The 144,179-nt window shown below is 48.2% G+C and overlaps 1 protein-coding gene across 1 annotated transcript; it reads left to right on the top strand.

The window, feature by feature from the left end:
- The first annotated feature begins 23,163 nt into the window (after positions 1 to 23,163).
- Positions 23,164 to 141,546, top strand: LOC138748943 (RNA-binding protein Nova-1-like). The gene is made up of 3 exons (XM_069909891.1): positions 23,164 to 23,303; positions 98,577 to 98,743; positions 135,482 to 141,546. Exons 2-3 carry the CDS (start codon positions 98,663 to 98,665, stop codon positions 136,487 to 136,489), a joined length of 1,089 nt encoding a protein of 362 aa, XP_069765992.1. The 5' UTR covers positions 23,164 to 23,303; positions 98,577 to 98,662; the 3' UTR covers positions 136,490 to 141,546.
- Positions 141,547 to 144,179: the final 2,633 nt, after the last annotated feature.

The following is a 144,179-nucleotide window of genomic DNA, read 5'->3' as shown; positions in this document are numbered from 1 at the left end:
GGTCTGTGTTCACTTAATGTCTACTGTGGACCTCCCTGATTCACCTTTGCTGTGTTCTCCTTAATCAGTGAGAACCCAGGCCACGTTTTTACAGTGAGAGCAGATACCTCAGGTTCTATGGATGGATAATGATATGGTCAATTGGACCAGCAGATTTGCAGAGGACACTAAGGTTGGAAGCGATGTGGGCAGCGCAGAAAGTTTTCAAAGCTTGCAGAGGGATCTGGATCAGCTGGAAAAATGAACTAAAAAATGGCCGATGGAATTTAATGCAGACAAGTGCGAGGTGTTGCATTTTGGAAGGACAAACCAAGAAAGGATGTACGTGGTGAATGGTTGGGCACTGAGCACTGTGGTAGAACAGACGGACCTGGGAAGACAGAGACCGAATTCCCTGAAGGTGGCACCATGGGTGGATAGAAAGCTTTTGGCATCTTGGCCTTCATCAATCAGTATTGAGTACAGGAGTTGGGATGTTATGGTAAAGTTGTACAAGACATTGGTGAAGCCAAATTTGGAGGATTGTGTGCAGTTTTGGTCACCTAACTACAGGAAAGAGGGCAGAGAAGATTGACTAGGATGTTGCCTGGACTTCAGGAAATGAGTTACAAGGAAAAGTTATTCCCTGGAGTGTAGAAGGATGAGGGGAGATTTGATAGAGGTTTACAAAATTATAAACAGATTAAATGTAGATGGGCTTTATCCACTGAGGGTAGGTGAGATACAAACCAGAGGACATGGGTTAAGAGTGAAAGGGGAAAAATTTAGGGGGAACTTCTTCACACAGAGAGTGGTGGGAGTGTAGAATGAGCTGACAGTTGAATGCGGGCTCAATTTTAACATTTGAGGAATTTCGACAAGTACATAGATGGGAAGCATATGGAGGTCTATGGACTGGGCGCAGGTCAGTGGGACTAGGGAGAAAAAGTGGTTTGGCCCAGCCTAGATGGGGCGAATAGGCCTGTTTCTGTGCTGCAGTGTTCCATGGCTGAGTGAACTTGGAACGATGGAGGATAGAGGTGCTCAAGATGATGAGAGGCAATGTTCTGGTGTCCTGAATTGGTGACGTTGGTGTGTGTTTGATGACTTGTGGTATTTCTTCTCATAAGCGTGTGTCTATTCCAAAATACTCTGCCCAGCTTTGCAGAGAGCAGATTGGCACTTGGGGAGATGAGCTACAAGACCAGGCACCTGTCGGGGCAGCGGCTGCTGCCGGGTGTCTCGTTCCTGAAACGTTAACCCTCGCCACCTTCCTTGCTCGCCGCAGTTGCTGCCTGATCTGTTGTGCCACGGGCGGTGATCTGCTTTTGGTGTCCTGTTTGGGGGAGGCGAGGAACCCACACAGGTTGCGGGCGACTTGAGGCCAAAGGGGACTGCGGGATGCTGGAGACTGGCAGCGTGTGGTGAGAAGGGCTTTCCTGGAGGGCCCCAAGGGCTTCCTGATCACGCCAGAGGTTTGGACTGAATCCCGTACAGCTGTGGAAATGCTGGAGGTGAATCCACGGACACTCAGGGACTCTGGGGGATCTCTCGTTTGCTTCTCTTTCGCTTACTATAAAGGGTGCTAATGGTGAATATTTGTTTGCCTTAGGGCAGGCTGAAGGCAATATCATGGAATAATTACATTTCTGTTTCATTACATGACAATAAATAGAACCTGAGTGGTTCCAGCATCCACAGTGCTTCTGCTTTCAACCAACGTGAACCTGCTCCATTGATGGAGGCAGAAAACTCTGGAGATGATGGCGGGGGAGTTGAGAGGCAAGATTATTTGACCTTCTCCTGCTGCAGTTATTGAAGATCTACCTTGAACAAAGGTTTGGATTCTGGATCTGAGTGGGCCGATCTAAATAGTGGATACTGCCTGCCGTCATTATTGGTCCCTGCTGAAGTGTGCCAATCAACTTCGGGCTGAGAACAATCCATTCTCCATTGGAACTCATCTCGAGTGTCATGGTGTCCAGTTAATCCCGCACATCGAGGTTAGCTGATGATGTAAACGCAAGTGGAATTAAGGTCGGATTGGAATATATGTCTTGGTTTGAAGAGCCTGCTTTGATGCTCCACATCTCCAAGAGACAGATGTACACGGTTCTTGCCTCACAGACACATGTGAGGCACCCGTGCCAGTCTTTGTGTGGACCTTGCCCTATTTCTCTTCATTTGACCCATTCCATTTCCTCTGGCGATCATCTCACAGGGAACGCTGCCCATCGGAGAGCAGCAGCAGTCATCAAGGATCCAGCGCATGCTCTGTTCTCGCTGCTGCCCTCAGGAAAGAGGTCTAGGTGCCACACAAGACTCGGACCACCAGGTTCAGGAACAGCTGCTACCCCTGCACCATCAGACTCCTCAATGACAAACTCAATCAGGAACTCATTGAAGCACTTTATTGATTTGTTAAAAAAAATTATACAGTCAGTTTGTTTACATTCATTACCTGTTTACCTTGTGTAGAGTTTTTTTGCATTACCGATAAGTGGTCATTCCGACGTGCTCGCAGGAAAAATAATCTCTGGGCTGTATGTGATGTCATGTATGTATTCTGACAATAAATCTGAAATCATGTGTTTCTCTACCATCTGCTGTACCTTCCACCACCCCCCCACCCACTTTCTCACCCTGCTCCGTCTCCAAACCTGAGATCTCCTAAAACTCTTCTACGTGGGCCCTAGAACATGGGACCTCAGAATCAGAATTTATCATCGTGAACAAGTCGCAAAATTTGTTGCTTTGCGACAGCATCGCAGCGCAAACATTTATATAAAACCACCTTACAAAATAAACGAAAATAGTGCAAGGAAAAGTCAAAGTGAGGCAGGGTCTGGGGTTCATTGTCCATTCCAGAATCTGATGGCGGAGGGGAAGAAGCTGTCCTTGTGCCACTGGGTGCTCGTCTTCAGGCTCCTGGATCTTTCCCCCGATGGTAGCAGAGTGAAGAGGGTCTGACCTGGGTGATGGGGGGGTCTTAGAGGATGGAGGCTGCTTTTTTAAAGACACTGCCTCATGTCGATGTCCTCCAGGACCATCCAGCAGATTTACATAAATATAATTTAAAACAGAAGTGAATATATTAAGACTAGCACAGTAAAAGTCCACGGTTCACATATGTTCTGGGAATTCAGGAGCCTGATGGATTGGGGGGACAAAAACTCTTGCCCAATCTGAACGCAAGGGCCCGATTGCTACAGTACCTCCTACCAGATGGCAGAAGGGAGAACAATTTGAAGGGTGTGTAGAGTCCTCTACAATGTTTATGGCCTCTCGCCTGCATCGAGTGTTGTAGACGTTCTTCGTTGGAGGAAGAGGTTCCCCAATGGTCTTTTCTGCTGACTTCCCTCTCCTCTGCAGGGTCTTGCAGTCGAAGGAGGTAACAGCTTCCAAACTGGGGTGGGGGGGGGGGGGTGATGAAGTTGCTCTCGATCCTCTGTAGAATGTAGTGAGGGTGGGAGATGAACTTTCCTCAGCCTTCGCAGGGAGTAGATGCACTGCTGGGCTTTCTTGGCTACGGAGCTGTTGTTAAGGGACCAGGTGAGATTCTCTGTCAAGTGCACACCAAGGAACTTTCGACGACCTCAACGGTGGAGCAGTCGATAGTCAGCGGAGCGTGGTCCCCCCTGGGCCCTCCTGAAGTTGACAGCCATCTCTTTTGTTTTATTAACATTCAGATACTGGTTGTTGCCTCTGCACCAGTCCGTTAGCGACTGTACCTCATCTCTGTACGCTGACTCCTCCTTCCTACAGATCAGGCCCACCACGGTCGTGTTTTACGTAGCCAGATGCCATTCCAAACAAAGGTAGAAATTCCCAAGAATAATCTGAAAGAAGAGCCAGTGTGTGACTTAAGGCCTGAATTGGCCCGAGATTCTGGTTACCTCTCTCCCAACCACCCTGCTTCAGGCCAAAGTCCACTCCATCATGTTTCTGCCCGCTTGATCAGTACTGGACTTGAAGGATGTCCATCAACAGCAGAACCTGGTGGGCTCCGCTAAACCACTCACTAACTAAAGGGCCTTCACTTCCAGGACTTGGTGAACTCTGTTTGGCCATACTCAGCAACTAAAAGGCCTTAATTCCCAGTAAATCCCACAGAGGATTAACTGCCCTGTGAAGGTTAAGTATCAGGCTTGCAGTTAATCATCTTAAGGCCAGAGTTCACTTTCCGACATAAGATGATAATTGAATTAATTCCGATTATCAGGTGATAGGCTCTCCTGCAGCTTTGCTCAAGCTAGTTGTTTTCTACTGAGGCAAATCCAATAAGTGGAGACGGAGCAGTCGGACCCATCCTGGGGCTGCAGAGAGGAGACGTTGTGGCTTCAAAATGGAGCAGAGCAGTCAGCTCCTATGGAGAGAGAAGCAGGATTTAGGTTGAAGTCTGTTCGTTGGGATTGGGAAAGAAGAAATAAAAAAAAGGGCCATTTTAAGTTCCAGAGAATTACAAAGGACGAAGGGAATATCTGTGTCAGAGTGAGGCCAAATTTAAATTTTAAGATGTAGACATACACACAGTAACAGACCACTTCAGCACAGAGTCCTTGCTGCCCAATTTATATCCCATTAACCTCCACCCCCAGCACATTTCGAGTGGTGGGAGCCTCTTGGGGAAATCTCTCGCAGACACGAGGAGAACAAACAAACCCCTTACAGACAGCGTTGAATTTAAATCCCGATTGCTGGCGCCATAAAGGCATTGCGCTAACTGCTGCACTAACCGTGGTGCCCTGTTTCCCTTGGGGGGGGGGGGGTTGAACTGTTCTGACGGAGGACCAATAAGCTTGAACTCACCAAAATAGTGGAGGAATTCGGCTGGTTTCGCACGAGGTAAAAATATATATTACCAATGTTTCGGGCCTGAGCACTTCAAGGTATAAACAAAAAGCAGACAGGCTTCTGAATAAAGACACATATCTGCTTTTTTTGCTTATACCTTGAAGAAGGGGTCAGGCCCAAAGCGTCAGTAATATATTACTACCTCCTGTGGATGCTAGGAGACCGGCTGAGTTGTACATGAGTCAGGTGATTTGAAAAATGCAAAAATTTTTTAACCCCATTCTTTTCCGCTTCTCTCCATGTGTTCTGCCTGTCACTTGCATCACTAGGAGGTTGCAGGGAGGTACGGAACACACAGGGTGACACCATCAGAGGGGGTGACAACAAAATGACTGTCCATAAAAACATTTTGTGTTGTGTTTCAGCAGAAATTAATGATCTTTTTATAAAAATATCCTTGTCATTCGTTATAACAACAAAAACATTTTTCGTTAAGCCCATTGTACATGTATCAATATACTTACAAAGCTAAAATTCGATGCTTATTGACTTTTTGAACCTTATAATGCGCTCCGGTCAGAGCTGTCATTATGACCCAATTACAATGACGCTTCGAATCACGTGGTTCTGTCTCCACGTGCCATCAGCAAGTGCTGTTGTTTTTATTGGTGCTGGTGGGTTTTTTTATAGTCGCTGCTTTTGTCAAATATTCTGGTATTTTAGCTACAATATTGTGGTCATTAATATTTGTGATTTACCAATAACGTTAGTACAAAAAAAAACATTACTAAGGATTCTGTACGGGAGGAGATCCGTCAGGTGGAGGGGGGGTGACATCATGAGTTTCCGCACTGGGTGACACCCACCCTAGTGAAGCCACTGCCCCGTGTTTAAATCTCTCATTACTGTAACTTCCAGTGAGAGGTTGTTTGCTAACGCAGACCGTCTGTGTGCGGGTTACGGTTCACAAGAGTGCTGGAGAAACTCAGCAGGTCACGCAACGTCTGTAGGAAGCAAAGGGATATAGCCTGAGCCCTTCATCAAGGTTTGAGCGAGAAGCATTCAGGCGCTTGCCTGCTTCTTTTTCTTCTTTGCTCTTGCCTTGACAAATTTTTTATTCAAGGGTGAAACATGAAGGTCCGCAGGCGCTGAGATTGTAGTAAAAACACACCAAAATGCTGGAGGAACTCAGCCAGTCTTTTCAGCATCCATAGGAGACAAAGACAGGATGGAGAGACAGAGCTGGGGGAAGAAGTGATGGTGGGGGGGGGGGGGAGGATTTTAACGAAAGCCAGATAAGTCGATATTAATGCCATCCGGTTGGAGGTTGAGGTGTTGTTCCTTCGATTTGCAGCTGGTCTCAGTCTGGTGGTGTATGATGCAATGGGATGGAGAATGAAATGGTGGCCACTAGCAGATCCACACTGTTGTGGCGGACAGAGCTGGGGTGTTCAACGAAGCAATCCACATATTCCAAAGTAGAGGAGATCATGGTGGGAGCACTGGATGCAGTAGATGGGCTTCACTTGGAAGGTTCCTGTCTACTTCGGCCCAAAACGTTAGTTTATATTCGTTTGCTTCCTTTAGATGCTGAGTTTCTCCATTGTACTGCAATCACAGTGTCTGTGGACTTTCCTGTTTAACTGTGGATTAGACCAACCATTCTCAACAAGGGGCCCGACAACCCTCCTTGGGGGCCACAGCATATTGAAATAAAAGCCTTCTTTTCACCTCGTGTAACGCAAATATTTAAATTTTTTTTTAATGTCGTCGGTAGAAGTACGGAAGATATCAAAACACGAATGCTTCACAGGGTAGGGGGCCCGTAAACTTTGAGCAGAGTCCTCGGGGGTTGGGGAGGGGGTGTAGCCACAAACTTTGGCTGACTTCGAACCCAAGGAGTAAACCTCGTGCGGGTTGTTATCTGAGCAGCTGCCACAAGCCCCATCCTGAGTGAACTGTCATGGTGGGGGGGGGGGGGGGGGTCCTCGATAACTCCACACATGCTCAGAAAAATAGGCACCCCTCCCCAATCGAGAGTAAACGGAAACACAGTGGGGGGGGGGGTGGGGAGGACCCGCCAGATGTTCGCAATCTGAATTGGAAAAGGCTGAAAATATGTCGGTAGATGATCGGGCAACATCTGTAGAAACACAGCCAGGTTTAACATCCCACGTCAAAGACCCTTCATCAGAAATGGGGAAGAAATTAATATTAAAAATACCACCTCTATAATTTATCCCCAAATCAAGCAAGGCCTCATCGAAATAGTGTTTATTTTTTCTGCATCTTAAAACTAACTTTTAAAATCTTTCTTTCTCCATTAAAATTCAGTGTCAGAATTTATTGCCATGGATGTATCATGAAATAGGTTATTTTAAATAAATTAGTGCAAGAAAAGGAAGTGAGGTCACGTCCGTGGTTCATTGTCCATTCAGGAATCTGATGGCGGAGGGGAAGACGCCGTCCTTGTGCCACTGGGAGTTCATCTTCAGGCTCCTGGACCTCCTTCCCGACGGAAGCAGAGTGAAGGGGGCCTGGCCTGGATGGTGGTGGGTTCTCGAGGATAGAGGCTGCTTTCTTGAGACACCGCCTCTTGTCGATGTCCTCAACGGAGTGAAGTCTGAAGCCCGTGATGGCTTCGGCTGAGCTCACAAATCTCTGGAGTTTTCTTTAACCCTGTCCTGTGCACTGGCACCTCCAGACGGCAATGCAACCAGTCAAAATGCTCTCCGCATTGCACCTGTAGAAATTAGCAAGAGTCTTTGGTGACGAACCATATCTCCTCAAACTCTTCACAAAGTACATCCTTCGCGATTGCGTCAATGTGGATGCCTCAGGACAGATATTAACACCCAGGAATGTGACGTTCTCAACTGCTGACACCTCCATTAGGACTGGTTTGTGTTCACCTGATTGTCCCCCTCCTGAAGACCACAACCAGCTCTTTAATCTTTGCTAACATTGAGTGCAAGATTGCTGGTGTGACACCACTGAACTAGCCGATCTATTTCTCTCCTGTATGCTTCCTCATTGCCGTCTGTGATTCTGCCAACGACTGTGGTGTCAGCAGAAAATTTAGAGATGACATTTAAATTGTGCCTGGCCACAGTTTTCGGTTGAAATGCTTCATAAAACTGGCAACTGCTGCAGTCTTTGTCTTGAAACCTTCCAATTTCATGTTGAGATTGCTCCAAGATCATATTTTCTGTATAATCTGACCAGCTCGGGCACCTGATGCAAGTCAGCTGTGGATTAGCCCATGAATAACATCAGGGATACCTGTGTCCCAGATCTGTCCAATAGTCACTATGGCTGTAGATTTTATTCAGGGGTGAGATTTGTCTGCTCCACACTGAATAAACGGGTCACTCATTTAAAATGGTCTGGACACGATCTGGAGAAACTCTATTTCGACTGGTGGTACATATAGATTTGAATGTTATTGTCTGGAGTGTAGAAGAATGAGGGGAGATTTAATAGTTACACAAAATTGCAATGAGGTCGATAGGGTAAAGCAAAGCAGGCTTCATCCACCAAGGTTAGGAGAGATGAACACAAGAGGACATGGGTTACAGGAGAAAGGAGGAAAAAGCAGTGGTTCTCCACCGTTTTCTTTCCACTCACATCCCACTTTAAGTACTCCCTAGGGCCATCGGTGCTCTGTGATTAGTAGGGGGTTGCTTAAGGTGGGATGTGGGTGGGAAGGGAAGATTGAGAATCACTGCTCTAGACCCAATTGTTACTGAAATATTTTGTTTGAGAAAAATGCTCATTGGCCCATTTCCTTTGGAGTTCTGAAACTGTGCCCATAACAAGCCAATGAGGGACAATTAAAACAATTGTTTTCAAACTTATTCTTCCCACCCACATCCCACCTTAAGCAATCTCTTACTAATCACAGAGCACCGATGGCCTAGGGTTTACTTAAAGTGGGATGTGAGTGGAAAGAAAGAAGGTAGAGAACCACTGGTGTAGAGGGAGCTTCTCTCTGTATCTAACCCATGTCCCTGCCCTGGGAGTGTGCAATGGGACAGTGAAGAGGGAGCTTCACTCTGTATCTAACCCATGTCCCTGTCCTGGGAGTGTGTGATGGGACAGTGAAGAGGGAGCTTCACTCTGTATCTAACCCATGTCCCTGTCCTGGGAGTGTGTGATGGGATAGTGAAGAGGGAGCTTCACTCTGTATCTAACCCATGTCCCTGTCCTGAGAGTGCGTGATGGGACAGTGTAGAGGGAGCTTCACTCTGTATCTAACCCGTGTCCTTGCCCTGGGAGTGTGTGATGGGACAGTGTGGAGGTAAATATAGAATAACATTTTATTTGGTTCATGTAAATATTGATATCTATATTTTTATGTATGTACATGATTGTTATATGTCGATTGTGATGGAACACATGGCCTCCCTGTCTGGAACATTGTGTATTGTGGAGAGTCACGTGACCTCTCTGTCTGAAACTTGTTTGAAAATGGCATTACCTGCCAATCAAGGATGGACTCTGGCCACCCATTAGTGTACACCTTACTGTTGGCTCATTTAAATGACTTAGGCAGACGCCCAGCTCAGAACAGTATAAAACATCGATGTATTATTTCTCTCTCTCTGCCTCTTAGTCTAAGTCCCAGGCATCGCTCCACAACAGGCAGTTACCGTGGTCATTGCTGGAGGAGTCATGGGTAAGGTGTGCACTATACTGAGTAGTACTGCAATAGATCTGTGCTTATAGAGAGCCATACCTCCGTTGGTACAGAGAACTGGGAGTATGTTTGAAAATCCTTGTCTGTGAAGTGAGTACACGTGTGGGAGAGTGTGGTAGGGTATGCAGCCACTGGTATCTGAGTCCCTTGTGCCCGATGTGCCTAGTCATTTCTATTTTTCTAGTTAAGTGTACCTATCCAAAATTCTCTTAAGGGACCCTAACTACTATTGTTGGCAGCCCATTCCATGCACCCACCACTCTCTGCGTATATATTAAAAAAAACTTACCCCTGACATCTCTGTATCTACTCCCCAGCACCTTGAGCCCATGTCCTGGGTGTCCACATCTCCATGGATCTGTCCTGGAGCCTCCCTGTTGATGCAATCACCAAGAAGGCCTGCCAGTAGCTGAACTTTGTGAGATGTCTGAGGAGATTCGGTACGTCACCGAAAACTTCTAGGTGTACCATGGAGGGCATTCTGCTGGTTGCATCACTGCCGGATACGGATATGGAGGCACCAACTCTCAGGACAAGAATAAACTCCAGAGGGTTGTTAACTCGGCCTGTGACTCCACTCCATCGAGGACGTCGATAAGAGGCGGTGTCTTAAAAAAGCAGCCTCTATCCTCGAAGACCCCCCCAGCACCCAGGCCAGGCCCTCTTCACTCTGCTACTATCAGGGAAAAGGTACAGGAGCCTGAAGATGAGCACAAGGATGGCTTCTTCCCCTCCGCCATCAGATTCCTGAATAATCAATGAACCAAAGACACTGCCTGACTTTTCGTTCACTATTATTTTGATCTTTTTATGGTAATGTTGTAAAATTGTTATAATATGAAAGTTTGCAAAACACCAAATTTCATGACTTGTTCATGACAATAAATTCTGATTCTTCTTGTGTCGACCCTTGCGGGCCTTGGAAAAAGCCTGTGACTCTCCACACGATCAACGCCTCTCATCATCTTGTCCACCTCTCTCAGGGTCACCTCTCGTCCTCCGTCGCTCCAAGGTGAAAAGGCCAAGTTCACTCCACCTGTTTTTGTAAGGCCTGCTCCCTAATCCAGTCAGCACCCTTGTAAATCTCCTCTGCACCCTTTCTATGACTTCCACATTCCTTCAGGTAGTGAGGCGACCAGAACTGAGCACAGTTGTCCTAGTGGGATCTGACCTCAGCCAGCCTCGTGGCATCCATAGGCAATAATATTATATTACCGACATTTCGGACCTGAGCTCCTCCTCAAGGTATACGGATTATACGGTAAGTAAAAGCACAATGTTGGATTTGTGCTTTATATATCTCGAAGAAGGGTTCAGGCCCGAAATGTCGGTATACAGTACTTTGTCTCTAGATGCTACAGACTGCCTGAATTCCTCCAGCGTTCATGTGCATTTTTAACACATTGAAGGCCCCATCCCACTCTGACCAGCCTCTTCTCCCCACATTCTTTTGGGGAGAGGATGACACGAATCTCCAAATTGAGGGCCGCAACGCTGTTACGGCCAGGGTTCGAATCCGGCGCCCTCTGTAAGGCATTTGTACCTTCTCCCCTTGTCTGTGTGGCTTTTTCCCGGATGCTCCGGTTTCCTCCCACCCACCAAAACATATGGCATTGCAGGTTCATTGGGGGTCTCAACGGCTGGAATTGGCTTCTAGTTCAGGTGCCTTGCTGTTCGGCATGGGCCATTGTGTCTCTCCATCCATCTGACCCTCTGAATTGTAGTTTTTGCCTCCCCTGTTTCTAACCACGATGTTAATCCATCTCTCATTTTCATTCCCTGTCTGTCTTTGCTTTTTCCTTCCAGTTTTCCGGTTGTCACTAAATGTTCTCATCTATTTCCTCGCACGATGTTTCCAAAGAATTTTGATGGCCGTTTTGTTTTCGTTCTTTGTGGAGCTTCTTTGTTTGTTACTCTACCCGTGTTCGATACGCACGGTGTTCTTCTGAGAAACCCCAGCTCCGCGGCATTGACTCTTTTAGCCATTGCATCTGTGATGGTCCACGACTTGCAGCTAGACATCAACACAGGAGGAATGTAGCAGCTGAGAGCTCGAAGGCAGACATCAGTTGCCATTTTCTTGTTCGTTCGGACGTTTCTCATTTCTATAAATGCTGATCTTGCTTTTATGTCTATTTCACATTTGCCTTCAGATGTTCCACATGAAGTTGGGAACTTGTTTCAGGATTTCAATTCCCAATACGATCCACAATTTGGAATATCAGGTTTCTTTAATATTACCATGACTTCAGCTTTCCTTTTGTTTAACTTTAGGCCAAGTCTTTCGCTCTGTGTTGACGGTCAATGCTAATTTCTGTAAATTTACTTCACTGTTTGCTATCAGTACTAGATCATCTGCATAGCAGAGGTGGTTGATATTGTGTCCCCCTATACTTATTCCAGGTAGGTCTTGTATGGTTTTCATGATGTTCATGGGGAGAACAGGTCTCGTGATCGAATCAATCTCGTTGTCTATCAGTACCTAATGGCCTGAATACACCTGAGATTGTCTGAGCTCGGAAGCTAAGCAGGCTCAGGCCTGGTCAGTACTTGGAGGGGGGAGACTGCCTGGGAACACCAGGTGCTGTAGGTTTCTGTGAGGGGCGCTGGACAAAGTGGAAACTCTCTGCCTGCCTTACGGTGGACAAAAGTCAAAGAATTTCATGTATGTTCCATTCTAAATGTAGTATTACGTGATGTTAATGGAACTTTTACACCTTTATCCCTATTCTTGATTATTCTTAGATCTTTTGGGTTCTACTGAGTTGTCAAACCATAGAACATTATGGCCCTTTCTAGTCTGAGACAAACTAATTATTCTGCCTTGTTCCAATGAGCACAAAATCCTGATCCCTCCATACCCTTCCTGTCCAAGTACCTGTCCAAATTTTTCTTAAATGTTAAAATTGAGCCTGCATTGTAAATCAATAAGAAAATTAAAATTCCTGCTATTATTAGAATCTTGAAATGACCTCATCTAGAAAAGATGAGGCCCTTGCACTGTTTTAACTGTCCTTTTCTCTACATCCTGCCCTTTACCCCAGTTATTATTCCACATCCTGCAGTATTCAAGCGTGGGTTGACATGCCTGGATAGCTTGCCAAACAAAGCTTCCAACCGTATCTTGATACCCATGACAATAACCAATTCAATTCAACTGCCGGGCGAATGGCACTGGCATCACTGAAGGGGTTCGGACTCCACTGCGTGACACCATCAGAGGGGGGTGACACCAAAACGACCGTCTGTAAATAAATAAATTGATAGAAAGAAAATTGTGGAATGTTTCAGCAGAATTTTTTTATTTTTTATAAAAATGTCCCTGTCGTTTATTATAACAACAAAAAACATTTTCCGTCAGCCCATCTTACATGTATCAATATATCTACAAGGCTAAAACTCGATGCTCATTGATTTTTGGAACCTTCTAGCGCGCTCCGGTCAGAGCTGTCGTAATGACCCATTCACAGCGACGCTTTGAATCACGTGGTTCCGTCTGCACATGCCATCAGCAAGCGCTGTTGTTTTCGTGGCTGCTGGTGTTTTTACAGTTGCTTTTTTCAAATTTTCCGGTGTTTTAGCTTACGATATTGGGGTCATTAGTGTCTGGAAACCAAGATTCGTAACTTCTTTTGAGAATGAAGTCGTCGTTAAAGGAAAAGAAGGAGAAAAATCCTCTCAGTTACTGATAACGTTGCAATTCAATGCAGAAAGATTTTACAAAACCATTTTGCTGTTAGTATTCATATAATCTAACACCCTGAGTTACAGCACTGGTTGACACCAACCCTAGCTGGGGAATAGGCTCCGCCCTCCTCAGCAAGGCAGAACAGGCCACACCCCCATTTGGGGCTTTGTGGTGCCCCCAACTAACTGCCTGTGAAGTTCCAGCATTTGCTGGAGTCTCACTGCTGCAACAGACAACGCACTCGTGCTTGGATGTCCTGTGGTGTTTTGAAAAGGAAGCAGAAATCTACCATGATGTCAGAGACACAAAGGACAGACTTTGAGTGAATCACACATTCATTCGAATCCAAGCCACAGTTCCATCTGCTCTATTCCTGCCCCCCTTTTTTTAAAAACAGCGCTGAAAGGAGCCATTCATCCCTTTGTGTGCATGCTAGACTCTTCAGTCGAGCATGGCAAACAAGTGCAGAATGACTCTGCCTCAATTGAAGTAAAACACCAAAGTCTGCAGAAGTAAAAACGCAGCGCTGGAGAAACTCAGCAGGTCAAACGGTGTCCTTTATAGAGCAAAGGTAAAGGGACCTCACCAACGTTTCAGGCTTGAGCCCTTCATCGAGGCGTAAACAAAAATGTAGGCAGGGGCCCGAACAAAAATGTCGAGGAGGAGGAGCACAGGCAGGAGGTAATGGGTGGAGAAGGGAGGGAGGGCACACCAGCAAACAGGTGGGGGGGGGGGAAGGAGGGGTGTCTCTGTGAATGGAGGGGGAAGGAGGTGGAAAGCAGAGCGATGAGGAAGAATGGGGAGTGGACTAGCAGAAACTGGAGGTCAATGTTAACGTCATCCGGCTGGACAGGGCCCAGAGAGAACGTTAGGTGTTCCTCCGATTTACAAGTAGCCTTGGTTTGACTGTACATGAGTGAAACACCAAAGTCTGTAGACACTATAATTGCAATAAAAACGCACCTTATTGCTGGAGGAACTCAGCCGGTCTTTTCAGCGTCCATAAAAAAGCAAAGATAGATTGCCTACATTTCGGGCCTGAGCCCTTCTTCAAGGAATGAACCAGAAGTAGGAAATCTCTGCATTCAGACTGTGCCGGCTAGGGGAGGAATCCAGACCAACAACAAATGTTCATTACATATGATAAGGGATGGGGTAAGAATTTGTCATATTTCTGCGAAAGGGGAGAGAGAGAGCTAGGGGAAAAAAATTGTGTGGCATGGGGGGAGTTGTTAATGAAAGCCAGAGAAGTCTATATTAATGCCATCCGGTTGGAGGGTTCACAGACAGAAGATGAGGTGTTGTTCCTCCAGTTTGTGGCTGGCCGTGCATGGACGGACATGTCAGCAAGGGAGTGGGACGGGGAATTGAAATGGGTGGCCACGCCATTGCGGCGGACAGAGCCGAGGTGCTCAGTGAAGTGACCTCCAAGTCTGCACCCAGTCTCTCCGATGTCGAGGAGACCACAGCGGGAGCCGGAATGCAGATTCACGTGAAGGGTTGCTTCACTTCGGAGGACTGTTTGGGGCCTCGATGGAGGTGAGGGAGGAGGTACATGAAGCCATGGATGGACACACCAGCGCGGGAGAGAGCTGCAGAGTTGCAATGGTTGGCCACTGCGGGGTCCCCTCTATTATTCAGACGTGCAATGAGGCCTGACAACTTTGGCAGAAGGGGAGCCATGGTAAACACCAATGGAGGACATTTCAGAATCTACCGTGATGAAAGGCTCAAACTTGAAATGTTGGTTATGTACCTTTAACTTTGCTATATAAAGTTCACTGCTTGATTTGCTGAGTTTCTCCAGGTTTGTGTTTTTACCAGCTTTAACTGAATTGGTCCTGCAAGACTCAAACAGCCCGCCCTTCCTACCACCCCCCACCCCATCCACCACCCAGATCTGGAGACTCGTCATAACTCCCCCCCACCCTCTTTGTATCTGGGAGATCCCTGGCCATTGGCAGTCTGGGAGTGGGAGAGGTCGGCCCTTCCTTTCTTTTGTGGGCAGCCATTGTTGAGGGCACGCAGTCCCCGTGTGCAAGAGAAACCGGCAGCCCCATCTCTGCGGAACAAGAATTACTGGTGGATCTCAGCAGGTCGGGCGGCATTCACGGGTAGAAATGGCCAGTCAACGTTTCCGGTCTGGACTCTTGACCCCATCTCATCTGCTCAAGATTCTGGCATCTGCAGGACTTATAACCATCAGTCTCTTCAACAACAAACTCAATCAGGAACTTGTTTATGGACAAAAACACCTAAAACACGTCAGCGCCTCTACTTCTTCAGGAGTTTGCAGAGGTTTGGTACGACACCGGCCCTGGCAAATTTCTACAGGTGTGGCGGAAAGTGTGCTGACCGGCTGCTTCACGGTCTGGTATGGAAACACCAATACTCCTGAGCATAAAGCCCTCCAAAAGGTAGTGGGCACCGCCCAGGACATCACAGGCCTAGCATGCAGAGTATAGGGAATGCTGCCGTCGGAGGGCAGCAGCGATCATCAAAGACCCACACCACCCAGCACACGCTCTGTTCTCACTGCTGCCATCAGGGAAGAGGTGTAGGGGCCACAAGACTCGCGCCCACCAGGTTCAGGAACAGCTGCTCCCCTCCACCATCAGACTCCTCAACGACAAACTCCATCAGGGACTCATTTAAAGACTCTTACACTTTATTGATGTTTTTCTCTCTGTATGGCACAGTCAGTTTGTTTACATGTTTATGCTGTGTACTACCAACAATGATTTTTTCACTACCAATAAGTGTTAATTCTGCCTCACCCACAGGAAAAGGAATCTCAGGGCTGTATGTGATGCCATGTATGTTCTCTGACAATAAATCTGAAATCTTGTTCTTCTCTACCCTCTGTATTTCTGCTGTACCTTTATTTCCCCACACACCTTCCCTCTGCTCTGTCTCCAAACCTGATATCACCAAACCTCTTCTGAATGGGGCTTTGTATGTGGCATTTCCATGAGCAAGTCATGAATTTCGAGTTTGGTGGCATCTTACAACAATAAATAATAGTCCACGAAAAATGAGGCCATGTCTGTGGCTCATTGATCATTCAGGAATCTGATGGCAGAGGGGAAGAAGCTGTCCTTGTGGCGCTGAATGCTCGTCTTTAGGCTCCTGGATCTCTTTCCCGATGGTAACAGAGTCAAGAGGGCACGGCCTGGGTGGTGGGGGTCCTTGAGGATAAAGGGTGCTTTCTTAAGATACCGTCTTTTGTAGATGTTCTTATTGAAGTGGAATCTGGTGCCTGTGATATCACAGGCCGAGTTAACAAACCTCTGGAGTTTTTTCTTGTCCTGAGCTTTGGAACCACCGCACCAGGTGGTGAATCAACCAATCCAGAATGCTCCCCACGGTACACTTGTAGAGAGTCTTCAGTAACATACCAAATCTCAAACTCCTCACGGAGTATATCCGCTGGTGAGCCCTCTTCGTGATTGCATCAACATGGAGGCTCCAGGACAGATCCTCGGAGATGTTGACACCCAGGAATTTGAAGTTCTTGAGCCCTCGATGAGACCTGGTTGGTGTCCACCAGACTTCCTCCTGAAGTCCACAATCACCTCCTTGGTTTTGTTCACGTTGAGCGCGAGCTGATCTATCTCCCTCCGGTACACTTCCTTGTTGCCGTTTGTGATTCTGTCAACAACAGTGGCAAATTTGTGGATAGCATTGGAATTGTGCCTGGACACTCAGCCGTAGGTGTATAACGAGTAGAGCAGCGGGCTAAGCCCACCTCCTTGAGGTGCCCCTGAGTTGATGATCAGTGAGGAGGAGACGTTGTTTCCAAGTTGTATCCAGTGGAGAGCCTTCTCCTCACCAGTCTGTTCCACTTTCTGGTTAAGCAGCGCTGATTGTCAAATCCTTCTGTGGACTCCCTATCACCACGATCTCCGTCAGCCCCTTTTCCCCTCCGTGGTACATGAGCTCCCGGTTCCGGTTCCTGACAAAGTGCTCAAGCCTGGAGTTGATTACCGTCCACTTCCCATGGATGCTGTGTGATCTGCTGAGTTTTTCCCGTGCTTTTGTGTTCTTTCCTAGTTGAAGGGCTCAAGTGCAAAACGTTGGTGATGTACCTTTATTATTGCTATATAAAGTACACTGACCTGCTGAGTGCCTCCAGCCTTGTGTTTTCACTGCACCTTTGACAGCCATTCATTCAGAGGTGACTTTCAGAATCAGAATTTACCACTATGAACGTGTCATGAAATTCATTGTTTTGTGGCTGCATTTCAGTGCAAATACTGCTATTAAATTACATTTAAAAATAAATCAATCAGTGGAGAAATAATAGAATTTGAGAGAGTGCCTGTGGGTAATTGTCCGTTCAGGAATCTGTTGGCGGAGGGGAAGAAGCCATCCTTGTGCTACTCGGTGCTCGCCTTCAGGCTCCTGGACCTCCTTCCCGACGGCAGCAGAGTGAAGTGGGGTGGTGGTGGGTCTTTGAGGATCGAGGCTGCTTTCTTAAGGCACCACCTTTGGGTTCGACCAGCACCGAGGGTGTGATGGTGCTCGGAAAGCTGAGCTGTCGTCGATGAAGGGTAGCCGGATGTAGGAGTAACTGTTGTCTTGGTGATCCAGAGCTGAGTGGAGAGCCAGTGATGCTGCGTCTACTGTGGAACCAAGGTGCCAGAAAGTAAATTGCACTGGATCCAAACCTTTGCTTGCGTGCGATTTAATTCTGGCCATGACCAACCTCTCAAAGCATTTCAGCACAGCTGATTTGAGAGCTCCTGGACAAGAGTCATTAAGGCAACTCACCTTGCTCTTCTTGGATGCCCAGGATGATCGATGCCCTTTTGAAGTAGAGCTACATAAGATTGCAGGACGGTAACAGGCCCTTCCAACTGATGAGTCCATGCCGCCCACTTGGCCAACAACCCCGGTACGTTTTTGAACAGTGGGAGGAAACCGGACCCCCCCCCCCCCAGACACACAGACACGGGGAGACCAACTCCTTACAGACAGCACGGGATTCAAACCCCAGTCTCGGTCGCTGGCGCTGTAACAGCATTGCGCGAACCATGTCATCCCCTTGTCCTGTGTAGGGCATTGTTTGCCTGCATGTGCTAGGTCAGGTTATGTGTCTGCGAGGACCGGAGAATGCTGTTTCATCAGCTTGTACAATCAGATGACCACAAACCTGTTTTAACCTTACAGAATAGCAGGGCAGCTTTGGGCCAAGTGGCCGGCTGCCCATTTCTAGCTGCGGACTCCAACTGTCTACCTGCACTCTGTTTTTTTTCAAACCAGAAAATGGCGAAAGCACTCAACTGGTCAGGCAGCATCTGTGGAGAGAGAACCGATCAACTTTTTAAGCCATTAGCCTGTCATCAAAACTCAGAACGTGGAAGGCTCATCATCTATCGTGAGCTCTGAGGGAAGATCCTCCCCTTGAATCATTAGCCCCATTTACTCAGCCACTTCGAGGCAGAAATACCTTCTGTTTAAAAGGTACGAACATGGAATGGAGGGAGGACATTGTAGACTCGCCTTCAAGCTGGCAGCGGAGGTGAACACAGCATCTGTGTAAAAAGGGCGAGCCGGGAAACAATGTGTGTGTTATACACTAGACACCGACGCTATTGCGTTATGTGTCATGCCTCTTTTGCTTCCGGAATTCTTTGTAAAATGACACATTGGGCCAGTTTGGTTCAGTATAAACAAGCAAAGCTGGCTTAATGACAGGCCCTCTTTCCGGCAGTATCGCGGGAGTTCTGTGTATATATAAAAAAAAAGGCCTATTGACTCTCTTGTCTTCAGAGGCAGGTTTTTGATTTAGACATACAGCAAGGTAACAGGCCCTCCCGACCCACGAGCCCATGTTGCCCAATTAGCTTATGCGGTGGGGGAAATAGCTTCACTCAGGGAGTGGTGGGAATGTGGAACGAGCTGCCAGCTGAAGCGATGAATGCGGGCTCGATTTTGACCATTAAGAAGAATTTGGACAGGTATATGAATGGGAAGGGTATGGAGGGCTATGGACTGGGTGCAGGTTATTGGGACAAGGCAGAATAATAGACTAGATGGGCCAAAGGGCCTTTTCTGTGCTGTAGAGGTCTATGGTTCCAAAGATGTGTGCTTTGGAGCACAGCGAGACTTGAATGGGATTCAAAATTAGGCTGCTCTGATAGAGTAAATCAGGAGAAATTATTTCCACCTGTAGATATGGATTTGTAGTGATTTGTAGTAACAATGGAGGGTGTTTTTTTAATCCTGGCAACTGAATTGCAGTGACAATGTTGTCCTCAAAAGGACAGTAGAAGGAAGTTTAGCAAAAAGTTTACCAAAAGAATTGGGTGAATGCCTCGAGAAATTAAAGCAATAATAAAACTCATGTTCATAAGTCACCTCCTTGCTGACTTCCTGCCTCAACGGATCCTCAAAACCATTAATGCACAAACTTTGCCCTGGGATGTAACTTGGAAAACCACAAACCCTTTGGGCTCAGGGTGCATGGGTACAGTACGGGCCATCCGGTGGCTGGGTATAAAAACCAGTCGCAGGGACACGGAGTATATGGGCTTGTTGGCAGTCCCTAAAAACTGGGACACGGTTAGTCAAGTGAGTTTTATAACAAATAGGAGGCCACTCAGTCCATCAGTTGTATGCAAGCTCCCAGGGGTTATCCCTCTCATTTCCCATGTACAGTTGTTTTCTTTCTCCCCCCCCCCCCCCTTTCCTACCCCATCCTTTCCCCTTCATCAGTTTCCTTCTGATTCTTGTTAATTGAGTTCAAGTTTATTGGCACATGTGCCAAGGTGATAAAGTTTATTTAGCGAGCGGTCTAGCTCGATGTACAATACGCAGTACAGCGGGTAAAACACAGCACAAAAGACCAGCAATACAGGCAGAGATCAGTTAATACAGAGCAAGGGCAAGATTATTTTACTGACGTGACGTTCATTTAGGAGTCTGATAACGGGAGGGAAGGAACTGTCCAACGGTTCACCTGTGATAAAGAGGGATGGAGATTCCTTGGAAGATGGAAGTTTTAAACTTTGGGTCCTGCTTAACTTTGGCAAGCATAAAGCTGAAGGTTACCTGAGTTTCAAATTAACGAGATAGCGTCACAATCTCCATCAGTACTGCAGCACCGCAGGGCTATATTCTTAGTTCCCTGCTCTACACCTCCGACTGTGGGGCTTGATACGACAGCAACACCATCTACAAATTCACTGATGTTACTGTGGTAGTGGGCCGTATGAGAAAGAGGATTGAGTCAGCATACAGGAGGGAGATTGAAAACTTGGCACTCACTGTCACCAATACCAAGGAGCTGATTGTGGACTTCAGAAAGGGAAAACCAGAGGGGTACAATCCAGTGATTATTCGGAGATTAGAGGTGGAGAGGGTGAGCAAATATAAGTTCTTGGGAGTCATCGTCTCGGAGGATCTTTCCTGGACCAATGACATCATGAAGAAAACATGTCAGCGCCTCTACTTCCTCAGAAGTTTGCAAAGGTTTGGTATGACATTGGAAAACTTGGCAAATTTCGACAGATGTGTAATGGAAAGTACACTGACCAGCTGCATCGTGGTCTGGTGTGGGAACACCAATAATCTGGAGTGTAAAGTCCTGCAAAAGGTAGTGGACACAGCCGAGGACATCACAGGCAAATTCCTCCCCACCATCGAGAATGGTGAACTCTTTCGTCGGAGAGCAGCAGCAAACATCAGACCAGCACAGGCTCTGTTCTCGCTGCTGCCATCAGGAAAGAGGTCTAGGGGCCACAGGACTCGCACCACCAGGTTCAGGAACAGCTGCTCCCCCTCCACCCTCAGACTCCTCAACGACACATTCAATTAGGGACTCATTTAAGGACTCTTGTGCACTTTATTGATTTTTCTTTTATTCCAGTTTGTTCACATTCATTATCTGTTTACATGTACATTGTGTAGAGTTTTTTTTTAAACTGCCAGTAAGTGGTAATTCTGCCTGGCCCACAGGATGAAGAATCTCAGGGTTGTACATGATGTCATGTATGTACACTGACAATAAATCAAATGTGAGAAAGCTCCTTCAAAAGGCTGTTGCAGGTGGGATGGGCTGAGTGGTCTATCATTTGGGATAGTGTCTTTGCAACTGCACTGTGGCTGTTCAGAGAGCCAAGTCAATGACTACATTTTTAAATTTAGACATACAGCGCGGTAACAGGCCATTTCGGCCCATGTGTCCGTGGCGCCCAGTTTACACCCCATTAACCTACACCCTGACACCCCATTAACCTACACCCTGGTATGTTTTGAACAGTGAGCGTAAACTGTAGCCTTCGGGGAAAATCCACGTAGGCATGGAGCGGATGTACAAACTCTTTACAGACAGTGCGGGGGCTCGAATCCCAGTCTGGCCCTGATCGCTGGTGCTCAAAAGTCATTGAGCTAGCCATTTTGCCAACATGGCTTGCCTATGTTTCTGTCTCAGGGTGGGTGAGACGGGGCACTGATGAGTCATAGGGACCGGGTGCACGGTTTCAAATGGTTTCCTTCTCACCACAATGGTGATTGATTGGCGCTGCCCGCCTGTCCTCTGGTCCCTTTGCTGAACACAAGGCCTCCCAAAATCATCCTTTTGGTGCACTAAACAGTTTATCATTAAACATCACAGTTAGCGCAATGCTGTTTCAGCACCAACTTCTTGGATTCGAATCCCACACTGACTGCAAGGATCCTGGACGCTCTCCCCGTGTCTGCGTGGATTTCCACCGGGTGCTCTGGTTTCCTCCCACCCTTCAAAATGTGCCTTTCCAGGGGTAGTGTTGGATGCTGGAACATTAGGGGCATTTAAGGAGACTCTTAGACAGGCCCGCGGTGCCTAAAGCTGAAAAGCTACAAGCCGCCGTGTTCATCTTGTGAAGGGATGGGCCATGGATGAATGGAAGAGACAGGAATGTGGATGGAAAAAAAAGAGGGTTACGTGTTAGGGAAGGTTTTGTATTTTTTTCAGGAATACTTGGGTCAGCACAGCATCAAGGGCTGAAGGGCCTGTACTGTGCTGTTTTGTTCTATGTTCTGGGTTCCTGGGTTAATTGGGAGGTGTGGGCTAAATTTTAAAATAAAAATACAGTGGACAACAATATTTTTCCAAAAGGTTTGCTACCTGAAAATAAATCAGGGGATTATGATAGACAACATCAAGCTAAACACAAAGGTAATTTCAGATTTGCTGCATCACGTGGGAAGGTGGAGAAACATTAAATCACCTTTGAGCCTGATGATTTTGGTTTGTACTCAGCATCTGATGCCTCTCAGGTCTGTGTCCAACAATAGTCGGCCGGCACTGATGGATTCAAGCTGCCCTGATGCCACTTTTTGACAGTCGCAATGTCCTGGTGAAACCTTTCACCGTGTTCATCACCAAGATCAGCGGGGTAGACCGCCAAGTGCGAAGGCAGAAAATGAATTTTCAATGACTTGTTGCACTTCACGGTTTTGTATGGTTGAGGTAGACTTCAACCACTCAATCAGGCTCCTTAATTCCTAGAACATAAGTGTACTAGCATTTCATGGATTTTTATTGTGTGATGACTTAATATTTAACTCCTATTTGTGTAAATCTGCTGCGTGGTCCTGGAGAAACCCTATCTCGTCTTTACTGTGCCTTGCAATAGTAGTTATGCTATGAACAACCAATAAGGGTGACAACCTAAAATGTGACAGAAAATCACCAAAATTGGTTTTATCTAAAAAGCAACACGTGATAGGTAAGCTTTAAGGTGACCAGCAGCCCAAAATCCATAAAATACACCCAAAAAATGTTCAGGAAGCAAATTCTTCATTGACCAGTCCAATTGATCTTCAAAGAAAAGCTCATAGGGTCCCTTCTCAGGGTGTCCCCGAGCGGGACACTGCGGTATGGGGAGTACGGCTGGGGTTGTTTGCGCAGCAAGGTCCCCTAAGTAACCACAATGCACAGTGAGGTTGGCTCTTCACCCCCTCCCCTTTTAAAGACCTGTCACCACAATGAGGTCCTCTGCTCTTTTACAGAAGAGGGCGAATTCTTCTTGAAGGTTCTGATCCCCAGTTACGCCGCTGGATCGATCATTGGTAAGGGAGGCCAGACCATCGTGCAACTGCAGAAGGAGACGGGCGCTACCATCAAGCTCTCCAAATCCAAAGACTTCTACCCAGGTGGGTGTCAGGGACCTGGTCTCCATGGTGCAGGAGTCTGGCAGGGCCAAGACGGCTTGTACAGAGTTTTCTGCTGTGGCCTTGGTGTCGTATGGAATGGGGAAGGTTTGGTGGGTGGGGAAGGTGTTGTGGACTAGGTTGGGTGGTATGGGGTGGGGGAGGTATTGTGGTTAGACCAGAAGGTGTTGTGGACACGCCAGGGTGGATGGTGAAGGAACGTGTTGTGGACGCGCCAGGCTGGATAGTGGGAGAAGATACTGTGGACGGACCAGGCTGGATGGTGGAGGAAGGTGTGGTGGACGCACCAGGTTGCGTGATGTGGGGTGGGGGAAGGTGCTGTGAATGCATCAGGTTGATGGTGGGGGAAGATGTTGTGGACGCACCAGACTGAATGGTTGGGAAAGGTGTTGTGGACGCACCAGGCTGGATGTTAGGGGAAGGTGTTGTGGACGCACCAGGCTGGATGTTAGGGGAAGGTGTTGTGGACGCACCAGGCTGGATGTTAGAGGAAGGTGTTGTGGCATCCACATCCCTCCCCACCCCCCGCTCAGTGAGTTTTCGAACATCAGTTTGTGCCCCCCCCCTCCCATCCACCATGGACACCCTAATCCCTCTCCTCTTCAGCCCCCAATTAGACGTTCTGATGCTGATTCTGTCCAGTTCAGTCTCCACTCTCCATTGTGAATCCCTGTTGAATGTTGTAAGTGTACCTGCTTTGGCAGTTTTCAGATATGGACCCCCCCTCAGGTCCACATTGAATCTGCCTTAAACTTGTGTCGTCTCATTTTAGAATTGTCCATTCTGAGAAATAGCCGACCTGTGCCCCTCATGAGTTTATAAACCAACCGCCTTTGATCCCCAGCAGTCTCCTACATGAGGGAATAAAGACCCAACTTATCCAACCTATATACCTCAAGTACTGCAGACCCAGAAACATCATTATTCTCTTCTGCACCTCTTCCAATCTCTTGATGTTCAATAGCTGCCTGTCTAGTCCAAAAACAGTGCTCCCAAGTATGTTCTCACTACCACCCTGTACTCAATACCCCACCCAATGAAGGCCAGCATGCCAAATACCACCTTCGCCTTATCCACTCATGTTATCACTTTCAAGGAACAATGTGCCTTGCCCATCGGTCTCAGTTCTGTAACCCCTTCCAGGGCACGACCACTCACCATGCTATCCTGGTTTATCTTATCAAAATCCAAGACCTTACACTACTCAGAGTTAAACTCCATTTGCCACTCCTTGGCCCACCTTCCCAACTGGTCAAGAACCTGCTGTAAGCATGGACATCCTTTATGCAGCCACGATTTTACTTCATGAGGAACTGGGATTTTAAGTTTTGATAAAACTTCAACTCTTTGGGTTTGAACTTTGACTCCCTGAGTTGATGAAAGAGAGAATAGCAGTAGGAAATTATGGCTTGTTTTCTGTTTAATGTTGATTTGAAGCAAGCTGAATTATTGATCTGTACAGTGGATTTATCTGACCTGTGGTTTGTTCTAAGGTTGTTGTTAAAATGCATGAAAAGGGTGATGTGAATCACTAAAATTTAGAGTAAAACTCCCTCTACACTGTCCCATCACACACTTCCAGGGCAGGGATATGGGGTAGATACAGAGTGAAGATCCCTCTACACCGTCCCATCGCACACTTCCAGGGCAGGAACTTGGGTTAGATACAGAGTGAAGTTCCCTCTATACTGTCCCATCACACACTCCCAGGACAGGGACATGGGTTAGATACAGAGTGAAGATCCCTCTACACTGTCCCATCACACACTCCCAGGACAGGGACATGGGTTAGATACAGAGTGAAGATCCCTTTACACTGTCCCATCACACACTCCCAGGACAGGGACATGGGTTAGATACAGTGTGAAGTTCCCTCTATACTGTCCCATCACCCACTCCCAGGGCAGGGACACGGGTTAATTATGGAGTGAAGCTCCCTTCTACACCAGTGGTTCTCAACCTTTTCTCTTTCCACTCACATCCCACTTTAAGTATTCCCTATCCCATCGGTGCTCTGTGATTAGTAAGGGATTGCTTAAGATGGGATGTGGGTGAAAAGAAAAAGTTTGAAAACCACTGTTTTAATTGTCCCTCATTGACTCATTATGTGCAGGGTTTCAGAACCCCAAAGGAAATGGGCCAATGAGCATTTTTCTCAAACAAAATATTTCAGTAACAATTGGGTCTAGAGCAGTGATTCTCAATCTTCCCTTCCCACCCGCATCCCACCTTAAGCAGCCCCTTACTAATCACAGAGCACTGATGGCCTAGGGATTACTTAAAGTGGGATGTCCCTGAGCAGGAAGAGCATGGGTGAGGTACAGAATAAAGCTCCCTCTACACTGTCCCATCACACACTCCCTGGGCCATGAAATAACCAGGACAGTGTCAATATATATTTCTTCAGTATAAGGGTATTAAAGGTTACAGAGAGAAGGCGGGGACGGGGTACTGAACTTTAAGATCAGCCGTGATCTCGTTGAATGGCGGAGCAGGCTCGAAGGGTCGAATGACCTACTTCTGCTCCTATCTTCTATATTTCTATAATCCATTAGAGCATTATTGCCCACATTATGTGATGGGCATGGGACTGGGATTGGCAATTGCTAAGATCAGACCATGGTCATTTATTTATAATTTAGACTGAGCACTGGCAACGGTGTATTTGGTATATTTTTCTGAAGACTTGCAAGGGGTTTCAGCAAGGAGCAAGGCCATTAACTCGCTCTCTGTTGTGAGTATGTTCCACTCCAACCTTCACCAACCCCCTGTCTAACAAGATGACCAATCCCTTTCTCCTTGTTATGTTTATCCACCTGGATTAGAGCTGGTCAGTACATCTCACCCATTCCTGGTGTGGCATCTTCCATGTTCCTGCTAGTCTTTGAATGGAGAATCATCCATATTTCTGGATGTATTGGGGATTGTCTCGTTTAGTAACAATGGTCTTTAGCATGGAGTAGAAACATCTACCTCACCCCATCAACGCATCTCATTGAAGACCATCAGACTGAAGGGCTTATCATTAAAGAGGTATTTAAGTGAGACTTTGTCCATCAACTCGACACCTTTGTTTTATTTTTAGATAGACGTTGCGTGATTTTACCGGTCTCGGCACTGGTCGTTCACACACGAACGTCCAAAACTCCGGATCTCCATTTCTTTACATGTACCGGGAGTGCGGGTAAGTAAAGAGGCAGGACTTGCCACACCCCTGCGGTGACGTCTTATTCGTTAGCCCATTGGTCATGGAATGCAGTTTTCTTTAGACTGAGGGCGTCCCGGGAAACTGAGAAGGGGTCTCGGAGGCAAAATGCCGGAACGAGAATGGCACCTTCATTCCCGTTCCAAGTTTTTTACACAGCACGTGTTCTGGGAAAATGGGAATTATTTCCTGGAATTCAATGGCTGTGCTTTTTTTAAAAAAAAAACATACTTGATTTACTCCTTCTCCTTTGTCGAGTGCAACGTGTACACAGGGACAGTTTATTTGTGACAGAATACCTGGTACGGTGAGTTTTTCCTTGAGTTGACCAGTGGATTATCTGGAGCATTCATTCAGCTGTGAAAAGAGCACAAGTTTACAGAGAGGTCAACGAAAAGGAAGACCAATTAGCGCTGTTACGGTGGATCATTCAGGAGCTCGATGGCTGCGGGGAAGGAAGTACCTTTAAGTCTGTTCACCCTCTTGAGCCTTTTACCTGATGGGAAGAGAGAGTGTGTCCGAGGCAGCGGGAGGTGTCATTGGGGGAGGGGGGGGTGGGAGTGTCCGAGGCAGCAAGAGATGTCAGTGGAGGGGGGCGGTGGGGGGGAGAGTTCTGAACTGCAATCATCACCTTCTGCGACTTCTTCAAATCTTGAGTGGAGCCCACCCCGTCCCACAAAGTGATGCCCCGACTAGTCTGCTCATGAAGATGCCCCTGTAGATGGTGTTCAGGAGTGGTGGGACATGCCAAACTTCCTTGGTCTTCTAAGAAAGTAGAGGCTTTGCCAACAGAAAGTTGGGACTGTTTTCCTCATTCTCATCACATTTAATTGTGGAAACAGAGCAAGAAGTGGCCCTTTATTCTCCACAATGGGCGAAAACCTTTTTTTTTTATATGTAGACACGGTAACCGGCCCTTCTGGCCCACGTGCTCATGCCCCCCAAATACCCCAATGAACCTTTAACCCCTGTACATTTTCAGTGTTGGGAGGAAACCCACACAGACATGAAGAGAATGTACAAACTCCTAACAGACAGCACGGGATTCGAACCCAGGTCTCTGGCGCTGTAATAGCATGGTGTTAACTGTTTTGCCCCATGGTTGATTTATGACCAAGCTCCATACACCTGCTCTTTTCCCATATCCCTTTGTAACACAGGACAATAAAAGCCCATCTGTTTAAAGTTACAGTTCCACGGTTTCGCTTTCCGCGGTTTCAGTTGCCTACATTCAACACCAGTCCAAAACTGATCCCAATGCCCCGTTCTCTCCCCGCAGCCCATTGTCGGTCCCCACTCTGTTCCCACTGCCCCGCTCCCTCCCCCACAGCCCAGTGTCGGTCCCCACACTGATCCCACTGCCCTGCTCCCTCCTCCACGGCCCCATGTCAGTCCCCACATTGATCCTTACTTACAAATAAAAAGTTTATAGGTACTCTACAGTATCCCATATAACTTTGCTAAGTATATAAAATGGTGTTCGCACAACATCCACATTGTATAACGCCCAATTTCACAGATCGTGTTATGGACGTTAAGTGGCGCATACCCTGTATAGGGCTCGGTACTATCCACGGTTTCAGGCATCTACTGGGAGTCTTGGAACATTGTCCCCCTATCCCCCTTGTATAAGGGGGGACTACTGTAATAGTTAATGGACACAGTCTGTGCCGATAGGATTGTGGTGGAAAGATCAGACCTTTCTCCCGAAAGATCAGAACTTTCTCCCGAAGCTTTAGTTCCAATTTTCTCAGTCTGTAGCAGCAGAAATATTTTCTTGTCATCCACCTTAAAAGTCACACTTAATATCGTGAAAATGCTTTAATAAGGGCCTTCTAAATTCCAGGGAATTCAGACCCAGTTTATGTGACAAATTATTCACAGACCTGGTGATCTCAGCCTTGCACTGGGAGTGTTGGCCTAGATTTCGTGTTGGAGTGTTTGGGACGGGACTTGAACTTGCAGGTTTGAGTAATGAGATCGGAAAGAGAGAAAGGCACAGAAACAGGCCTTTCAGCTCGTGGAGGTGCAGGGGAGGGTGCCAAACACAACCTCCTGGGGGAACCGTGGGAAATAGGATCTCGGACAAGGGCTTCTGCTCAAAATGTCGACCATGCTTCTCCTCCTGGTCATGCTGTTTGGTTTCTGCCTTGTGGAACAATCAAATTTCAGATTCAGATTTCAAATTTATTGTCAGAGAACATACATGGCTCATGCGGAGGGTGTAGGGAGTGTGGAACGAGCTGCCAGCTGAAGTGGTGAATGCGGGCTCAATTTGAACATTTAAGAATAATTTGGCCGGGTACGTGGATGGGAGTGGTTTGGAAGGATATGCACTGGGTGCAGGTTGTGGGACTAGGCAGAAATATAGTTCAGCACAGACTAGAAGGGGCTGTTTCTGTGCTGTAATGTTCTAGGATTTTATGACATAATATACAACCCTGAGATTATTTATCCTGCGGGCGAGGCAGAATTACCACTTTTTGGTGGTGCAAACAAAAACTGTACATAACATACACATATAAACAAACTGACAGCAATACAGAGAGAAACAATCAATAAAGTTCCAAAGCAAGTCCCTAAATGAGTCCCTGATTGAGTTTGTCATTGAGGAGTCTGATGGTGGAGGGGCAGCAGCTGTTCCTGAACCTGGTGAGTGCGAGCCTTGTGGCACCGATACCTCTTTCCTGATGGCAACAGCGCGAAACAGGGTGTGCGCTGGGTGGTGTGGGCCCTCGATGATCGCTGCTGCTCTCCGACGGCAGTGTTCCCTGTAGATGTTCTCGCTGGTGGTGAGGGTTTTTCCTGTGATATCTTGGGCTGCTTTACACTCAGGAATAATGGTGTCCGTGCACCAGCCATGATGCAGTCGGTCATTAACCCTGAGTCCATGACGATGCCATTTTCATCTCCCCACTTTCCATCAACCTGCTCCCCATTTCTACACACCAGGAGCAATTAACCCAATGACAAAACTGGCGTGACAGAGGGAAATCAAGGGGAAACGTGCAAACTCCACAAAAACTCGAATCACTGGCATGGTAAGGTGGGGTCTCTCCCTGCTGGGCTACAGAATGCTAGCAGAGCACGTGACCAACTAAGGCCATTTGGCCCCCTCATGCCTGCTCGCAATGGATTGGTTTGCAGGTGCACCAGTCTATTAGGAAGGCAAATGGTTTTCGTTGCTGGAGGGGTTGAATTTAGGAGCAGGGAGGTCCTGCTGCAACTGGACCAGGTCCTGGTGAGGCCTCATTTGGAGGGCTGCGTGCAGTTCTGGTTTCCATATCTGAGGAAGAATGGACTGGCTTTGGAGGCAGCGCAGAGAAGGTAGATTCTAGAGATGAGGGGGTTGGCCTATGAGGAGAGATTGAGGCGTCTAGGACTGTACTCGCTGGAATGAAGAGGAATGAGAGGAGATCTGTTGAAGTGCACATAAAATTATGAAATGAATAGATAAGCTCGAGTTAGGGAAGTTGTTCCCATTGGTGGGGGGAGACCAGAACGAGGGGGCATCGCCTCAAGATGCAGGGTAGCAGATTTAGGATGGAGATGAGGAGGAACTGCTTTTCCCTGAGGGATTCGCTCCCCACTGAAGCAGTGGAGACGACCTCAGTAGACAATTTAAGATGAGATTGAATAGATTTTTGCTTAGTGGGGCAAATAAGGGATACGGGGAAAAGGCTGGTAGGTGGAGATGAGCCCATCGTCAGATCACCCATGATCTTATTAAATGGCCGAGCAGGCTCGATGGGCTGAATGGCCTCCAATTTCTATTTCAACTCCTATTTCTTATCTTGTACTCCAGCATCATTTTCCTGCACTGACCCTTTATTCCCTGAAGTCTTAATATTTAACAATATATCAGCCTTTGGTGACTATTCCAGTAAATAGTCTCTACCTGCACCGTCGTGTTTGGAAGAGAATACCTTGCATCCTTGTGAACTCGAGAGTTCAGGCCCAGTAAAAAATACAAAGGTGAAGAAACTCAGAAGGTCAAACAATGTACTTTATATGGCAAAGATAAAGACCTATTATTGACGTTCTGGGCTTGAGTCCTTCATCAAGGTCTGGACAAATATGGGCACCCCCGTCTGAGCCAGCTGGTCTGGATTGACCCAGCAGTGTAGCTGGTCAAGCCTCTGTCTCACAGCCGCAGAGAGCGGTTTGGTCCTGATCTCAACTGCTCTCTGTGCGGCGTTTGCACGGTCTCCCGGTGACCCCATGGAGTTCCTCCCCCCCATCCCAAAGACATAATAGGTTCATTGGCCACTACGAATAATTCCTAGTGGAGCGGAGGAATCACTGGCGTCACTAGGAGGGGTTGCGGACTGCACCGGGTGACACCATCGGAGGTGAGTGACACCAAAATGACTGTCCCTATAATTTTTGTGCAGTGTTTCAGCAGAAATTTAGGATCTTTTCATGAAAATATAACAACAAAAACATTTTCCGTAAGCCAAGATGACATGTTTAATACACCTACAAGGCTAAAACTCAATGCTCATTTACTTTTTGAACCTTCCAGTGCACTCCGGACAGAACTGTCTTTATTCCCCAATGACAACGACCCTTCGAATCACATGGGTCCGTCTGTGCGCGCCATCAGCAAGCGCTGTTGTTTTCGTTGCTGCTAGTGTTTTTATAGTCGCTGCTTTTGTCAAATTTTCTGGTGTTTTAGCTACAATATTGTGGCCGTTAGTGTTTGTGAACCGAGATCAGTAACATTTTTGAGAATGAAGTTGTCATAAAGGAAATGAAGGAGAAAAATTTTAAAAAAGGTTCCGCTCAGTTACTAATAACGTTGTCACTAATTTTGCTCGTTGTTTATCTCACTTCTATTGCCATTACATTCAGTGATTGACGGGAATTACAATTTACATTACTAAGGATTCCATATGCTCTGGTACAGGAGGAGGTCCATGGCGGGGCGACACCATGAGTTACCACACTGGGTGACATCAACCCTGGGAGGTACGTGGAGTAGTTGATGAGAGTATAAAGTGATGCAGGATTAGTAGATGTGAGGGGTTGTAGGCTAGCAGGGATTCAATGGGCTGAAAAGCTATGAAACTCAGCTGAGAGAGGAGATGAGAGTTTATTGTCAAATAAATCAGTAAAATGTACAGATGAGTTTGAAATCCTTGCTCAGCCACACTGATGACAATCATCAAAATTTAAGTTCCATCAATATACCAAGATTTAAAAAGAGATCATTAATTTTTAGACGCACAGCGCAGTAATGGGCCATTTTTACCCAGGGGTCCGCACTGCTCAATTTACACCCAATTAACCTACACCCCCGGTTCGTTTTGTACGGTGGGAGGAAACTGGAGCCCACACTGACACAAGGAGAACATTTTACAGACAGCGTGTGATTCGAACCCCGGTCCCAATCGTTGGCACTGTAAAGGCGTTGCACTAATTGTTACACCCACCGTGCCACCCAATTGGAAAAGATAAATATTCATTGTTGGAGCTAGTGGAACTAAAAGGTTATGTTTCAGTGGTACAGACAGATCTTTGGGTGATCTCAGAGTAGTTGGCCGCTGGGGATAGGGTAGTACGGGGCAATTGAAGAGCCTCAGAGCTGTTGGATAAAGGAACAGGAAGTGCTAGATTTCAGGCTTCTGTACTGCCTGGGGCGGGGGGTGGGGGCTATCTATTTATTTATTTAAAAATTTAGACATACAGCCCCTTAATGGGCTAATTTCGCCCTACGAGTCCTTGCCACCCAATTTAGACCCCTTGAACCTACCCCCCCCCCCCCACCACGGTACGTTTTGAATGGTGAGGGGAAACTGGAGCCCCCAGAGAAAACCCACACAGACATGGGGAGAACTTGCAAACTCCTTTCAGACAGCGCAGAATTCGAACCCTGATCGCTGGCTCTGTAGAGGCTTACGAAGCACCTCACCTCACCGAAGCTACTGCCTCACGTTGGTGTCTTTAATGGACGTGAGATTGGTGCCCATCGTGGGTTTGGCAGGATGAGGGGTCCATAGTCATCCTTTGCTCGAAACGCCAGCATACGACGCTGCAGCTTCACGGTTGGCCCGTACAGCTGGAGCCCTGATGACCCCGCCATCTCGTGGCAACTGCCCTGCGGCTGTAGCTATTGCGCCAGGATTAGGGTCTCCCATCGAGACCAATTACGCCCCAGAGATCAGCTTGGCCAGTGGCCCATCTGGAGACCACCATGCTATTGAGGAGGGGTCTCAAATGCGGTGCAGCTACCCGCAAGGCCCGAGTTGAGAAGGCAGGCTGTCGGATCTGTGCAACTGAGTGTTATGTAAATGAGGCTTTGTAAAGCCTGACTGGAGTGATCCTACACTCCTAATGCAGACAGATGGTGTGTATCGGACACCTCCTCATTCTTGCCTGCTCCTTTCAAGACAGTCCACCAAATTTACTGCAAAGAACTGACAGGGGCCATTGAGGACATTTTCTGCGCAAGCTGTGTAGCCACTCAACACCCAAGAGCTTTGCATTCTAATGAGACTGCATTCACATGTAAATGAGTGGGTGCACCTGCTGCTGTTGGACCTCTGGAATTGGACCTCTGACCCCTCCCTTCCACCCCCCATTCAACACCACCCCCTCCCCCCCCACCGCCCCGTTGAAGTTGGATAAGGCCATGACAGGCTGGGTGGTTTGATGCCAGCGTTTTGCAGGTGGACGTGACTCTTCAGGGAGGCCTTCAGTTGAGACTAAAGGGGGAAGGGGGTGACATGGAGCATATCGAGGAGCTGGGGGGGAAATGCCCATTTTCACTGGCACTTTATCCCAGTAATTAACTGTCAATTTACCGGTTAACCTGCCAGCGTGAACGTTCGTGTCAGATCACCCCGGGAGTGGGTGGACCCTCTAGTATCATCCCTGGGGGGTGAGATCTGATACCTCTGTGCTGGTTAGCCTAGTGTGAAAGGGAGCGGGGGGTATCCTGGGACAAATTAGTGGAGGATAGGGGCCCAGCTCCCCTGCGATGCCTGGTGGCGGATGTGAAAGAACACAGAGAGCCAGTTAACAGCGGGCCAGCGTGAACGCCAAATATGGCTTCATCGAGCAGCCAATTTACTGGTTAGCCAGTGTGAAAAGTTAGAGCTGGGAAAAACTTGTCTTCAGTCATAGTCACCATTTGAGATGAAAGATGTGATGGTTAGAGAGGCTGGAGCCAAGATTCATGAGGATTTGGAGAGACAGGACAGGCCTGTTTTTTCCAGAGTGAAGCAGGCTGGGAGGTGACATGACAGAGGGGCATAAAATTATGAGAGGAATAGATTGGCTCGTGTCTGTTTCCCATGGTGGGGGTATCGAAACTGATAGGTTTAAGTTGAGGGGGGAGTTGAAAATGGCTCTGAGGGTGCATTGTTCAAGCAAAGAGTAGTTGGCATCAGGGCTGAGTTGCCAGAGGTGATGGGAGAGGCAGGAACGGTAGCAATATTTTAGAGATATCTGGATAGGTCCCTGAACGAGCAAGGTGACAAATTAATGCAAGCAAGAGGGATTAGTAGAGATAGGCAAGCCAGGTTTATTGTTATCTGATTGCACAAGTGCAACCTGACGGAACAGCGTTCTCCCCGGCCGTCAGTGTAACTCACCCAGACACACACGCACGCAGACACGCACACACAATACATACGCAGGACAAGTAGTCTTACATACAAATAAATATTGTTTTGTGAAAGTGGTGGTTGGTGCGAGCATTTCCTTCGGACGTTCAGTGTTCTCACTGCCCTTGGAGGGGGGTGGGGTTTATGGGAAGGGAGACTCCAGTGATCCTCTCTGCCACTCCTATGGTCCTGTGGATTGACCTCCGATCCATTTCTCTGCAGCAACCATGCCCACACTGTGAAGCAGCTGCCAGGACGCTCTCGATACAGCTTCTGTAGAAGACAGCCTTGCCCGCTTCAGTCTTTTCAGGAAGCGCTGTCTTTGTTGAGCCTTCCTGACAAGTGAGGAGACGTTGAGAGTCCCTGATAGGTCACTAGTTAAGTGAACTCCAAGGAACTTGGTGTCTCTCCACTCCCTCCACTACAGAGTTGTTGAAGTGCAGTGGAGGGCGGTCGTTCCTGGTCCTCCTGAAGTCCACGATCGTCTCCTTCGTCTTATCTATGTTGAGAATCCGGTTGTTCCTCCCGCACCGTATCACGAAATGTTCCATGATCGGCGCAATTTTCACGAGATAGACCCAATAGCTAGCAATGATATAGTGGGCAGAAGGGCCTGTTTCCCTGTCCTACACCAGGACACCAAATACATCAAAACAGGTGCAGCCACAGCTCCAGAGTTTAGTCCTGATCTCCACTGCTTTCAGTGTGGAGTTTGGATGCTCTTCCTGTGCTCCAGCTTCCTCCCACATCCCAATGCCGTGTTGGCTACTTGGCTGCCTTAAATAGCCCCACCACCCAGTGTGAGAGGTGGGACAATGTGGGGAGGATCAAATGGGATCAGTACAAATGAATGCTTAGATGTACACAGGGTGATGTAACTGAAAGAAGTTACCAAGGGGGCAGAGAGGAAACATTGCTAGCATGTGACAAAATCACAAATCCGGGGACATTGTTTTGCGATCAGGAGGAAGTCATTTAAAACAGATAAGTAGGAGTATCTGTCAGAGTGCCTGGAGTCCCTAGAAGATTCTGTCCCAGAGGGATGTGGAGGCCGGGATCGATGGGAGAATGAGAAAGCAGATATTGGTTTGAAAGCTTGGAGTATTGAGGGCAAGAGGAACTGGGGAAGATCAGTCACGTGGGATAGGTTCGAAGGGCAGAGGGGCCGACTCCTGCTCAAATAGTCCCATTGGTGGCATAGATGAGATGGGCCAAAGGGCCTGTTTGAGTGCCCTGTAACTCAAGTGGGGGGGGGGGGTAAGAAACCATCAGCAGGGATGAGTGAAACCATAAGTGGGGTGAATGAAACCATCAATGAGGGGAGAAAGCATCAGTGTTTCAGGTCCTGGAACCCATGGCGCTGATGAAGTGATAGTACAGGGATGGTTTCACCTTGCCCCTGCCCCCATGTAGCTGCCTTCATGCTCACCTTGAGGTTGTTACAACTACGCCCTCATCAAAGTCACTTCCAAAATGGGTGGAGTTGAAGGAGGCGGGCTGGCGATCTCACTGCTGCACCCCTCTGCTGTTCCCATCCCTGGCACCCCTCCCCCATGTTCCTTCCCCCTCCCCATGTTCCTTCCCCCCTCCCCCATGTTCCTTCCCCCTCCCCCATGTTCCTTCCCCCCTCCCCATGTTCCTTCCCCCCTCCCCCATGTTCCTTCCCCCCTCTCCCCCATGTTCCTTCCCCCCCTCCCCCATGTTCCTTCCCCCCCTCCCCCATGTTCCTTCCCTCCCCTCCCCCCCCCATGTTCCTTGCCCCCTCCCCTCGCTGCCACGTTTTAGGCAAAGATGAGTTCTTTCTGTGATATTCCCTCTGAGAATGTCTGTGTGTGTCCGAGTCTGTGTCTCTGAGTGTGGATGTGTTGACTGAGTGTGTGTGAATGAGTGTGTCTGTATGTGCGTGAGCGTGTGCGTGTTAGGGCCAGCATGGGCTTCCATGTTTGCTAACATTTGAACATCCGTCAACAAAATCTGTGTGTGTGCACAAGTCTGCGTGGGGGGGTCAGAGTGCGTGCGCGTGGGGGGTCAGAGGGCGCGCGCGTGTGGGTCTGTGTGCGTTAAAGCACTTCTGTTTCTGAAGGAAGCTGCTTCTTGCCTGTGTTGGCTGTGATTGGTGGATGAAGCACTGCAATGTGCGAGGAGATGGTGACTGCAGAGGGGGTGTGTGTGTGTGTGGGTCTAGGGGTATTTGCTTCATTACGTCTGTATCAGGGAGGTTCAGCACCACTGCCAACAGAGGCTGACTGGCCATTTCAGCTGTCGACCCCCCCCTTGGCCATCTCACTCCCCAAGGGCCATGATTTCCCCCCCCTCCCCCCTCCCCCCCACCCTTCTCAGCTTCAAGACACTATCTCTGTTTCCGAGAGGAGAGGGAAGACAATTATTTGGATGCAGTTCCCGTACACGATAAGCAAATTGGGCTGACTGAGGGAGGAGAGGGAGTGCTGGCACTCAACCTGAGTTAGGATTGCAAAGCTTCCCCACCCCTTCCCCATCCTGCATTTTCCCCTGCATCAACCCCCCACCCCATCCTCAAAGCACCGATAACTGTTTCAATATTCCTGTCTGCATTTGTCCCCCTATTCATTGCCTCTGTATCTGTCTGTCCATAAATCCTTCTGAGCCAGAGCTGTGTCTGTGTGTTTCAATGTCCCGCCTCCACCCCCCTCTCCCCCTCCACCACCCCGCCTCCCCTCTCCCGTCCTGCCGCCTCTCCCATCCTGCCCCTTCCCCCATCTTGCCCCCGTCCCCTCCCCCATTCCGCCCCTCTCCCCCCCTTCTTGCTGCCACCCTGCCCCCCACTCCCTTCTCCCATCCCGCACCCCCTGATTCAAAACCCCTTGTGGAAATAAGAGGAGGAGGACATTTATCAGGATGCTGCGAAGATTCTCCTGGGGTTGTTCCCCAGGAATGGTGGGTTAGAATTATAGGAGGTTGGATACGCTGGGACGATTTTCTCCCAAGAGCAAAGGAAGCGGTTGAGAGGACATTTGGAGGAGCATAAATGTGGAAAAAAATTGTCACAACCTTCCCCCCCCCCCCCCCCCCCCAAGGTCAGGGAATATAAAACTAAGGGGCTTAGATTTAAGGTGAGAGGGGAAAGATTTAAAAGGGAGCTTCTATTTATTTACACATACAACATGGTAGCAATACCCTTTCTGGCCCACAAGCCCATGCCACCCAATTACACAACAGCGTTGGGCGGTCTCCAGAGCCCCCGGGGAAATCCCACCACAGGCATGGGGAGATCATACAAATTCCTTATAGGCAGTGCAGGATTTGATCGTAACAGCGCTGCGCCGACCGTGCCTCCCTTAGGGGAACCGGATAGGGGTGAAGTGATGCATTTTTTTTGGAAGGTTGTGTACATGGCTAATGGCAGGATTCTTAACAGTGTGGAAGACGTCAAGTTTATTGTCATCTGCCCCCCAAGTACAACCCGATGAAACAGCGTTCTCCGGTCCTGGGTGCAAAAACACACAGACACACAACCAGACATAGCACACGTACAGACAGACAATAGGCAGGACAAGTATTTTAACTATAAAAATTAATAAATAAATATTGCTTTAGACATATGGGAGTCTTGGAGGGTGAGTGTGGGCAGTTCCTTTGATCGGTCAGCATTATCATTGCCCGTGAGAAGAAGCTGTTCCTCAGCCCGGTGGGGCTGGCTCTGATCCTCCCGATGGGAGATGCTGTGTGCGGGGTGGAAGGGGTCCTCAGTGATTTTGTGCACCCACTTCAAACAATGTCAATTGGGGGGGTGGGTGGGGGGAGAGAGCGCGAGAGAGAGAGAGAGAGAGAGAGAGAGAGAGAGAGAGAGAGAGAGAGAGACTCCAGTGATCCTCTCTGTCACCCTTAAGGTTCTGTGGATTGACCTTTGATTCATTTCTCTACAGCAACTGTACCCACACTGAGATGCAGCCGGCCAGGACGCTCTCAATAGAGCTCCTGTAGAAGGCTGACATAATGGTGGCCAGTAGCCTTGCTGGCTTCAGTCTTCTCAGGAAGTGTAGTTGCATCTTCCTGACAAGTGAGGAGATGTCGAGTGTGTATATGTCACCAGTTAAGTGAACTCCAGAGTTATTGATGAGTAGTGGAGGGTGGTCATTCCTCGTCCTCCTGAAGTCCACGATCATCTCCTTAGTCTTGGCCAAGTTGAGACTCGGGTTGTTATTCTCGCACCATTTCACGAGAATTTTTTAACCTCTTCTCTGTGGGACCTTGGGGTCCAAATCTTTGCATCTCTGAAGGTTGCTGCACAGGTTGCTAGGGTAGTTAAGAAGAAAGATGGTAGGGTGGCCCCATCTGAGGGCAGCGAGAATATGCAAGAACTGCCTGAGGTGTTGCAGGTGGGAACAACTGCAGCCTTTCGAAAGGGTTGGCATAGCGGTTAGTGATCAGGACCGGACCGGGGTTCGAATCCCGCGCTGTCTATAAGGAGTTTGTATGTTCTCCCCCGTGACAGTGTAGGCTTTCCCTGGGGGCTCTGGTTTCCAACCACTTTTCAAAACATATCGGTGGGGGGAGGGTGTAAGTTAATGGGGTGTAAATTGAGCAACATGGACTCGTGGGCCATAATGGCCTGCCTCCATGCTGTATATACAAGGACCGGAAAGGTTTGATAGGTAGCAGGTCAAACGCAGGGACATGGCATGAGCTCAGGAAGGTGCTGTGATTGGCTAACTAGTTGGGCTGAAGGGCCTGTTTTGCTGTTGTAATGCCCTTTGGCCCTGATTCAGTGGGCAAGAGGGTCTATTGCTGGGGCGCGGTGGAGATCTTCGGGTGATAGAGCAGGCTAGAAACTGATCGGTGGGTTATTTAGCTGCTGTTAATCCCCCTCCCCCCACAGTGTGTCGGTGAGTGGCAGAATCTGTGGGGGGGAGGAGAAAGAGTTGGGGAAGGGTGGACCGTGTTCAGCAAGGAACCAGTTGGCCGAAGGGCCTGTTTGCCTGCTGTACCTCTCACTCTACAAACCCTGGTGAGGGAACTGGGGGCTGCCGACTGAGGGGAAGGCAGGCTAAATGCGAGGGGAGCAAAACGAACCCAAGCAGCTGGTGGAACATCTGTTCGCTGCCCCCATTTTCCCCCCCCCCACCCAGTGGTTGCTCCCTTTAGCTCCAGATTCCAGCGTCTGCTGCAGTCTCCCCGCGTCTCCAAAGGCCATCATTTAAACTCCCTGCAGCACGCTGTCTGCACTGCGTCACATTCGTTCACCGGGAGGGCTGGCTTTGTGTCTGTGCATCTCCCCACCATCCCAGTGACCTGGGAATGAGGGCTTTTCAAACATTTGCAAGTGCGATGGTGGGTCATGTCTTTTGTAATACATTCGAGGGGGGATGGGAGTGGCTTCGGAGTTGGGTGTGTTTGTTCCCTTTCCTTAAAACCACCCCCCCCCCCCCGCCATCCCCTCCTTTATTCCCCGCGAGGGCCCTGCCTGTGTGTTAGTTTGGAAGCAATTATTTCAGCTCCTGCAATCCTTTTTTCTCTCCCCTCCCCTACTACCCTCCACCCCCCCACCCCCCCCCCCCCCCCCCACACCAGCTCTGCAGTGTTTTTGGAGCACATCAGTATTCAGAGCATGTCAGCAGAGAGAACTGGTGGATGAAACACGCTGCTTCTGCCAATTTGCTCTCTCACCCGTCTCCCTACCCACCACCACCCCCCCCCCCAACTTCGTTTGGCCTTTCCCTTTCTCCTGGTCAAGCGTATTGTTCTCGCACTACCTCCCCCTCCCCCCCCCCGCCACCCCAGAGAGGGAGTGCTCTCACCACAGCCACTCTGTCAGAGGAAGCCCACCCCCCCTTGGGACAAGAACAAGGAGAATCTCCTCCACCAGCCCCCCCCCACACCCCCTCCAATATTTATCCTTGGTTTTAAAAAAAACATAATCCAATCCTTGCCAAAGTTGGGAGCTTGCTGTGCCTGCAGTGGATTGGACCAGCCAAGGTCATGCGGGAGAAATTAGAGAGACGGTCCATCTCCGACTCAATGAGGTACCGAATAAACTAGTTCTTTATTCTGGGGCAAGGTCACAGCTGACATTGACCTCTCAAGTAGTCCTCAGACTGCTCGGCACGTTCTCCTGACCTCATCCCCCTGGGTGGGGGGGGGGGGGGGGGGGGTACGGAACTGTGCTCTGTGATGTAAAAGGTACCACTGTACCACTGCCTGGTCGAATCCATTTCTGGCGAAAGGGCATCGACGGGGAGTGGGTCACACTTTGTCTTGTCATCGCAGATTGGAGCCCTACTTTCAGCTTTTTTTTTCCTTGCAGAAGGGCCCAGGGCCCGAAACATCGGCAATCTATCTTTGTCTCCTAAGGGCGCTGAAAAGACTGGCTGAGTTCCTCCAGCCTTTCAGTGCTTTTTTTAAAAAACTGCCATCTTGGCATCCGCGGACTTTCGTGTTTCACTCTGCCCTCAGCGTGACACATAAAAACATAGAAAATAGGTGCAGGTGTCGGCCATTTGGCCCTTCAAGCCAACACTGCTATTCAATATGATCATGGCCCATCATTACTTGGTTCCTGCCTTCTCCCCATACCCCCTGATCCCACATTAAACCTGCTCTTAAATATTGACGAGGAACTGGCCTCGACTCCTTCCTGTGGCAAAGAATTCCACAGATCCACCACCCTCTGAGAGAAGAAATTTTTCCTCATTTCAGTCCTAAAAAACTTCCCCCTTATCCTTAAACAGTGACTCCTCGTTCTGGTTTTTCCCAGCATTGGAAACATCCTTACCTGTGTCTAGTCTGTCTAAACCCTTAAGAATTTTATATGTTTCTATAAGATCCTCCCCCCAATCTTCTAAATTCCAGAGAATACAGTTTCATTTCTTGCATTTCTTTCCGCCAACAGTCTGTCGGCCTCTTTTACTGATGCAGGAGCAGAAAATACAGTAAAATTCCCGTTATCCGGAATTCAAGCCACCGGCAAAAAAAATAAATGGGCGAAAATTACAGAAGTTTAAAATTGGCACACCTCACCGTCAGTCCAGAATTTATTGTCGTGAACAAGTCACCAAACTCATTGTTTTGCGGCAGCGTCACGATGCAAACATTTATATAAACCACCTTACAACAATAAATAAAAATAGTGAACGAAAAGTAAGGCAGTCTCTTTGGTTCCTTGATTATTCAGGAATCTGATGGCGGAGGGGAAGAAGCCGTTCTTGTACCACTGGGCGCTCGTCTTCAGGCTCCTGTACCTGTTCCCTGATGGTAGCAGAGTGAAGAGGGCCTGGCCTGGGTGGTGGGGGTTCCTTGAAGATAGTCTGCCTTCTGACACTGCCTCTTGTAGATGACTGGTGCCCGTGATGTCACAGGCCGAGTAAACTACCCCCTGGAGTTTTTTTACTCTTGTCCTGAGCATTGGGACCTCCGTACCAGACAGTGAGCAACAAGCATTCTCAAGCAACCGGGAATTTCACTTATCTGGCATCTACCAATCCCTGTGGGTGCCAGTAATCAGGGATTTTACCACTGGTCTAACCAGAGTTTTATGACATTACCTCACAACCTTTGAACCCAATTCCCCGATTGATGAACGCCACTCTACCATAAGGCTTTTTAACTACCTTGAGAGATGTACAGATTTGGACCCCAAGATCCCTCTATTCTTCCACACCGTTAAGAATCCTGCCATTAACCATGTTCTCCTCCTTCAAGTTCAACCTTCCAAACAGTGGTCAATTAACCATTGGGCTCAGGAGGGGCCTAGGGGCCTGGAAGGGAGGGGGGATGTCAGGGTCCCAGAAGGAGACCCCTAATATAAAGTATTTAATGTAGGTGCAGGATCTCAGCCTGTGAGTCCTTGAGTTACTGGGCATTGAAGAGCTGAGACCGAGGGGATAGGGTGGGGGCGGGGGGGAGGGGGGTAATGACAAGGTGGCAATGGTGCTAAAGCAACAATAAATGTAAGAATGCACAATGGTGGAAATATGTGGATTACAACACCAGGGGTGTGAAAAGACTCTTGAGTGGTTTTTCTCTTTGTAAATAATTCATCGTGAATTAAGTCTATTTTTGGGGGAGAAAAAAAATGTGGGCGAGGGAATTGTGCCGACAGGCGCTTACCAGGCTGCAGAAGTAGGTGTTGAGGCTTGACACAGTTTATGTGAGGGCGCTGGAGTCCCTCCCATTACCAGGCACTGAGACTGAGGGGAAGACCCTCGAACAAGCAAAGGGGCTCACGTTTGTGGCATGGATTCATCAATGGCACACACTACAGCGTAAAGAAACGTATCTGACGCTAAAACCTAGACCTTTGAATGGATTTTTAGATCGTGACAGTTTATTTTGGTGGTGGAGGGATGGGTAGGGGGAGAGGGGTGAGATCTCAGTTGAGTGATTTGACCTCACGGCAAAGATCCGTGGTGTTCTCTTCTCTGTTAACTGTGAATCTCGCAAGGTCTGTGGCTCACGCCCCTTGGGTGGGTTAGGTGTTCCAAGGACCCCGTCCCAGCATTTTTAATTTAATGTACACCACAGTAACAGGCCCTTCCGGCCCACGAGCCCATGTTACCCAATTACACCCTGGTACGTTTTGGTAGGAAATGGGAGCACCTGGGGAAATCCCATGCAGGCACGGGTAGAACATACAAAGTTTTTAGAGCGCTGGATTTGAACCCGGGTCACTGGCACCGTAACAGCGTTACGCCAACAGTGCTGCCCGTGATCTAAGGAGCCACGCAAATTCCATAACTCCTTGGTGGAACGAGGGGGATGGTTTGAGGGAGTGGAGACAGCGTGACCGCTGGACAGATACCCGTTGCGAAGTGTAATGCTGCTGCCTCGCGTCTCTGAGTTGGGTCCGGAACTCCGGCGCTGACTGCGTGCAGTTGGCACGTTCTCTCTTCCACGGTGTGGGTCTCTCCCCACCCCATGGCTATGACGTGCTGGTTGGATGGTTCGCTGCATGTTGGCTGGAGCGTGGGTGGTGGAGCTGAAGGGAAATATAAAATCCGTGTTGGATTGGCGTAAAGGGGTTCAGCATGAACATAATGGGCTGAAGGGTCTGTTTCTGTTTGACTCCCCAAGGCATATATAGGTAGGGGATGTAGGATTGGATGGGGGATGGTCTTCTTGGTTAGCCTAATGGCACAGTTACCGTAAACACTATTACAGCGCCAGCGACCGGGTTAGAATCCCATGCTGTCTGCAAGGAGTTTGTACCTTCTCCCTGTTTCTGCCTGGGTTTCCTCCAGGGGATCTGGGTTCCTCCCACCCTTCAAAACACACTGCGTAGGTGTAGGTCAATTGGGCGGCACGGGTTCGAGGGCCAAAAGGGCTTTCTACTCTGCTGTACATCTAATAATCTGAGACCCAGGAGGAGGGGGTAAGGATCAGATCCCAGGCACCCCAAGAGTCAGATTTACGCTGGGAACCATTGTGTTGAGGACAGGAACCCAGCGACTGCCACGGCCCTGCCCTGTCCTGGCTGTCCCGTTCCACTCCATCACTCTCTGGGGCAGGATGTTCTGGGCACTCGGAGGAAACAGGCTTCCTAAATGACACAGGGTTTCCACGGCAGTTCTGGGCTCTGGTGCATGGAACCTGCAGCATTCTCTGAGCGAGGCAGGGAGTGAAAGCTCCAAGCTGGAGAAGTGCACAGAGCAAAGGAAGGACATTTGGAGGCATGCTGCAGGAACTGACCTGGCCATTGAGACAAGCCCTTGGCTTTCCCTGCCATCCTGGTGATCTTGGCAAACATATGATGGACACAGTAAGATCCCATAGATCTGGTCAGACCCAATTTTTTTTTTAATTAGATGCTCTTCCACTTGTGTCCCCAGAAATGCCAGCACTAATTGTCCCACGACTGAATGGGGAGGCCTGTGAATCTGCAGGGGCGGGGTGGGGTGTGGGGTTATCGACTGCATCTGGTGCTCCCGTTGTGGCCTCCTCTACGTTGGAGAGACTGGACTTAGATGGGGAGAACATTTTGCTGAGCACTGCGGCTCTGTCCGGCACAAGAGTGGGGATCTCCCAGTTGCCAACCAATTTCAGTTCTTTGCCCCATTCTCTTGCCCCAGCATGGTCTCACGTATCACCCATCTGAGACCTCTTGCAAATTAGAGGGCCAACAGATCCTATTCTATCTGGACACCCTCCAATTGGATGGCATTAACTTTGACTCCCTCAGTTTCCATTAGGCACCACCCCCATTTCTCTCTCTCTCTCTCTCTCTCTCTCTCTCTCTCTCTCTCTCTAATCCCTCTCATCTCCAGCTCTGCATTCACTGAGCGACGCCCTCCTCCCTGATCAACTCTCACCTTTCCCCTCCTGCCCTCCCATCCAAGTCCACCTATGTCCTCTTACCTGCGCTCCTCCCCCTGCCCCTTCCTCCCTCCCTCCCCCCACCTTTTTATTCAGATGCCTGCCCGCTATTTGACTCGTACCTCAGGTCTGAAACTTCGGTTATATATCCTTGCCTCTTGTGGATGCTGCATAACCTGCTGAGTTTCTTCGGCAGTTATGTATATTTCACACGACAGAATGTGTTCTTTGTCCATTTCAAGTTTATTGTCATCTAACTGTACATATACAACCTGGCAAAATAGTATTACACCGGACCACGGCACATAATAATCACACGTATACATGAAGATATAATTTAGTATAAATATTTTGGGGTGGTTTACTCAGTTACAGGATACTGTTAATCCATCTCACAGTCTGCTGGAAGAAGCTATTCCCCAGCCTGGCTGTCCTGGTTTGGAGGCTCCTGCCCCACTTTCTTGAGGGCAGAGGATCAATGATACTGTGCGGTGGGTGGAAAAGGACCTCTGTAATTCTTTGAACCCTATGTAAGCAGAACTTCCGGGAAATGTCGCCAATAGAGCAAAGGGAGACCCCAGTGATCTCCTTGGCCATTTTGATTATCCTCAGCCTTGAGTTCTGATCCGATGTTTTGCAATTAAGTGTCAACTCAATTGTTCAAGTGAAGGCAATTTTATATTATGCTACAGCTTAGAACAATGGTTCTCAACCTTTTTCCACTCACATCCCACTTTAAGAATTCCCTAGGCCATCGGTGCTCTGTGATGAGTAAGGTGGGATGTGAGTGGGAAGGGAAGGTTGAGAATCACTGCTCGAGACCCAATTGTTACTGAAATATTTTGCTTGAGAAAAATGGTCATTGGCCCATTTCCTTCGGAGTTCTGAAACCCTGCACATGACGAGTCCATTAGGGTCAATTAAAACAGTGGTTTTCAAACTTTTTCTTCCTACCCACATCCCACCTGAAGCAATCCCTTACTCATCACAGAGCATTGATAGCACAGGGATTACTTCAGGTGGTATGTGAGTGGAAAGAAAAGGTTGAGAACCATTGGCTTAGAAGAATAAGAGGTGACCTTCAGGAAACTTGATGTGTTGAGGGGCTTTGGCAGTGTTCATGTAGAAGGTTGATTTGCGGGTGCAGTGGGCGATCAAGAAGGCAAATGGAATGTTGGCCTACATTGGCAGAGGGGTTGAATTTTGGAGCAGGGAGGTTCTGCTGCCACTGTACAAGGTCCTGGTGAGGCCGCATCTTGTGCAGTTCTGGTCTCCTTACTTGAGGAAGGATTGACTGACTTTTGAGGGAGTACAGAGGAGGTTCACCAGGTTGATTCTAGAGATGAGGGCATTGACCTATGAGCAGAGATTGGATCATCTGGGACTGTATTTAGAAGAATGAGAAGGGGATCTTATGGAATCTTATAAAATTATGAAAGCCATAGGTAAGATAGAGGTAGGTAGTTGTTCCCATTGATGGGAGAGACCAGAACTAGGGGACATAGCTTCAAGATCTAGGGTAGTAGATTTAGGATGGAGATGAGGAGGAAATGCTTTTCCCAGAGGGTGGTGAATCTGGACTATGTACAAGGACAAATAAACCTGTGCTTTGATTGGTCTGGAGGAGTCATGTGGTGGAGTCTCGCCAATACAGCCGATTTCTCTGGTTTCTCACCCTGTCTAACATCACCACCCCCCCCCCCCACCCTTCTTTCCCCTTGCTCTGTTTGTCTCCCTTTCCCCTGTCTCCTTTAGCAAAGCCAAATCAATTCTCACTTCTTATCACATCTAATTAATACCTTTTGTTGGTCTGGACTCCTCCCCGGCCAGTCTTCAGTTTTTATTCAGACGCCTTCCAGTCCTTTTCCTAGCCCTTGAAGAAGGGCTCAGGCTTGAAACATTGGGAATATATCTTTACCTCTTCTGGACGCTGCAAGACCAGTTGAATCCCCCCCCCCCCCCCACAGTGTTTCTGGCGTCTTTACCACAATCATGTTTCACTCCGTGATCAAATAATTGTCCTTCCTTGTAAGTAGGTCCGTACGGTTGACTTCAAAGGTTGGCCACCTTTGACCCTTTTCCCAAACAGCCTTGTCCTTGGGCTTCGCTGTCTCCCAGCGTGTGACGCCAGTATCACTTCGAACGGTGCAGGAGCAGTCCAGTTGGCCCACTATGTCTGCACTAAACACGATGCCAAGTTAAACGAAATCTCTTCTGTTTACTGCGCTATCCCTTCATATTCACATCTACCTAGAAGCCTTTCAAAATCCTTCGTGTTTGTTCCTGCTTTGACCTTCACCCTTGCCGACCTGTTTAATTTGATTTTAGACGTACAGCACGGTAACGGGCCCTTCTGACCCGCAAGCCCATGACGTCCAATTACACCCAATTGACCTACAACCCCTAAGGGTTTTGAAGGGTGGGAGCAAACCGGGGCCCCCAGAAAAAACCCACGCAGACTTGGGGAGAGCGTACAGACAGTGCAGGATTCGAACCTGTGTCTCTGGCGCTCTAATAGCGTGCCGCTAACTGTACCGGTCCAGTCTTGGCGTCGAAACAAAACTTTCCCCACACATCTCCCCTAAACACTGCACCCCCCCCCCCAATTAAAGTTTATGGGTCCCCTTCCCTTTGAGACAGTCAAATTCTGTACTTCTCTCCGACTGACGACACAAAAAAAAGTAAAAACTATGAGGATTTCAGTCCATGCCTAAATTAATGTGCTGTGGTCCTCAGATTTCAGATTTATTGTCTGGGTACATACACGACATCACATACAACCCTGAGATTCTTTTTCCTGTGGGCGAGGCAGAATTACCACTTATTGGTAGTGCAAAAATCACTGTACACAACATAAACATGTAAACAAATAAAGAATTGTAAACAGATAACGAATGTAAACAAACCGACTCTGCAATACAGAGAGAATTTTTAAAAATCAATAAAATGCAGAAATAAGAGTCCTTAAATGAGCCCCTGATTGAGTTTGTCGTTGAGGAGTCTAATGGTGGAGGGGAAGCAGCTGTTCCTGAACCTGGTGGGTGCGAGTCTTGTGGCACCGATACCTCTTTCCTGATGGCGGCAGCGAGAACAGAGCGTGTGCCGGGTGGTGTGGATCCTTGATGATCGCTGCTCCGACAGCAGCACTCCCCATCGATGTTCTCAATAGTGGGGAGGGTTTTGCCTGTGATGTCCTAGGCTGTGTCCACTACACTTTCGCTCATGGGTATTGATGTCCCCCATACCAGACCATGATGCAGCCGGTCAGCGCACTTTCTACCACACCAGGGGGTGCAGGGGCCCCTGTTGAGAATGGTTGATGCAGAGAATCGAGTTTCTGACTTTCCACCCCATCAACACCTCTCATTATTTTATAAGCTTCTGTCAGGTCTTCCCACGTTTGTCCAGCCTGTCCCCAGAAGGGAGTTTGTAGAGTTTTTTTTAACGATCTCCCTGTTCTGTCTGTAAGGAGTTTGTACGCTCTCCCCATGACTGTGTGGGTTTTCCCCAGGGGGGGCTCTGGTCTCTTCCCACCCTTCAAAATGTACCGGGGGATTATAAGCTAATTGGGCAGCACGGGCTTGTGGACCGGAAGGGCCTGTTACCGTGGTGTACATCTAAACTTAAAATGACTGCTCAAAGAATTTATCTTTTATTTTTATAAATAAATATCCTGGACCAGCCAAAGAAGGGGGAAAGAAACCCCACAGAAATCTAAAGAAAAAAGATGAATTAAAAAAGTAAAAACACGACACTGGAGAAACTCAGCAGGTCAAACAGTGAACTTTATGTAGTGGAGATAAAGATACAGAACCGATGTTACGGGCTTGAGCATTACCCATCAAGGTAATGTAGACAGGCGCCCAAACCAAATGGTGGGGAGGGGCAGAAAATCACAGGATGGAGGTAATAGTTGGATAAGGGAGGGACTCTTCCTCCCTCTCCACCATTCGAGGCCCCAAACTGACCTTTCAAGTGAAATAACATTTCACCGTTGTGGTCTCTTCTACGTAGGGGAGACTGGGTGCAAACACGGAGATCACTTTGCAGAGCACCTCCGCTCTGTCCGCATCAGTGACGGGGATCTCCTAGTGGGCAGCCACTTCAATTCTGCACCCTGCTCCCATGCTGGCACGTCTGTCCATGGCCTTGTGTACGGTCCCACCAAGGCCACCCGTAAATAGGAGGAGGAGTGCCTAATTTTCCGTCTCTCCCACTGGGTGGCATTAACATCCTCTTCTCCAGCCCATTTCCATTCTCCCCTTCTCCCTATCCTCCAGCTCTCCACCCTCTTCCCTCTCATTTCCCAGACCCAGTCCCCCTCCACCTGTTTTCTGGTGCGCCCTCCCTCCCTCATCCACCTATTACCTCCTCCCTATGGGATCGTGCTCCTCCCCCCCTCCACCATTTTGTTCAGGGAACTGCTACATTTTGCTCGTACCCTGATGAGGGCTCAATCCCGAAAGGTTGGTTTTGCTACGCAAAATTCACTGTTTGATCTGCCGAATTTCTCCAGCATCGTGTTTTGACTTCAATCATAGCGTCTGCAGACTTTCGTGTTTTACGAAAAAAGGATGGATTTCAGCTATGTGCCTGCCGGAGGTTTAACTCCCCTTGCTGAAGTTCGGAGTCGGTTCTCTCTTCGCGATCAGATCCCACTGCAGTCCCCACCACGGCCTCCCTACACCACTATGGCCTCTGTCCCTCCTCTGGGGACAGCTGGCTGGCCACGTGACCCACAGCAGATGCTAATTGAAAAGGCTCCTTTGAGAATGAAGCACAGGAGGGCTGACAATGGCAGCCCAGACAGCAAAAGCTTGGAAATCCGACATGCTGCGGCCTACACAAAGAAGGCTGCCCCTCAAGCCCACTGTTGCCCCTCCTCCCTCTCGTTTAGCCAGGATTTTTCTGAGACCCATGCTCTGCATGAAAGGAGGCGCTTGTTTAATTTTATTTCGCAAGGCGGGGACATCACGGCAAGGCTAGCATTTATTAGCCATTCCCAATAATCCCCCCTGATCCTGTCACTGAAGAGATGAGGATGAGGGGGGGGGGGGGGGTGGTGGGTTTAAAGAGCAGAACATTACAATGGGGCTGGTGTGATTACAGACCAGAAGAATCGTAGAGTTCTCCATACCGACCAAACTAGTCCCATTTTCCTGGATTCAGCAAGGATCCCTTCAAACCTTTTCTCTATGCATGACAATAGTCCCTACCTCTCCCACGTCCTCTGGCAGCTCCTTCCACCCACCACCCTCAGGTCCCCTTTTCCCTCTCACCTTAAATCTTTGCCCTCTAGTTTTAGATTCCCCTATTCTGTGAAAAAGACCGTGTCTATGCCCCCTGAAGATTTTGTAACCCTCTATAACAGTGGTTCTTAACCTTTTTCTTTCCACTCACATCCCACTTTAAGTAATCCCTCTGCCATTGGTGCTCTGTGATTAGTAAGGGATGTTTTAATCGTCCCTCATGGACTCGTTATGTGCACGGTTTCAGAACTCCAAAGGAAATGGGCCAATGACCATTTTTCTCAAGCAAAATATTTCAGTAACAATTGGATCTAGAGCAGTGATTCTCAACCTTCCCTTCCCACTGACGATTCCTCGGCTGCTGCCTTGAGAGGTTTGCCTCGTATTGTCCCACCCAGAAGATAGCCATATGGCTTTCCTTCAACACTCCCCCTCTCCTTCCCTCCCTCTTTTTCTGTCACATACCCATGAGTGAATTAAGATTCAAGATTCCTCTCCGGGAAAAGGTTAAACAGGTTAGGACTTTATTCCCTGGAGTGTAGAAGAATGATCGAGGTATTTAAAATTATGAGGGGAATGGACAGAGTAAATGTAGGTCGGCTTTTTCCGCTGAGGGTAGGTGAGATACAAACCAGAGGACGTGGGTGAAGGGGGCCATGAAGGGGAATTTCTTCAGAAAGTGGTGGGGGTGTCGAACAAACTGCCCGCTGAAGTGGTGAATGCGAGCTCAGATTTAACATTCAAGAATAATTTGGATGGGAGGGGTTTGGAGGGCTATGGACTGGGTGCAGGTCAGTGGGACGAGGCAAAAAAAATGGTTCAGCATGGACTAGAAGGGCCAGAGAGGCCTGTTTCTGTGCTGTAAAGTTCTATGATTCTCATGAAATAATAATACAAGCCCTAGAGATTCATTTAGTGTCATGTAATAAAACAAAATCTGCTTTGGTCTGACCTCAGTACAAACTGCCTGGTGCCCTGTACAGTCAGAGATAGGGAAGAAAAAGGGAGTCCCGTCCGAATCAAGAAGGTTCAAGGTACAAATTGTAAATGTGTATGAAGAGTTGGTGTCAGAATAAGTCTAATCGGGTGGGGGGGGGGGGGAGACAAACTGCCATTCGAGAACGTGCTCAGCGGAGGGGGTTCCACACTTGCCAGGGACCTCCTCTGTCAGCCGCCCCGTCACACATCCCCCTCCCTCCGGCATTTCAGGCAAATGCGCGTGGAGACAAAACCACATGATTCCTTCCCTGTGTATGCAGATATAGAAATTAAAATTAAAATGGGGGGAGTGACTTCTTCACACAGAAAGCGGTGGGGGTGTGGAACATACTGCCAGCTGAAGTGGTGAATGCAGGCTTAATTTAAACATTTAGGAAAAATTTGGAAAGGTGCATGGACGGGAGGGATATGGACTGGGTGAAGGTCAGTGGGACGAGGTGGAATGATAGTTTGGCACAGACTAGAAGGGCTGAATGGCCAGGTTCTGTGCTGTAGAATTCTATTGAATATTCATTGCTGCCTGTGAAATCTCATGGGTTTACGTGAGCTGGAGGTGATACAACACGTCCTGGAGAAACTCAGCAGGTCGTACAGCATCCATAGGGAGTAAAGGCCCCAGGGCCTTCGTCATGGTAGTTGAGCACCTGATTGAAATGGTGGAGGAAGCAGGGGAGAAGAGGCAGGGGGAGGTGCACAGGGTAACATGTCACAGGTAGGTGATGGGGAAGGGGTAGCTCCCTGATTAGAAAGGGAATTGGGTGGGGAACCAGAGACAGTGGGATTGGGAAAGAGAGAGAGGCTCATTGGAGGGGTCTACTGGGATATGAGAAGTTGCTGTTAATGCTCTCTAGTTAGAGAGGGCCCAATGGAATATTAGGTGTTGTTCCCCCAATTTACAGGTTTTGGCAGTGCACAAGGCCACAGACAAACACGTCACTATGGGAACAGGGCTTGGAATTAAAATGGTTGGCCACTGGAGATTCCCATTATTGCAGCGGACAGAGCTCGACGAGGCCCTCTCCCAGTCTCTCCAATGTGGAGGAGACCACAACAGGAGCACTGGCTGGAGTACATGTCCTCCTTCAGATTCCCAAGTCGCTTCATTGCGGTCACGGGGGAGGCGATCAGTGAGCAAGGGAGTCCCGGAGGGAGTGGTCCCTGCGGAAAGCAGAGGAAGGAAGATGCGCCTGGTGGAGGGGTCATGTTGTAGGCGGCAGAAATCGCAAAGGAAATGAGCTGCAGATGAGTTTGACAGGGCGTTGCGCTCAGATAATTGAACAGGTGGATCTCCTGCCAAGAATAGGCAAACACAGATGTTCCCGGACACCCCGATATTTTCTTTCCCACTGTGTAACTCTGCAGCCTTCTGCTCTGCTTCTCCTCTCACGCTGCCTGTTTCTTTCCCTCTCGTTTGGCACCTCTCTGTCGCTGTCTGTCTCGCATGGCGATGGAAGTTCAAGTGCATTAATCATCCAATTGTACAAGTACAACCCGATGAAGCCGTGCTCTCTGGTCCTCGGTGTAAATCACTGCAAACACACATGCAGACAAATGATACATGTGCAGAGTACAGATATGCAATATTAAAATAAATAAATATTTTCTGTTAAAGAAATAGTAGAGTCATGGAAGGTTTGTATGAGCAGTCGTTCAGAGGTCTCACTGCCCGTGGGAAGAAACTGTTCCTCATCCTGGTGGTGCCAGCTCTGATCCTCCTGTATCTCTTCCCCAACAGGAGCACAGCTGGACGACGTGGGGTCGATGATCCCGGTAGACCACGTCGCAGTGTTGGGGGTGGGGGGAGAGGGTGGGCATCCTCTCTGCCACTCCCTCCGACTGAAGGCTAATAGCCGGAATACACCTGGGATTGGCTGAGGCTCAGGCCTGGTCTTGGAGGGGAGACGCCCTGGGGACACCAGGTGCTGTAGATGTCTGTGAGGGGCACTGGACAAAATGGGGACTCTCTGTCCACCTTACGGTGGATAAAAGTTAAAGAATTTCATGCATGTTACATTCTAAATGTAGTATTGTGACAATAACGGAAGCTTTAACTTTATGGTCCCGTGGTTTGATACTCCACAGCAGCAGTACCAGACTGTGATGCAGCCGGCCAGGATGTGCTCTCAATAGAGCTCCCGTACAATGTGGTAACATTGCAGCCAATAGTCTTGCCTGCCTTTGAAGAAACTTGGTACTCTCTGCTCTCTACATCGTTGATGTGTAGTGGAGGGTGGTCGTTCCTGGTCCTCCTAAAGTCCACATAGTCTCCTTCGTCTTGTCCACGTCGAGACTCTCGCACTGCTTCACGAGATTTTCCACCTCTTCTCTCTAGGGCGACCCATCACTGTTGCTGATGAGGCCGACGGCTATGGTGTTATCTGCAAACCTGGGACACTGTTGGGGCTGGATCGGGCCACGCTGTCGTGGGGGGGGAGGGGGGAGGGGGGAGGGGGGAGAGGAGAGTCGAGAGTCGAGCGAATGGGAGCAGGCTGAGCGCGCGGCCCTGAGGTGCGCCGGTGCTCAACATTCTGCTACGGACCCGGACAGACTGTGAGGAAGTCCATAATCCAGTTACGGGGAGGGGAGGGTGCTGAATCCCAGCGAGGGCAGCTTCTCCACCAGCCTCTGGGGAATGATTATTAAACGTTGAGCTGAACAGCAGCCTAACGTATGGGGAGCAGTTCTCCAGGTGGGTCAGGACAGGGTGGAGGGACAAGGTTATAGCCTCATCGGTGGAATGGTTCTGTCTCTAGACAAATTGAAATAGGAGCGTGGCTTGGAGGCATTCCATTATCAAACACTCGAAGAATTTCATAATGGTGGAGGTCAGCGCCAAGAGGCGGTCATCATTCACGCCTATTACTGTCCCCTCTTTGGTGACAGTGACTGTCTTGAAACCTGCGGGGAGGATGGACTGCTGCAATGACACGCTGAAGATGTTCATGAGGTCTGAACAGTACCCGATTAGGTAAGGTTCCCCTCACCTCGGCCATGGCTATGGAAGGGGCCTGTTCATCAGGGGGATATGGAGCTTTTTTTGACGTAGGCCTATTCTTCTCAGATGTTCATTTTGTCCGGAAAGGAGGCTTCAACTCGCAAGGTTATCTTGTGGTCTGATACGTCTTGATCCTTCGTGACGGTGCAGTGGGAAAGTGGGGGAATGAGAGCTAATCACCCCCCCCTCCCCCATTCTGCTGCTCCTCTCTCAACTGACAAAAGGGAGGGGGCAGGATAGAAACCCTTCCAGATCAACTCGAGAGTAGGCCACCAGCCTGAGTCATCATGGGGCAGGGAAGGGGGGGGGTGAGGGCAAAGAAAACTGCCGGGCTCTGTTGCACGGAGGACTTCTACTACCAGAGCACTAGTACGGAATGTGTGGGCCCCACCAGAGCACTTGTAGGCCAAGATGTGAGGGGTTCTGGCCCTCTTCCCATCCTTGCACACAACCATCCCGAGACAATGTGTCCTATCTTTCAGGTTGGGGGGGGCGAACAGATCAAACCCATTTGTGGGGCTGTCGGCAAAATATCTGGGTGGGGTGGGGGGGGGGGGGTAATGTCCATTTCCTTTGGTGCAATGCAAGGGGAGGTGCGGATTGGAATTCCTTGTTGGGTTTGTTGAGCAGGTGCAGCTCGTTCGGCCCACAGCAGTGCAAGGGGAGGAGGTGGTGGGCCAAACCCCTTCCTCAGCCAGTGCTGTTGGGTAAACACTGCAGCAGCGCTGCATGTTGAATCAGGGCATCTTATATCTCCGTCTGAGCGTGGGTTTGATGCCGACTCCGGTAGACAGTGCTTCCCAATGGGGCTCAGGTCCCTCAGCAGTTCTGAGACTTGCAGCTCATCTTCCAACTCATGACGGCAAAAAATCCAAAGCAAACAGGTAATGGCAGAAGCCCTCAGGAGTGAATAATTTCTGCTGAAGAAGGGCTCACGCCTGAAATGTCGGGGACGTATCTTTATCTCCTATGGACGGCAAAAGCCCGGCTGAGTTCCTCCAGTGTTTTGGTGTGGTTTTCGCTCCAATCACAGTGCCTGCTGACTTTCGTGTTTCAATCCGAGGAGGAGCAAACACAATTAATGTTTCAGTCCCTTTTGGGCGACACATTTTCACAGCGTTTCTTGCACCTTCTCTGCATCCGCATTTCCCCACAGCAAGTCTGGCCTCAGCCTATTCCCTTTGCCCCATCCACCCCCTCCTTATGCAAAACTAACCGTTTATGCTGGAGTACAAGACGACTCTGTATAATGGTCCTTTTACATTGCCCTTAAAGGAGGGGAATTAACCGCCTTTTAACCATTTCACTTTACTTGTGTGGACACGATGAATGCAGGGTGGGGGGGTCATTTTCATCCTGGTAATTACCCGCCAAGGTAGGTGGTATTAGAGCCGATGTGTTTCGCATCGGCTCCTATGTAAAAGGCTTCCCGGGACACTGCAGGACCCGCTTCCTTTTGACCCGGGGTGCCGGGTCCCTGTGTAAAAGGGTCCCACTGGCTTTTCTTGGTTTGAGGGTGTAGCAGGCAATCAAGAAGGCAAATGGAACATTGGCCTTCATTGGTGGATGGATTGAATTTAGGAGCAGGGAGGTTCCCCTGAACTGTACGAGGTCCTGGTGAGGCTGCGTCTGGGGAACTGCATGCAGTTCTAGTCTCCTTCCTTGAAGAAGGATGGACTGGCTTTGGAGGCAGCACAGAGGAGGGTCACCAGGTTGATTCCAGAGATGACGTGGTTGGCCTATGAGGAGAGATTGAGGCGTCTGGGACTGTACTCGCTGGAATTTAGAAGATCGAGAGGGAATCTTATAGAAATATAGATAAGATAAAGTTAGGAAAATTGTTCCCATTGGTGGTGGGGGGGTGGGGGGGGAGACCAGAACTAGGGGACAGAGCCTCAAGGTAGTAGATTGAGGACGGAGATGGGGAGGAACTGCTTTTCCCAGAGAGGGGTGAATCTGTGGGATTTGATGCCCATTGAAGCAGTGGAGGTGACCTCAGTAAATATATTTAAGACAAGGTTGGGTAGATTTTTACAAAGCAAGGGAATTAATGGATATGGGGAAAAGGCAGGTGGGTGGAGATGAGCCAGATGGCCACTCCTGCTCCTTTCTCTTATGGTCTTATAAGAGGCGTGATGTTTAAAAGCCAATAAAAAGACCAATGTGAGCGACCCAACCTGGCCATAAACACGGGTCGGTCACATGCCAATTAAATGGGATTGCTGTGTAAAGGGGGTAGAAGACGACCCCCCCCTGAATTTTTGATCTGTACTCGCTGCATAAGACTACCACAATTCCTGATGCCCCAATGATCTTTTACCACCCAACCCACTGACGAAACAGCATTCTCCAGTCCTCGGTGTCAGACACGCAGACACACAACCAAACATAACACTCATGTAGACAAATGATATATACGCAGGATAAGTATTCAAATATACAAATAAATAAATAAATGTTGCTTCATGAATATGAGAGTCTTGGAGGGTGAGTGTGAGCAGTTCCTTTGGTCATTCAGCGTTCTCACTGCCTGTGGGAAGAAGCTGTTCCTCAGCCTGGTGGTGCTGGCTCTGATCCTCCTGTATCTCTTCCCCGACGGGAGCATCTGAAAGATGCTGTGTGTGGGGTGGGAGGGGTCCTTTGTGATTTTGCGTACCCTCTTCAGACAACGATCCTGGCATGTCATGGTAATGAGACTCCAGTGATCCTCTCTGCCGCTCTTATGGTCCAGTGGATTGACCTCCGATCCATTTCTCTGCAGCAATTGTACCACATTGTGTTGCAGCCGGCCAGGACGCTCTCGATAGAGCTCCTGTAGAAGGTTGGATGGCGGCCGGTAGCCTTGCCCCCCTCAGTCTTCTCAGGAAGTGCAGTCACCGTTGCACCTTTCTGACAACTGAGGAGATGTTGAGTGTCCAGGATAGGTCACCAGTTAAGTGAACTCCAAAGAACCTGGTGTCTCTCCACTCTACTACAGAGTTGTTGACGGGTAGTGGAGGGTGGTCATTCCTGGTCCTCCTGAAGTCCACGATCGTCTCCTTCGTTGAGACTCAGCTTGTTACTCTTGCACCATTTCATGAGACTTTCCTCCTCCTGTCTGCATATTGCTGATGAGGCCAACTGCATCGATTATTGGGGATGAGCGTGGCCGGGTACCTGATGGTTAGCATACTGCAGTGGGCCGAAGGGCCTGCTTCCCCGCTGTGTGGCAGGCTGGCTGCTGTGCCTGGGAAGTGAGTTGCCTGCGGTCTCCGTCTGCCCAGGAGTCTGGCTGATCTTGGAGTGGAGCCAAGCCTGGCCACTGAACTCATTATTGATCTCTAATAAAATGTTCGTTCATCTGAATTGACATACAGTGAGTGGGAGTAAAAGGACACACTTTAAATTAACTGCCTGCTAAATATTTTATGTTGTGGTGGATATTGTGAGAGCAAAGCCCAGCACCTCAGCTTGTTTTGCATTAACACCTTCCTTCCCATTGGATCATGTGCAGGATGGTTTATTCCAGGCACAGTGTGGAGATTGAGGGATTGAAAGTTGGCCATGATCTTAGACCCTTATGGCACTGAAACAGCCCCTTTGGCCCATCTTGACCATGCTGACCTAGCCTTGCTGGCCCACATTCCGTAAGCCTTTCCCAACCATAATCCTGTGTAAACGCTTTTCTCAGCATGGTAATTAACACTTGTTATGAGCCCAGACGACCCCAAAACCCAGCAGCAATAGATATTCACCATGACAAGTAGTTACTTAAACAAAAATTGTTTTTAATTATCTTTAAACATGAAAACAGAATTAAACTTTAACTTATCACTATTAACTTAACTAGCCCAACTTAACCCCCTTCTAATTCTAAGTGCACGTGTATAAATTTAAGAAAAGTTCTTTGTTTCACAGTTCAGTCTCACTTCTCATTCTTCCAAGTTCACTGGTTGTAGGCATTTCTTACATTATGGACAGTATTTAATGTATAAAGTTCACCAGGCTTTGGTGCTCAAAAGGTAAATGTTTACCGCTCAGGAAGGTTCTTGTAGGTTTGCAGAGAGAGATTTGTTGTTCCAGGATTTCCACAAACTGAGGCACCACCATTAATCACCTCAATGTCTCGCTGATGAAACTTGCCTCATCAGGGTTCTCCAGATGATAACCTCTTTCTTTCAGGCTACCACAGAGTTCCTTTCTGTTTCACTTATTCCAAGAGAAACATCAGACAGATAGCACTTCCAGCCATCTGCCGCTCTGGAGCTTCTGCTTCAGTTCCAACCAGCTTCTCCTAGCTTGTTACAGCTTTCTGTATCACACACAGTCAAAGACTCTCTCTCTCTCTCTCTCTCTCTCTCTCTCTCTATCTGAGACTCAAACCAAAACCCCTGACCTTCTCCAGCAAAGAATAGGAGTTTGTCTTCTGGTCCATCTGTTCTTTTAGGTAAACAATAACCTCTCAATGACCTCTGAGTGAGCACTTTGCAGAAAGGTCAAAAGCCTTGCAAAAAGGTCCAAAACAGACAACCTGGCTCTGGCTGTTCTTCCAAGACAATAGTCCATTCATTTCATGATGTCATTTCAATTAGCACCTATTTGTGAAATGTTCATAGCATTCCTCACAGTTCCTCTTCAAAGTACAGTAGATATGAATTCTCCAATATCTCAAATAAGATCTGTTTTAAAGTGTATGTATGTAACCTACTCTAATTTTACCAATTTATCTCCCAAAAACATTCCCAAATATTCCATCACACACTTCCTCCGACAGCTCGTTCCTTCTATGCGAAAGAAGTGCCTCTCAGATCCCTTTTAAACCTTTTTTCCTCTCACCTTAAATCTATAGTTTTATACTCCCCACCCTGACTAGTCACCCTTAAACATTCTGGTTTTTTGACTTTCCCTTCCCTGGGTTTTAGACTGACGATGCATCTCATGGAATATCCCCGTGTCTGCCTGGGTTTCCTCCAGGTGCTCCGGTTTCCTCCCACGTTCCATAGACATGCGACATTGGTAGGTTGCCTGGTCCACCTGAGTGTATTTGGGCAGTGCGGGCTTGTGGGCCAGATGGGCCTGTTGCCGAGCTAAAGTTAAATTAAAATACCAGGCTGGAAAGCAAAGGAGATCTCATTTCTGTAGCATTTCTCACCATTCATGAGAAATAGGAGCAGGAGTCGACCATTCAGCCCGACAAGCCTGTTCCACCATTCAGTGAGATCTGGTGATGGGGTCATGTCCACCCACCTGCCTTTACCCCATATCCCTCAAATTCCCCGACTATGTAGAAATCTATCCAATCTTGTCTTAAATATATTCACTCCTTCAATGCATTGCGAATTCCACAGATTCACCCCCCGCCCCGGGAAAAGCAATTCCTCCTCATCTCCATCCTAAATCTACTCCCCTGAATCTTGAGGCTATGGCCCCTACTTCTAGTCTCTCCCCCCAATGGAAACAACTTACCAACCTCTATCATATCTATAACTTTCATAATTTTATACGTTTCTATAAGATCCCCTCTCAATCTTCTAAATCCCAGCGAGTACAGTCCCAGATGACTCAATCTCTCCTCCAAGGCCAACCCCTCCTCATCTCTGGAATCAACCTCTGCACCACCTCCAAAGCCTGTCCATCCCTCCTCAAGTAAGGAGACCAGAACTGCACGCAGTTCTCCAGATGCGGCCTCACAAGGACCTTGTACAGTTGCAGCAGGACCTCCCTGCTCCTAAATTCAACCTCCAGCAATGAAGGCTTTCTTGATAGCCTGCAAACCAATGGGGTTCATTTTGGGACTTGGTCACTATTTTGCAGCGCACAAGATCCCAATCTAAGGAGGTACTTTGATGAAGCCTCAAGCCCGAAACATTGGTTCTGCATCTTTATCTTTGCTGTATGAAGCACAGTAGAGGTCTGAAAATCCCTACTCCTCGGGGATTGGGTTGGTCTGGATTTTTGGATATTCTAGATTCTCAGGCAGTGTGTTTTTAAAATTCAAATTTAAAGAGGAATAAAGATGAACAGATAAAGTTTGACAGTTTATTCAAATACAGTGTGTTTCATTTATCAAATCAAGCAGATTTAAGGAAAAATTAACTGGTTACTTGTTGCCCCTCTGCATCTTTGGCGCTTATGCCCGGTAAATTATAAAAAGGCTACGAGTTTTCAAGGAGTCCTGATTCTCGGGTGGTGTGGGTTTCTGCCATCTGGATGTTTAGACTTCTCCAGTGCGCTGTTTGACCCATTGGGTTTCTCCAACATTATGTTTTTACTTCAATCGTGGAGTCTGCAGACTTTTGTGCTTTACTCCAATCCGAGGAGAACTTTTCTGGTGCCGATCGCAGGATGAATTCCCCTCACCGCAAGGACGTTGGGGTGAACTTCCCAACTGTTCAAGACACCTGAAAGTGTGGACATGCTTCTGATGGCCCGTTCAACTCTATCTCCAAGACTGTGTCTTAAGAGAGTAGCCTCTACCCTCAAAGATCCCCATCACCCATTCCACGCCCTCTTCACTCTGCTACCATCGGGAAAAAGGTGCAGGATCCTGAAGACGAGCCCTCACTGCACAAGGACGGCTTGTTGTCAGGTGGTTTATATGAATGTTTGCACTGTTGACGCCACTGCAAAACAGTGAATTTTTGACATGTTCCTGACAATAGATTCTGATTCTGAAGAAGCAGTGTTGCAAGGAGCGAGTCTCTCTTTCATTTCATTAAAAAAATTGGGTGTACAGCATGGTAAAAAAGGCCCTTTCGGCTCACGAGCCTGTGCCGTCCAATTCACCTACAACCCCACCCCAACCTTCCCCGGTCTGTTTCTGAATAGCAGGAGAAAGCCGGAGCGCCCGGAGGAAACCCATGCAGAACGTGCCAACTCCTTACCGATGGCACTGAATTCATGCCCTGATTCCGACTTGCTGGCACAGTGACAGCTTTGCGCTAACTGTGCCGCCAGCACGGTTTCCCATGCCTCACCAGAGCAGCTCTTGAACCCACCTCCCTCGGAACCAGGGGTCGGGGGGGGGGTGGGTACGAGAGTGATGCGGCTGGGCTGTGGGTGAGAGGAAGGCCGCTTGGGCACTGAGGGGAGGGGTGTTTCACACGAGATGACCTGCCCACGTCTGCTGGAGATCTGCCGAGGTGGACCGGCAAACGTTAAACGTTTTGGGAATGGGTTGACTCGTATCGTTTTCTCTCTCTCTCTCTCTCTCTCTCTCTCTCATTGTTTTTTTTAGCAAACTCCAACATCTGTACTGCTGAGTGTATGGATGCAGATGCTTCCTGAACTCAAGGCCAATCTGTGTGACATCACCCTGTGCCTCCAACCCCACTGTGATACACAGCAGGCAGTCGCTTACTGGATGGATGTTCCAATGTTACAGCCCCCGCCCACACACAAACCTCGTCTTTACACTGACCTGGGGTGGGGAAGAGGGAGAGGGTGTTAATTCCATGTGGAGGCATGGTCCTTAACCCAGAGGCTGGCAGAGAGAGTTCACTTTGTCTGCTCAGGGAAAGGGGGGTGGGTGGAAGGAAGGTGAGGGAGGGGGCAATGGGGGGTGAAAGAGGGGAAGGTGAAGGAGGGCAGTGGAGGGGGAGGAGGTTGAGGGAGAGGCAGTGGGGGAGGGAGGTTCAGTCAGAGGTGAGGGAAGGGCAGTGTGGGTGAGGGAGGGGTGTTGGTAGTGAGGGGGGATAGAGGGAAGATATGAGGAAGGAGCAGTGGGGGTGAAAGAGGGATAGTGGGATATCCCCCATCTCCCCCATCTCTCCCCACAATCTCCCCTCTTATCTCTCCCATCTCTCCCCTATCATCTCTCCCCCTCTACCATCTCTCCCCTTCTACCATCTCCCCTTCTACCATCTCCCCCTTCTACCATCTCCCTGCATCTACCACCTCCCCCCCCCACTACCATCTCTCCCCTTGTCCCCATCTGTCTCCCTTTCCCCCATCTGTCCCCCACATCTCTCTTCTATCGCGACATCTCCCTCTGCATCCCTCCTTTCTGGGGGGGGGGGAGTGGGGGAAGACCCTTCCATGGGGCATTAAAGGCCAAAGTGCAGCAGTTGGGCCAAATTGTGTTTCTCTGCCTGTTGCATGTATCCAATTGTAAGAGGGCCGAGAAGGAACAAGATGGGGGACAGTTTTAACTCCGAGTGGAAGCAGTTAATAATTTTCGTTGCTTTTCAAAGTTACGATCAATTTTCCTTTTATCCCCCGTTTGCGTTTAATGCAACAAAGAAACCTGTTTCCATGACAACTGTAATTAGCTGAACTGAGTATTTTGTGTGTGTGCATGGACTAAATTTTCCACTGTGATCATTCAAAACTCAGGATGCAGCCTTGGCCTACAAGCCACCCCTTCACACAAAAGTGACATCATCCAACAGGAATTCTTCCCTTTCTTCGTTCTCTTTTGTTCTTCTTCTCAAGGGCCCAGGCAGTGGCCTTGGGAGACTTGCCTCTTTTCTTCCTATCCCCAGCTTCATTGAACTCTCAGCTCCCCCAGAGATAATCTTCAAACAAATGGAAAGAGTGCAGTGATGCAGGCCTCACACAACCAGGTCAATGGTGGCTGCAAAGCAGCCCCTCCCTCCCATCTGGCGCGTAGTCTGTCTTGGTGCTCCTTCCCTCTCCCACCCCAGCTCTGCTGGAAATCTACGGCCAGGCTTCTCTCAGCGCCATCGTCAAGTAGGCCGCACTGAGCATTCTGGGCATTTCTGACCCAAAAAAGGGGTCACCAGAATCAGAATTTATTGTCATGGACGTTGTTTTGCGGCAGGTCATAGTGCAAACATTGATATAAACCACCATACAAATTAAATAAAAAATAGTGCAAGAAAAAGTCAAAGTGAGGCAGTGTTTATTCAGGAATCTGATGGCGACGGGGAAGAAGCTGTCCTTGTGCCGCTGGGTGCTTGTCTTCAGCCTCCTGTACCTTTTTCCTGATGGTAGCAGAGTGAAGAGGACGTGGCCTGAGTGGTGGGGGTCCTTGAGGAGAGAGGCTGCTTTCTTAAGACCACGCTTCATGTCGATGTCCTTGATGGAGTGAATTCTGGTGCCTGTGATGTCGCAGGCCGAGTTAACGACCCTCTGGAATTTCTTCTTGTCCTGAGAGTTGGCGCCTCCGTACCAGTCAGCGATGCAACCGGCCTGAATGTTCTCCACGGTACAACTGTAGAAGTTTACAAGTGTCTTCAGCAACGTACCGAACCTCAAACTCCTCACGGAGTATATCAGCTGGCGAGCCCTCTTCATGATTGCATCGGCATGGAGGCTCCAGGACAGATCCTCGGAGATGTTGACGCCCAGGAATTTGAAGGTCTCTCCACTGCTGAGCCCTCGAATAGGGGAAGCAGCCAATAAATTGGAGTGGGTTCCCAGAATTAATCCAGATAATTAATCCTTTGAGCATTTAATAAAATGAAAAATTCTAGTTGTTCAATTTGAACCTTTCGAAGGGAAAGATAGAATTGGAATTTCCCAGGCCAATCATGAAAGATTCCTCTCCTGGTCAATGAGGTGGGATTTTCTGTCAATCCTACAATGTTAATCATTGCAAAAATACACAGAAATGCTGGAGGAACTTGGCCAGTCTCACAGCGTCCATAGAAGGTAAAGATGTACTACCAATGTTTCGGGCCTGAGCCCGTCTTCAAGGAATAAGGAAAGAACAGGAAGGTATCTGAATAACGATTAAAGACTGGCAGGGAGAGGAGTCCAGACCAACAAATTGGTGTTAATTGGATGAAATGAGAGGTGAGAATTGATTTTGTCTCTGTGAAAGGAGACAGGGGGAAAGGGTAAGAGAGAGAGAGAGACAGAGCTGTGGGAAAGGTGACAGGGGTTTAAAAGAAGCTTGAAGTGTTAATGCCATCCGGTTGGAGGGAGACCAGATGGAAGATGAGGTGGTGTTCCTGCAGTTTGCAGGTGATCTCAGCCTGGCAGTGCATGGACAGACGTGCAAGCAAGGGAATGGGGTGGGCAATTTAAAAGGGCGGTCACTAGGAGATCCGTGTTTCACTCGGTTGATTATCGGTGCAGACAATGAGCTTCTGTCACCTCTGAATTTTAATTTCACGTCTGGCATTGAGGACAATCTGATCTAGTCCCAGCTTCGTTAGACCCAGGCACCCCTGCTACCCCTGAGCCAACACGAGGCCTTTCTGCTTTGCCAACCCCGCTTCCCGTGGCTTTTGGCCACACGCCATGGGTAACCTGGAATTTCTGAGCGAGTCAGTCTATCCACTTTGTGCTTTTGAGATAGTCGACACAGAAGTGGACGGGGATGGGGGTGAATGGGAGGGGAATTGAACAGCAGTTGATATTTTTTTGTTATAAATAGGATTTGTCCTTGGTTATTGTTTAGTGAAGATGGTCGTGCTGGTTCTGGTAACAGTAAAATTAGCTGACTAATTGTGCTGGAGCAGTGAGTCATTAATCACGCAGCTCAGAAGCTTCAGCCCATCGAGTCTGTGCTAGTCTGTTTATACTGGTCCTACGTTTGTCTTTTTTAAGTTACTCTGCCCCCATTCCCGTCAACACCCCCCACAGATTCTACCACTTGCTTATGCAGCCAGGGTAGTTTAGAGTGGCCAATAAACCCACTGACCCACGCACCTTTGGGACCCGGGACGAGATCAGAGCACCCGGAGGGAAACCCACTCAGTCATGGTGAGTGCGCGCGGACAGCGCCAGAGGTCAGGATGGAACCCGGGTCTCCGGAGTTCCAAGGCAGCGACACTACCTGCTGCTCCGTGCATTGTCAATGAATTCAAAATCATGAAACACAACCTGTTCATTTCGAGACCGGCTGCGAGCCCCACTGCGGTGAAACACGAAAGGCACAGTGATTATAGCAGAAACACCGAAATGCTGCAGGGACTCAGCAGATCTTGCAGAGTCCACAGGAAGTAACGATCTATCACCGGTGTCTCGGGCCTGAGCCCTTCTTCAGGGTATAAACAAAGATTAAAGCCTGAAGACTGGCTGGGCGAGGAGTCCAGACCAACAAAGGGTGTTAATTGGATGTGATAAAAGGAGAGGTGAGGATTGATTTTGACTCCGTGAAAGGGAAAAGTGAAGAGAGAAGGCACTTTCAGGTGATGTAAAGCTGCATAATCTACCCCAGTGCGGCTGTCGGGAGGCCACCTGAAAGTGGAGAACCTGACCAGGAGGAGCACTTACCTAACCCTCCTCCTGTAGGTATAATCTCCGGCTCGAAGAATCCCCCGTTGCACCTGAAAGCAGCAGTGGGACTACGGCCACAGTCCACAGGAGACTGGCGTTCGCTCGGACGTGGCTCTCCTTCAGCCGGCACGTTCAGGTGACAGAAAGGCGCCTTCTTCGCCGCCACCTGAACGTCACTGCTGCACTGCCCCAGCCGCATCTGCCGGCACATTATCTGTGTCCGAGCACCTGAAAGTGGCTAGAGAGAGATGCTAGGAGAAAAGCAGAAGGGAAGGGGCATAAATGGAAGGTTGATGTTAATGCCGTTCGATTGCAGGGAGCCCATGAAATGTTGTTCCTCCAATTTGCGGCTGGCAGTGCATGGACAGAGGTGTCAGCAAGGGAATGGGATGGGGAAATTGAAATAGGTGGCCACTGGGAGCTCCCCGCTATTGTGGCGGACAGAAAGCTGGGGTGAAGGAAAACAAAGGTGGGGTGGGGGGGGGCGGGGGAGGGTTCCTCCAGCATTTCTGTGTTTTTACTCAAACCTCACTGTGGAATTTAAATTGGAATTATAGCATGAAATTGAACGAGGGTGAGGCAACGATGACCAGAACTGCCAGGTTTGGATGGAAGTCCACTTGATTCACCAATGCCCCACAGGGAAGGAAATCTGCTCTTTACCCAGTCTCGCCATCAGCATGGTTGAGCCTTAAACAGCCACTTGGTGACTCTCACGTAGGAGCGGGCAACACCCTGAACACCTGCAAATTGGAGGAGCGATACCTACAAAATAAAATACAGGACAGCTCAGTTGGCATAGCAGGTGGTTAGCACAATGCCTTTACAGTGCCAGCGATTGGGACAGGGGTTCGAATCCTGTTCTGTCTGTAAGGAGTTTGTACGTTCTCCCCATGCCACCCCCACCCCCGGGACTCCCGTTTCGAAATGCATGAGGGCCGCAGTTTAATAGGTTGCAATTGGGCGGCACAGGCTCGTGGGCCAAAATGGCCTGTAACCATGCTGTGCGTCCACATTTAAATTCAAATTATGATAGAGGTAGGTAAGTTGTTTCCATTGGTGGGGGAGACCGGAACTAGGGGACATGGTCTCTTGATGCAGGGCAGTAGATTTAGGACAGAGATGAGGGGGAACTGCTTTTCCCAGAGGGCAGTGAATCTGTGGAATTCGCTGCCCATTGAAGCAGTGGAGACAACTTCAGTAAATACATTTAAGACAAGTTTGGATAGATTTTTACAGTAGGGGAATTAAGGGAGATGGGGAAAAGGCGGATAGGTGGAGATGAGCCCATCATCAGATCAGTCATTGAATGGTGGAGCAGGCTCGACGGGCCGATTGGCTGACTCCCTCTCCTATATATTCTGTTCTAATATTCTGTCGGGGCCCTCTCCAACCAGATGCCGTTAACATCGAGTTCTCTGCTTTTCTGTTCAGCCTTCCTTTGGCTCCCTCCCTTCCCCTTTTCTCCAGCTCCCTTCCCTCTCCTTTCAGAGAACCGTCACCTCGCGCCCTCCCACCCAATTCCACCGATGGCCTCCTGCTGGGGGCAGCCTGTGCTCCTCACCCTGCACCCCCCCCCCCCACAATTTATTTTGACCCTTACCTGCTTTTTGCTCATCCCAAGCCCAAAATCTTTATTGAAATGCTGCGCGACCTGCTGAGTTTTATGAAAAGGAATCTATTTGTAAGCACGGAGACAGGACAGATACTGTGGCCACAGAGGCCAATCTTCCCTGGAGTCTGACAGCACCCCCCATTCCCCACCACCCCCCCCCCCCCCCCCCAACAATGACTGTGCAGCCACTGGAAGCTGCTGTGAATGAATCTGATTTCCCAATAATGTTCAAAAGCAAGTAATTTTTAAAAAATTAAACAAGTTTAGATTTTCAATACGGTATCAGACCCTTCCGGCCCCTGAGCCCAATTAACCTACAAACCCTGGTACATTCTGAACGGTGGGAGGAAACTGGAGTACCTGGAGGAAACCCATGGGGAGAACGAACACACTCCTTACAGACGGCACCAGAGTCGAACCCTGGCTCTCTGTCCCACAGGAGGATGATGGCTCCTTTCAGTCAGTTGGTGGGGTTCAGTACCAGGATGCCCCACCCCTCAGAAAGGAGCAGCGTGCGCCCGAATGGTTTTTAGGTGAGTCGAGGTTTTGCACGGGTCCCGACCCCACCCTCTCGACATCCCCTCCGGGACCCAGCGGCACGGTGAGGTCCAAGACGGCCGGGGTGGAGTGAGCAGCCAGACCAAGCTTCGATGCAAGCCTTTCCCCTTCGATGCAAGGGGTGCCCTTTCCCCGCGCTTCACGTCAATGGGTTTGCAAGACAGCTATTGACCCTACGAGAGGGTCTGTCCGCCCTTTCACAGGTTTTTTTTTCGTTCTGCAGGGGGTCCAGACGCCCTCTGCACCAGGCCAGCCACTACGCTAACTGTGATGGCCAAGATTAATCTTTTGCCGGGTTTCCTGCAAATTTTAAAAATCATAAATGCTGTAGGCCGCAGCTCGTAAAAAAAAGGTCTTATTTCCACCGTGCGTCACACAAATAGTTTTTTTTAAATGAAGTTGGTAGGAGAAAAGTACAGTAGAAACCAACGCTTCTCGACTGGATCACAGGGAAAAGGCCCATAAACTTTCAACCAAGTCATAGTTTTAAAAAAAATGAGTGAGAATGGCTGCTATAAACACATGACAACAAACCAAACTGAAGCTCTCTAACAAAATTCAGGAAGGCTGGGTTGAGTCATCTTGGGCTGAGAGCTTCAATGATAAACACAAGAACCCAGGCCAAGAGGACAAGGCCGAGCTCCAGAGTCAACCTCTGGTATTTTTTTTTTATTTTCCTCAGCGCACGAGTGTCCTATATATTTTTTTTGAACTGAACAAGGCTTCTCGTCAGCCTTGACCCTACCCGAGGTCACTTCTGCTCTGTGTAACGTTCACTGTTGGAGGCTGCTGGGTTAGGGTTGACTGAACACAGCACCGGCCTGCAGCTAGTTCCCTTTCTGCCCATGAGCGACTGATTATTCCCTCCCCCCCCCCCCCCAGCAGTCCGTGCTAGGGGCCCAAAATGTCTGATGGTATATTTACTGCCAGCAGCGTTGGCGGCATGGTCAGCGTGGCATTTAATGCAACGCTATTGCGGCACCAGCGGGGGGGTGGGGAGGGGTTTGAGCCTGTAAGGAGCTTGTATGTTCTTCCCATGTCTGCGTGGGCTTCCCCCGGATGCTCCAGGTTCCTCCCACCCTTCAAAGTTGCTGGAGTCAGCAGTGGATCAGCATCTCCGAGGACCTGTCCTGGAGCCTCCAGCTTCGAAGAGGGCTGGCCAATGTCTGCACTTCGTGAGGAGTTTGAGGAGATTCGGTGTGTCACCGAAGACTCTCGAAAACCTACCCGGGCTGTCCGGTTACATCACTGCCTGGTACGGAGGCGCCCACACACAGGACAAGAAAAAAATCTCCAGAGTGTCGTGAACTCGGCCGGCGAAATCACTACATCGAGGACGTCAACAAGAGGCAATGTCTTAAGAAAGCAGTCTCTATCCTCAAGGACCCCAAACACTACCCAGGCCACACCCTCTTCACTCTGCTACCATCGGGAAGGAGGTCCAGGAGCCTGAAGACGAGCACTCAGCAGCGCAAGGACAGCTTCTTCCCCTCCGCCATCAGATTCCTGAATGGACAATGAACCAAAGACACTGCCTGACTTGGACTTTTTCATTTTTGTGCACTCTTTATTTATTTGGTAAGGTGGTTTATCTAAATATTTGTCGCAAAACAATGAATTTCGTGACATGTTCATGATAATAAATTCTGATTCTGGGATATAGGTTCATTAGGTGTAATTGGGTGGGGGGGGGATGTTATTTTGCTGTCTAAATAAAAAAATCCAAATTTTATTTATATAGCGCCTTTCCCATGGGGCCCTTTCACAGGGTGTAGACTTTGGCATTCATTACCCATCAAAGGTCAACCACGTCGGTGGGTCAATTGACCAGACTGGGCAACAAAGGAAGAGTTCCTTCCCCAAGGTGCATTCATGAACTGGTGGGTTTTAACAGCAATCCAAGCATCAGGCTGTTAATGGGACAAGCTTTTCATTTAATTTTATTTGACAATTCAAATTTAAATTTCAAGCCCGAAATGTAAGAGTTTGAAATCATCTCCAGGTCAAGAGTGGAGCAACTTGTCCACTGTCTTACTTCCCCAAGTTCTTTATCACTTGGGACAGGGGCTTCTGCCTGATTGGACAGCGTTCCTTTCGTACTGCAACCGGGTGGCACGGTTGGCGTGGCGGACAGCGCAATGCCATTACAGCGCCAATGGTCGGGGCCAGGGTTTGAGTCTCGTGCTGTCAGTAAGGAGTCTGTACGTTCTCCCCATGTCTGCGTGGGTTTTCCCTGGGGGGGGCTCCTGTTTCCACTCACCCTTCGAAAACGTACCGGGGGTTGTGTGCGGCACGGCCTCGTGGGGCAGAAGGGCCTGTCGTTGTGCTGTACGTCTAAATTTTTTTGAAAGAAATGAATGAAGAATTCAATTCTCAGCCCTCTGTAGTGGGAGTCGCCTGACTCGAGGAGATGCAGCTTGCTCGCTCCCCACGAGCTCGTGGGTGTGCAGTCCTTCGTTCCCGTTGCACACAGCCGACAATTTTAAATAAGCAGAACATTCTGGAAACACTCAGTGGGTCAGGCAGCGTCTGCAGAGAGAGAAAGAGAAAAACAGAGCCAAAACCCTCTATCGGAACTCGCAGGGGGTGAAGTCTGAAGGCTCTCTCTCTCTCTCTCTCTCTCTCTCTCTCTCTCTCTCTCTCTCTCTCTCCCTCCCTCCCTCCAGATGCTGCCCACCACAGTGAGTATTTTCTGTTTTTGATTGAGAGTTTTAAAAAGCCATTCAGGGGAGGGGAACACAAGAAACTTGTGAAAGAGAGGATTGGTGAGTGGGTTACGAAGAGCACGATGCTGGGTGCGGACCTGCACAGAGTGTGTGGGGCTATTAACTTCTAAACACAAGTCTGACTCAAGCATGAGCTAATTGCAGCAATATGCACATCTGCTTCTAAACAAGGGCTGCACGTTATATGTAACTTGATCAGTTTGTGGAAACAGTGAGAACATAGTGTCTATGAGCCTCTTTCCCCAACACCCCGCTCCCCTCCTTGTTCTTTGATTTATTTCTCATTGTTCTTCAAGTGGTGAGCTGTCTGATGCGAGATGAAGCAATATTGTGTTCAGTTCGGGTCACCTCACCACGGGAAGGATGTGGATGCTGACGAGAGAGAGCTCAGCGGGGACTTGCAAGGATGCTGGCTGGATTGAGAGCATTCCATCTGTGGAGAGGTTGAGTGAACTCGGCTATTTCTCCTTGGAGTGACAGAGGATGGGTGGGGGGGGGGGGCGACCTCGTAGAGATGTGCAAGACGAAGAGAGGCATTGATCGTGGGGATGCCCAGAGGCTTTTCCCCTCGGGCTGAAATGGTTAACACGAGGGGGTCATAGTTTTAAGGTGCTTGGGATCAGGGGTGGTCGTAAGAGGTAAGTTCTTCAAATAGAGAGTGGTGGGGTGCGTGGAATGCAACTATGGTGAAGGCAGGTGCAATGGGGTCTTTTAAGAGACTATTAAATAGGTACATGGAGGTGAATAAAATGGAGTAGGGAAATTGGGGTGGCCAACCATTTAATTTTTAATTTAGACATACAGCACGGTAACAGGCCATTTCGGCCCAGAGTCCGGGCCGCCCAATTAACCTGCACCCCCGATACATACTCGTGGGCCAAAATGGCCTGTTACCGTGCTTGTATGTCTAAATTTTAAAAAATTAAAAGGTTGACCACCCCGTTGGCAGTTGTTGGAGAAGGTTATTAGGTCGGCACAACACTGTGGGCTGAGGGGCCTGCACTGCACTGTAGATTCCTGTGTTCTCTGAAGGACACTTAGATACGTTGGCAATTTCCTTCAATGTAACTCTTGTGTGCTGACCCCTAGCGCGGTCAGTGTTCTGGGGGTCCTGTGTGTCCCCGTTTCCCCCCCCCCCCACCCCCCGTGTTGCATTCAAGTTTATTATTTACCATCCAATTGTAAAATACATCTAGACGAAACAGCGTTCTTCAGTCCTCAAGTGTCCAAAAACACCTATATGGAAAATGCACACATATTTACAAATGATTTATATACAGTACATATATAAATAAATAGACAATATTAAATAATAGAAGATTCTTGGAGGGTTCATCAGTCATTCAGCGTTCTCCCTACCCGTGGAAAGAAGCTGCTCCTCGGCCTGGTGGCGCTGGCTCTGATCCTTCAGGATCTCTTCCCCGATGGGAGCAGCTGTGTACAGGGTGGAAGGAGTCCTCAAGGATTTTGTGCACACTTTTTACACAATGTTCCCGGTAATCACATCGATTGGGGGGGTGGGGGTGAGGAAGATTCCAGAGATCCTCTCTGCCACTCTTATGGTCCAGTGGATTGACCTCTGATCCATTTCTCTGAAACGACTATAATGCAGCCGGCCAGGACACTCTCAATACAACTCTTGCAGAAGTTCGACATGATGACGGCTGGTGGCCTTGCCTGCTTCATTCTTCTCAGGAAGTGCAGATGCCGTTGAACCTTCCTGACTCAAGTGATGAAGTGTTGAGGGCCCATGATAGGTCACAAGTTAAGTGAACTCCACTTTCTCCACTGTAGAGTTGCAGATGTGTAGTGGAGGGTGGTCGTTCATGGTCCTTGTGAAGTCCACGATCATCTCCTTCATCTTGTCCATGTCAGGTTGTTACTCTTGCACCATTTCACGAGATTTCCCACCCCTTCTCTCGTTGCCGATAAAGCCAACGACCGTCATGTCATCTGCAAACTTGATGACATTGTTGGAGCTGGATCTGGTGATACAGTTGTGGGCCAGTAGGGTGAACAGGAGTGGGCTGAGCGCACGGCCCTGAGGTGCGCCAGTGTCCAACGTGACGGTGATTGACGTTCTGCTATCGAACCGGACAGACTGTGAGGAAGTTATGGGGGGGGGGGTGCTGAATCCAAGCGAGAACAGCTTCTCCACCAGCCTCTGGGGAATGATTGCATTGAATGCTGAGCTGAAGTCCATGAACAGTAGCCTGGCGTTGAAGCGTCATTCTCCAGGGGGGTCAGGATGGAGTGTTGAGGGGGGGGGGGGGCAGAAGGGGAGGTAAAAACAAGGCTCTAACATTGACCAATCCTAGGCTTAGCATCCAATCCAAAAGTCAAGCTTAGCATCCACTTGCAGGCCCAGATCCAACCAAACATCTTCCTCGTGTACTGTTAAAAAAAAGAATGCCTTGTTTCTGAGATAAAACTCACCCCTGGACATAATTTAATGGCACAATGAAGCATTTAACAAACACAAAATAAAAATAAGCGATTTCTCCCTTCAGAAACAATCGTAATGATTACCTTTTAATAAATTGCTGAGCTTCATATCTTTCTGCTTCAGTCTCTTCATACTTAGCTGCATTTCCTTTTTAAGTTCATTTACACCCCCCCCCCCCCCCCCCAAGGTGACAGGAAGAGGCAGGGTAGTCACAGAGGCTGCTGGAACATAAACTATTTATACATCTATATTTACATTTGGAAAGGAGGAATGAGAAGAGCTTGCATAATCTCAAGGCCCAAGGTAGGGATTTTCAGATGACTGTACACTGGTACAGGGCTTTCAGCAATGGCAGACCCTGAAGCATGGGGGCGATCCTGACATCCGCTGCTGTCTGTGTGGAGTTTGCACGTTCTCCCCACTCCGGCTGCTCCGGATTCCTCCCACATCCTGATGTCGTGTCGGTTGAAAGGCCCCTCACGATTCCAGATTTTGTGTATACGCGGCGTCTTGTCCAACCCTGAGGTTCCTTCTTCCTGCAGGCGAGGCTGAAAATTACCACTGCTGGTAGAATCTAGGGGGGAGGGCTCAGAGAAGCATTTTGAATGTTCAACACGCCTGGCCAGAGTAGATGTAGCCAAGTTGTTTCCCGCGGCGGGAGAGTCTAGGACAAGAGGGCACAACTTCAGGATTGCACGCCGCCCATTTCAAAGAGAGATGCGGAGGAATTTCTTTGGTCATAGAGTGTTCGAATTTGCCACCACGGACGGCTACGGAGGCTCTTTGCGGTTGTGTGAGGCAATTGGCGAGACTGACATGTTGGCAAGTGTTTTTGAGTCATCCTGCAGACGTGTTAAGCACTTGGTGAGTGCAGGATAAATTCTGAGGATGTTTGAGGCACCTGGCAAGAGTGCGAGGCACTGGAAGGTTGAAGGCGCTCTGCTGTCATGTGAAGCATTTGCCGATAGTGCAAGGCTCCTGGCAAGTGCGGTAGGCTCTCTGTGGTTGTGTATGTAAGGCAGCGATTGACAGGACAGGACAAAGGAGATGAATGTGAACTTCAGGAGGACAAGGATCGACCACCCTCCACTACACATCAGCAACTCTGTAGTAGAGAGAGTGGCGAGAACAAAGTTCCTTGGAGTTCACTTAACCAGTGACCTATTGTGGACTCTCAATGTTTCCTCACTTGTCGGGAAGGCACAACAGCAACTGCACTTCCTGAAAAAAACAGAAGCTGGCAAGGCTACCGGCCGCCATCATGCCAACCTTCTACAGGAGCTCTATTGAGAGTGTCCTGGCCGGCTGCATCACAGTGTGGGTACGGTTGCTGAAGAGAAATGGATCGGAGGTCAATCCACAGGAGCCATGTGACTGGCAGAGAGGATCACTGGAGTCTTTATTTCCCACTCCTCCACCCCTCCCCCATCAACGTGACCTACCAGGACCGTTGTCTGAAGAGGACGTGCAAAATCATCGAGGACCCCTTCCACCCCGCACGCAGCATCTTTCAGCTGTTCCTGTTGGGGAATAGATACAGGAGGATCTGAGCCAGCCCCGCCAAGCCTCTTCCGATGGGCTGAATGACCAAAGGAACATCCAAGACTCTCATGTGTACAAAACAATATTTTGCATACATGTATGTGAAATACTTGGTTGCCTGCATGTGTGTTATATCTAGTTGTGTGCCTACGTGTTTTGCTCTGAGGACTGGAGAACACTGTTTCATCGGCTTGCACTTGTACAATCAGATGGCAGTAAGGTTGACTTGAAATAGCCAGGGTATCAAAAGTTATGGGGAAAAGGCCGGGCGGGGAGTGGGGCTGGGTGGAAGAACAGATCATCTCGTCACGGCACATGGAGCAGACTCGATGGGCCGAACAACCTGCTTCTTGTGCTCTTAGGGGAAAGTGGGGAGAATAGCAAGGGTGGAGGCTCTGAAGAGCACTGAAGAGCAGAGAGACTTGGGGTTCAGGCACAGAGTTCCGTGAAAGTTTGGGTGCAGCTGGCTTTCATCGACCAGAGGGCATTGAGTACAGGAGGTGCAGTGTCATGTTACAACTGAAGTATTGTGCGCCAGGTCTGATCGCCCATTAAAGTGGAAATGGTGCAGAAAAGATTGATGACAACGTAGCCAAGTCTTGGCCGACTTGAATTATAAGGAGAGCCTGCATGTTTCTCCCTGGCGTAGGGGACTGAGGGGTGACCTTCCGGAGGTTTGAAAAAAAATCACACATATTCATCCACAGGTCAAACAGTGTCCTTTTATCTTTCTTTGGCTTGGCTTCGCGGACGAAGATTTATGGAGGGGGTAAATGTCCACGTCAGCTGCAGGCTCGTTGGTGGCTGACAAGTCCGATGCGGGACATATATAGCAAAGATAAAGATACATAACCCACGTCTCGGGCTTGAGCCCTTCATCAAGGTACGATGAAAATTCAGACAGGCGTCCGAACGAAATGGTTGGGGGGAGGAGCGCGGTCCCGTGGGCAGGAGGTCACATAGGTGGATAAGGGAGGGAGGGAGTGGAGAGCTGGATGGGGTGGGGGGAAGGAGACAGAGGGATGGGGAAGAGAGAGGGTGTGTACTAGCAGGAACTGGAGAAGTCGATGTTAATGCCGTCCGGCTGGAGAGCGCCTGGACGGAAAATTAGGTGTGGCTCCTCTCATTTACGGGTGGCCTGGGTTTGGCCGTGCACATGAACAACTATGTCAGCGCGGGAGCGGGGCGCAGAATTGAAGTGGTTGGCCAGTGGGAGATCCCTGTCATCGATAAGGACAGAGCGAAGGTAAATAATTGTGATCTTTTTCCCGGGCTAAGGAAGTGTAAAACTAAAAAGTGTGGATTTAAAAGATCGAAAAGGCACTTTTAAAACCCAGTGGGCGGTGGTTTATATTGAATGAGTTTACCAGTGGAAGAAGCAGGTACCGTCTCGATGGTTTGGACAGGGAGATGGACAGGAATGGATTAGAGGGCTATCAGCAGATTGGGACTGAGTTTGGTCCGCATGTTGGAAGGGCCCTTTTTGTGCTAAATAAAATTGAGTATGAAATGCGTTAGGGGTAGGATTAATGCAAAAGAAATTGTGGTTTATCATTGGTCTGAACTTGGTGGATTAAAGCAGCCATTCTCAAAGTTTTTTTATGGCTCTGTCCCCCTTAGGACTCTGCTCAAAGTTTATGGCCCCCCTTCTCTGCGACGCAGGCAAGTTTAGTTGGTTTCTTCTGACCGACTGCACGAAATATTTATGTTACGCAAGGTGAAAAGTAAACAAGGCTTTAATTGAAATCTGCCCCCTTTGAGAGTGTCTTGATTTAGATTGTGATGGTGGGGGTGGGCCCGACATTCCTAATGAGTTGAACGAAGTGGTGATCTACTTGGAATATTAATTTCAGGGTCAACCAAATGGGCTCATAACTATTGACAACGGCTTCGTGGTCAGCAGCCCGGGGTCCTATTACAGCGCCAGCGGCCTGGGGTTCAAATCCCGTGCTGTCTGTACCTTCTCCCCGTGTCTGCGTGGTGCTCCAGTTTCCTCCCACCTTTCCAAACGTACGGGGGTTTGTCAGTCATTTGGGCAGCGTGGGTCGGAAGGGCCTGTTACCGTGCTGTTGGTCTAAAAAAAATACAGGTCCATTTGCCTCCCTGGCACTCTGCTCAAAGTTTATGGGCCCCCTCCCCTCTGAAGCAGTCAAGTTTTGTTTTCTTCCGTACTTCTCTCTTACTGACTCCATTTTAAAAAATCATCTTGGGTGAGGTGAAAACAAGGATTTTGCTTCAGTGTGCCGTGCACCCACCCTCCCCCCACCATGTATCTTAAGGCGCCCTGTTGAGAACGGCCGACTTAAAGGATTTATCACAATGCTAAGTGATTTTATGACTCTAAATCGGTGGTTCTCTACCTTTTTCTTTCCACTCACAACCCAGTGCCATCGGTGCTCTGTGATCAGTAAGGGGCTGCTTAAGGTGGGTTGTGGTGGAAAGAAAAGGTTTAAAAACCACTGTTTTAATTGTCCCTCATGGACTCATTATGTGCAGGGTTTCAGGACTCCAAAGGAAATGGGCCAATGACCATTTTTCTCAAGCAAAATATTTCAGTCACAATTGGGTCTAGAGCCGTGATTCTCAACCTTCCCTTCCCACTCTCATCCCACCTTAAGCAATCCCTTTCTCATCACAGAGCCCTGATGGCACAGGGATGACTGAAAGTGGGATGTGAGTGGAAAGAAAATGATTGAGGCCCACTGCTGTAGATGAAGAGACCTTGCGCACTGCAGCTAAATCTATGGGGATCGACCTTGACAAAGGGTTCAATCTTGTCTCGTTATCTTTGCTCTATAAAGTCCGCCGTGTGACCTGCTGAGTTTCTCCAGCATTATGTTTTTTTACTTCTACGGAGATCTTGATGGGTTAAGTGAATTAGCAAAGATTTGGCAGATGGGGCAGAATTCTGGGAAATGAGGTTATTCCCCTTGATAAGGAAGTGGAACATGGAAAGAGGCTACCGGATGCTGCTGTACAAAGGGATTTGTGTGTTTTGCGTTACATACAGAAAGTTCACATGCAGCTACTTAGCATATAGAGTGTCAGCCCTCATTACAAAGGCAGGGAAATGGATGCATATGAAAGTCTTGCTCCAACTTTACAGAATGTTGGTGAGACGACACCAACAGCTCTTCAGAGAGTTTTGACCTCCTGATTTAAATTTATTTCCTTAAATTTAGATAGCTTGGTAACAGGCCATTTCAGCCTACATACCCTTGTGACCAATTAATATACAACCCTCTCAATACATTTCAAACTAGGTATGGTCACACACACCAGGTTGGCCGCCAAGTGCAAGGCATACAGGGCCATTGTCATATCAGTCTTGCTACATGGGTGTGGTGCATATATCAGTCACTTACCAACTGCAGCAGCATCGCCGACGTTCTCCGATGAATACAATACCAAGGTCCTTTCTCGAGCCAGAGCGCCAGCAGTTTCACCCTTGGTGACGTCAGCTCAACTGCGCTGGGCTGGTCCTGTTGCCAGAATGCCTGGTGGGAGACTGCCCAAGGGCATCCTGTGTGGCCAATCGTCCGGTGGTACCAGAAAACGTGGATGTAGCGACTATGGTACAAGGATGTTCTGCGTAGGATCCTCAAGAAAGCTGGTTGCCCCAATCTACGCAGGAGGGCCTGGCTCACGATCGCTCGCAGGGGAGGGACGCCATCAGAAAAGGAGTGGGCGCTGTCGAGAACAAGCTCAAAGGAGCAATGGAGGAAGGGCACAGGAAGCACCATGACAGAGCTTCTGCCCCTCCAGGCCTCACCTGCCAAGTCCGTGGCAGGCAGTGTACAGTGCCTGTACAGCCGCTCCAGGCCGCACATATCAAACCCCACAAGCTGACCGAAAGGAACCGTCATCATCCTACGGGATGGAACGCCAGAAGGAAGGAAGGGCATTCCGAATGGTGGAGCGCCTGGAGGAAACCCATGCAGACACAGGAAAGAACATACAAACTCCTTACAGACAGCGTGGGACTCAAACCCAGGGCACTGACCTTTACATTTTCAATAATTCTGAGCTCATTTGGTTGAGTCTAAATGAATACTCCACTTCACTCGACTCATTAGGAACATCAGGCTCACCTCCCACCAACACAATATGAAGCAGATATTCTCAACGGGGACTGTACACAGCATATTTCAGTAAAAGTCTTGTTTCCTTTTCACCTCGCGCAGCATAAATCTTTTTTTTAATGTAGTCGGTCGGAGAGATTGTACGGAAGAAATCAAAACTTGGCTGCTTCACAGGGAGTGTTGGGGGGGGGGGGGGGTGTGACTCCTTAGAGACAGCGCGGGATTTGAGCCCCGGTCCCGATCGCTGGTGCTGTAACGGCATGTTTTGAGGCACTTTGTAGGAAGTTCTCTCGGTTCATTCCTGGGATGAAGGGGCTGCTTGGCATGGGAAGGTTCGACATCTACTCAAGGGGCTCTAGAACAGCCATCCTCAACCATTTTATTCCCTTTGGCTTTGGCTCTCCGAGGACTCTACTCAAAGTTTATGGCACCCCCCACCCCGTGAAGTTTTGCTTTCTTCCATATCTCTCTCCAACTGATGATACAAAAAATATTAATGAGGCGTGAAGTGAAAAGAAAGCAAGGGCTTTACTTAAATGTCTGTGGCCCCTGGGGAGGAGAGGGTTATAATACTCCTGTTTATTTTTAAAAAGAGATGGTTGTTGACATCAGGAGGGCCTGGGGGAACCATGCTCCATTGACCATTGATGGCTCCATCGTTGAGGTTGTCAAGAATATCAAGTTCCTTGGAGTGCACTTGGCGGAGAATCTCACCTGGTCCCTTAACACATCTCTACATTCTACAGAGGATGTATCAAGAGCATCCCGGGCCTGGGCATCACCACCTGGTTTGGAAGGTGTTACCACCTTGGACCGCAAGACCCTGAAGAGGATAGTGAAGTCAGTGAAAAAGATCATTGGGGTCTCTCTTCCCACCGTGAAGGTCATCAACAACACTCGATGCAGGTGAAAGGCAATAAATATTGTGAAGGTCTCCACACACCCCTCACATAAACTGTTCTCCCTTCTGTCATCTGGTAGGAGGTACCGTAGCATTCGGGCCCTTGCTTCCAGATTGGGCAACAGTTTTTCCCCAAGCCCATCAGACTTCTGAACTCCCAGAACATATGTGGATAGTGAACTGTGGACTTTTATTGTATACATCTTAATATTTTAATGTGTTTAATGGTAACACGACAAACAACAATTTTTCTTAAAGATTCACAAATACCTGAGCGTTACTGATGCACGACTTGGCCAGGTTCCAGGTACAGGAGCGAGAAGGGGAAAGTCCGGGCACACCAGCCTTTATTGGAAATCCGAGGAGGAGCCAAGGGAGAGGTTCAGGGAGGTTTGGACTGGCCAGTCCATACATCTATACAAATGCCTTTCACCACATTCACCCCTTCTTTGAGATAAAACCCGACGGAGTGACGTGGCAACTCATCACAAGTTCACCCTGTCTGGTGGTCTTGTGATCCTCTGTGACGTCTGAGGCGCTGGGCAAGGCCCCTGTTGTTCCTGCTCGCAGGGCTGTGTACCTGCGTGGGTGGAATTTACTGAGCCCTTCGCTGCCTGTTGGGGTGGGCTCCTTGCTGGCGAGATCTCTGTGGGATTGACCACCGCAGGTGCTTGACTGGCGATTGGTGCTGAAGGGAGGGGGAATTATGTCAAAACCATGGGACGTGGATGGGGGCTGTGTCGATTGACCATCTGGTTCTTCTGGGGTCCCTGATCAGTGTTAGTGTACCCTGCCCGGGCCAGGTCTCGTACTGACACCATGTTCTCCCTCCCGTCCTGGTACCGCACAAATGTGTATTGTGGGGTCGCGTGCACCAGATGAGCTTCTTCCATCCTGGGGAGACCTGACATGACATGACATGAGGGTTTATTGTCCTATACATACAGATGCACAGAAATTATTACTTGCTGCAGTCGCACAGGTTTGAAAAATGCACCAATAATAGTGTGAATTAAATCAAAATTGGGTTTATCGTCTTGAACATGAGTCATTTTGTTGTTTTGTGCCAGCAGTATTGTGTATTTACAGTTGCAAAGGTTGCTATAAATTCCATTTCTGTAAATGCAATATTTAAAAATAGATTGATTAGTGGGGAAAAAAAAACCAGAGAAAAGTGAGGGAGAGTCTGTGACTCATTGTCCATTCAGAAATCTGGGGGGAAGAAGCTGTATTTGTTCCGCCCGGGTGTTCGTCTCATTGATGCAATCACCAAGAAGGCTCGCCAGCGGCTACACTATGTGAGGCGACTGAGGAGGTCCGGTAGGTCACCGACAACTTCTCCATGTGGACCGCGGAGAGCATCTTGGCCGGTTGCATCACTCACTGCCTGGTGCGGAGGGCGCCAACTCTCAGGTCAAGAGTAAGCTCCAGAGGGTCGTTAACTCAGCCTGCGACATCGCGGGCACCAGACTTCACTCCGTTGTGGACGTTGATGTGAGGCGGTGTCTTAAAAAAGCAGCCTCTATCTTCAAAGACCCCCACCTCCCAGGCCGTGTGCCCTCTTCACTCTGCTACCATCGGGGGGTGGGGGGGGAAAGGTACAGGAGCCTGAAGACAAACGCCCAGCAGCACAAGGATGGCTTCTTCCCGTCCGCCATCAGATTCCTGAATGGACAATGATCTGCCTTACCTTTCATGCACTGGTGTTTTTATTTTTTTATAATATTGTTGTAAGATGGTTATAATATGAATGTTTGCGCTGTGACGCTGCCGCAAAACCCCGAATTTCATGACTTGTTCACGACAGTAAATCCTAATGGTTCCTAATGGTAGCAGAGTGAGGAGGGTATGGACTGGGTTGTGGGGGTTCTTGATGATAGTTGTTGCTTTCTGGACCCACTGCCTCATGTCGATGTCCTTAATGGAGTGACGACCAATGCCCATGAAGGTACTGACCTCGTTCGCCACTCTCTGTAGCCTGCTTACTGCCCTGTGCATTGGCACCTCCGCACCAGACAGTAATGCAACCGGTCAGAATGCAAGAGTCTTTGGTGATGTACCAAATCTCTTTAAACTCCTCACAAAGAACAGCTGCTGGTGAGCCACCAGAACAAGAAATAATAAATGTTAATAAGACGTCCTGATAAATAAATAATTCTCATGTTTAAAACAGTAACAAGAGGGGAGAGGAGGCAAACAAAGGTAACTCACAGAAGGCCACAAACCATTGGAATCCCCTCTCCCGGGACGGTGGGGAGCCCGAGTCATTAAATAGATTCAAGGCTGAGAAGAGTTTTGGTCTGTCGGGGAGACAGAGTCAAGTTTATTGCTCAAGTACAACCCGTTGAAATGCTGCCTGCGTTCCCCACTCCAGCTGGCAGCTCGTCCCACCCTCTGCATGAAGCAGCTCCCCCTCATGTTTCCCCCTAAATTTTTCCCCTTTTGCCCTTCACCTATGTCCTCTAGTTCTCGTCTCGCCATGGGGTAAGGGCAAGCAGATTTCCCACCGAGGTCTGACCCGTGTCCAGAAGAGGTGACGGAGTCCAGGGGCAGTGGGCCACCGGGTGTTTGAGTCTGGTACGCAAGACCCCCCCCCCCCCCCCCCCCAATCAGACAATGGGGTGCCAAAACAAGCTCTTTCCAACACTATCAAAAGAAGTCACCTGTCAGGTGATAGTTTACGCAAGGAGCTCTTGATTGATCTGGGGTCCAAGTCCGTAGTTTACTGAAAGTGGTCAAGTTTATTGTCATCTAATTGTACAAGTCCAACCCGACGAAACGGTGTTCTCCTATCCTCGGTGCAAAGCACATGGACACACAACCAGACATAACACACATACAGACAAGCAATACATACAGAGGACAAGTGTTATATCCATAAAACAATAAATATGGTTTGTACAAATGAGAGTCTCGAAGGGTCAGTGCGAGCAGTTCCTTTAGCCGTTCACTATTCTCACTGCCCGCGGGAAGAAGCTGTTCCTCAGCCTGGTGGCACTGGCTCTGATCCTCCTGGATCTCTTCCCCGACAGGAGCAGCTGAAAGATGTGTGTGTGTGTATGTGTGTGTGTGTCGGGGGGGGAAGGGGTCCTCGAGGATTTTGCGCACCCTCTTCAGACAACGATCCCAGTAGATCCCGTCGATGCGAGGGGGAGGGAGACTTGAGGGGTCCTCTCATAGGTAGGATTAGCTCAGATTGAGGAACTTGATGGCTCGTAGGGACTTGATGGGCCGAATGCCATCCCGCTGCTCAGTAGCGCAAGAAAAAGAAGCCAAGGTCAGATCTTGATGAACGGTAGTACAGAGGGGCAGAATGATCATCTTCTGCTCCCCACGCCACTCGTTCCCATGGGCAGCGTTGCATTGACTGGACAGCGAGGCTTAGTGATGCGCCCGATTGTCCGCGCTCCAGGTAATGGGGACCTGAGAGCCAGCTATTTCTAGAGGGTGGTGGGAAAGGATTGCCAGAAGAAGCAATGATGTTGAGAAGCCACTGGCGAGTGTAGATTCATACACTTTGGTACAGGAGGTAGACGGGCAGGCTATTATTTAGATGGGGAGAAGGTTCAAAATGTGGAGGGGCAAAGGGACTTCGGAGTCCTCCTGCAGGATGCCCTAAAGGTTGACCTCCAGGTTGAATCGGGGGTGGAGAAGGCAAATGCAATACTGGCGTTCATTTCTAGAAGATCAGCATTCAAGAGCAGGGATATAATGATGAGACTCTTTCGGGCACTGGTGAGACCTTACCTAGCGTCCTGTGTACAGTTTTGAGCACCTTATTTAAGAAAGGATGCGCTAGCATTGGAGAGGGTTCAGAAATTATACCAGGAATTACAGGGTTGGTATATGGAGGAGTGATTGTTGACTCTTGGACAATGCTCGTCGGAGTCCAGAAGGATGGGGGGGGACCTCATTGAGGCATTTCAAATGCTGAGAGGCCTGGACAGAGTAGATGTGGCAAGGATGTTTCCCGTAGTCAGGGAAGAGGGCACAGCTTCAGGATAAAAGGGCGTCAATTTAAAACAGAGATCCGGGAAAATTTCTTTAGCCAAAGGGTCGTGAGTCTGTGGAATTGGTTGCCATAGGCATCAGTGGAAGCGAGGTCAGGTGTGTTTAAGGCAGAGACTGACAAATATTTGATTAGCCAGGGCATCAGGGGTTACGGGGAGAAGGCCAGGGAGTGATTAGGATCAGCTCATGATTAAATGGTAGATAAAATCCGATGGGCCGATTGGCCCACTTCTGCTCTTGCGTGGACGGGATGGTTTGGAGAGAAATGCACAAAAAAAAAATTGCAGAGGCCGGGTCCTCAGGTGAAGGCTCCAGGGGCTCAGTGAGTCGAACAACATCCGTGGAGATGGTGGTCAGACAGCGTTTCAGGTCGAGATCCTTTATTGAGGGAGTCGTGATGAAGAGTCATGACCATGGATGCTGCCTCCAGCTTTTCAAGTAGAGGGTTGTGGGTCATACCCAGCTGAGATGGACCACACTGGACAACAATTTTTTTCAAAAGATTGGCTTCCTGAAAAGAAAATTGGGGATTATGATAGACTTGGCGTGGCAGTTACCGCAACACTTTTATGGTGCCAGCGATCGGGACCGGGGTTCGAATCCCATACTATCTGTAAGGAGTTTGTACATTCTTCCCTATGTCTGTGTGGTTTTTCCCAGGGGGCTCTGGTTTCCTCCCACCATTCAAAACATAGGTTAATGGGGTGCAAATTGAGCGACATGGACTCATGGGCCGAAATGGCCTGTTACCGCGCTGCATGTCTAAATTTTTTAAAATTCAAACTGAACGCAAAGATAATTTCAGATTTGCTGAATCACTTCGGAAGTTGGAAAATCATCACATGAACTTTTATTGAATTCAGCAGGTTTAATCGGATAATGATCATTGCATTAGTTCAACTGTCCTAAAAGTGTTTTGCCACTGATTTTCATTTGTACTCAGCATCTGATGCCTCTCAGGTCAGTGTCCAACAATAGTCGGCCGTCACTGATGGATTCCAGCTGCCCTGATGCCGATTTTCCATGTCCCAGTGAAACCTTTGTCACTGAGCTGCACCGAGATCAGCAGGGCCGAAGTCCAAGTGGGAATGTGGAAAATTAATTTTCAATGATGTGTTGTGCTTCACGGTTTCGTTGGCTTGAAGAGGACTTAAAAACATGACAGGAAAGCACAAAAGAATCAGTACAAGATTGAAAATGTTAAGGCGATTTTCGTGAACAGCAGCCCAAAACCAAGGAGCAACATTTTTGTTGTCCAGTGTAACCTACTCAGCATAGGGCCTGCTGCCCTGTTTCTGTGATGTGTAACTCTGACCAGCTTCATGACCCTGTCTATATCACCGGGAGATCTCTCGTGTCTGGGACCCCCCTTTCCCATTGTCAGCAGAGCCCTCTGAATATTCCCAGCAGTTTCAGCTGGCAACGACTTCGAACCTCCTGGAAGACACAGATTAGCAGCCACATGTCACGTTGAGAGAGAATGGTTGAGAGGGAAACAATCAGAGGGTTTGCATCAGACCGTTTCCAAGCAGAAAAATAATATTGACGTGGAATATGCTGGAGGGGAGGAGGGGGGATTATCAGTGGAAGAGGGAAGGATCTTAAGGAGGATTATCGAGAAGGAGGCAGAAACAAAATGAATGGTTATCGGAGGGAATTCTGCAGATTGGGTCTTGGAACGGTGGTGCGACAGGAACACAAGTTGACAGTAGATCCGAGATTTAAATAAAAATTTTTAATGTTCTGATATAAGTTATGAAGCATAATCTCCTTAAAGCAGTAGGCATTGATCAGGACCCTCATTCTGATGAATAAACAGCCACTCTGGACAGTTACATCGCCTTTAACCCTTACCTTGTTGAATAAATACACGATGGAATTGGGCTGATTAATCCTAACTGTGCTGAATAAGCAGGCTCTGATTAACCCTTGCCCCGCTGAATGAGACTGGATCGTGATTAACCCTTGCTTCGGTAGCCGAAGTTCTGATCCAAAAATCGAGCGTTTTTTCCAGCACTGACGTTGAAAAAAAATCTATCATCCGACGTGCCCATTGGGACTCTGACACTCTGTCAGCAGAGATTAAGATTTTTTTTGGTATGTGTCAAACATTATTTCATCCTGCCTTTGTTTGCCGTTGTTTAACTGCTAATACAGAATTCCACTGACGCCACTGAGCTCATTAACCGAAAAATCCCCATAACCGAAGAAACGTCTGGTCCCAAACGTTTCGGGTTCAGGGAAATATACTGCATGCTGGTGTAGACATTGAATATTGTAGACCATCTTTTTTTAAACATTGAATTTATGGGGGTGACTCTCACATGGATACTGCCTTTGACCGCGGTAAGTATCTGCGCCGTCGGAGGCTTCGGGAGCTCCGATGAGTGGCTGACTGGAGCAAAGGCGTGAGTTCGCGGCAGAGTTACCAAGGCCAAAGTGAGAAACTTTTAAACGAGTAAATTCCATATTTTTGGGCCAAAAATAGTGGGGGGGGGGGGGGGGGTCAATTATTACACTGGTATTGGCATTTTTAATTTAGACATACAGCACAGTAACAGGCCATTTCGGCCCACAAGTCCGTGCCGCCCAATTTACACCCCATTAGCCTACCGCACCCACCCCTCCACCGGTATATTTTGAAGGGTGGGAGGGAACCTGAGCCCCCAGGTGAAAACCTGCGCAGGAGAACGTACAAACTGATTACAGACAGCACGGGATTCGAATCCTGGTCCCGGTCACTGGCGCTGTAAAGGTGTGGTGCTAACCGCCACACCGACCGTGCTGACCGCCCCCCCCCCTTCCCGTGCATGAGCATAATTAGTAAGGGATTGCACCGTTACACTGGTATCAACCTTCAACCCACCAAATAAATTGTGATCCGATCTCTACCCCGGAATAGTTTAAATTGTCAATTTTTTTTAAAAAGGAGATACTTAGTTTTTTGTGATGTTTCTTTTATTTGTAATTAAAAAAGACGTGAGTTCTTTTGTATTAATTATATTTTATTAACAACTCACGACCTCATGGGGCATCCATTTTGCATCACCACGTGTTTTAATTTAGAGTACAGCACGGTTATGAGTCCTTCTGGCCTACCGGCCCGTGATGCCTAATTACACCCATGTTGACCAATCTACCCTCTAAGAGTGTGGGAGGGCACCCGGAGGAAACCCACACTGTCTCCTGACAGGTAGGCCGAATTGGAACCTGGGCCGCTGGCGCTGTGACAGCGTTGTGCCAACTGACCACCTAGTCCACCCAGAGAACTCCCTTTGCAATCGAAGACTTGCAGGCCCCTTCCACCGCGAGGGCATCCTTTTGGGCGACCCTGCTGGCAGTTTTGATTCAAATCAAAGACCGCGAAGCTCACCCTGTGATACTGCTGCTCGCTGAGGTCCAAAAATCCACAAAGTCTCGCTGAAGCAGTTCCTCCTGAAGAAAGGGAATCCAAGCTTGCTCGCACATTAGACTGTGAGCCGTGGACTCTTGAGAGATGGAGATAGACAATGTGGGACCCAACGAGAGGCATTAGGATGAGCGCACAGGCAGGTTATGAATGAAACAGATTGACACTGTGGGGAGGGGGGGTGGGATTCAATTTAAATTTTAAATTTAGACGTACAGCGTAGTAACAGGCCCTTCCAGCTTAGGAACCTGTGCCGCCCGGATATGCCAATTAACTTACAATCCCCATATGTTTTGAAGGGTGGGAGGAATCCGGACTCACGCAGACATGGGGAGAAAGTACAAACTCCTCAGAGACAGCGTCAGATTTGACGCTGTAACAGAGTTGCGCTAACCATGCCACCCAATTATGATCAGATGTGGTACTGGTTGTGCTGGCAGCATCTCCCAATGCATAGCAACACAAGAAATGGGAGCAGGAGTCGGCCATCCGGCCCGTCGAGCCTGCTCTGTCAGTCAATGAGACCATGGCTGATCTAATGATCGGCTCATCTCCACCGACCTGCCTTTTCCTTTATTTCCCCGACTATGCAAAAATCTACCAAACTTTGTCTTAAATATGTTACTGAAGTTGCCTCCACTGCTTCAATGGGCAGCGAATTCCACAGGTTCCCCACCGTCAGGTAAAAGCAGTTCTTCCTCATCTCCATCCTAAATCTAATCCTCTGGATCTTGAGGCTTAGTTCTGGTCTCCCCCACCAATGGAGACAACTTACCTACTCCCTATCATTCTGGTGAATCTTCTCTGAACCCCCTCCAATGTTAGTGCAGGGACATAAGGCCCTTTTGGTGGGGGGGGGGGGGAAGGAAGAAAACGATTGTATTCTCTGTCTTTAAATCATTTCACTTACCCCAACGACAGGGGTTTGAATTCCGCGCTGTCTACAAGGAGTTGCCATGTTCTCCCCATGTCTGCATGAGTTTTTCTCCCGTTCTTTGAAACGTACCGGGGGAGCGGAGGTTGTAGGTCAATCGGATGTAATTTGGCAGCACGGACTTGTGCTGTATGTCCAAATGTTCTTTTAAAAAAGAATCCTTTGTTAAATAAGGAGCCACAAAACTGTACCCCCCCCCACCCCACTCCAAGTGAGACCTAAGCCTCAATATCACATTCCCGTTTAATGTTCTCATTTAATTCTCCCATAGCTTTGAGGCGTAGTGGTCAGCGCAACGCCTTTGCAGCACCAGCGATCAGGACCGGGGTCCGAATCCCGCACTGCCTGTAAGGAGTTTGTACGTTCTCCCCGTGGGGTTGCCCTCTGGGGGAGGGGGCTCTGGTTTCCTCCCACCATTTGAAACATACCGGTGGGGGTGTAGATTAATTTGGTGTAAATTGGGCAGCATGGCCTCATGGGTCGAAATGGCCTATTCCCGGTCACCTCCAAGCCAGGAGTAATTTATAAGTAGCCACTTAACCTCATGGTTAATTGGCTGCTTTAATTAAACGTTGAAGGTAGGAGTAACCAACACAAAGGAGCTGACTGGAGGACGGAAGAGGGGGAGAATGGCCTTCTCCAATTTGGTTGTGACTGGATTACCTTCCTGCTTGTTTGCTTCCACAGTGGCCTTTGTCTCTCGTTGGAATTGAGGCCTACTTAAGGCTGCATGCCTCCCACAGGTCACCCTCTGACCTTTCACGGCATGGAGAAAACCGGTGACTGATCTAGCAGCGATTTACCCATAAAACCTCGTCCCGCCTTTTCAATGCTGTAGCGCTGCCCCTTTAAGGCCTGTCTCTTCAAAGACAGAACTGCCACCTCCCCTCAACACAATGACCCCATTCTCTGTGGGAGGCGTTAAACACTGGCCTCCTCCTGAAAGCATGGTTAAGATCCCACGGGATTAGAACATTTCTCTCGGGAGGTCCGCTTCTTTTTCTCTTGGCACGTTGTCATGAGGCTTTGGCCTCTAGTTGTTGATTACTGTCCCCACAGGAACTGGATTTTACAGATTTGCTGTTAAAAAGCTTTGAAATGTTGAACAGGATGGTGTCAATGGACCGGGTGGGGGAGGAGAAAAGGCGGCCATTAGAATTTGATGTGGAAATTTGGGGGTGGGGGGGGCGATAATGCACTCAGGGCTGAGGGAGCAGATGGAAATAGTGGGGAAGTGGGAGGTGCAGAGGAACAGAGAGATACGGGAGGTGCACACCCATGGATCCCTGAAGGACGTGGAAAAGATGGATTCCCCCCCTCCGTTCAAAACCTACCGGGGATGTAGGTTAATGAGGTGTGAATTGGGCGTCAAGGACTCGGGGGCTGAAAAGCCCTGTTACCCTGCTGTAGGTGTAAATTACAGGGAAAGATTGAAGAGGCTGGGATTGTTTCCCCCAGAGGGAAGGAGGATAGTGAAGACACAGAGAGGGGAAAAAGCCAACATCCTTTTCCCAAGGTTGGGGGTTTCACAAACAGGAGGGGTTAGTTTAAATTTTAATTTTTAACAAAAATTATTTGCAGGACGGTGGAAGCCGACTCCAGCCATCGAGACGTGTGCAGCCCAATTTCACTCAAATCAACTTACAGCGCCCGAACATTTTTGGAGGGTGGGGGGAAACCCTTGCAGATACAGGGAGAATGTACATATTCCATACGGATGACGTGGCCCCATTAATGCATTGCTCTAACCACGCTGCCCATGAATGATCAGAGATTTGGTAAGTTTCTGAGGGGTAGATTTTTTTTACACTGAGAGTGGTTGATCACTGGAATATACTGCCAGCCACGTATAATTTAAGAGTCGATTAGACCGAGACTTAAAGAGGCAAGGTTTAGAGCAGTGGTTTACAAACTTTTTCTTTCCACTCACATACACTTTACTAATCACAGAGCACCAATGTCACAGGGCAGGGATGGCCAACCTTTTAGTTTTTAATTTAGACGTACAGCCTGGTAACAGGCCATTTTGGTCCACGAGTCCATGCTGCCCAATTAAACTACACCCCCGGTATCTGATGTCGTGTCTGTACTCTGACAACAAAACTGAAAAATCAGTATCAGGATTTATTGTCATGTAATTCGAAGTTTCGTGGCAGCGTCACAGGGCAAACATTCATATTATAACCAGCTTACAACATTACTATTAAAAAATTAAAATAATAGTGAACGAAAAGTAAGGCAGTGTCTTTGGTTCGCTGATCATTCAGGAATCTGATGGCAGCGGGGAAGAAGCCATCCTTGTGCCACTGGGCGCTTGTCTTCAGGCCTCTGCACCTTTTCCCAGATGGTAGCAGAGTGAAGAGAGCCTGGGTGGAGGGTAGAGACGGCTTTCTTAAGGCTCCACCTCTTGTAGATGTCCTCGATGGAGTGAAAACTGGTGCCTGTGATGTTTCAGGCCAAGTTAACAACTTTCTTGAGTTTACCGTTGCCCTGAGAGTTGACACCTCCATACCAGGCAGTGATTCAACCAGCCACAATGCTCTCCGCAGTACACCTGTTGAAGTTTTCAAGAGTCTCCGGTGATGTACCGTGCGGTGAATGTTCATTTCAAACCCTTGGATCGAATGATCTCTTGCCATAATGAGCTCATTCTTTCAGCTTGGATGAATTCCCTGATCACCTGGCTCTCTGCGCCAGATTATTTTTGGCATCTCAGAACTGTTTCTCTCTCCACAGATGCTGCCTGACCCTGCTGAGTTTTGAACAGCCTTCACCATTAGTGTCTCGGGCATTTAAACTGGTTGTAGTCAGAGGTTCCCAGTACCCAAGAAGAGTAGTGTGGGCTGCCTAAACGACTACCACCCAGTAGCACGAACTTCTACTGTGATGAAATGCTCTGAGAGGCTGGTCATGGACAGAATTAACACATACCTAAGCAAAGATCTGGACCCACCACAATTCGCCTATCGTCACATTCGGTCCACAGCAGATGCAATATCGCTGGCTCTCCACTCAGCTCTGGATCACCTCGAAAACAGAAACTCATACATACAGCTGCTCATCGACTGCAACTTGGCCTTCAACACCATTATTCTCTCAGTGTTGGTCAAGAAGCTACAAACACGATTTATGGTGTGAAAAATAAAAAATTTAAAAAAAAAAAAAAAAAAAGAAGCTACAAACACTGGGCCTCTCTACCAACCCCACCCCCCCCCCCCCCCACCACCCCGCAAGTGGATCCTTGACTTTCTTATCAGAAGACCACATTCAGTACGAATTGGAAATAATGTTTCCTTCTCACTGATTATCAACACAGGCCCACCCCATACAGGAGGGAGATAGATCAGTTCATTGAGTGATGTCACATCAACAACCTTGTGCTCTATGTCATCACTCTACTTCCTCAGGAGTTAGCGGAGGAGCTAGTGGAGTTGTTCAAGTGAACCGGTACGGACCTGAAGGGCCGACATGGCCTGTTTCCGTGCTGTAAACGGTTATATGGTTATATGGTTAAAACCAAGGAGGTGATTGTGGATTTCAGGAGGGAGTCAGGGAAACATGACCCAGTCCTCATCAAGGGCTCAATAGTTGAGAGGGTCACGAACTTCAAATTCCTGGGGTTCAATATCTCCGAGGATCTGTCCTGCAGCCTCCATGTTGATGCAATCACTAAGAAGGCCTGCCAATGAGTACGCATTACAAGGTATCCGAGGCAGTTCAGTACGTCACCGAAGACTCTCGCAAACTTCTACATTCTGGCTGGTTGCATCCCTGGCGCCAACTCTCAGGACGAGACTAAACTCCAGAGGGTTGTTAACTTGGCCTGCGACATACCAGACTCCACTTCATCGAAGATATCCACGCGAGGCAGCGTCTTAAAAATGAAACCTCTCTCCTCGAAGACCCCCACCGCCCAGGCCGCGCCCTCTTCACTCTGCTACCGTCGGGGAAAAGGTACAGGAGCCTGAAGACGAGCACCCAGTGGCATGAGGACAGCTTCTTCCCCGCCGCCATCTGATTCCTGAATAATCAAAGAAGAGGCCTTACTTTTCGTGCACTGTTAATTTTATAGTAACATTGTAAGATGGTTACAATACGAACGTTTGTTCTATGACGCTAAAATAACGAATTTCGTGACAATAAACTCTGATTCTGTCGGACGAATTCAGGTATAGGAGTGAAAGCCTGCAGGTGCTGCGGTGGTAGTGAAAACACAGAAAAGCCGGAGGAACTCAGCCGGTCTCGCAGATCATCGACGACCTTATTAAATCCAGGTTCAGGCTTCAGGCCTGTTCCCGTCAATTGATTTGCTTGCTGCAGCTTCCCTTTTTAACAATCCTTTTGTGTTGTCTGTTTTGTTGTGTTTTTTTTAATGGAGAGGCCAGTAAAGTTGCCAACATCTCATTTGGGTATGGCTCTCCACAAAACCACAATGTGGTTTGGAAGCCCAACTGCACACAGTCATTAATCTAGTGGCGTGGTGTTTGCTAAATAGAATGAAACGATAGAGGCAGGGATGGTTTGCTAATAATTACCTTGGATTAGAGCACTTGGTCTGCCACTTCATTCTTTCAAAACAGGCTGGATTATGAGGGACGTAAGGCCCTTTTGGTGGGGTGGGGGGGGGGGGGGGTGGAAGAAAACGATTGTATTCTCTGTCTTTAAATCATTTCACTTACCGCCATAAAAGGTCTGAAGGCGGACTGATGGTTCGAGCTCTCTCCAGCTTCTATCCGCCTGGGGGAGGTTGGGGTAGACACAGAGGTGGAGGGGGGGTGTGGCGAAGCCGATCCACCTTCCCCTGTGAATGCAGCTCCAAAGGGGAGAGCTGATGCCCCCGCCCGCCCATAACCCAGGAGCGCAAATTTTCTTCTTTTAAAAAAAAAACCCACTCGGCTGACAGAGTACACATTACAAGGTATCTGAGGCCTCAGACCGTGTGCGCAGATCTCCACTCTACTTTTGCGTGTAGCCCGCTTTCCCTTCTCGGCGCGCGTGGGTTTGAGGTCACGGTGGTGGGCACCCCTGCCTTGAGCGGCCAAACATTCAGCGGCGTGCAGCGGTGTGCAGATGATCCTTCCCCGAGAGGGATTGCAGTCAGCGCCTTGGAGCCGGCTACGGCGCATTCATGGAGGTAAGATTCCCGCCGTAAGGGCGGAGAATCTTCGCCTTTACAGTCGGGCTTTTTCACTGCATGACAGGGCCTTATGTCTCCTCTAGCTCTGCTAGCCTTTCTCTCACGTTCCCTTTCCCTCTGTCTCCTTTCCTCAGACCTGAATTCAGGGAGCCACCTGATCTCTTTTCATCTTTCATCTCCTGTCCTCCTGTTGCTCTGTCCTCCTTCCCCCACTTCTTCCCTCCCCAGCCTTTTAATTCAGGTGCCTGTCTGCTTTTTTGCTCGCACCTTGAGGAAGGTCTCAGGCCCGAAACATTGGTTGTGTAATCTTTTATCTCCTACGGATGCAGCGAGACCGGCTAAGTTCCCCCAGCACTTTTGTGTTTTTAACCACAATCACATCGTATGTAGACTTTTGTGTTTCACTCCAGGTCTGGAGGGTGCAGAGAAAATTCACCACCGTGTGTTGCTGGGGTTGGAGAGCGTGTCTTATGAGGCAAGGTTAGCAGAACCGGGACTTTTCTCTTTGAGTGAAGAAGGATGAGAGGACACTTAGTGGAGGTCAACAAGATGAGAGGCATAGACAGGGTGGACGGCCAATGCCTGTTTCCCAGGGCAGGATCAGCAAACACCAGAGGACGTCTGGACAAAGTGAAGGGAGGGAAATTGAGGGGAGACGTCAGAGGTAAGTTTTTTACGCAGAGCGTTGTAGGGGCCTGGAATGTGTTGCTAGGGGTGGTGGTGGAAGCTGAAGCAATAGGGACATAGGCAGGCACATGGATGCAAGAAGCATAGAGGGTGATGGGTATGATGTAGAGAAAGTTTAGTTTTTTTTTGAGTAAGGTTTATAGTCAGGACAACATCGTGGGCTGAAGGGCCTGTATTGTGCTCTAATGTTCTCTGATGTATCCAACCTCCCCCTATAACTCAAACCCTCCCCTTGTCTCAGCAACATCCTGTGTGTGTGTGTGTGTGTGTGTGTGTGTGTGTGTGTGTGTGTGTGTGTGTGTGCGTGCGTGCGTGCGAGTGTGTTTTCACATGCACGCATGAGTGTGTGCACGCCTGAGAGTGTGTGTGTGTGTGTTTGTGCGTGCATGCATGTGTGTGTTTTCTATGAGTGTGTGTGTGTGTTTTCTATGTGTGTGTGTGTGAGTGTATGTGCGTGTGAGAGTGTATGCATTTATGAGAGTGTGTGTGTGTGTGTGTGTGTGTGTGTGTGTGTGTGTGTATACGTGTGTGGTTGAGTTGACTGTGCAGCCTTTTGAAGTTGTCGTCCCCGCCAGCATTCACTGGGCACCAGGCCAGAGCCACCCTCCTTCAATGAGGTGAAGTCCTTGAGGCCGGCATCTCCAAGAGTCTCATGGGCCCACTTCCTTTCTCTGCTGGCAACTCCTGATGAATAAGCAGCCAGCCGATGTGACCAGGCCGCTTTAATTGGTTTACTCGGAATGCAGCGCACAACAGGCTCCAAAATGGAACCAATGAAGCTTGAAGCTTGGTCGGCAGTTGCCATCAGCAACCATCAAGGCTGCTCTCAGCTGTTGCTGGGGCTACGGGTCTTAATGCCGTGGCTGCAAAGAATATTTTATAGTTCTTTGTCCTCGAGGAAAGCCAAAGCTTTGGGTAAGGTCAAAGGTCAGTCCAGGGGCAAGGCCAAGTCAAGGTGAGATCAAAGGTCAAGTACCAAGGCAAGGAACAAAGCAGGGGAAGGGGCAAAGGGCAAGGAAGAGAAGAGTTGAAGGGAAGCTCTACCGCGCACCAAAGCTCGAACAGGTTCAAAGGTTCCCATAATAGCAGATGAGTTTTTACTCCCGTGAGACAGACTAAGAATCGCCTTGAGCGTTGCCCAGAGCTCCTTACAGTACGAGAGGAAGAGAAGCAATGGAGAGTCCGTTCAGGGACACCGAGCATCTGTGGATTCGCCTCTGGCGCTCTACCGCACCCTCCACAGCCGCGCAGACTTCTGTTCAATCCATCGGCTGCCCGAGCTCCAGATCCAAACCCCTGAGGCTTGGCACAGTTATACCCCTGAATTCAAGCAAAAAGCACGGACAGTTAAAAAAAAGAAAATGCCAACGTTGAAATCTGGCGCACTAATTCGTTTGCCGATCACTCAACACGCAATTTCAAGCAACCAACAGGTTCAAATAACCGGTATCTACCAATCCCCGTAGGTGCTGGTGGTTTATTGGATTTCTAAAGGATTGGATTTCAGTGTGGAGCAGAAACTTGGCATTTAATATGATGCTTTTCAGGAAATTCTTAGTTTCAAGGATTAACAAGGTTGGGGGGAGGGGGGAGAGGCAGCAAAATTGAAAATGATAGCAAAATAGCTCCTGGCTTTAAGTCTCTAATCGTCTTGGAAGTTTAAAAACCTCCTCCTTAGTGTGTGCCTGCTGTTGCCGGTGACAGACCCTCCTGTTTAATCAGAGAGCTGAGAATAGAGCTGTGGGTGCAGGGAGGGTTTGCCAGAAGGATGTACACACAATGCCTTCATCTCCTTGCTTTCACGCCTTTTCCTTGAATTAACAGCATCGGCACACCCTTGCTGATCTCGCTCTAGATTACGTGCCTCCCCACTATTGTCCCCAGTTGAAGGAAAGACGGTGTACTGTGGCACAGTTTGAGCCACACCTTTACAGCGCCAGCGATTGGGGTTTGAACCCTGTGCTGTCTGCAAGGAGTTTGTACCGTGTCCGCATGGGTTGGGGGGTTCTCCAGTTTCGAAACATACGAGGGGCGTAAATTGGGCAACACGCACTGGTGGGCCAAAAGACCTGTTACCATGCTGTGTGTCTAAATTTAAAGATTCATTTTAAATTTAAATGTAAAGTTTAATTCAGGTTTTTAATTCAAATTGAAGTCAGCACATGCTGTTCCAAAACGCATCGAGTAAGGCAACGGGCAGGCCATTCTGCCCACTGTTCAGGCTGACCATCAAGCAATTGCGCCCATTTTATTTTAGAAGTGCGTGTCCGGGTGAGGCAATGCATTATGGAAGGTCAAACCTGAAGCCTGAGTGCAGGCTGAATGGTCAGAAAATTCTAGAAGAACAGAGGGACCTTGGGGTTCGAACCAACACATCCCTCAAGGTCGCTGTACAGGTCGATAGGATTGTTAAGGAGGCCAATGGGAAGCTGGGCGTCAGAATCAGGACTTATTGCCATGAACAAGGCATGAAATTCGGTGTTTTGCGGCAGCGTCACAGTGTAAACATTCATATTATAACCATCTTACGACATTACTATAAAATTAACAGTGCACGAAAAGTAAGGCCGTGTCTTTGATTATTCAGGAATCTGATGGCAGCGGGGAAGAAGCTGTCCTTGTGCCGCTGAGTGCTCATCTTCAGGCTCCTGTACATTTTCCCCGATGGGAGCAGTGAAGAGGGCGCGGCCTGGATGGTGGGGGACTTTGAGGATAGAGGCTGCTTTTTTTAAGACTTTGAGGATAGAGGCAACCAGCCAGAATGCTCTCTGTTGTCCACCTTCATTAATCAGGGGATTGAGTTCCAGAGTCGAGAGGTCATGTTGCAACTACAAATCTCTGGTGAGACCACACTTATGAGTATTGTGTTCAGTTCTGGCCACCTTATTATAGGAAGGATGTGGAAGCTGTGGAGAGGGGGCAGAGGAGATTCACCAGGATGTTGCCTGGATTGGAAAATAAGTCTTATGAGGCAAGGTTAACAGAGCTGGGACTTTTCTCTTTGGAGCATAGAAGGATGCCAGCACCTGTTTCCCAGGGCGGGAGTAGTGAACACCAGAGGACATGTGAAAGTTTAGGGGAGACATCAGGGGTGTTTTTTTACACACAGAGTCGTGGGTGCCTGGAATGCCTTGCCGGGGGATGGTGTGTGTGGGATCCATCCCCCAATGAGGGCCAGTGTGTATGGGACCGTTCCCCCAGTGAAAGGGGTCACTGTCTTTTAGGCATCCGTCCTCCCAGTGAGGGAGGGTCAGTGTGTGGAACTGTCCCCTTAGTGGGGGTCAGTGTGAGTGGGACCTGTCCCCCCAGTGAAGGTCAGTGTGTGGGACCCGTCCTCCAGTGAGGGTCAGTGTGAGGGACCCGTCCTCCAGTGAAGGTCAGTGTGTGTGTGGGACCTGTCCCCCATTGAGAGTCAGTGTGTGGGACCTGTCCTTCAGTGAAGGTCAGTGTGTGTGGGATCCTTTGCCCCAGTGAGTGTCAGTGTGTGTGGGATCCGTCCTCCCAGTGAGGGTCAGTGTGTGTGTAGGACCCACCCCTCAGTGAGGGTCAGTGTGAGTGGGACCTGTCCCTCCAGTGAGGGTCAGTGTGTGGGAACCGTCCCCCAGTGAAGGTCAGTGTGTGTGGGACCCGTTCCCCCAGTAAAGATCAGTGTGTGGGACCTGTCCCCCGGTGAAGGTCGTGTGTGTGGGACCCATCCACCCAGTGAGGGTCAGTGTGTGTGGGACCTGTCCCTCCAGTGAGGGTCAGTGTGTGGGAACCGTCCCCCAGTGAAGGTCAGTGTGTGTGGGACCCGTTCCCCCAGTAAAGATCAGTGTGTGGGACCTGTCCCCCGGTGAAGGTCGTGTGTGTGGGACCCATCCACCCAGTGAGGGTCAGTGTGTGTGGGACCCATCCCCCATTGAAGGTCAGTGTATGGGACTCGTCTCCCCCAGTGAAGGTCAGTGTGGGTGGGAGTGTTATTGTATCTCTTCCTGCATTTGTCTCTCTTTCCTCTTTTACTTATCTTCGTGTCTCCGCCTGTTTCTCTCCACTGTCCCCTTGCCTTTATTTCCTCTCTCTCTCTGCCAGTATCTCCCTTCCTCTCTGCAACCAAGATCCTCTGAGAGAGGTAATTCCTTCCACCCAAGAGCTTAAACAGCCTTTTAACTCAATTGATTGTTTCCCCCTTCTTGAATGTCTTTAACAAACACTCACAGATTGCATTACAAACTAATGATTCAGATAAATGCTCCCCAGATCCTTGTTCTAAATAACCGGGTGAAACTTTGTGACAGATGTTGTCCCAAAGGGAATGAATTGGGATCGAGAAGAGTTGGGGGATGGGGAGTCCAGAATGCTCGTGTAAGCTTGTATGTGTTTAAACACGTCTACTTGTGTGTGAATATTTGCTTCTGCATATGTATAAATAGCGCGTGTGTGTGGACACACGTATGTCTGTCAATGTGTGTGTGCTTATGGATGTCTTTAACCTGGCACATTTAAGGAGGAACTAATTCTCCCAGGGTGTTGTGAATCTGTGGAATTCCCTCTCGCAAGGAAGCAGGCAGAGTCTGCCTCATTAAACGTATTTAAGACACAGATAGATTTCTGAAGAATGAGGGAAGTTGAGGATTAGGGGAGCCAAGCCCACAGCCAGATCAGCCCATGATCTTATTGAAATCTGGAGAGAATCATGGACCAGATGTCCGACTCTTTTTATTACTTCTCCTGTTCTTACATGGGTGTATGTATGCGGCGATATCTATCTGTAGGTAAAACGTGAAAGGCTGCAGGCGCCGCGGTTGAAGTACAAACACGACACTGGAGAAACTCAGCAGGTCAAACTGTGTCCTTCGTGTGGCAAAGATAAAGCTACAGAACCGACACTTCGGGCTTGAGCCCCTCATCAAGGCGTTGATACCTTGTTGAAGGGTGGTTTCCTCCTACCGTTCCAAATTCACCGGGGGTTGTAGGTGAATTGGGTGGGACGGGCTCGTGGGCCGAAAGGGCCTGTTACCGTGCTGTATGTCTAAATTTAAATTTTAAAATGTAATGTTTGTTAACTTTTGCTTGCCACGAGGCAAATAATCGCCATTAATGTCACCCAGCGTCCCTTACAGTGCAAGTATGATACCTTGATGAAGGGCTCAAGCTCGAGACATTGATTATGTATCTGTATTTTTGCACTGCTATCCATTTGAGCTTTAAAATTCAACCCTCTCCACTTACGGACTCCCATTCTAACCGGAGGGGGTAGAGCACGGACCACTCATCCTAACTTCCTACTCCCCACATTCTTGTTAACTCTTCCGGATCTTCCGCCCCCCTTGTCCACGTGCTTGGCCGAGAACTCCTTCTGGAAGTTGCCGCTAGTTTTTCTTGACAAGGTTCAAGGTTTATTTTATTGTCGCGTGATAATACATTACAGCACAGTTGGTGATGTATCTTTATCTTTGCTACATAAAGGACATGGTTTGACCTGCTGTTTTTACTTCAAGCAGACTTCGATGTTTTATTTTAACCTCTCCTTGAGTACAAAAAGGTGTGCCCAGTAACACGACAGCCTTGTGTGGGGTAACAGAGAAAGGGCAGCATCATTTTACGAGAGAGGTTCATTCCGTCGTCTGATGAAAGTGGGACCTGGCGCAATCCTTAGCCCTTTTACTCCAGCTGATGTCTTGGGTGTCAACATTTCTTCTTGCCTTTATTTGCAGGCACCACAGAGCGGGTTTGCCTGATCCAGGGGACGGTGGAAGCTTTGAACGCGGTCCATGACTTCATCGCGGAGAAAGTCCGGGAAATGCCACAGAACGTTGGCAAGGCAGAGCCGGTCAACATCCTTCAACCTCAGACCAACGTCAACCCGGACCGGGTCAAGCAAGTAAGATTTGTGCTGACTTTGCCTGCTGCACCTCTGCCATGCTTTGATTTCTCCTTCCTCGTTTCCCCCTTTGACTGGGTGGCACGGTTAGTGTAACACTGTTACAGTGCCAGCGGCCCGGGATTCAAAACCGGCGCTGTCCCAGGATTCAATATTAGTGCTGTCTGCACGGAAAAGCAGAACGTTGGAGAAACACGGCAGATCAAACTGTGTACTTTATCTAGCAAAGATAAAGATCCATAACCAAAGTTTCGGGCTTGAGTCCTTCTTGAAGGTATTTGAGCCCTTAGGCTCAAGTCCGAAACTTTGGTATGGATCTTTATCTTTGCTAGATAAAGTACATGGTTTGACCTGCTGAGTTTCTCCAGCGTCGTGCTTCAACTTCAAGCACGGTGTCTGGAGACTTTTGTGTTTTACTGCTGTCCATAAGGAGTTTGCATGCTCTCTCCATCTTTACCTCCAATGGAGGCCGTGAGGCTGGCTGAGTTCCTCCGGCATTTACTGAGTGTTTTTAATATATGCATTTATTAGTTCAGGGGAAATCCTGTCCCACAATTTCTTCAGCCTGGACCAGGATGCGATGCATCCGTTGAGAAAGCCTTCACTCCAATGGGGAATTGGGAGTTACGGGGGTGGGGGCAGAATGTTTCGGCTCGTAGGGTTTACTAAGGAGGTTATGAGAGGATGTAGAAGGGATGCAGAGTTGGGCAAGTGGAGTTCAATCCGGATAAGCGTGAGGTGATGCATTTTGGAAGGGCAAACCAGAAGGCTGAGTACAGGGTTAATGGTCGGTTACTTAAGAGTGTGGATGAACAGAGGGACCTTGGGGTTCAAATCCATACATCCCTCAAGGACACCACACAGGTTGATAGGATTGTTAAGAAGGCCTGGGCTTCATTAATAGGGGGATTGAGTTCAGGAGTCAAGAGGTCATGTTGCAAATCTACAAATCTCAGATGAGACCATACTTAGAGGATTGTGTTCAGCTCTGGTCACCTCATTACAGGAAGGATGTGGAAGCTATGGAGAGGGGACAGAGGAGGTTTACCAAGTTGCTGCCTGGATTGGAAAACAAATCTTAAATCAGGCAAGGTTAGTAGAACGAGGACTTTTCCCTTTGGAGCGTAGAAAGATGAGAGGTCTGAGAGGCAGAGACAGGGTGGACGGCCACTGCCTGTTTCCCAGGGCAGGAAGAGCAAACGTCAGAGGGCCAGGGATGGTGGAGGGTGGAACAATAGGGGCATTTAAGAGACTCTTAGACAGGCACACGGATGGAAGAAAAATAGAGGGTTACTGATCAGGGTAGGTTTAGTGCTTTTTAAAAGGAATACAACTGTGCTGTAGTGTTCTATGTTCTACGGCCAAGAACCTCCCTCCTCCGCAGTTTACATTTGAACGAGCATTGGCTCCACCTCCCCTTTGTGAGCAAGAGCTAAATTTAGGGGGCAGGTGCCACATTTAGGAATCTGGGAATAATCAGGGGCTTAGCTCTGGATGTTGCCAAACAGGAGTTGCATTGAGAGTGATAAGGCTAGCCCTGCAGGGAAGATGCTTATCCAAGCCCAGCCTGGTACTCTAAAACTAAAGGACTGTTTACACAGTCCTGTGTGAGAGATAAGGTCTAAGTTAACAAGCACAGATGTCTTTTCCTCTCTGGTTGCTGTGTCGAAATGTCTTTGTCTCTCCTCAAGGGCACACAATTCCAAGGAGGTGATGTTAATATAAAGGGACAACCGTGTCAGCCTCAACAGAACGTTAAATCGTGACTTCAGAACCTCCTGCAGCTCCCGTTAACCTGCTTCCTGCCCTGGCAATTCAGATTTCAGATTTATTGTCAGGGATCACATACAATCCTGATATTCTTTGTTCCCGCGGGAGCGGAAAAATTACTGCTTAGTGGTAATGCGGTGAAAAAAACTGTACACCATGTACACGTAAATAAATTAGGAAATGCCAACAAACTTACTGTGTAACACAGAGGGGAAAAATCAATAAAGTGGCAAACTCTGCAGATTCACCACCCTTTGGCTGAAGCAATTCCTCCGCATCTCTGTTTGAAGCATTCCCCCTTCAACTCCTCACTAATAACACTGGTATAGTAGCCAGGCTATTGACGTTCACTGATTTATCGCTAACACAGTCAGCGTAGTGGTTAGCGCAGCGCCAGCGATCGGGACCAGGGGTTCAAATCCCGCGCTGTCTGTAAGGAATTTGTACGTTCTCCCCATGTCTGTGTGGGGGTTTCCCCGGGGGGCTCCACCATTCAAAATATAACGGGGGTTGTAGGTTAATTGGGTGCAAATTGGGAGGCCCGGACATGTGGGGCCGAAATGTTCCCTGATTGAGTTTGTCATTGAGGAGTCTGATGGTGGAGGGGTAGCAGCCGTTCCTGAACCTGGTGGTGCCAGTAGAAACACAACCCTGGAGAAACTCAGCAGGTCAAACAGAGTCCTTTATAGAACAAAGATGAAGATACATAGGCAGCGTTTTGGGCCCGAGCCCTTCATCAAGGCATTGAAAAATGTCAACAGGCATCCGAACTAAATATTAGGGGGGAGGAGCACAGTCCAACAGGCAGGAGGTTATAGAAGGGAGGGAGAGCACAGCACCAGGCGAAGAGTGGGGTGGAGAGCTGAGGGAAAGAAGACAGGGAAAGGGAAGGGAGGGAGAATGGGGAGTGGGCTAGCAGAAAGCAGAGAGGTCAATGTTAATGCCGTCTGGTTGGAGAGGGCCAACTGGAAAATGAAGTGTTGTTCCTCCAATTTACAGGTGGCCTTGGTAGGATGGTGGATGGGACAAACGCGAGTATGGGATGCAGAAGTGAAAGAGGGTCTTGTGGAACCTAGATCTCTTTCTTCGGGGCACCAGCGAGAACAGAGTGGGGGCTGGGTGATGTGGATCCTTGAAGGTTGCTGGTGCTCTCCGATGGCAGCGTTCCATGCAGATGCCCCCAACAGCAGGGAGGTACCTGCTTCTGGAATGGCTTTGTTTTTGTTGATCCGGAGGGATTGGGGGCGAGGGGGGGGGGGAGGGAATGTAACCTCCCACTGCGAGCTTGATTGGTCTGCGGTTAGTGCCATGCTGTTCCAGCGCCAGCTGACCCAGAGTTCTGTGAGGAGTTTGCATGTTCTCCCCGTTTCTGCTTGGGTTTCCTCTGGGGGCTCTGGTTTCCTCCCACCTTTCAAAACATACCGGGGGTGTAGGTCAATTGGGTGTAATTGGGTGGGACGGGCTCGTGGGCCAGAAGGGCCTGTTACCGTGCTGTATGTCTAAATTTAATATAAAAGCAGCTTATCGGAGAATGTGAATCAGTGCAGGAAACGGTGCTGCCTCCGATTAACAGAGGCCTAGTAGATTTCTCCAATTACATTTTCCGTCCCCAGTGGCCTCTTCCCCTACCTGTCACTCTGCCCTCTCCTAACTTTTCACTCATACACCACCTCTTACATCCACAATCCTTGTGCCCCCCCCCCCCACCACTCCACTCTCTTTAACACTGGATACCTCTTCTTCCCAGTCTCGAGAAAGGGTCCCAAACGCTCCTCTCCATGGACCTGCTGAGTCCCTCCAGTTTGCTGAAGATTGCGGCTCCTTGTATTTCTCGAAGTCGATGACATTCTCACAAGGCCAGAGGTTTCAGTCTCGCACCAAAGGCTTCAGCAAAAACACCCGGGACCGAGGGAACCCACGATTCTTTCAAGTCAGGTTTATTGTCCTGAACGTGTCATGAAATTTTTTGTTTCACGGCAGCAGAACAAGGCCTGAATACGCCTGGGATTGTCTGAGCTCGGAAGCGAACAGGCTTAGGCCTGGTCAGTACTTGGAGGAGAGACCGTCTGGGAGCACAAGGTGCTGTAGGTTTCTGTGAGGGGCGCTGGACAAAGTGGAGACTCTCTTACAGTAGACAAAAGAATTTCATGTATGTTACATTCTAAATGTTGTATTACATAACAATAATTTACAATTCCTAAATACAAGCGTTGAGTAAATAAATAACAAGTGAGAAAAAGTGAGGTCCTGTCTGTGGTTGATTGTCCGTTCAGAAATCTGATGGCGGAGGGAAGAAGCTGGTTTAGTAACATCCAGTAAAGTCCGCAGGCGCTGTGATTGAAGCAAAAACGCAACGCTGGAGAAACCCAGCAGTGTCCTTTATGTAGCAAAGGTAAAGGTACAAAACTGACGATTCGGGCTGGAGCCCTTCATCAAGGAACGAGCAAAATGTAGACAGGCACCCGAGCAAAACGTTCAGTTAGATGTGATCAATCCCGGGATATTTTCAACAGAGAACAGGAGTGGTATGGCCAATATTAATTCCTTAAATGACATCACTAAGAATCCGCCATTATCAGATTATTGTTGAGGGATCTTGCTGCGTTTTGAAGGTTATGGATGACCAAAAATATTTTACTAACTGTAAAGTGCATTGGCACAATCTGAAATTGTAAGAGGCGCTATAGAAATGCAAATTCTTTCCTTTTAACTGTTCTATGATGTGTCATCAACACCACCCAAATACAGAATCAGAATTTATTGTCAAGAACAAGTCATGAAATTCTGTTTTGAGGCATCATGGTACAAACATTCATATTATAATCATCTCACAACATTATTATAAATAAAAAATAATAATCGTGTACGAAAAGTAAGGGAGTGTCTGTGGTTCATTGATTATTCAGGAATCTGATGGCGGAGGGGAAAAAGCTGTCCTGGTGCCGCTGAGGACTCGTCTTCAGACTCCTGTACCTTCCCCCCCGCCCCCCCCCCTCCGCTGGTAGCAGAATGAAGAGTCCATGGCCTGGGTGGTGGGGGTCCTTGAGGACTGACGATACAGCCTATGCTTGAGTGATTTGGCCTATCCACAGTTACTGTAAGAACCAATCTGCTGCTCCAGGTTCTTTGAGGGAAGGTGGGGGGGGAGGGTCACGAGGATGGAATGTCCGTTTGGCCTTTCCTGATCTTGCGCCCTCTCGTAGCTCTGTAAACAATGTGTCCACTGTTGTATCAGCTCTTTGGGCTCAGATTCAGTTGCCCTCCCTGAGTTCAGTTGTCTGAAGTAAAGGGGCCAGGTTTTTGGGAGTCTTCAACAATCCTGTTTCAAACAAAGTACAGTAAAATCAGCCCCCATGGAGATGCCAGAGAAGTGAATTTTCCAGTTGCTTGAGATCGCATGTTGCATGGATTGGCAAACTGACCGCTGAGGGGGCGCCGATGTTAAACATTCATATTTTTTATCTATTTATTTCCCGTGATTTTTTTTTGTTGGTCACTTGACGGGGATTTTACTATAATGCTGGAGGAACTCCGCTCGTCTCGCAACATCCATAAGAGGTAAAGATACATAACCAACATTTTGGGTCTAAGCCTTCTTCAAGGTGCCTGAATTAAACAAGATGGAGAGAAGGGAAGAATGGAAGGGGGAGGAACACAGACCAACACAGGCAAAAGGTGTTAACTGGATCCATTAAGAGGACAAGAGCGAGGGAAGGTGAGAATTGATTGGGGATCATTTAGCATTGGCCCCCATACCCACCCAGACTCTACCAAGTAGTTCTTGTGCATCTGCAAGTTTGCTTGTTTGCACACCTCTCAGAATGAGTAGGCATCGGTAAGACAAGAACATCTTTAAACGCTGTGATTGTAGTAAACACACAATAATGCTGGAGAAACTCAGCAGGTCCTGCGGCGTCCATTGGAGACAAAGACGTATAATGCTTTGGGGATGAACCCTTGGTTGAGGCTTTTCTCATACCTTGATGAGGGGCTCAGGCCCGAACCGTTGGTCATAGATCAGAATCAGAATTTACTGTCATAAACATGTCACGAATTCCGTTGTTCTATGGCAGCATCACAGGGCAAACATTTATAACAACCATCTTACAAAATAAATAAAAAATAGAGCAAGAAAAAGTCAAAGTGAGGCAGTGCCTGTGGTTCATGTTTCAAGTTAAGTTTATTGTCATCTGATTGTATAAGTGCAACCCGACGAAACAGTGTTCTCCAGTCCTCGGTGCAGAACACGCAGGCACACAACCAGACATAGCACACATACACAGGACAATAAATAAATAAATATTGTCTTGCACAAATAGGAGTCTCGGATGGTTAGTGTGACCAGTTCCTTTGGGCGTTCAGCATTCTCACTGCCCATGAGAAGAGGCCGTTCCTCAGCCTTGTGGTTCCACCTCTATGCATACCCAGCATCCTTATGCCACTGCACTTGAAAGACAGTAATTAACTGCCTTTTAACCACTTCACTTAGGCGACGAACGCGGGATTGGTGGGGGGGGGGGGGTTCATTTTCATCCTGGTAATTACCCACCAAGGTAGGTAGTATCAGAGTCGATGGATTCCACTCCAATGTAAAAGTTATACCTGCTTTCTCGGGATGCCAACGCCAGGATGCCAGGTCCCTGTGTAAAAGGTCGCACTGACCCGGATTGGTTCAGTGTGAACGTGACTGTAAACACGAGGTGTTTACATGTCAACTTAGTGGGATCTCTGTGTAAAAGGGGTAAATGATTAATAAGGGTTCAGGAGGTCACGTGGAGGTGAGTGATGGAATATGGGGAAGGGGGAGTGAATAGATATTGTGGGCCTTTCAGCCCACATGTCCATGCTGGCCAAGGTGTGTTCCTGAGTGTGGGGAGAATAAAAGGGGATTAGTGCCCGAGTAGTTCAAATGGTCCTTTATGAGTGTGTAGGGCACTACAGAGACAAGCTGAGGGAACGATAGGCTTTAATACACAGAAGAATCTTTCAGACCCGGATCCCAGGATAGGAATGACGGCAAGGGAAAGGTGGCTCGACCTTTATGGCCCAGGACCACGGGAGAGGAGTCATAGGGTAGGAGTCGTCCATGGGCGGGCCAGCTCCATGTATCCAACCGATAATGATAACTAGATACAATGGAGGAAACACATCACCAGAGAAATGCTGGAGGAAGTCAGCCAGTCTTGCTGCATTCATAGGACGTTTTGGGCCTGAGCCTTTCCCCACGTTTGGAAAGTGTGTTGCCGGCAGAAATTATGGCCTTGGGGGCCAGTCTGCTTTTTCTCATACCTTGAGGAAGGACTCAGGCGCCAAACACTGGTAATATATCTTGACCTCTGGTGTGAAAGCGGCTGAGCTCCTCCAGAATTTCTGTCTTTTGACTACAATCACAGCGTCTGCAGACTTTCATGTTTCACTCAAGGCCTTTTACTTTCCTTGCCATTTCACGCCTAACATCACATCCCCTGAACAGTCACTCATACGTTAGTGGCGTGCAGAAGTTGCATTAAATAGTTAAAGGCCGGATTCTTCGCCATGCAGAGTGAATTATGCTCTTGGTGCGCACTTGAGCCACTGTCGAATGACGTAAACGTCAGAAACCAGGTCACCTGTCAGATTCAAGAGCCTTGTTGTACAATCTTTCACTAACTGCAAAGACAATCAGATTCATATCAAAAGTATCTAGAAGGGGGACCCAGACAGGAGCAGAGAAAACATCAAGAGAATCAGCCTCACGCTCCAACGATTGTAATCCAAAATTCTTCATAATCTACCCCAGTGGTTGTCAACCGTTTTCTTTCCATTCACATTCTACTTTAAGTAATCCCTATTGCCATCGGTGCTCTGTGTTTAGTAACAGATTACTTAAGGTGGGATGTAAGTGAGAAGGGACGGATGAGAATCACTGCTCTAGACCCAATTGTGACTGAAATAGTTTGCCTGAGAATTGGCCCATTTCCTTTGGAGTTCTGAAACCGTGCACATAACGAGCCAATGAGGGACGATTAACACAGTGGTTTTCAAACCTTTTCTTTCCACCCACACACCACCTTAAGCAACCCTTTACTAATCACAGAGCACCGACGGCACAGGGATTACTTAAAGTGGGATGTGAGTGGAAAGAAAAAGGTGTATAGGTTCATTGTCCATTCAGAAATCTGATAGCAGGGTGAAGAGGCTGTTTTTGTAACATTAAGTGTGTGTCTTCAGGCTCCTGTACCCCCTTCCTGATGGTAGCAGTGGTGAGGGCCCTAATGATAGAGGCTGCTTTCTCAAGACTTAATGGAGGGAAGACTGATGTCCATGACGGACAACTCTCTGGGGGCTTTCCCTGTCCTGTGCATTGGCACCTCCAGACCAGACGGTGATGCAACCGGTCAGAATGCTCTCTACAGTACACCTATAGAAATTTGCATGAACTTTTGATTTGCATGATATTAGTATTGCATTGATCAACGTAAGATTAATAATGATTCAGTGAGTGTCCTCCTCATCAATTAATTAAAAGTTAATTTTGATAATGTAACTAATTAGTTAATAGATTGGTGCAATGTTTAGTCAAGAATTGGTCAATGCTTCCATGCTCATAATGAATTGGTTAGTGGATCCCTGTGATTGATTCGCCATGGAATTGGCAATCAATCAATAAATGGGAATGTGGTCTTAGTGATTAAACTTTTGATGCATTAGGGTAATATTAGTAGGTGAATAGGGGTTTGGCAATCTGTTATTTAATCAGTCAACTGAAGTGGAGCGAAGCAGGTACAGTCTGCTTGGTGCATTGCTAAGACAGTGGCTGATGTATTCAGTACATAAGGGTAAAATATAGTAAAACCTCATGAGAACGTGGTAGTTGGGGTCCAAGATTTCATACCGGATTACAGCCGAGTCGTGGAACAGATGGATATATGATTCAGGAAGCAGGAAGACAGAACGCTGTGACTCAAACCCTATAATAAGACCTTTAAACTCCATCTTGTAAATGAGTCCATTTTTGAGTTTGTGGCCGTTAGCCTGGCATCCTAAAATCAATGTCTGGGGTCCACAGACACCCGCGCTATGAGCGATTCCACGGATTAACGAATCGCGTTCTAACGAGGTTTCACTGTACTGTATATGCCAGACTGGTTAGAAATGCAAGTTATTTTTATCTCTGGGAATAAGTGGAATAGTGCGATATGTATAACAAGCCAAACGATTTTTCGGTGTCAAATTAGCACTGAGGGATCAGGGCGATATTTGGAATGAATCAAATAATGCGCTTTCATTATTAGAAATTGATTAATCTATTAATGCAATATTAATAATAGATTGGTTAATTGGGCCTATAGTATTCATGAATCAATTGATTTGCTCAGTTATTACTAAGCAGCCAATAAGTCGGTTCCAGTTTCTTCATGTATTAGTAACGGACTGGAGTGATACCAGTGAGCAATTAATGGGACCATAGAAGCAGAAATAGGCCATTCATCCCATTGAGTCTGCCTCACCATTCAATCGTGAGCTGATCCATTTTCCCACTCAGCCCCACCTCCTGGCCTTCTCCCCCATAACCTTTGATGGCCAGGCTGATCAAGAACCTATCCATCTCTAGCTAAAATACACCCAATGACCCCAGCCTCCGCCATCGCCCGTGGCAACAAACTCCACGCATTTGCCACCCTCTGACTGAAGAAATTCCTCCACATCTCTGTTCAAAGCGGACGCCCTTTGACCCTGGCGCCGTGCCATCTTGTCCTGCACCAGTGGTCCCACACCTTTTTCTTTCCAATCGCACAACACCTCAAGTAATCCCTTCACTAACCACAGAGAATCCATGGCATCCCATGCAGCGCTGCTGAAGCCCACCTGAGCTCCACTCCGGCACCTCGGGGAGGGGGCCGCTCATGGAACCTCCTCGTCGCCAATTTTGGTGAGCTCCGGCACATAAATAATTAGCCCCCTGATCGATCCTGTGCCCATGGAAGCTCTGTGGTTAATAAGGGATTACTTAAGGTGGTTCTGTATACGCTTATCTTTGTGAGGTTTTTCAGTTGGTTGTTTTTCCAGACTCTTTTGTGTAGTCTTCCAAAGGCACTATTTGCCTTGGCGAGTCTGTTGTCTATCTCATTGTCGATCCTTGCATCTGATGAAATGGTGCAGCCGAGATAGGTAAACTGGTTGACCGTTTTGAGTTTTGTTTGCCCGATGGAGATGTGGGGGGGCTGGTAGTCATGGTGGGGAGCTGGCTGATGGAGGACCTCAGTTTTCTTCAGGCTGACTTCCAGGCCAAACATTTTGGCAGTTTCCGCAAAGCAGGACGTCAAGCGCTGAAGAGCTGGCTCTGAATGGGCAACTAAAGCGGCATCATCTGCAAAGAGTAGTTCTCGGACAAGTTTCTCTTGTGTCTTGGTGTGAGCCACACTCCTGTTCAGCTCCGAATCATGGGTCCTCTACCGGCACCACCTACGGCTCCTAGAACGCTTCCACCAGCGTTGTCTCCGCTCCATCCTCAACATCCATTGGAGCGCCTTCATCCCTGACGTCGAAGTACTCGAGATGGCAGAGGTCGACAGCATCGAGTCCACGCTGCTGAAGATCCAGCTGCGCTGGATGGGTCACGTCTCCAGAATGGAGGACCATCGCCTTCCCAAGATCGTGTTATATGGCGAGCTCTCCACCGGCCACCGTGACAGAGGTGCACCAAAGAAAAGGTACAAGGACTGCCTAAAGAAATCTCTTGGTGCCTGCCACATTGACCACCGCCAGTGGGCTGATAACGCCTCAAACCGTGCATCTTGGCGCCTCACAGTTTGGCGGGCAGCAACCTCCTTTGAAGAAGACCGCAGAGCCCACCTCACTGACAAAAGGCAAAGGAGGAAAAACCCAACACCCAACCACAACCAACCAATTTTCCCTTGCAACCGCTGCAATCGTGTCTGCCGGTCCCGCATCGGACTTGTCAGCCACAAACGAGCCTGCAGCTGACGTGGACTTTTTACCCCCCTCCATAAATCTTCGTCCGCGAAGCCAAGCCAAAGACTTAAGGTGGTAGGTGAGTGAAAAAAAAGACTGAGAACCACTGTACTAAATTAATCCCAAATAAAAATTGATAAAAAAACAAACAAAAACAAAAAAATCCCTAAAAACTAAATCTAATTGACTCCCTCCCTCTAATCAAGGTATCCTTTGTAAAAGAAAAGGGAAATTGTGGATTGGATAGTGACCTCCAGACATCGGACACTCATGATACCAATCTATGAATGGGCCCCGCATTTTGTCAACTTGAAACTTTCTCCCTTTAATGTTGTATCTGATATTCTCCAAGTTTAAATCGGACATTACATCATGTGACCCATCTGTAAGGGTAGGTGAAGAGTCATCTTTCCATTTCAGTAAATTGCTTGCCTGGCAAAGGCTTGGATTAATTTGACAAATATGGGTTTCAACATGGTTATCATAGATTAATTCAATAACTTGTTTGGATCGAGGAAATGGTTCCATCCATTTTTTTTGTGCTTGTTATGCATTATAAGATGTCTTGTTATGTGTTTTCCTTTAAATTTTGTATGTTAAACTCAATAAAAAATATTTTTTAAAAAGAGAACCACTGACCTAGACTCTCCCACCACGGGAAACAACCTTCCTCCGTCTACTCCAGTGGTACTCAACCTTTATCTTTCCACTCATGTACCACTGTAAGTAATCCATATGACATCGGTGCTTAAGGTGGGATGTGAGTGGGAAGGGAAGGTTGAGAATCACTGCTCCAGACCCAATTGTTGCTGAAGTATTTTGCTTGAGAATTGGCCCATTTCCTTTGGAGTTCTGAAACCATCCACATAACGAGTCAATGAGGTATAATTAAAACGGTTGTTTTCAAACTTTTTCTTTTCACTCACATCCCACCATAAGCAATCCCTCAATAATCACAGAGCACCGATGGCATAGGGATTGCTTACGGTGGGATGTGAGTGAAAAGAAAGAGATTGAGAACCACTGACTTAATGGTTCTATGTGATATCTGTAATGAATTGGTTAATAGATTGTTGTTAGAGTCATGAAGGAGAGTTAATGGGTGTTACAATATCTGTAACAATTCAGCAAATCTCTCAGTGTATTGTTCTTTTTTTTGATGGAATATTCCATTTATTTTGCTTTAAGACTTTTCTTTTCATTTGATAACACTCAAAGACTTGTTTGTGCAGCTCTCCAATTCTGTTGTTGCTACAAATCCACTGCATAATTGGGTGATTTAACAAATTACGAGTTTAAGAAGTGGAGCTTGCAGGCGATTTAAATTTTTCATCACAAATTAGCGGTGGAGAAAGGCGTTGCACAGATACTCAGCATCTTATTTATAGCTGGAGAGGCTTGCGATGATTTGTCGGGGTCTGATTTTCCTGGCGTAACCAAGCGCAAACTTGGGGAAGCTCGTAAAAGAGAATCTTCTTGGCTTTCGCGACCTCCTGGTCGAGCTGTTCGATGGCTTGGAGTAGGCAGTTTTATTTTACGTTCATTAACATTTCCCTGTGTTGACTGTCCTTTATTGCGCTCAATGGCAGTAAGTACATTAAGTTCTGGGTTATCATAATTTATGTATTGGTGCAATATTCTCTTTTGTTTTCCTGAAGATGATATTTTGCTGTTTTCTGGAGTTTCTGTAGGCATTTTGTTTCGAAGAAGTTGCTGTATTAAGCAGCACCATTCTTTTTCGTGTTTATTTTATTTTGTTGTCAGTGATAAATCGCGAATTGCAGTATTAGATGCACGATACTGTAATGTGCAATTACTTTTTACAAATATTTATCAGATCAGCAATATTAGTGATGAATTGTGAACAGATCTCAGAGGTATTTGTTATTTATCGGTTAATATGTCAACGCAACATTATAATGAGCTAGTGGGTCAGTTAATGAATTAGTTAACCAGTGGTTCTCAACCTTTTTCTTTCCACTCACAAACCACTGAAAGTAGTAATCTCTAGGCTGTTGATGCTCTGTGATTAGAAAGGGATTGCTTAAGGTGGGGTGTGAGTGAGAATCACTGCTCTAGACCCAATTGTTACTGAAATATTTTGCTTGAGAAAAATGGTCATTGGTCCATTTCTTTGGAGTTCTGAAACCCTGCACATAACGAGTCCATGAGGTTCGATTAACACAGTGGTTTTCAAACTTTTTCTTCCCACCCACATCCCACCTTAAGCACTCCCTTACTAATCACAGAGCACCGATGGCATAGGGAGTACTTACAGTAGTTTGTGAGTGTGGCACTCACGGCATAGGGATTATTTAAAGTGGTATGCGAGTGGAAAGAGAAAGGTTGACAACCACTGGATTAGTTCGTTGTTAATCGGTCCTACTATGAATATGTAAGTGAGTTGTCTCTTCAATATGAGTGGTGAATTGATCAAAAAGCTGGAAGGATCCTGGGGCAGCGTGAACGGTGTCAGTAACCCTAGGATGCCCTGAGGAAGTCTGGCCTCCAAAATGCTCTTGAAAGCTTTCCAGTGGCAAGCCCAGCCCTCCGCTGGCTTTCAGGGCTCCAAAGCACCTTCAATACCGTATATACTCGTGTAATGGTCGATACTGTTTAAAAGTCGACCACCACCCCCCCTTATTTTTTTCCCACTGGAGGTAACGACGCCTGACGGTGGAACCTCCCACCACCACCTATCTGCCTATTCGAGCTCCTGGTACCCTGACCACCTGCCCGTCCAAGCTCCTGTCCACAAATCTTCATTCCAGCCACCCAGCTATCCAAGCTCCTGGACCCCAACTGTGGACTTACCACTCGGTGCAAGCCATCCGAGCTCCAAGAACCCCAACCGCGGACTTACCACCCAGTCCAAGTCATCCGAGATCCCGACACCTTGAATGACATAGGTACTTACTGGGGTCAAAACATTGACCTGTGTAAAAATCGACCCCCTTCCTTTTTTCTTGGCCCGAAAAATTAGTCCAAAAAATTTGATAATTACACAGGTATTTTTGAATCTTTAACATAAATAAATTCAATGATTTTAAAATAATAATGCCAGCCACAAACTTCTAAAAATAAGTTCAATTCAAATAAATGTAAATTACTTGATCTCCATTGAACGAAATCCTGTCAGATCAGTTCACTGCCTCAGGCACCCGGCTGAGTTTGGCAGAAACCTGACAAATTTGGTGTTCCATATCTGTCCACAAACTCTGATTTCTGCACTTCTTCAAGGTTCTTTTATTGCCATGTAATAAAACAGAGAATGTAATATTACACAAAATTTTCTTTAGTCTAACGTAGGGCAGATAGGTTCACCATCAGCAGAAATTGGTCGGCCCCTCCCATACAGCCAGAGAAAGAGGGTCCCCCAACTCTCCCACAGCCTCACAGCCTTCAGCCCAAACCATCGGCAAGCTGAATGCCAAATCCAAACCCTCTGGCACGATTGGGAAACCCTCGGCACCCTCTCGCGTGCCGGTTCCGATGCTTGTTTCCCCTTTCAACCGGCCCCGAGCCAGTCCGCTGCCTGGGGTGAGTCCCTTGACCGCAGTCGCCAGGAGCCCACACCCTGCGTGGGTTCCTCGCCTCGAGTCGCCCACCGCCCGCGTGTTCCTTGGCCTCAGAGCCCCTTGCTGGTCTGCCGCCGTGGTCACTGTTCCTGTGGGCCATCTCCTCTGCTTCTTCTTAAACGAGGGGGGTCTCCCCATTTTCTGGTGCCCTGCGCCAGTTGTCTGCTTCTCCAGAGTCTTCCATTTAAATGAGCCGTTTGGAGCCAAATGGCATTGACTGGCAAAGTATGGACCAATGGGTAAGCAATGAATTAATGCTAAATGAACCACTGAGTTTGTGATAGTCGCAAAGCATTTGGTTGACTGGTAACAATTCAGTGGATGGGCCTAGTGAATTGTTAGTAATGAATCATTTATTGGTTCAGTTTGATGTTAGAGATCAATCTTATTTTGAGGGCAATGGCAGATAGATATTGCCATTGTATTGACAAATCAGTCACTACTTCAAGATGTTATAGGTAATAAATCATTCAGGGGGGTCAATGAACCATCAGGTCAAAGCGTGGTTAGGAAGAAATTAATTATTTATTTCATGAACTATTAATAATGGATCTGATAATACTTCAGTGCGATTTAATCAATGGCTCAGTGCGATGAGTGATTTTTTTAGTATTGAGATCCACTTAAAAAAATCAGACTGTGGTTCTGGCACCGATACCTTGTTATTACATGGTGACAGGCCATTTCAGCCCACGAGCCTGGGCCACCCCATTTACAGCCTGCTAACCTACACCCCGCCCCCTACACCGGTACGCTTTGAACCGGAGTTCCCACCCCCCGGGAAAACCCACGCAGACGCGGGGAGAACGTTACAAACTCCCAATCGCTGACGCTGTAAAAGCCTCGTGCTAACCGCTACGCCGACCCTGTTAGCAATAAATTGGTCAACGTCAATAGCCTGGCTATTATTACCAGTGTTATTAGTGAGAGTTGAAGGGGGAACGCTTCAAACAGAGACGCGGAGGAATTGCTTCAGCCAGAGGGTGGTGAATCTGTGGAGTTTGTCACCACAAGGTGGTTGTGGAGGCTGAGCCACTGGGTGTATTTAAGACCGAGATTGGTAGGTTCCTGATGAGTCAGGGCATCAAAGGTTATGGCAGTGGCTCTCGACCTTTATCTTTCCACTCACATCCCACCTTAAGTAATCCCTCTGCCATCGGTGCTCTGTGATTAGTAAGGAATTGCTTAAGGTGGGATGTGAGTGGGGAAGGGAAGGTTGAGAATCACTGCTCTAGACCCAATCGTTACTGAAATGTTTATCTTGACAAAAATGGTCATTGGTCCATTTCCTTTGGAGTTCTGAAACCGTGCACATAACGAGTCCACGAGGTATGTTTAAAACGAGTGAGTTTTCAAGCTTTTTCTTTCCACCCACATCCCACCTTAAGCAATCCCTCACTAATCACAGAGCATAGGGAATACTTAAAGTGGGATGTGAGTGGAAAGAAAAAGGTTGAGAACCACTGGGTAATGGGGAGAAGGCCAGGCAGTGGGAAAATGGATCAGCTCATGATTAAATGGCCGGGCAGACTCGATGGGCTGAATGGCCTATTTCTGCTCCTATGTCTTATAAAACCATTTGCACGTCAGGAGGTTAGTGGGTTTTTTTTTAAGTCTAAAATTAGCTTGTATGATATGAGTGAAATGTTCATAAATAATAGTTCACACTGTTACCGGTGAGGAAATTTTACAAAGTGTGAAATTAATGAATGGGTTAATCAGAGAGTGGAATTTTAACTTTGGATCAATTAATGGGTCAGTGTAATGTGAATAACAAGTGAGGTTGAGAGATTTTAGTGTGGATCAGTAAATGGGTTGGTGTGATATTATTATCTGTTGTTAGTGTGTGTCTGTGTGATATTAATGTGTTTTCTATTTCTGTAACTGTCCTGACCTACTTCATTGAAACACAGGAATGCCTCTGGAGTCTTTCATTGGTCGGAAGAGTAAGGTTTCTTGCACGTTGCCCGCAGCGACTGATCGTTTCATGGCCGGGAAGTGACTGGCAGGGCCGGCGACCCGGGTTCGAGTCCCGCGCTGTCTGCGGGGAGTTTGTACGTTCTCCCCGTGTCTGCTTGGGTTTCCTCCCACCCTCCAAAACGTACCGGGGTTCGGGTTCATTTGGGCTTAAATGGTCAGAATCGGCTTCCACTGTGCTGTAAGAAAATCTATATCGAATGCAGTAATAGAGATTATTACTGAGCAGTCCAGTGGACATCTCATATGTAAGGGAGGGTAGAAAAGTGCTGGGTTACAGAGAGAGAGAGAGCAGGACGGTGTAAAGGCAAAATAATTTTGCTATCTAGGGGTTCACTCAAGAGCCTGATAACAGCAGGAAAGAAACTGATTTCGAATCTGGTGTTGTGTGATCTCACACTTGTGAATCTTCTTCCTGAGGGGAGGGGAATGACGAGAGTGTGAGCCTTTTAACCTTTTGGACTCTGGGCATTTTTAAACTTCCACAATATATATATACTTGGGACTGGGTCCATGGGTAAACTTCAGTACGAACACCAGTACAAAACAGCTGATGGTAGGGTATAAAACCACTCCGGAGAAAAAGGGACATAGAGTATATCTCCCTGAGAACAGGAGCATGGTCCAAAGGGTGTTTTCCAAGGTAGTGGGAGGTTTAGGCAGTCGAAGGAGAGGAGGGTGTGCAATGGCCTGAGTCTTGTTCACGATCCTCTGCAGTTTCTTGCGGTCTCGGGCGGAGCAGTTCCTGTCCCGTGCGACGACGCACGGGATCCTTTCAATGGCGCACCTGCAGATGGTGTAACGGGCCACAGGCGATGCGCTGAATCTCCCCAGGCTTCTGAGGAAGTAGAAGCACGGGAACGGCTTCTTGGCCATTGCATCGACGTGTGTGGGAGCAGGTCAAGCCACTGGAGATATTCACAGCCCTGGGAACTGAAAATCATCTACTCTCTCCAGCTCAGCACCGTTGATGCAGGCCAGGAGCTGAACCCGGCGCATCCGCAGGAAGTCCATGACCAGCTCCTTGGTCACGCTGACATTGACGGAGAGACTGTTGTCTTGGCTTCAAGCGACAAATCCCTCCATCTACCCTCAGCACGTTGTAATCGTGAGAGATCCTACCTATGACAGTGGTGTGTACTTGAAATGGTGTGGTAGATGATTTTGGCCGTGGGTGTAGAGGGCACCAAATATACAGCCTTGCGATGCCTTGGTATCAAGGATAATCACAGTTGGTCCTGTCACCAGCTCACTGATTGTGGCCTGCGAGGGAGAGAGTCATGGATCCAATTACAGGCAGGGATGTTGAGACCAAGGTCACGTAGCTTGGGGATTAATTTGTTTGGTATTATTGTGTTGTAAGTGGATCTGTAGTCGATAAATTATAGTCTTGGGTAGGTGTTCCTGTGGTCCTGATGTTTCAGGGCTGAGTGTAGGGCCAGGGAGATGGCATCAGCTGCAGGCTGATAGGCTGCAGCTAATGTAACCCATGATTAACCTCTCGAACCACTTCACGGTGATGGATGTCAGAGCCACCAGCCGATAGCCATTTAGGCCCGTCACTGCCATGGGATAGGAGGGCAAAACTAGGCCCATCAAGTCTGCTCTGCTATTCCATGGTGAGCTGATCCATTCTCCCACTCAGCCTTGCCCCCTTGCCTTCTCCCTATAACTATTGATCTTTGCCTTAAGTACCCCCAACGACCTGGCCTCCACAGCCGCTCATGGCAGCAAGTTCCAGAGGTTCACCGTTCTCTGGCTAAAGAAATTCCTCCGCGCCTCTGCTTTAGATGGTTGCCCTTCAAAGCTGCAGACGCGTCCTCTTGTCCGAGACACCCCTACCATGGGAAACAACTTTTCTACATGGGAGGCACGGATGGCATAGCGATTAGTGCAACACTGTTACAGCACCAGCGAGCGGGACTGGGGTTCGAATCCAGCGCTGTCTGAAAGGAGTTTGTTCATTCTCCCTGTGTCTGCGTGGGTCTTCCCCGGGGTTCTGGTTTCCTCCCACCATTTGAAACCTTCCGGGGCTTGGGGCTGTATGAATAATTTAAATTCTCTCCTCCTCTGTCCAGGCCTTTCAACCTTCAAAATGCTTCTATGAGGATCTCCCCCCCCTCCCACCACATGTTAGTGACCTTCTCAAAGGAGGCGGCCTGTTTGTCAGAGAGGTTGAAAATGTCTGTAAGTGTAGCCGACAGTTGGTCTGTGAGGGCCGGGAGGATACATCCAGGGATTCCATCAGGTCCAGTCACTTTCCATGGGCTCACTTTCTGTCAGGCCGACCTGACAACCTGCGTCAGTGACCGTGGGCGGGGTCCACCCGAGCCCCTAACCTTTGGGCTTTGCGCTGAAGCCACCCCATCTCAATTCTCAGCTCTAATTCACCCGGAGAAGGCCGAGAAGAATCAGAGTAGTTGGATCCAATTGGGATGGCAAGGTCCGACAAGGTGAAGGGATATTCAATTATAATTGCAATATTTTGCAAGGGCTTCAAGTCAACTTTATTGTCGTCTGATTGGACAAGTACAACCCAATGAACCAGCATTCTCCGGTCCTCGGTGCAAAATGCGCAGACAAACAACTGGACATAACACACATAAAGACAAATGATATGTATGCAGGATGAGAATTCATATCTACAGATACATAAATAAATATTGTTTGTGAATATGAGTCTCGGATGGTTAATGTGAGCAGTTCCTTTGGTCGTCAGCATTCTCACTGCCTGCAGGAAGAAGCTGTTCCTCAGACTGATGCCTTGGCTTTGATCCTCCTGGATCTCTTTCCTGATGGGAGCATGTTTGCAGGGTGGAAGGGGTCCTCAATGATTTGCACGCCCTCTTCAGACAACCCTCCTGGTAGATTGCCAGGGGAGAGGGAGACTTCAGTGATCCTCTCTGCCTCTCTTACGGTCCTGTGGATTGACCTCTGTAGCAACTGTACCCCACACTGCAATGCAGCCGGCCAGGACGCTCCTGTAGAAGGTTGATGTGATGGTGGGCGGGTTTGAACAACCTCCAAAGCTTAATTATAATCAAATCTACAGAAATTTTCAATGTTCATACACATCTCCAACATTCGCATTTGAAAATTTTTCAAAAGTTAATCACGACTAAAACGTGATTTATAAAAAGGAGAAATGTGAAATGCGTAAACAATTCGATTGTATTAAAAACCAGAAAGTTGGCTCTTCCCCTTGTGGCCATTGTCACTTGCTGTAATGACAGGAAGCGTTGAGCCCGGTACTACCCTGGATCTAACCTGACGCAGATTCAGTGGACAGATTTTTCAGCATTCCTGCTGGGAAATTGTCGGGTGCTGCTACTTTGCCATCGAGTGGTGCGAGGTTCCCATCGAGCAGCCGGTAAGATATCAGCGAGCACTTCTCAGGACACCTGGGAGTTTTGGCTTTCCTCGGGAAAATCCAGCATTGCCTTTTGTATATTAACATGTAAATAATTATTGCATATATAACCAGCCGGCCTCATCAGTAACAACAATGAGTCGCGCTACGGAGAAGAGGCAGAAAATCTCACAAAATGGTGCGAGAGGAACAACCTGAGACTCAACGTGGACAAGACGAAGGAGACGATCGTGGACTTCAGGAGGACCAGGAACGACCACCCTCCACTACACATCCTTGGAGTTCACTTAACTAGTGACTTATTGTGGAAACACCACATCTCATCACTTGTTGGGAAGGTGCAACCGCGACTGTACTTCCTGAGAAGACTGAAGGGGGCAACGCTACTGGCCACCATCCTGTTGGCATTCTACGGGAGCTCTATCAAGAGCACCGAAGACCCTCAGACTACTACAGGTGGACCGTGGAGAGCATTCTGGCTGGTTGCATCGCTGTCTGGTACGGAGGTGCCAACGCTCAGGGCAAGAAGTTGTTGTTAACTCAGCCTGCGTACATTAAGGGCACCAATCTTCAGTCCACAGAGGACTTTTAGAAGAAAGCAACCCCTATTGTCAAGGACCCCCCCCCCAACCACCACCCAGGCCAGGCCGTCCTCGCTCTGCTACCCTCGGGGGTAAAAGATACAGGAGCCTAAAGACGAGCGCTCAGCGGCACAAGGATGGCTTCTTCCCCACTGCGGTCAAAATGATCAATGAACCACAGACACTACCTTACTTTGCGTTCTTTTTATTACACAATTTTATTTATTTTGTCAAGTGGTTTTATATAAATACTTGTACTGCGATTCAGCCACAAAACAACAAATTTCGTGATGTGTTCATGACAATAAGTTCTGACTTATCCATTTCTTTCAGAATCTTTATTTTTCTCTCCAACCTACTGCTCTCCATTTCATTATTCCCTTCATTTTATCATTTCTTTCCCGTTTGCTTTGCTTCCTCCTCAGCCCCCTCTCATTCCCCCTGCTCCTATCAATCCTGCTTGCTGACAGTAACCTGACCCGGGCTGGCTTAGTGCAGCTGATGAATTATTCCTGAGCTGTGGTATAGGGGGGTCTGGAAGAAGACGTACATGGTGTCGATATTGGTGCTGACAATCCGATCGTCTGTTTGAACACAATGACAACCTTTGGTGCGGCCCCAGGGTAACCAGCTGATCGGGTTCCAGACTACCGTCATTTTCTTAAATTCCCCCAATTTTAAATCTTTCACTTTTATTTTCCTTTTGACTTTTCCCCTCTTGGTGTTTGACTTCTAACCTTCCCCGTTGTCTGTCACCACTCTGCGTTAGAATATAAAACCTGGAACATTACTGTACTGACCCATTTATTGTCCTGAACAAGCCAAGAAATTCAATGTTTTGTGGCAGCGTCATCGTGCAAACATTCATATTATAACCATCTTACAACATTACTATATATAGAAAAAAATTAATGGTGCACGAAAAGTCAGGCCGTGTCTTTGGTTCATTGTCCGTTCAGGAATCTGATGGCGGAGGGGAAGAAGCCGTCCTTGTGACGTTGAGGGCTTGTCTTTAGGCTCCTGTACCTTTTCCCCGTCAGTAGCAGAGTGAAGAGGGCACGGCCTGGGTGGTGGGGGTCTTTGAGGATAGAGGCTGCTTTATTAAGACCGCCTCATGTAGATGTCCTCGATGGAGTGAAGTCCGGTGCCTGTGATGTCGCAGGCCGAGTTAACCATCCTCTAGAGTTTATTCTTGTCCTGAGAGTTGGTGCCTCCGTACCAGGGAGTGATGCAACCACCCAGAATGCTCTCCACAGTCCACCTGTAGAAGTTTATGAGCGTCTTCGCTGACAGACCGAATCTCCTCAGGCACCTCACAAAGTCTAGCCGCTGGCGAGCCTACCTTGTGATTGTGAATACCTACCAAAAAAAAACTAGTCCCCTCCCTACCTCATAACACTCTATTTTTCTTTCATCCATGTGCCTACCTCAGAGTCTCTTAAAAGCCCATTGCACCATAGAATATTATTGCACAGAAACAGGCCCTTCAGCCCTTCTAGTCTATGCTGAACAATTATTCTGCCTAGTCCTACTGACCTGCACCCAGTCCATACCCCTCAATACCCCTCCTATTCTGTCCAAATTCTTCCTGTATGTTACAATTGAGCCCGCATTCACCACTTCAACTGACGGCTCGTTCCCTCTAATGTTCCCCCTAAACCTTTTCCCTTTCAACCTTAACCCATGTCCTCTGGTTTGTATCTTACCTACCCTCAGTGGAAAAGGTAACTCTGTCTGTCCCCTCATAATTTTAAAAACCTCTATCAAATCTCCCCTCATTCTTTTACGCTCCAGGGAATAAAATCCTAACCTGTTTAATCTTTGCCTGTAACTGAGTTCCTGAAGTCCTAGCAAAATCTTAGTAAATCTCTGCACTCCTTTGATCTTATTGATATCCTTTCTAAAGTTTGATGACCAAAACTGCACACAATCCTCCAAATTTGGCCTCACCATTGTCTTATACAACTTTACCATAACATCCCAACACCTGTACTCAATACTTTGATTTAAGAAGGTCAATGTGCCAAAATCTCTCTTTACAAGAGGAATATTATTAGAAGATTTATTTTAGCGGAAATATTAGAAGTTTTTTTTTAACCCCAGAGAGTGGTTGGTGCTTGGAAGGCATGATCTGGGTCAATAGTGGAGGCAGGTACATTGGTGAAATTCAAGAGACGATGAGACAAGCATGTGGAGGGTGATGTGGGAGGCAGGGTCCAAAAGTCAGCACAACGTTGTGGGTCGAACGACCTGTACTGTTCTACAACCCTATCTACTTGTGATACCCCAATTGTTCCAGCCTCCACCACCATCCCTGGCAATGCATTCCAGGCACCCACAACTCTTTGTGTTAATATTTTAAAAAACGCCCCCGATGACTCCCCTAAACTTTCCTGCCTTCACTTTGTACAGATGTCCTCTGGTGTTTGCTACTCCTGCCCTGGGAAATAAATTGCTGGCTGTCCACCTTATCTATGTTGTAGACCTCTATTAAGTCATCTCTCATCCTTCTGTGCTCCTTACCTCATGAGACATATTTTCCGATCCAGGCAACATCTCCTCTGCCCCTTCTCCACAGCTTCCACATCCTTCCTGTAATGAGGTGACCAGAACCGAACACAATATTCTACGCGTGATCTCACCAGAGAATTGTAGAGGTGCAACATGACCTCTTGACTCTCAATTCACCGGCGAAGGAAGCCCAGCATTCTTAACTAACCTATCAACCTGCGCGGAGACCTTAAGAAGTCTATGGATTTGGACCCCAAAGTCCTTTGTTTGTTCATCCACACTGTTAACAATTAACCATGTACTCTGCCTTGAAGTTTGACCTTCCAAAATGCATCACCTTCAGATTTCAGGTTTATAGTCAAAAAACATACATGGCATCGCATACAACCCTGAGATTCTTTGTTCCTGCGGGCGTGGCAGAATTTCTACTAATTGGTCATGCAAAATATAATCTGTACCCAGTGTGAACATGTAAACAAACAAAAAACTTTAAACAGATAACTAATATAAACTAACTGACTGTGCAATACAGAGAGAACAAAAAGAAAATCAATGAAGTCCACAAGTACGAGTCCTTAAATGAGTCCCTGATTGAGTTTGTCGTTGAGGAATCTGATGGTGGAGGGAGAGCAGCTGTTCCTGAACCTAGTGGTGTGAGTCTTGGGGGCCCCTACACCTCTTTGCTGATGGCAGCAGCGAGAACAGAGCGACCGCTGGGCAGTGTGGACCTTTGATGACCGCTGCTGCCCTCCGACGGCAGCTTTTCCTGTAGGTGTGCTTCATAGTGGGGAGGGGTTTGCCTGTGATCTCCTGGGCTGTGACCACTACCTTTTGCAGGGCTTTACGCTCGGGGGTATTGGTGTTTCCATGCCAGACTGTGATGCAGCCGATCAGTGCACTTTACACCACACCTCTGAAGAAATTTGCCAGGGTTTCTGATGTCATACCAAACCTCCGCAAACTCCTGAAGAAGTAGAGGCGCTGACGTGCTTTCTTCATGATCCCATTAGTGTGTTGGGTCCAGGAAAGATCCTCCCAAGAACTTAAATTTGCTCATCGTCTCCACCTCTGATCCCCCGATGATCTCTGGCTTGTACACCCCTGGTTTTCCTTTCCTGAAGTCAACAATCAGCTCCTTAGTTTTGGTGACATTGAGTGCAAGGTTGTTGTTGGTGCCCCATTCAGCCAAGTTTTCAACCTCCATCCTGTACGCTGACTCGTGCCCTTCCTTTATACAACCCACTACCCGTGGTATCGTTGGCAAATTTGTAGATGGTGATACTGTCGTACCGAGCTACAGTCGTAGGTATAAAGTGAGTAGTACAGGGGGCTAAGAACACAGCCCTGGGGTGGACCGGTACTGATGGAGATTGTGGAGGAGAAGTTCTTACCAATCTTCACCTCACTTACCGAACTCTGTATCCCGAGTACATCCTGTGTCCACTTCCTACTCCGCTATCTTCACATTTCTAATAATATGGATACCTGCCATTTCATCACTTGGCCACAGGGTGTCACCTGTGGCCACTCACTATATAAAGGTGAGACAATTGCCTATTGAATACTTCTGACCTTCTCGGCTAGAGACAAGGCTTCTTGGTCGATTAAAGTTCCACTTCAATCTCACGCTCGACTTGGTTGATGCTACAGTGCTAAAATGGAGAACTTAAGGTGCAGGAAGAGGCCATTCAGCACGTCAGGTCCATGCTCTCCCATCCTTCTCTCCCTCATGCCCTTGCTGAAGTTCAAGGAGAGCTATTTTCCAGCACGAGTCAGACTTGCGAGCCCTTCCATTCTACCCTGACTACAGCAGTGACGACAGTTTTAAAAAGCTGCTTCCATGTCCCTTTGGAGTTTTAGTCAATCGTGCATCAGGAAAGATCAATATCTTTTTTTTTTGATCTTGAGGTTCTACCTTTGGCAGAATTGGAGAAATAAGGTGAGATTTGAGCACTGAAGCGCAGCAAATGGAGGTCATGTGTATTTTTGAAAGGGTCGTCTCAGCTCTTGGTGCATGTGGAATCCAGGGAATTGTTGCATTGTTTGAGAAGCAGGCACATGCCGCGGCCTAGCTTCCTAACAGGATTAAAAATATCGGGTTCTGCGCTTGAAGATGGTAGCAGTTCTCGTGTGTGCCTCAACCATGAACAATCAGTCTCCAACTCAATACTACAGTATAGGCCCTTTGGCCCTCAATGTTGTGCTGGCCCATATATTTCTACCCAAAAGAAAATAAATCCTTCCTACCCCGTAGCCTCTATTTTTCTTTCATCCGTGTGTCTAAGAGACTCTTAAATGTTCCTAATGTTACAGTTTTCATCACCATCCCTGGCAAGGTTTTCAAAGAACCCACAACTCTCTGCATGGGGAAAGAAAACTTACCCCCGATCTCTCCCCTAAACTTGCCTCCTTTCACTTTGTACACGTCCTCTGGTGTTTGCTGCTCCCACCTTGCGAAAAAGGCACTGGCGTCCACCCTATCTACACCTCTCAGAATCTTGTAGACCTCTATCAATTCTCCTCTCACCTTTCTACGCTCTAAAGAGCTATGTCCCCGCTCTGCTAACTCTGTGCGTGTGTGTGTGTGTGTGTGTGTGTGTGTGTGTGTGTGTGTGTGTGTGTACATACATGGGTGTGCGAAGGTGTGTGTTATATATGTGTTTATATATGTGTTTATTCATATAGATTGTGTGTGAGCAGTGTGTATGTGTGTTCTTGTGAGCATATGTGTGAGTTGTGTGTGTGGGGGATGATGTGGGGTGGGTGGGTGTTCAACTGAGTGGAACTGTGTCATTAAAATAGATCCAATATCGAACACTGGGTAGAAAGGGAGTGTGCTTGCGTATGTGTGCACGTGTGCGTGCGTGGTGTCCTGTGGGGCGTGAAAACATTGGGTAAATGTAAAAGATAGAGGACTGTAAGGGTATCCATTTCTCGGATAAAATGTGAAACATGGAGAAAAGGGGAGTGTGAAGATGGCTGTGCAGCGAGAGCTTGTGCAGCGAGAGCTTGTGCAGCGAGAGCTTGTGCAGCGAGAGCTTGTGCAGCGAGAGCTTGTGCAGCGAGAGCTTGTGCAGCGAGAGCTTGTGCAGAGAGAGCTTGTAAATGTCTTCAGCATCGCAGCATTTGTCATCAGGAGTTGTGTGTCCCTAGCCTGATCTGTCAAAACTCCACAGGATTCCTTTGTGGAAAGGTTCATCTCCCCCTTCACCCCAACCCCCAGCTCTTTGCTCCTTGGTAAGTCCTTGGACCCTCTTCTGTTTTGTATGACAACGGCAGCTCAGTTTCCATGACGACAGCAACTCGTGGGAGCTGCTCGTTTTTGCAAAATCTTGTGGCTTCTTCTGGGGAGACTGGAGGAGATGATGATGTGTTGCCTTGTCAAGCCTTGTCTCACACCCACAGTGCTCCGGACCCTGCCTGTGATCTCTGGCCCACAGGCACTTGCTGTTCCCCTTAAAAATCTTCTTCCTGTTCCTCATCTCTTCTCCAGCCATACAACCTCTGTGTTCCTTACCAATCCAGGTCTCTTGAACATCACTGAGTTTATTCAAGATTCTTTTATTGCCAAGTTTTTTTTCTTTGGCTTGGCTTCGCGGACGAAGATTTATGGAGCGGGTAAAAAGTCCACGTCAGCTGCAGGCTCGTTTGTGGCTGACAAGTCCGATGCGGGACAGGCAGACACGGTTGCAGCGGTTGCAGGGGAAAATTGGTTGGTTGGGGTTGGGTGTTGGGTTTTTCCTCCTTTGCCTTTTGTCAGTGAGGTGGGCTCTGCGGTCTTCTTCAAAGGAGGTTGCTGCCCGCCAAACTGTGAGGCGCCAAGATGCACGGTTTGAGGCGTTATCAGCCCACTGGCAGTGGTCAATGTGGCAGGCACCAAGAGATTTCTTTAGGCAGTCCTTGTACCTTTTCTTTGGTGCACCTCTGTCACGGTGGCCAGTGGAGAGCTCGCCATATAACACGATCTTGGGAAGGCGATGGTCCTCCATTCTGGAGACGTGACCCATCCAGCGCAGCTGGATCTTCAGCAGCGTGGACTCGATGCTGTCGACCTCTGCCATCTCGAGTACTTCGACGTTAGGGATGAAAGGCGAGAAATCAGACTGCTCAAACTACAGGGGAATCACGTTGCTCTCCATTGCAGGCAAAATCTTCGCTAGGATTCTACTAAATAGAATAATACCTAGTGTTGCCGAGAATATTCTCCCAGAATCACAGTGCGGCTTTCGCGCAAACAGAGGAACTACTGACATGGTCTTTGCCCTCAGACAGCTCCAAGAAAAGTGCAGAGAACAAAACAAAGGACTCTACATCACCTTTGTTGACCTCACCAAAGCCTTCGACACCGTGAGCAGGAAAGGGCTTTGGCAAATACTAGAGCGCATCGGATGTCCCCCAAAGTTCCTCAACATGATTATTGCCAAGTAACAAAACAGAAAACGTGATATTAGAAGAAATTACCTTTAGTCTACCGCAAGGCTCATTCTCAGTAGAAATTGCCCGGCCCCCCGCTTAGAGTCAGAGAAACAAGATAGTCCCCCCACTGGCCCCCTCCCCAAGTCACTGAGTGTACGTAGATTTGCCTCCAGAGCTCCCACAGCCTCCGAAGAGTCCAGTTCAAACCATCGGCAGCCCAAGTTCCAGATCCGAACTTTCGACACAGTCAGTCCTCGGCAACCTCTTCTTATTCAATCCTTTTATTGGTTTTAATACATGCGAACGACATAAGTACATATAGTAAATTAATATCGAGTCACAAGTAATGATAACCAAGGTTCTTATTAATTAGAAAAAGAGTTTAAAAAAATATATTCTTAAACTAATCTCAGAATCTCACCCCACCCTACAAGGGTTGCTGGCCAAGTTAAAGGGTCCACTGTTAATAATAATTATTATTATAGGGCCATATGGAAAAAAAAAGCAGAGATGAGTAATCTGCAAATTCTGAAAGCAATTGAGAAAAGGACCCCTTAGAGAGAAAGGAAGTTGAGATCCATTGCAGTCGTTGAACACCGCAGTTTTACCCATGAGACCGACACGCCGCCATCACGGCCGACAATCATTGAGCGGCAGGGAGAGCACCTACCCACCTCAGCAAAAGGGTCCTTCTCATGACGAGGGGAGCAAAGGCCACTGCGTGGGATGGTGAGGAAGTCGGTGTTAAATCCATTGGCCCCACTCACTCCAAAAGCAACCACAAGAGGGCCAGGGGTCAAATTAATATGAATAACTAACGATACGATGCGAGAAACTGAAGAGAGAAGGGTGTAGCCAAACCAAAGAACCTTCCTCAGTTATGCAATTATCACATTTAGGATAACGTTTAGCTAACCGAACCTTGGAAAAATGGGCTCGATGGACTACTTTAAATTGAGTGAATGAGGGTCCAGCACTAAGAGAAGATGAACGAACACGTCTCACAATAGAATCTCGTGTAGTTACGGCCAATGGTTGTTGAAAGTCTGGTTCCCGTAATTTCTTAATACCACCCAGGGAACACTCCTTAAGTCTTGAGAGCAGTTCATAAAGCAATCCTTTATGATCAGGTTTAAAATAAGGTTAAAGTCTAAATCCTGTGGATATCTCAATGTCAAAGAATCCAATAAGCTCCGAATCAGTAAATAATGAAAGAAAAATGATGTTTGGGTATTTTAAAATTGAGAGATAATTATTCAAAAGAAGGCAAGTTTGGGGCAATATGTAGATCTAGAAAAGATTGATTCCCCAAGCTTAGCTTCTGAGTAGAATTGATATCTTGGACTGAAGGCAGAAAAAGGGGATTACGTGGAATGGGACTAATCAATACAAATCTGTTCCGATACCTGGTATCCCCCCTCAGCCAGTCTCAAGCCAATCTCCAGCAATCGCAGCTTGGCATCAGACCCTTCACCGCAAGTCACCAGCAGATCCTCGCCTCGAGTTGCCAACAGCCCGGCGCCTGTGCCTTCACCCTCAGAAGCTGGTCCGACACTGTCTCGTTGATCGTCTCCTCTGCTTCTCCTTCTTACATGGGGGGGGGGTATGGTCTCCCGGTTCTCTGATGCCCTGCGCCAGTCCTCTGCATCCCTGGAGCCTGCAAACCCCCCCCCCCCCGTGGCCGCTACCGATCATAGGCGCCGCCATGTTGGGCGCAGACCCCGCAGTCGTGGGATTTTAAGATAATCCACCTGCCAGCTTCCTTAGAGTCCGTACACAGATGATGAGTCCGTGCCGCCCAATTTACCCCCCATTAACCTCCACCCACAGTTTGTTTCAAATGGTGGGAGGAAACCAGAGTCCCCGGGATAAACCCACGCAGACATGGGGAGAACATACAACAGCTCCTTATAGACAGCATCGGGTTTGAACCCTGTAAAGGCAATGCGCCAAATGCTACACCATTCGTGCTGCCTAATGCCTCTCAAAATCTTACAGACCTTCTTTTAAGACTCCTCTCATCCTTCTTAACTTCAAAGATCAAAGTCCCAGCTCTACTAACCTTGCCTCATAAGACATGATCTCCAATCCAGGCAACATCCTGGTAAATCTCCTCTGCAGCCTCTCCAAAGCTTCCTGTAATGAGGTGACCAGAATTGAACATGATATTTGAGGTGTGGGCTCACCAGAGATTTGCAACATGACCTCATGACTTATTTACTCAATCCCCTGACTCATGACGGCCAGTGGTTCTCAATCTTTTTCTTTCCACTCACATACCCCTCTGCCAACGGTGCTCTGTGATTAGTAAGGGATTGCTTAAGGTGAGATGTGAGTGGGAAAGGAAGGTTGAGAATCGCTCCTCTAGACCCAATTGTTACTGAAATATGTTGCTTGAGAAAAATGGTCATTGGCCCATTTCCTTTGGAGTTCTGAAACCCTGCACATAACAAGTCCATTGGGTATGATGAAAACAGTGGATTTCAAACCTATTTCTTCCCACCCACTTCCCACCTTAAGCGACCCCTTACTAATCACAGAGCACAGATGGCAGAGGGATTACTTAAAGTGGGATGTGAGTGGAAAGGAAAAGGTTGAGAACCACTGATTTAGGCCTTTGTAACTAACAGCAACCTTGAGAGATCTATGGATATGGACTCCAAGGTCCCTCTGTTCTTCTACAGAGTAACCCAATTTTAGTTTTAAGTTCAAGTTTATTGTCATGTGTATCAAGATGTAAAGTTTCCCTCGGAAGAGAAAACTTTCTAGGCCAGTAGAAAGATTGGAGATGGATTGGACAGCAAGAAAGGCTTTCCAAGCTTGTGGAGGGATCTGGACCAGCTGGGAAAATGGGCCGCAAAATGGCAGATGGAATTTAATGCAGACAAGTGTGAGGTGATGCATTTTGGAAGGACCAACCAAGGGAGGACACACACTGTAAACGGTAAGGCACTGAGGTGTGCAAAATAACAGAGGGATCTGGGAATGTGATACATAATTCCCTGAAAGCAGGGCCACGGGTAGATAGAGAGCTTTTGGCATATTGGCCTTCATAAATCAAAGTATTGAGTGTCGGAGCTGGATGCTATGGTGGCATTGTATAAGAGATTGGTTGGTGAGGTCAAATTTGGAGTATTGTGTACAGTTTTGTTCACCTAACTACAGGAAGAGTATCACTAAGATTGAAAGAGTGCAGAGGATATTTACGAGGATGTAGCTGGGACTTGAAGAACTGAGATATAGGCAAAGATTAAGCAGTTTAGGACTTTATTCCCTCGAGCGCAGAAGAATGAGGGAAGATTTTGATACAGGTATATAATATTATGATGGGTGTAGATCGGGGTTGGCCAAACCTGCTGAATGTAAGAGCCGCACACGTAAACTTCAGATGTTTGAGAGCCGCAAAACATGGAAAAAACATTACGTACACGTTGTAACTGCTGTGCACATTTTTTAGAAGTTTTATGTAAAAAGAAATACATGTACGTGATAATACTTATGTAGTTTTTAAATTGTTAAAAAATGTCTGCATTTGAGGTGGCAGGAACTCTGATTGGTTGGGTAGCCGGGACCTAGGCAAGAGTCTGCAGTCGGAAGCTTTGATAGGTGGGTGGACTGGGAGAGTCTACGGTTTGGGCATTGGGAACTGCGAGAGCCCGCAGTCGGGGATGTCGGGAGCTCGGATGGGTGGGTGGCCGGGGCCTAAGCGAGAGCCTGCAGTCGGGGTTGTCGGGAGCTCAGACTCCCGGGGAGGGAGTCGACTTTTACATGGTGTCGTCTGTTACACACGTGTATGTGATATACCTAACAAAAAATTTCAGTTGCAAGCCACGTGCTCTAAAGCTACCATTGTGAGCACCAGCTCATACAATTCTGGTCTCACCCACCATATCTCCATGAGCCGCACATTATACAGTATGTCACGTGGCTGGTAGCATACTGTTTGACCACCCCGGTATAGATAGATGCATTATCTCGTCGGCCTCTATTAATAGGTTAGGTAAATGCAAGAAGGCTTTTCTTCACTGAGGCTGGTGAGATGCAAACCAGAGGTTAAAGGCAAACGGGGAGTTTGAAGGGAGCATTCGGGGGAACTTCTTCCCACACAGAGAGCGGTGGGGGTGTGGAGCGAGCTGCCAGATGCAGTGATGAATGCCGGCTCAGTTTTGACATTTAAGAAGAAAGTGGATGGGAGGAATTGTAGCGCATCGAGTGACTCAAAGACTTGTAGATACAAACCAAGGCTTTTATTACCAAAAGACTGGAGCGTAGTACATCGAGGTTGACCAGTCCAGACTGACCTGGATCTGGTTGGGTGCAGCCCTTTAAGACCTGGCCAGAAGGTGTGGCTACGGCTCTCAGCCAATCATTCTATGCAAATATATAGAGGTGATAGGATCCAATACTATCACTGGAATATAGTCTGGGTGCCGGTCAAGGTAGAATAATAGTTTGGCACAGACTAGAAGGGCCAAAGGGCCTGTTTATGGGCTGTAGGGTTCTATGGTTATCGAAAGATTTGCATTTATGTAGCAACTTTAAGGATATGCCAAGGTATTCTACAGTCGATGAAATGTCATGGCTGTTGTAATATAGGCTGTGTTGGCACAGTGTATTCACACAAACAGCAACGGTGGGTGTAAATTCAATTGTCCAGCAGTCAGACCCCTGTTCTCGGCACACCCTTAATCCACTTTCAACATCATCGGGCAATGAATTGGCCCTTGATCCTGGTGCAGCGCTATTTCTGGAGTAGTTCAGTTTGTCTTTGCAAAGCTTACTCTGACAGTCCCCTGGTGAAGTTCCAAATCCGCAATAGCTTCATCATCCATCGGTCTTTCTGGGACAGTCTTACAGCAGCGACTGCAATGTTTCGCTGACCTTGGTATCAAGAAACCACTAGGTACAGGAGCAGAAGTCAGCCATCCAGCCCATCGGGCCCGCTCCGCCATTCCATCATGAGCTGATCCATTCCCCCACTTGGCGCCACTCCCCTGCTTCTCCCCATTGGCCTCAATACCCTGACAATTCAGCTATCATTCTCTGCCTGCAGCAGCAAATTCCAGAGGTTCACCGTGCTCTGGCACGGAAATTCCTCAGCGTCTCTGTCTTAAATGGGTGCCCTTCAATCTCTCGTCTTTGACTCCCCTACCATAGGAAACAACTCTGCCATATCTACTCTGTGCAGGCCTTTCCACATTCAAAATGCTTCCATGAAGTCCCCCCTCATTCTGAACTCCAAGGAGTATGGTCCAAGAGCCGTAAACGTTCCTCATATGCCGATCCCTTCATTCCAGGAGCCATTCTTGTGAATCTTCTCTGAACCCTCTCCAACGCCAGCACATCCTTTCTTAAATAAGGAGCCCAAAACTGTACCCCGTACTCTAAGTGAGGCCTCACCAGGGCCTTATAAAGCCTCAACATCACATCCCTGCTCTTGGATCCAATTCCTCTAGACATGATCGCCAACATTGCATTTGCCTTCTTCACCACTGACCCAACCTGGAGTCTAACCTTTAGGCCAGTGGTTCTCAACCTTTCTCTTTCCACTCACATCCCACTTTAAGTAATCCCCATGCCATCGGGGCTCTGTGATTAGTAAGGGATTGCATAAGGTGGGATGTGAGTGGGAAGGGAAGGTTGAGAATCACTGCTCTGGACTCAATATTTTACTTGAGAAAAATTGGCCTATTTCCTTTGGAGTTCGGAAACTGTGCACATTACAAGTCAGTGAGGTACGATTAAAACAATGGCTTTCAAACTTTTGCTTTCCACTCACCTCCCACCTTAAGTAGTTGGCGCAACACTTTTACAGCGCCAGCGATCGGGACCGGGGTTCGAATCCCGAGCTCTCTGTAAGAGTTTGTACCTTCTACCCGGGTCTGCGTGGGCTTTCCCCGGGGGTGCAGGTTTCCTTCCAATGACTGAAACGCACTGGGGGATGTACTTCAATCGGGTAAAATTGGGCGGCACGGACTCGTGGGCCGAAAGGGATGTTACCATCCTGCGTGCCTAAATTTAAATTAAAAATCAAAGCATGTTTAAGAATTAAAATTAAATTAAAAGCATCCTGAGGAACAGGCTGAACTTGGCTGAAATTTGACAACAAAAATCTATCACTAAGCAAACTAATCTGAAATAAAAACAGAAAATGCTTTAAATAGTTAGTGGGTCCAGATTAAGTCTGTGAAGAGATAGTTAGATCCAAATCGATGGCCTTTCATCATTTTGTAAAGTTAGAAATTAAACAAATCACAGAGGGGCGGGGGCAGGCAGAAGGGACTATCCTGGAGAAGAGAGAGCAGAGATTGACTGGTATTTAGGGTTCCGGGGAAAAAGCCGGGGAGTGGGACAGGGAGGATGGATCAGCTCATGATTAGAATGGCGGAGCAGACTCAATGGGCCGATTGGCCTTCTTTTGCTCCTGCGTCAGGTGATCTTGTGAACAGGTGGAAGGAATTATCGCAGAGAAGAAGGGGTGGGAGGGCGGTGGGGGGGTGCATTGGGTACAGGAGAGACACAGTGGGACAGGTGGAAGGAATTATCACAGAGAAGAAGGAGTGGGTGGGCGGGGGGGTACAGGAGAGACAGGGGGACAGGTGGAAGGAAATATCACAGAGAAGCGGGGGGGGTGGGTACAGGAGAGACCCGGGGGACAGGTGGAAGGAATTATCACAGGGTGCTGACTGATGGTTTTCCCTGGGGGTTCCGGTTTCTTCCCAATGTTTAAAACGTACTGGGGCTTGTAGGTCAATTGGGTGGCACGGGCTTGTGGGCCAAAGGGCATATTACCCTGCTGTATGTCTGTTATAAACTTAAATCTCCAGCCTTCGTTTGCCTGTGGCATTCCCAGTTTAATTTGGAAGAGCGCCCTCCCTGGGTAATTCCCAATGACCGTGCTCCCTCCAGTGGCAGCACTTGGTAAGAGTGGAGTCAATCTCCAAGTTCTGAGAGAATTTTAAACCTCCATTCCTACTCATTGATCTGGAAAGGCTCCCCAGATATTTCACATCAATAATATCATATTAAGAGCTGAAAATCTGCACACAAATGCTGGAGAAACTCAGTAGGTCAAACAGCGAGTGCCTTTATGTAGCAAAGGTAACGATACATCCCCAACGTTTCGGGCCTGAGCCCTTCACCAAGGTGTGATGTATCTTTGCAACATAAAGGCACCGTTTGACCTGCTGAGTTTCTCCAGCATTTGTGTGTGTTTTTTCACTTAACCACGGCGTGAACAGAATCCTATGTTTTACCTCATATTAAGAGCTGGTTAGCTAAGTTCCCTGAATGGGTCGGATGCAAATTTGGGCCACATGGTTAACGTAGTGGTTGGCACAACGCTATTACAGTCCCAGCAATCAGGACTTAAATGGGTGCCCTTCAATCTCTCGTCTTTGACTCCCCTACCATAGGAAACAACTCTGCCATATCTACTCTGTGCAGGCCTTTCCACATTCAAAATGCTTCCATGAAGTCAATTTCTACAGGCGTTACGTGGAGAGCATTCTGACTGGTTGCACCACAGTCTGGTACAGAGGTGCCAATGCTCAGGACAGAAAAAGCCTCTAAACCAGTGGTTCTCAACCTTTTTCTTTCCACTCACATTCCACTTTAAGTAATCCCTGTGCCATCGGGGCTCTGTGATTAGTAAGGGGTTGCTTAAGGTGGGGATGTGGGTGGGAAAGGAAGGTTGAGAATCACTGCTCTAGACCCAATTGTTACTGAAATATTTTGCTTGAGAAAAATGGTCATTGGGCCCATTTCCTTTGGAGTTCTGAAACCCTGCACATAACGAGTCCATGAGGTACAATTAAAACAGTGGTTCTCAACCTTTTTCATTCCACTCACATCCCACCTTAAGCAATCCCTTACTAATCACAGAGCACCAATGGCATAGGGATTACTTAAGGTGGCTATGTGAGTGGAAAGAAAGAGAACCACTGCTGCAGAGGGTAGTAAACCTGACCATCAAGGGCATCAGCCTTCGATCCGTTAAGAACATCTTTAGGAGGCGGTGCCTCAAGAAAGCAGCGCCTATCCTCGAGGACCCCCCCCCCACAACACCACCACCCAGGTTATGTCCTCTTCTCACAGAAGGAGGTACAGAAGTCTGAAGACGAGTGCTCAGGAGACGAGGACAGCTTCTTCCCTGTTGCCGTCAGATTCCTGAATGGTCAAACGTGGCCTCACTTTCTTTTCTTTTGCACTAATTATTTATTTTTAATAGCGTCTTTATGGAAATTGCAATTTTAACTCCTGCATTACACAATACCACTGCCACAGAACAACTCATCTCGTGATGATAAACCTGATTCTGATTTTGAAAGCACATATAAGAATGTTTGAATTAAGTTGTGTTTGAATAAAATGGCTTCGCCTGGGATGAAGAGCTGGTTCATGCCGCTCACCTCTGAGGCAACTCCCTTATAGTGTCTCCTTATCCCCTGCTTAGTAAGAGTCTCTGTGGTCAGAGGCTTTATCTATAAACTTACGGTAGGTGGGAGGGGTTAATGATCAATGATGTTATTGCTTGCCTTTCGGCCGGCTCCGTGGAGGGGGAGGAACCTGCAGATCCAGCAACGGTTAAATGTTTTCAAAGAATGTGACTGAAAATATAGTCACATGCTTTAAGGTTTATATATTCATGCAAGTAAAGTTTGTTCAGTATAATTATTGTATAGTATTTTCATCTTTTAAAGTCTTAATGCAGGTGTATTACTTAGACATTGTAAGTCAAGCAACCAGAAAATACACTTATCCGGCATCTACCAGTCCCTATAGGTGGCGAATACCAGGGGTTTTACTTGCTGCAGCCACACAGGAACATGAGATACACCAACAGTAATTGCATAAATTAAATAAGAAAAAGTTATATTAAATATAAAAGGACCAAGAAATAACGGGCATAGCCGCAGTTAGTACAAGAAAGAAGCCTGACATTTTAGTGGGGTCATTGCAATATGCAACGGTGCTGGCTAAGCCCTCCCTACCTCCGAGCCCTCTATTTTCCTCTCATCCTTGCGTCTATCTCTTAAACGCCCCTCGTGTTCCAGCCTTCTCCAACAACCTTTGCGTGAAAAAAGGACTGATGGATATTCTCCGCTGGCAGCTGGTATGGACGACGGGTCAAGGGTCCACCTTGGGTTATAATCAAATGAGAAAGATTGCGGGAAGCATGAGTGATTTTCCAGTGCCCGATCCTGAGTCAGCGTTGCTCTTTGCCGCGTCGTTATTGTAGTCTTTCTGCGGCCCGTGTATGTCCAGATCTATTGCTATACTACAAGGATGAGGTTTTGTTTAAAAAAAATATTTAATTATACTTAAAGATCTTGGGATATCCTGTCGTAAAACACGAAAGTCTACAGACACCACGGTTGAAGTAAAAACAAGATACTGGAGAAACTCAGCAGGTCAAACAGTGTCCTTTATGTAGCAAAGATACAGAATCATAACCAACGTTTCAAGCTTGAGACCCTGATCAAGGTAGGAACAAGATGTAGGCAGGTACTGATGGAGATCGTCTTGTACATGTGGTGTAGAGATGTGGATTCATTCCCTTTGTGCTTCCTTCTGGCAGGCCAAGCTGATCGTGCCCAACAGCACAGCCGGGCTGATCATCGGCAAAGGTGGAGCGACGGTGAAGGCAGTGATGGAGCAGTCGGGCGCCTGGGTGCAGCTATCGCAGAAGCCAGAGGGCATCAACCTGCAGGAGCGGGTGGTGACTGTGAGTGGAGAGGCAGAGCAGAACCGCAAGGCGGTGGAGCTGATGGTGCAGAAGATCCAGGAGGACCCGCAGAGTGGCAGCTGCCTCAACATCAGCTACGCCAACATCTCCGGCCCGGTGGCCAACTCCAACCCCACCGGCTCGCCATATGCCAACTCGGCCGAGGTTCTGCCAGCCGCCGCTTCGGCCGCCGGGCTGCTGGGCCACGCCAACCTGGCCGGGGTGGCCGGCTTCACGGCCGGCCTGTCAGGTTTCACTGGCAATGACCTGCTGGCCATCAGCTCAGCGCTCAACACACTGGCCAGCTACGGTTACAACACCAACTCCCTGGGCCTCGGCCTCAACCCAGCCACAGCCACCGGCGTGCTGGCAGCTGTGGCGGCCAGCGCCAACCCGGCTGCTGCCGCTGCCGCCAACCTCTTGGCCTCCTATGCCAACGAAGCCTCGGCGGGCACCAATGCGCCAGCCAGCACAGTGGGCTCCTTCTCGCTGGGCTCCCTGGCCGCCGCGTCAGCTGCCAGCAACGGCTACTTCAGCGCCGCCTCACCGCTGGCCGCTGGGTCCATCCTGGCGGCAGAGAAGCTGAGCGAGGGCTCCAAGGACGTGGTGGAGATCGCCGTGCCGGAGAACCTGGTGGGCGCCATCTTGGGGAAGGGCGGGAAGACGCTGGTGGAGTACCAGGAGTTGACTGGCGCCCGCATCCAGATCTCCAAGAAGGGCGAGTTCATCCCGGGCACCAGGAACCGCAAGGTCACCATCACCGGCACGGCAGCCGCCACGCAGGCAGCCCAGTATCTCATCAGCCAGCGGATCACGTATGAGCAAGGCGTTCGTGCTGCCAATCTCCAGAAAGTCGGCTAACCAGAGCAGGCTGCAGGAGCAACAAGACAGGTGTCCTTTTTTTTAAAAAAAGAAAAACTGAAAGGGGCTTATATAGTACTTGATCTAATTAAAACGTCTTGTATTAATATATTCTATGAAATGTCAGAGATCTGTGTATATGTAAATAATGTTTACCGCGTTTCCATTGGAGACCATGTCTTCAGTTGATTTGGGTTCCCTTCTCCTCCCCTGCTTTGTTCCCCCTGCATTCCTCACTCTGACTGCCCTTCTTGTAGTCCCCCTTCAGCTCCTTCATCTCTCCTTCTCACTGGCCCTCTTCTCCCTCCTTCCCCCCCTCCCCTTCTGACATCCCCTCTTCCAACAATCTCCTGCACTCCTTCCTGACCCTCTCGCTTCGTCCTCCCTTTCCCTCCCCCTCCCTTCTCCCTGCTCATCTCCCCTCCCTTCCCCCCATCTCCCCCATGCCTCTCCCCACCCCTCCTCTCCATTCCCCTTTCTCCCTGTCCCTCCCCCTCCCTGTACCTCTTCCTCACCCTACCTCTGAGGGTGGTCCCTATCCCATCCCCTTTCCTCATCTCTCCTCCCTCCCTTCCTTCCCCCTCCTTGTGCCTTCACTTTCTCCTCTTTTTCCTTTTCCCATTCCCGGCCTTCTCTCTTCCCGTACTTCATCCTCCCTCTCTCCTCCCCTGTTCTAAATCTCCTGCCCTGAACCTCATTCTTCAATGTTCCCTCACTATCACCTCTTTCATTCTCTCCCTTGTTGACCTGAGTGTTGGTCACGTTCTGAATAAAACACTGTCCTCAGGCACACAGTGAAGGGTACTTGGGAGCTGAAGTATCACCTCCCAAACCTAATCCCAGCCTGTCGCCAAAATGGGATATTATCAGGTGACCCGAAGCACTTCTGAATTTCCCTTACCCCACATCCTATTCCAGGGGTGACATCTCCACTTGGACATATCCCTCGAAATTTGTCCCATAACATCCATCCCCTCACAAACTTGCCTCCCATTGGCCACTTGTTCCTTTCCTCCTCGCCGCACCCCAATGGCCGGAGAAACCAATACCACTTCCTTTGCCCATTGGTTGATTCTTGCTATCTGAATGTTTCCGATGTTCCTACTAATCAAAGTTATTCAACAAAATGTATGAAAAAAGGATGCACGTCTCACATCAGAGCTTTTGACCTAGAGGTTTGCAGGAGATTCATCCATAATCCTGGAGACACCACATCAGCATTGGAAGGGTTGGGAACCCTACACCTCCCCAACTAATGGCAATGTGAAATCTTGAGCAGCTTTGCATCTTTGTAGCTTTGCGACCGCTCACCTGGGAGATCATCTCTTTTAAGGTCTCCCTTCCTCACTTCCCGAACGCCTTCGGAAAGTCAATTATTTTCTGCTGATCAATCGCGCCAGGAATCTTTTTGTTATTCCCACATTGGATCTTGTGTTCATTCATGTTGATTAGTGTGCTTGGAGCTGGGGGTTTGTCACTCCCAGGAAAGTGGGGGGAGGGGGGGGTTTGCAGGAGCTGGGGATCCGATTAAAGATGAGGCAGCTATCTTTCAAATAATGAGTGCTTGTCGCAGGCCACTTGGCCCATTGTATCTCTACTGCCTCCTTGATAGAGTGGGCCTATTTGATCCCGGTACTTTACGAAAGCAATCCAGTAAGTGATTCAGGACAACCACCCTTCCGCCCACCCCCCCCCACCCCCACCCTAAGAAAGAATGGGGAACTCATTCCAACACAGTGGTTGAGGTGAACAGCAAAGGTGCCTTGAAGAATAAATAGACCAGTGAGAAATGAATGGCATATCAAGGTAGGACAGAAGATGCCCTGTAGAGTTAGCATAGAGCAGTGGCGCTGAATGGTCTATAATGGAGTGTGTAGTCAATTCTGTTTTGGCACAGAAACACTTGAGAGAGTTGGAGAAGGGCTTATACACACCTGACTTGCATCTTAAGTCTTTGGGTGTGTATAAGCCCTTCCCAGTGGTGACTGGTCTATCACTGTTCCAGCCTTTGCGTTAGGCTCCCAAGCATCATATTGTGGCCTATCATTGAAATCAGGAGCTGGCGCTGAGGTTGATCTTGAACAGAGGAAAGTAGCCACTGAAACCAGAGGGCGAGGTCACAGGGGAACTTTGGAGAGAGTCGGCCTCAGAGACCAGGGGAAACTCAGTGAGAGTTGGTCAGGAATGCTCCTGGACATCTTACTTTTTAAAAATTTAGACATATAGCATGGTAGCAGACCATTTCGGCCCATGAGTCCGTGCCGCCCAAATTTACAACCCATTAACTTACACCCTGCTACGTTTTGAACTGTGGGAGGAAACCGGGAAAGCCCACGCAGACACAGGAAGAACACAGTGTAACTCCTTACAGATTCGAAACCCCAGTCCCGATCGCTAATGCTGTACCAGCATTGCGCTAACTGCTACGCCAGCCATGCCCCCAGTCCCCCCCATCCCAACCGATAACATCTTCAGAAATTTTCCCAACGAAATAAGTTGGTTCCAAGCTTGGGTGGGTGGGCAGGAATTTAAATCTGTCTGCTGTTGGAGAAGGATAATGAACACGCTTAACTCCTTTGGAGTTGGAATTTATGGGCCATCATGGAAGGCCAATGGTCAGTGTAAACTTCGTGGGCTGAGGGCATCATGAGGGGATAGGATTTCTGGAATCTTGGGCCTTCAGTAGCTAGGGATCCTCTGTCAAAAGAGTGATAGGGTGTGTATGGCATGAATGCTTCAAGGCAGAGATTTACAGCTATTTGATGAGTCAGAGTTCCAGGGAGAAGGCCGGGGAGTCGGGCTGAGTGAGAGGAAGGATCAGCTCATGATCAGAAAGGTGGGGCAGACTCGATGGGCTAACTTCTGCTCCTATATCTTGTGAATCCTTTGGCACCCAGAAACCAACTGTGGTCCAATGATGCACCACTCTGGCAGACTAGGCTCCCAGACACAAATACAAATGTGGAGCGAGGACATCACCCACTGGTGTTCGCCGTCCCCAGCCAACTCCATTTCTGCCCTGAAGCAATGCAGGACAAAGCCCGCCTCCTAATGGGGAAATCTCAACTGGTATCATTTATTTTGTTCATTTCCCTCCAGCCGCCCGGGTTCAATCCTGGGGTGTACATTGGGTGGCACGGACTTGTGGGCCGAAATGGTGTTACCGTGCTGTATGTCTAAATCTTTTTTTTAAATTAAATTTAACACTTTCTCTCGTCCCATCGATGTCTTGCATTCCAGAAGGGGCAATCCTGAGGTAGCATTATGTGCATTCGTGAATTGGGGGCACAATTTGTCCATAAGTACGAGTTGGACCTTCAAAACCCAGGGACTCCCTGTCTCTCTTTATGAGAGCATTCCCTTCTCCTCTGACCTGCTTGGAGCTGTCTCTGGTCCTGAATCAGCTTTGCTATGTATAGACTGGAGAGCAAATGGCTCTCAGTCCGATCAGGGAGGAGGCTGGTGTGGGCCTGGGATGTGCTTTATTTGGATGCAAGGGCATCCAGAGAGATACCCAAGGTTGGAGGTGCAGTCCTGGATTGGTAATGTTAAGGTGGGATGCTCATTCTGCGCCGACTGCCTCCATGGACATCAATGTGAGGTCTTAGTGCAATAGCATGGGAATCCAGGACTGGAGGGGATCAGGCTATACATGGACACAGGCTTAAAACAATCTCACTCCAAGTACACATAGATACAATCTGACCCTATGGTCCCACACAACTAATCTTGCCCAAAACCTCTTTCTCAATCTCCCCTTCCCTCACTCTCCCTGATCGTTCACTAGAGAGCATATGGTCCATATCGACTTAAACCCCAATCTTTCAGCTCACCACTTGCATTCTTAACAGGGCTGGGTCAGTCAAATGACCCTCCTTCCACTGGACCTCCCCTTGCCATTTGACCTACGACTTCTCTCCGAGAGCATGCTCAGAAAGAACGCCAGATATCCCTCGTTCGATAGTTTCAAAGTACATCGTTTTAGTTGCGAGAACAAATGTGGAGTTTCTTAAAGAAAAGTTCAAAATAACATTTTTTAAAAAGATTTCTAAGAAAATGCAAGTGCCAATTGAGCAAAGTATCCAGCGCATTATCAAGATGTGGATGTGTTTCATTCAGAAAGTAAAAGTTCAATGTATTTATTGTTACCTAGATCAGGAGAGATGAAATGATCTAAAATATTTCTGAGTTGCATTTTGGCATTCTGTTTGAGGGCCTTTGTGTGCTGTCTGTGTTCCTTCAGTATACAATCACTCAGGTGTGGAATTGCGATGAAGCTATTCTGAGTTTTTAATTTTCCTTGTGTTGTCGGCGTTTTAAAGAACCACTTACCTCAACCTCCTGGAAGGGACAGCACTATTGGGGAACTCCCCGACCCCCTTCTCCTCTCTCTTGCCTCTGTGACCACATCCCACCATTCCTCCTCAGCCCCCCCCATTAAACTGTGACCCCTCTCTGCGATTAAGATCTTTGATTGGCTATTTGCATCTCTTTGCCATCAAATACCACTGGACAACAATTTTGTTTTCTAAAGGTTTGCTTCCTGAAAATAAATTGGGGATTCTGATAGACAGCTTCAAGCTGAACACAAAGATAATTTCAGATTTGCTGCATCACGTAAGAATTTGGAGAAACATTAAGTTAACTTTTATTGAATTTCACGTTTAATCGGATAATGACGCTGACACATTTCGTTAGTTCAACTGATCTAAAATGTTTTGCAGCTGATTTTCATTTGTACTCAGCATCTGATGCCTCTCATGTCAGTGTCCAACAATAGTTGGCTAGCATTGATGGATTCCAGTTGTCCTGACACCGTTTTGGTCGCAATGTCCTGGTGAAACCTTTCACCGTGTTCATCACTGACTGCACCAAGATCAGCAGGGAAGATGTCCAAGGGCGAATGCAGAAAATTAATTTTCAATGACACGCTGCACTTCATATGCTGGAAGCGGACTTAAAATATGACAGGAAATCACAAAAATAGGTTATATTAGTGGTGGTCAAACTTTTTCTTTCCACTCACCTGAAGTACACTGCGATTCGTAAAGGATTAGGTGGTATGTGAGTTGGGGGGGTGGGGTGGGGGGATGGTTGAAAATCACTGCTCTAGGCCCAATTGTTACCGAAATATTTTGCTTGAGAAAAATTGTCATTGCCCCATTTCCTTTGGAGTTCTGAAACCGTGCACATAACAAGTCCATTAGGTTATGATTAAAACAGTGGTTTTCAAGCATTTTCTTTCCAGTCACGAACCACCTTAAGAAACCTCTTACTAATCACAGTCTGGCATAGGTGAGTGGAAAGAAAGTTTGAAAACCATTGGGTTATTTCTAAACAACAGTACGTAATTGGACACTTTTAAGGTGATTTTCAGGTCCAGCAGCCCAAAATCCATAAAATACACCCAAAAGTGTTCAGGAAGCAAAGTCTTTGTTGTCCAGTGTAATTTGTGCTCTGGTTTGGGGACTTAAGGGGCGAGAACTTCTCCTTCCAGGTGTCCTAACTTACATTCTCATTCCCAACAACCCATCCACTTGGACCAGACTACAGAATAACCCACAGGGTAAATTCAGACAGAGCTCATGATCCATTTAACCAAGACCCCTTTAACTTGGTCATACAGTTATCCACCAGCTTTTCAATCATTTGGAGGGCGGAGCAAGAGAAAGGGTCATCCCAAATTTGGGCAGGTACGTGGACGGGGGAGGTATCGAGGGCTATGGGCTGGGTGCAGGTCACTAGGACTAGGCAGAAGAATAGTTTGGCACAGACTAGAAGGGCCAAAGGGCCTGTTTTCTGTGCGGTAATGTTCTATGGTTCAATGGTTCTAACCTCTGTAGGTTGTGGACAGATTTTTAAGAGCAGGAACTCTAACTTGATGAGAGAGAAACGTAAAAAGGTTGTGAGCTATTGAAAAGCCCCTCCCCAAAATCCACACAGCAACTCTGAGCTGGCCTCTTTTAGTTTGGTCCTACGCTGTGAGATTTGGAAAGAGCTGCGTTTCCAATGCTGGGCATGTCTTCAACCCCCAGGTTTGTTGGGAATCCAAGATCGGGAACTCGGCAGAGTGCTGAGTTGAAGAATATGGAGGTGTTGTACCACCGGCACCCATTGGGAATGGCAGGAAGCCTGGTGGGTTGAAGAGCTCAGTGCATGGGGATGTGAGGGGTGGGGGTATAGCTCCTTCTTTTTCTCGGTTCAGACCTAACTTCAGACTCAATGTACTTCAAAGCTCGCGTACAGTCTCGCTTATGAAACTTAGATATCCATAACCAAGGGAGCCCCGAGCAAGGTCTGAGGCCGCTACTTATACCTTTGATATCATGCCACCTGCATATCTCTGCCAGACCCCCTTGATTAGGGGTTCACAGCTACCTCGTGCGGCAAGCATTCCCTGTATTGGTCTTGAGCACCTCAGCACGACGCCGTTAGTTTTTCTGCACATAGTAAGGTTCGTTAAGCCATCAACAAGTAACAAGATACCTCAGCATATCAGGCAGTATTTGAAACTTAAAAATGTCACACCCCAAAGCCAGGGGCCATCTTGTACGCCAAGTATAAAATCCGAACCTTAACGGCAAAGCCTCAGCGCTCCCCCCTGGGGTCCATCCACCCAGTCCAACTACCATCGACTCTGTGTAGGATTTAAACAGCCTGTTAAAGGAGCCGATTGTGGTTTATTTTAAGATATGTTAATTAAATTTAAATTTAACCTTTTCTGGGAAATTTGCTTTTAAAATGTGCCAAATTTGGGGTCGTCTTAGACAACAAATATAGGTCAAAGCCTACATTTTAAGTGGAAAATCTGCAGTGGGGGGGGGAGGAAATCTCTGAATAATACAGTTGCCTTCCCTGGTCCACTTCCCCGTGATCACTCTTTATATTTGGATTCCATGGATTGGTCATAGAGAGCATCAATGCTGTACCTTTGGTTTTTAATTTAGACATACAGCATTGTAACAGACCCTTTCAGCTCATGACCTTGCATCACCCAATTGACCTACAACCCCCAGTTTGTTTTGAAGGGTGGGAGAAAACCCAGGCAGACACGGGGAGAACGTACAAACTCCTTACAGACAGAGTGGGATTCGAACCCCTGTCCAGATCACTGGCACACTAACTGCATTGCCCTTCTAAAGTAATACTCAGAGGTTTTAAATTTACATTTTAAATGTTTTTAAATTTTATTTACAAGATGGTAGAACTTGATTCCAACCATTGAAACCTGTGCTACCCAATTACACCCACGTACATTTTTGGGGTGGTAGGAAACTGGAGCAGCCGGGGAAAACCCACGGAGGTCATGGGATTCAAACCCAAGTCGTTGGTGCTGTAATAGCGTCATGTTAACCATGCCATCCCCATGTTCTTTGGCCCTGGTTTGTTATCAAACTCCCATTGCCTAGAGAAACCTCACTTGGCAATATTTTACCAGCTTAGGTGCCATTGATGGGGGGGGGGTGGTGCGCAGGGCAGAGCTTGTGGGTGAAGCATGGGAGATATCTGGGAGTGAAAAGATTTGCCAGAATAGAGCCTATTTTCATTCAGTTGGCAGTGCTTTGACCAGACTTCAGTGGAAGACCCGTCCCAAAGGATAGAAGGGGCACTGTGGGAATGCAAGGATACCTCCGCCAACAACTCAGGTGTCAATGGGGAGAATTGGGCTAAGAACAGGTGCTAAGGTACA

The sequence above is a fragment of the Narcine bancroftii genome, chromosome 13, assembly GCF_036971445.1.
Source record: "Narcine bancroftii isolate sNarBan1 chromosome 13, sNarBan1.hap1, whole genome shotgun sequence".
NCBI classification, from domain to species: Eukaryota; Metazoa; Chordata; class Chondrichthyes; order Torpediniformes; family Narcinidae; genus Narcine; species Narcine bancroftii.
The sequence above is the reverse complement of the archived record's forward strand: the minus strand, read 5'-3'. Positions and strand labels throughout refer to the sequence as shown.

Coding starts and splice junctions, on each gene's coding strand:
- LOC138748943 (XM_069909891.1), top strand. CDS start 98,663: ATGCCACAGAACGTTGGCAAGGCAGAGCCGGTCAACATCCTTCAACCT. Junction 98,744..135,481: donor ACCCGGACCGGGTCAAGCAA/GTAAGATTTGTG, acceptor TCCTTCTGGCAG/GCCAAGCTGATCGTGCCCAA.